The 143,508-nt window shown below is 32.7% G+C and overlaps 9 protein-coding genes, 1 non-coding gene and 2 pseudogenes across 11 annotated transcripts; 6 read left to right on the top strand and 6 right to left on the bottom strand.

Moving 5' to 3' along the window:
* Positions 1 to 13,486: 13,486 nt before the first annotated feature.
* Positions 13,487 to 19,094, top strand: LOC110646764 (polyadenylate-binding protein 2). Of its 2 annotated transcripts, XM_021800308.2 has the most exons (6): positions 13,487 to 13,710; positions 13,890 to 13,992; positions 15,282 to 15,349; positions 18,192 to 18,383; positions 18,604 to 18,731; positions 18,847 to 19,094. In XM_021800308.2, the coding sequence occupies exons 1-6, from the start codon at positions 13,657 to 13,659 to the stop codon at positions 18,893 to 18,895; spliced, it is 594 nt and encodes a 197-aa protein (XP_021656000.2). In that variant the 5' UTR covers positions 13,487 to 13,656; the 3' UTR covers positions 18,896 to 19,094. The 2 variants fall into 2 exon arrangements, with proteins under 2 accessions (XP_021656000.2, XP_058007214.1); XM_058151231.1 differs by lacking the exons at positions 13,487 to 13,710; positions 13,890 to 13,992 and adding an exon at positions 17,154 to 17,663 and having other exon boundaries at positions 15,282 to 15,354.
* Positions 19,095 to 19,727: 633 nt separating this feature from the next.
* On the bottom strand, positions 19,728 to 20,874 carry LOC110646763 (protein EXORDIUM-like 2). Its single transcript, XM_021800307.2, has one exon. The coding sequence runs from the start codon at positions 20,872 to 20,874 to the stop codon at positions 19,993 to 19,995; it is 882 nt and encodes a 293-aa protein (XP_021655999.2). The 3' UTR covers positions 19,728 to 19,992.
* A 23,937-nt stretch (positions 20,875 to 44,811) lies between these two features.
* Positions 44,812 to 48,373, top strand: LOC110652412 (uncharacterized). Its single transcript, XM_021808000.2, has 6 exons — positions 44,812 to 45,372; positions 45,547 to 45,759; positions 46,181 to 46,276; positions 46,908 to 47,053; positions 47,607 to 47,826; positions 48,053 to 48,373. Exons 1-6 carry the CDS (start codon positions 45,238 to 45,240, stop codon positions 48,239 to 48,241), a joined length of 999 nt encoding a protein of 332 aa, XP_021663692.2. The 5' UTR covers positions 44,812 to 45,237; the 3' UTR covers positions 48,242 to 48,373.
* Positions 48,374 to 51,941: 3,568 nt separating this feature from the next.
* On the top strand, positions 51,942 to 52,573 carry LOC110668492 (uncharacterized). Its single transcript, XM_021829758.2, has 2 exons — positions 51,942 to 52,052; positions 52,143 to 52,573. Exons 1-2 carry the CDS (start codon positions 52,045 to 52,047, stop codon positions 52,453 to 52,455), a joined length of 321 nt encoding a protein of 106 aa, XP_021685450.2. The 5' UTR covers positions 51,942 to 52,044; the 3' UTR covers positions 52,456 to 52,573.
* Positions 52,574 to 53,869: 1,296 nt separating this feature from the next.
* LOC131182023 (7-deoxyloganetin glucosyltransferase-like) lies at positions 53,870 to 66,799 on the top strand (annotated as a pseudogene).
* Positions 66,800 to 69,407: 2,608 nt separating this feature from the next.
* On the top strand, positions 69,408 to 70,976 carry LOC110649379 (7-deoxyloganetin glucosyltransferase). The gene is made up of 2 exons (XM_058152038.1): positions 69,408 to 69,949; positions 70,051 to 70,976. The coding sequence occupies exons 1-2, from the start codon at positions 69,433 to 69,435 to the stop codon at positions 70,974 to 70,976; spliced, it is 1,443 nt and encodes a 480-aa protein (XP_058008021.1). The 5' UTR covers positions 69,408 to 69,432.
* Positions 70,977 to 75,114: 4,138 nt separating this feature from the next.
* LOC110649377 (7-deoxyloganetin glucosyltransferase-like) lies at positions 75,115 to 76,889 on the top strand. The gene is made up of 2 exons (XM_058151230.1): positions 75,115 to 75,748; positions 75,849 to 76,889. The coding sequence occupies exons 1-2, from the start codon at positions 75,232 to 75,234 to the stop codon at positions 76,772 to 76,774; spliced, it is 1,443 nt and encodes a 480-aa protein (XP_058007213.1). The 5' UTR covers positions 75,115 to 75,231; the 3' UTR covers positions 76,775 to 76,889.
* A 40-nt stretch (positions 76,890 to 76,929) lies between these two features.
* Positions 76,930 to 78,768, bottom strand: LOC110649378 (7-deoxyloganetin glucosyltransferase-like). Its single transcript, XM_021803919.2, has 2 exons — positions 78,135 to 78,768; positions 76,930 to 78,047 (listed from the first exon to the last, which is right to left on the bottom strand). Exons 1-2 carry the CDS (start codon positions 78,640 to 78,642, stop codon positions 77,107 to 77,109), a joined length of 1,449 nt encoding a protein of 482 aa, XP_021659611.2. The 5' UTR covers positions 78,643 to 78,768; the 3' UTR covers positions 76,930 to 77,106.
* A 3,997-nt stretch (positions 78,769 to 82,765) lies between these two features.
* On the bottom strand, positions 82,766 to 84,988 carry LOC110652202 (7-deoxyloganetin glucosyltransferase). The gene is made up of 2 exons (XM_058152037.1): positions 84,359 to 84,988; positions 82,766 to 83,794 (listed from the first exon to the last, which is right to left on the bottom strand). The coding sequence occupies exons 1-2, from the start codon at positions 84,930 to 84,932 to the stop codon at positions 82,872 to 82,874; spliced, it is 1,497 nt and encodes a 498-aa protein (XP_058008020.1). The 5' UTR covers positions 84,933 to 84,988; the 3' UTR covers positions 82,766 to 82,871.
* A 16,887-nt stretch (positions 84,989 to 101,875) lies between these two features.
* Positions 101,876 to 103,575, bottom strand: LOC110667539 (7-deoxyloganetin glucosyltransferase-like). The gene is made up of 2 exons (XM_021828398.2): positions 103,024 to 103,575; positions 101,876 to 102,936 (listed from the first exon to the last, which is right to left on the bottom strand). The coding sequence occupies exons 1-2, from the start codon at positions 103,529 to 103,531 to the stop codon at positions 101,999 to 102,001; spliced, it is 1,446 nt and encodes a 481-aa protein (XP_021684090.2). The 5' UTR covers positions 103,532 to 103,575; the 3' UTR covers positions 101,876 to 101,998.
* Positions 103,576 to 107,740: 4,165 nt separating this feature from the next.
* Positions 107,741 to 107,848, bottom strand: LOC131182661 (small nucleolar RNA R71). Its single transcript, XR_009150923.1, has one exon. It is a non-coding gene; the product is annotated as a small nucleolar RNA R71 (small nucleolar RNA).
* Positions 107,849 to 130,024: 22,176 nt separating this feature from the next.
* On the bottom strand, positions 130,025 to 140,462 carry LOC110667512 (7-deoxyloganetin glucosyltransferase-like; annotated as a pseudogene).
* Between the last annotated feature and the right edge of the window lie 3,046 nt (positions 140,463 to 143,508).

Below are 143,508 nucleotides of genomic sequence, written 5' to 3'. Positions count from 1 at the left end.
GTTAAAATAGTTGAAACCACAGTTGTTATGACTATATGTGTGAATTCCTCACTAGTTTGTTTAGTGGGATGAATTGGTTTTGTATTACCTCTCTGGCTGAAGTATTGAGGTGTGTGCCAGTTGAGAACGAGTTGGATGAGTCCTCATATATTTGTGCTAGCTAGCCTTGGTATTCCTCATTAGCTTTTGGCTAGTGAGATGAATTAGATATTAGAGTCATGATTAAGCTGTGTGACTTTTCAAAATTTATTTTGTGATTTCTGAAATGAGATTTGGCTTAAATTAGGAAAAATTTTCTGGCTTTAGAAATAATGTATGATTTGTATATGTTTAATATTTCAATTGATTTAAATTGGCAAAAATTGTGGTTTATTTGTTATGTAAATTATTATTTTCTTTAAGTTGTGCACCACTGAGTCTTTGGCTCAGCGATAGCTTTTTATTATTATCGCAAGTAGAGAGGTAGATAAAGCAGCAGAGTAGGCTACTTAGGACTTGAAGTAACCAAAATTTTCGAGTCATCACTGGGTATATAGATTATACCCTTGTAAATTTTTATTTTGATGTATATGTAACTGTATGTATGTACATTAACTTTGAGCAGTTGTGTAATAAATTTTGGAGTTTATTTTTGATCTTTGTAAATGGTTGGAATGAAAATCTATTATTTTACTTAATGAAATGCTTCCTTTTATTTTTGAAAAAATATTTTTTATGAATTACTTGAAATGGTGTTGAATTGAGAATGGATTTTGAAGAGAATATTGGAGTTTGGAATTGAAATGTATATTGGGAGTGTTTTTCATAGGTTTTTGAAGAACTGTTCTTCCAAAATATAGATGGCACTCTGCTAAATTTTTTATAAAATTTTCGAAGATTTCAAATTAATTAAAAATTTGATTATGACTTAACTTCAATTAAAGGGTTTTAATAATCACTAAATATTATCCACCACTTTAAAATGATTGGAAATTGGTTTAAAATTCCTAGTAGTATATTTAATGGGTTACCAGTAGGCGAAGTTCGGTAATTCATTAAGTATACTACGGGATCTTATTATACCTTACGGAAAGGTAAGGTGTGACAGGAGCTCTGTGTGTGTCAGCGTGCTTGTGGTGTGGTGTGGTGTGATGGATATGGGTAAAACGGGCAAATCAGCTTGAGCTAGTCTCACTTGGGGCCCAATCCTTTTTGAGGAAGTCGAGGTGAGTACGGCTTTGAGTTGATCGCGCTGACCCCCACATATAGATTGTTAAGCAAAAATCCTACTCGAGTTGATCTCGCTGGCAGGCATTAGATTAAGAGAGTTGGATAGGGGGATCAGGCCCCCATATATGTATGTGTGAGTATGGGTTTGACACAGATGCATGAGTACTCCAGATTATCTTTGATGTGACTTAACATGATTTGTATGACTTGTATAAGGATGATGCATTTCATTTCTAAGGATGCATTAGAATTATATAGTTATAGAAATTGTATGTAAAATAAATATTTACTCTCTGAGTCGAATGCTCACTCCTGTTCACTATTTTTCCAGGTTACAAGAGAGCTTTTTCCTTGAGTTTAACCTGCTTTCATTCTTCGCAAGTCCCCTTATTATTAATTTTATGTTTTATACTGTTAAATATAAATTCTAGTCCTTTGCATGTGTAGAAACATATCATTTAGTTTGGGACTATAATATTTATTAATTTGGGATTGTAATTTATAAACTTTAGGTATGTATAATTATGTGGTTGGATTGTTATGATGGTTGAGAGAGCTGAGTTCCCATTGATTTTATTTTAGATTATGGATGATTGATGGGTGAGCTGAGCTCACCAAATATATTTTTATTGAGATTACAGGTCTTGTGAGTTAATAACTCCCTATTGGATAGTTCATTTTATGGTTAGACTCTGTTCAGTTGTTTTCTTGAAATTGGACTCAATATGGGCTTACTGATGAGTTAGGGAATAGTTAGGCTTACTTTGGGTTTTGGAGGCCTTATGCCAACCCAAGTCCTAGTGCCAATCCGGCCCGTGGGATTGAGTCGTGACAATATTGGTATCAAAGCTTAGGCTCTAGATTCTTGGGGAAGAGTGTATTTGGGAATGTAAAAGGAGTTTTATCAGGAGTCACATGCAAAGTATAGAATCTTGTTTCATCTTCTTCTGTAATCCTTTGTTTCTAGATTATGCGTTATTTCTTATATAGTACAAGAGTGATTCAGTTTAGTGTCTTAGTTTTTATAGAGCACTTAGTGATGTGAACTAAAGTTAGCAGACGTGTTGAGGTCTGCCATAGGGATACGTACTCCAAGAAATTCTATGTTTCAGTCAGTATGGGTTTAAGTGGTGTGCCTATCTAGTGTAAGGCACGATGACATAAAGGTGGCTTTTGGCTGTATAGCTGCCTTAAATGGGAGTGAGGGTATCATTATTGGTAGTCGTCAGTGGATAGCCCAATAAGAGAAAATTATAGTATCAGTAAATCTGAGAGAGATAAAAGATTGGGAAATTGGTCTTTTGGGACATACTGTAGTAACTATGTAATGTTCTCAACATTTGTGTTATAAGCTGCAAATTACAATACCGATATGAGATTATTGTGTAGAGCTGCGTACTTCCCCACGGTGTTCCATGATGAGAGTATTTGTAGGTAATCTCTGATTTGATATAGATATGCCAGAACATAATTTTATATCTGCAGAGAAGTTGGGAACTCCTAGTTAGGGGTTTAAAACCCTTGAGTTAGAATATCAAAGATTACAGTTGGGTGGTAGCTAAAATCAGTGACTCAAGTACCCTAGCATGAGCCAGAGTTATATCAAGAGTTACCATAAGATTAAAGGTTTCAGTATAGTTGCAAGCAAAGGTAGCACCTGCAGAGTGAGATCATCTGATCTCCAATATGGGGTCTTAGATAGTTTTGGCATTATAATGGACGTTTTGCCTAAAATTTAGTGAAAATAGTATCTTCTTTATGTGGCAGCAAGGAGCAGAGTATGACTTTGCTCCCCTAAAAAAAAAAGAGAGAGAGAGAGAGAGAGAGATCAGATGCTATGAATGGTGTTCATAGCTTGTGAAATGATGTTTTATGGAGTTTGCAGTATGATAAGAGAGCAAATAGCTTGACATGGTTGTGGCAAGGTGACAGAAGCAATACTTCGTTTGCAGTCAATTGTGATGTAAAGTATGGTCTTATCTTTTCAAGAGAGACAGAAGGTTACTATTATTGATGGTGACTTACAGAATAATGTTCCAAATGATTTTTTAAAGTGTGGTAGAGAGTTTTCGGCTTATATATCTTGGAAACGGTACAAGTTCCATTGTAGGAGCCATAAGTGATTAGATCATGATGGATGTAAAGCCTTTGATTTCAATGATGGGTTTGGGTACTTAGTATCTTAAGTTTTGGCTAAGTGAGTGGATATAGGAAAATAGAATCCCTGTAAATCCCCTCCTCAAGATAGTAGAGGGCAGTATATAGTCTAAAAAATAGAAACAAAGATCATATAGTGAATGCATGACTGCTATTCCCTGAGTTCCTCCTTAGGTTTTATTGCTCAAGACAAGAGTATACTTGTAACGGTCGGGCTCCAACCACTAGAGGAATTGTCCGCTTTGGCCGTAAGCCTCATGGTTTTGTCCCATATGTGAAATGGAGAACTTTCCAGGAGGTCACCCATCCTAGGATTTCTCAAAAGCGAGCACGCTTTACCCTAGAGTTCTTCCAACTCTCCAGGCCATTCCACCAAAAGGCGCCTCTAGTGATTAGTTTCCCCATTTTATATATCATTACCTTGTCCTCCCATTCCGATGTGGGACATATTTCCTTGTCTTTCAAAGGAGCTTTACGCCACATCCAGCCTAAGCTGGGCTCAGGTCCCTTAGGCAAATCCCACATCGGCAAAGCACAGGAGAGATCTTGGACTTAAATTGAGTGGTCTTGGAATACTGGTTAGCGTGCTTTTGGGTGTAAAAGCCCAAGGGATAAATCCGTGAGGCCTAGTATAGGCCGGGCCAAAGCGGACAATACCTAGGCAGTGGGCCGGGCCGTTATAATTGGTATCAGAACACTCCATGTGGCCTCTTGAGCGATGGTGGGGCAAACCTCAGCGAGGATGCTGAGTCCCAAAAGGGAGGAAGAAAGGTCCCTTAGGCAAATTCCACATCGGCAAAGCACGGGAGAGATCCTAAACTTAAATTGGATGGTCTTAGAATACTGGTTAGGGCACTTTTTGGTGTAAAAGCCCAAGGAACAAATCTATGAGGCCTAGTATAGGCTGAGCCAAAGCGGACAATACTAGCCAGTGAGCTGGGCCATTACAATACTCTAAGTAAAGGATAGGATAATGACAGAAATTCGCATAGATAAATCATAAAATATGTATATATATAGAAGAAGTGTAGAAGAAAAAGATAAAATAGTTGGTTCAGATGTAGCAGGAGAAATAACATGAATGCTAGTAAAAGTGCTAGCTAGAGTGGTTTGAGGACCAATTCTGAATAACACAAAGTTGTAGATGATTGATAGAGATAGTGAAAAGGTACAAGTTTTTTATATAGTGATCAGGTCAAGAAAGAGAATAAAACTAAAGAATAAAATAGTCAAAGTTTGATTTTGGGTAAGAGAAAAAGAGTCGACTAAAGAACAAATTGAAAAGCCCAGATCAGGATAAGATTAGGAAGAGTAGAGTTAAGATACAGGGGAGGTAAATGTGGTTCTAAAGAAGGTAAACGAGGTAAACATAAGGGTAAGGATATAGAGAGCTTAGAAAAGGATGACATTAGGGAGAACGTTTGTCATGGTATAAAACCCAAAAGTGCATAACTCAGAACAAGTCATAATTGATACAATGTTAGGAGCTTGAACCTAAAGCTCAGAGTTGTAGGATTTGGATTAGACTTCGTCTGTTTTCTGTCCCCAAGTTAAAATAAGGGGTAATGGGATATGAACCCTTTAGATTATTGACAATATGAGGAAAGTTAAGTAAAGTATGAACTAAAGTAGGTTGTAGCTATAGGGTGTGTAGTGGTAGCTTGAATTGTCCTATTAGGTAGAAAAGCAAAGTCAGTAGATAGTAAGTTAAATAAAAGGAAACCTAATGGTTCAAATAGGCATGATGAACAAAAAGGATGGTGGAAAATGGCACATAGGCTTAGGTCTTGAGAAGAGATGGTGAGATAGTATTTATGGGGTTTGTGATCAAGGGATAAGTAAGCACTTTCAGTGTGACAAATAGGGTCACTTTATAAGGAAACGTGAATGAAAATAAGTAACAGAACGACAGTAGAAGGTAAAGCAGGAAAGGATATATATGAATAGTAATCACAAGTCACTGAGAAGTACAATGATAAGAGTTATAGCAGTAGATATGATTGAAATCAATTCTGTAAGAGTTTGTTAGTAAGAGGTATCTTCTAGAATACAGTAAGATATAGGGATGCAAAAGAGCAATGGTAGGCATAAAAAGTAAAAAAAAAAAAAAAAATAGAGTACAAGTAAAGATAGTAAATCTTAAGATGATATGTCAGGCAAATCAGTGGTATAACAGAAGGATTGTTACAGCTAATACCTTATAGGAAGAGATGATGAAATTTCAAGAAGAAGACCAAAAGACATGGGTTGGATATTATTCTACAGATAACACTGTGCTGATGATTATAGGAGGAGATTTCTCTTTCTCTTCAAGTTTAGCTCATGCTTTTGGCTCTAGAAGACTACATAAGTGAGGGAAATTATGTTAAGGTTACCTAGTATTTAAGAATTTGGTATGCACCAGTCCGCACACATTCTCTTTAGAAAAGAAATGACGATAAGTGTGTACTTAAGGTTAAGTATAAAAGGATGATCAAATAAGTGGTATGAATAAATCGAGTTAGTTACCAAGGCTTGTAACCCTTCTGAACTATAAGATGGAAGAAGTACTATTGGTGGATGAGTTTCAGCGGATGAAATTATTGCTAATGGGTAAATTTGAGGTTGAAGTTTGAAGAGTCGTAAGCAGTATATGTGGTTATATTAAGGACAATGAACACGTGAAGTATCTTGTCTGGAATTATAGAATAGCATATTTTTCCCACAACCATGTTAGTTTAGGTCAAACTTATAGTTTAAAGGGCTCCTATCTAACGATAATGAGCAATTTTCTACAAAGGGTAATAGGAAATGATAATGTTCAGAGGGTCAAGTTGAAAATAGTGATATAAGCAGAATTTTCCATGATCAATTACAAGTGTTCCATAATGTGAAGGATGTGCTGGTAGGAACCAATCGTAAGTTTAGAAGTCCAGAAGTAATGGAACTAGTAATCAAGATAGAACTAAGAAATAAAAAGTAGGTTAAAGTTGATAATGGGATGAACATTTTTAAAGGAAAAGGTATAAGGGTGAGAGAAGACAAAGGTTAAAGAATAAGTACAGTAGGTTGGAAAGATGTCTACAATAGCGGAACAGAAAAAGGAAGTGGATAAGATCCAAAGGACAGGAGAAAAGCTCAGTAGAGTTGGTTACAATGATGAGAATAAGAAGGAATAAATAAGTTAGGGACACACTAAAGCACGTTTAAAACAAGTTATGGTGAGATAATAGATTTAAGGAGTAGTGGAGTTACGATCTAAGTGTCAATGTGTCAGGAAATATGTCATATAATAAGAAGCTTTAGGAATAAGTCAAGATATTTCCATTCCAGAGGAGTGGGAAATGATAAATTTGCATAAACTAGGTTTTCAGTGAATACAAACACTTTTATCATATAAGAGAAGAGACTTAGTTCACTTTCCAATATTGATAGATGGTGTAGGGTACACTTAGCACTTGGATGGAGCTCTATAGGACTAGATGCATAAAATGGACAGGAATTGGTCTAAGGACCTTACTAATGATACAAATTAGATTGGAAATTTAAAGTGTCATGGGAGTGAGAAGATGCACAGGTGTTGACCATTAGGGTCATGAGACAAGTAAAGATATCGAATAAGATGCTTATAATAGGTGCTACAATAAAGCATCTCATAGGATACTATAGGATAAGGAACATAAGTTATGTCTTTGGGAAGTAGAGATTATTGAAATAGAGGAATGGAGACTGAAGTCACTAAGAGAAATATTAGGGCACAATGAAGGAGAGGCAAGCACCAAAGTTGATTGAAGTCATGAGATATCAAGTCAAGCGCAGTGGAGGTATAATGAGTACTGAAGATGTCAAAAAAAGATTGAGGAGTGATTTGAGGTATGAGTTTCACTATGAAATAACGATGATAGCTAGGATACTATAGCAGACAAAAAAGCTATGCAGATTATAGGCGAAAGGGTATAGAGTTTGCAGTGAGCAATTATGTATTCCTCTCTCTGATGAAGGGAGTTATGAGATTCAGGAAGAAGGGTAAGCTCGCATCCCAATACATAGGGCCTTTTAAGATTACTGATAAAGTTAGAGGTGTGCAAATGGTAGGTTTGATTTCAAACCGAACCGAACCGATAAAACCAAAAATCGAAAATAAAAAATTTTAAAAATCGAACCAAACCGATTAATAAGAGAAAATCGAACCGATAAATATCAGTTCGGTTCGATTTTAAACCGATCAAACCGAAATTTATAAAATTTCATATTTTTAACATTAAATCTAAATAATAAAACATAAAAACAAAAAAAAAATTAGAAATCAAAACTCAAAAATCTTAAGGTTCGATTCGATTTTCTTTGATTTCGGTTCAGTTTGGTTCGATTTTCTTTGATTTCCTATATATATTAATAATTTCGGTTTGATTTTTTTTTATGAAAATAACTGAATCGAACCGATTAATCGAAATTATCAAAATTATAAATCGAACCAAACCGATTGAATTTTAAAACCGAACCGACTGAACCGAATTGAATCGGTTCGGTTCAATTTTCTGTTTAAACCGAAAACTACTTTCCCCTAGATAGAGTTGGAGCAATGGCCTATCGATTGGAGTTACCACTAAGCCTTTCTCACGTCCACCCAGTGTTCCACATTTCTATGCTTAGGAAGTACATATCTGATCATTCCCATGTGTTACAACCTGATACAGTAGAGTTGAAGGAAAACCTAACCTTCAAAGAGCAGCCAGTAGCCATGGTAGACTTTCATATGAGATAGTTAACGTCAAAATAGATCCCTATGGTTAAGGTTTTGTGGAGGAGCCAATCAGTAGAAGAGTATACATGGGGTTCAGAGTAGGACATGTGCAACAAGTACCCGTACTTGTCTACTGTGTAATCTTGTATTCTTTATTCTACCCTGTATAAAATTCGAGGATGAATTTTCTATAAGGGAGAGAGAATGTAACACCTCTAATTTTTAAGTAATTATTTTATATGTAAACATAAATATTTTATTCTAACCCATGGTGTTGTGAGCTTTGCATAGGTATTTTTATTTTGTAGCAATTCGACCGTCGCCCGGATCTGCAATTTCGAGCAGAGCAAATAAGTTGTCGGAACCACTTTGAAACTGGGTCAAAGTTATAGGCTATCCTACCATTTTAAATGCGTCAGACGCTTCCCAAGCGTCGGAATTGGCGTAGGTAAGCCCGAAACCTAAGTTTTCTTAATTATCGAGTGCCTAAATTATATTAAAAATTCATAAAATATTCGTGGTAAGTTAGACAATTATAATTCCTTTTGTATTAATTTAGTAATATTGCTAAGGACTACGAGCAAAATTTTAGAATTTTTAAAGCTCGTTTAGGTGGTTTTCCTAAAAAGTTAGCTTCGGGGACTAAAATGTAATTTTTCCAGATTGTGAGTTTTGACTGATTTGGAGGGCCTAGGTAGGGCCATAAGTTATTGATGTGTTGTGATTGTGGGAAATTGAGAATTTGAAGTGTTATTTGAACCTTTTTGCAAGATGGGTAAGTCCTAGGTAGAGGGGAAACTCTGGCGAATTTTCGGCAAAAAAACCCTAGGGCTATCTTTTGATTCTCCAAAGCTTTGTTTCAAGTTGTTTATTTATAAATTTTGGTATATTGTTTAGGTAAGCCGGAACAGCATTCTTTCTTCGCCCAGCCACCGCAGTAACCTTTAAATTGTTGCGAGTAGATATTTGTTTTATTTATAATTTCAATATAATTATACTTCTGGCATGCTCATGCATCACTTATATATATATATATATATATATATATATATATATATATATAGTTAAATATTAAGCATGCCCCGTATTGCATTTGTACTTGATGAATATTATTTTAGTTGTTGTGTTTTGGTAATCTGAAGCTCTGTGTGTGTATCGGCGTGTGTGTGGTGTGGTGTGATGGATATGGGTAGGACGGGCAAATCGGCTTGAGCTAGTCTCGCTTGGGGCCCAGTCCTTTTTAAGGAAATCGGGGTGAGTACGACTTTGAGTTGATCTCGCTGACCCCCGCATATAGATTGTTAAGTGAAAGTCCTGCTCGAGTTGATCTCGCTGGCAGACATTGGATTAAGAGAGCTTGATAGGGTGATCAACTCCCCATATATGTATGTGTGAGTATGGGTTTGACACGGGTGCGTGAGTGCTCCAGATTATCTTTAATGTGACTTAATATGATTTGTATGACTTGTATGAGGATGATGCATTTCATTTCCAATGATGCATTAGAATTAGATAGTTATAGAAATTGTATGTAAAATAAATATTTACTCTCTGAATCGAACGCTCACTCCTATTCACTATTTTACCAGGTTACAGGAGAGCTTTTTCCTTGAGTTTAACCTGCTTTCATTCTTCGCAGGTCCCCTTGCTATTAATTTTATATTTTGTACTGTTAAATATAAATTCTAGTCCTTCGCATGTATAGAAATATATCATTTAGTTTGGGACTGTAGTATCTATTAATTTGGGATTGTAATTTATAAACTTTAGGTACGTGTAATTGAGTTGAGCTCCTATTGATTTTATTTTAGATTATGGATGATTGATGGGTGAGCTGAGCTCCCCAAATGTATTTTTATTGAGATTACAAGTCGGGTGAGTTAATAACTCCCTGTTGAATAATCCATTTTATGATCGGGCTCTGTTTAATTATTTTCTTAAAATTGGGCTCAATATGGGCTTACTAATGGGTTAGGGAATAGTTAGGCTTACTACGAGTTTTGGGGGCCTTATACCATCCAAAGTCCTAGTGCCGGTCCGGCCCGTGGGATCGGGTCGTGACAATTATATATTACACATGAAAAAAATATGAATATAAGTGGATGGTTACAATATTAAATGAATTAATGTATAATTTGCTCGGTAGTCTCTCAGAATTTAAAGTAAGGATATTCTTACAAGTTAGGTGCAATATTTAGACAAGTGTTTGGTATAAATGAATTCCACAAAATTTTATGAAATTTGTTTATAAATCTAAAATTTTAATATTTGGTTTAAATGAAAATTCATTTAAATTCTTAATAATCAATTCTATGAAATTTATTATAACTAAATCAAATTCTATCAAAATTGATAGAATTTATAAATGAATTTTAGATTTAAAATCATATATATTTCAAGTGATAAAATTATTTTCTTATTATATATTATTTTATTTTATTTTATTTATTCCAAACATAAAATTCATTTTATTTGAAATAAATTTCATATATAATATAAATATTCTAAATAAAAAAAACCATTTATAAATAAATTCTATCATAGAATTCATAAAATAAATTGTTCCATTAAATTAAACCAAATAAGGTAAAAAAAAAACATTTAGCTTGCTCATAATCAATGAAACGTTGTATATCTGTTGTTAAATAAAATATATTTTCTTATTTCTAATTTGAAAATTCAATAAAATTAAGTTTTTACAAGTTTGATGTTTCTTAACAAGTCAATGTTAAATCCTCCTTTCCTGTTTCAAAAAGCAAAATCCTGCTTCCTATTAGAATAAAAAAATATAAAAATCAACATATTTTTCATAAATAAAATTAAGTATTCATATAAAAATAATATAAAAAATTTTGAAAATTCAATAATATTGATAGGGTTTTTAAATTGATGAATAGACGAATTGTATGTACTATTTTTTGATTTCATAGTTTCTTAGAAGTCTCGTGACCTCTAAATTTAGATATCTTAATAAAAAAAAAATTGCACAAGTAAAGTCCTATTCTAAGAAAACAAAATATCTCAATAATAAAGATGATTATTACACACGATCACTTAAATTTATTATTACTTTTATAAAAGTCATTAAATTTTAATTTTTTTTATAAAATATATTAAATTTCAATTTAATTTCAAAAAAATTACTATAATTAAAAATTAAAAATTTTTAAATTAATTTGTTAACTTGTCACCTATTTTACAAATAAAATTATCTAATTTATCCTTACTAATAGAGAAAATTGAAAAAAGAGAGGAGTTTGATGACGATAAGATAACTTGATGTGTTTTGTGTATTTTTTTTAAAAAATTAATAAAATAAGATAATTTTATATATAAAATAATTGACATGTTAACTAATTAACTTGAAAACTAATAATTTTTTATTATAATGATTTTTATGAAATTAAATTGAAATTTAATAAATTTTATATAAAAATAAAATTTAATAATTTTTATAAAAATACTTAAAAAATTAAGTAACTGTATATGATATTTATTTATAAATATAAATAATAATAAAAATATATAAAATTACGAAGAGATATACTTAAAATCTATTTTTAATATATATATATATATATATATATATATATATATATATATATATATATATATATATATATATATATATATATATATATCAGAATTATCGAGGAAAAAATGGTATTGGGAACTATTTATTAAAACAAATAAAGTGCGTTGCATACAGAAGGAAAATAATTTACTGTATAATTTTTCGATTTTATTATTTTTAATATTTTATTTTATATATTTTAAAAAATAGATTATTAAGTCTCTATAATTTAAGTTTATGAATAATTAAACCAATGAGTTGAAATTCTGAGCTGATGATTTCTATTTGATTAAAAAAAAAAAAAAGGTGACGGTAGCAAAAGAAGCCACGAGATGCAATCCACCTGCACCATGTGGCGTTCACGAGGAGTGCCACATGGTACTCTGCTCGGCCCCGCTTTTCATGTTTGGTGTTGCTGCACCAATTGGAAAGATACACACACGTGTGTATATATATATATATATATATATATATAATCAAACAAACAGAAAATGCATTAATAATGAAGATCAATAGCCATCAAGGCTCTACAAGAGTTTGGTAAGTGTAGAAAAGTGTAAATGCATAAAAAAAAAAAAAGAAAAGAAAAGTGAGGGACATAAATCGGAGGAAAGAAAGGTAGAGGAAAAAAGAAAGAGAGAGAGAATAGAAACAAAGACACTGAAAGAAGAATGGAGAGAATTACGGGTGTGCAAACGATTGATTTGGTTTCAAATCGAATCAAATCGATAAAATTAAAAATTAAAAATTTTAAAAATTGAATCGAATCGAATCGATTAATAAGAGAAAATTGAATCGAATCGAATCGATAAATATCGATTCGGTTTGATTTTAAACCGATCAAACCGAAATTTATAAAATTTTATATTTTTAATATTAAATCTAAATAATAAAAACATAAAAACAAAAAAATTAGAAATCAAAACTCAAAAATCTTAAGGTTCAGTTCAGTTCGGTTTTTTTTTTATTTCAGTTCGATTCAATTCGGTTTGATTTTTTTTATTTCCTATATATATTAATAATTTCGATTCGGTTCGATTTTTTATTTTTTTTATGAAAATAATCGAACCGAACCGATTAATTAAAACTATTAAAATTATAAATCGAATCAAACCGAATCGATTGAATTTTAAAATCAAACCGATTGAATTAAATTCAATCGATTTGGTTCGATTCAATTTTTCAATTTAAACCGAAAACTGCTCTCCCCTAGAGAGAACCGTAGGAGAGCTCTCTCTATATATATCTCTCTCATCTAATTTTTTTCTCTCTCAATTAGTAAAAAAAAAAAACAAGAGAGAACGGAGGAATTGGATAAAAAAATTTAAGAGACAGAGGGAGTGAGGTAGAGAGAAATGGAGAGAAACGCATAAGAAAAGAGATAATAATAGAGTGGTTATCCCATGCCTTTCTCCTCTCTCTCCTTCTTCCTCTCACTTTGTCGCCCTCTCTCCCACCCTATCTCCTATGCCCCTCTCTCACTCTTTCCTTAGTTTTCATATTATTTCAAACTTCGCTAACATACCATTTCGCTACCATATCAACATATTATATCAATATTATATTGTATATTGTGCTACATCAGCATGTCATGTTAATGTTAGGTCATACACGATGCTATATAAATATGCAATATTAATAATATTTAACACCGTTAATAAAATAAAATATTAAAAATATTAAAATTTATATTTTTAATTACAACAAAATAAAATATAAATCCTTAATCCTAAAAGTGTTAAGAAAAAAAAATATAACATCATTAAATAAAAAAATTTCCTTCAAAAAATATATAAAATTATTTAAAAAAAAAGTTTATCATTTTCTAGAATTAATGCCTAGAAAATTTTAAAGCTCTGTTCTAACCTAAGCTGTATTAAAAAAAATTGTGAGAATAAATTGGGTAATTTATATCCAAAAATATCAATTCTACGCGTAATAATAACAACAGGATCTTCGATTGTTGCTTGGTATCATCAGCGGGAGCAAGAGAATGGACAGAGAGGATGTGGTAATGGCTGCTACAGATAACGAAGAAGCAGCACCGGTGATTTCTATACGCCTCTCTCTCCTGTTTCCTCCATTCTTTGTTGGATCCTTCTTGGTTTAATATTCAATGGCAAATTTTTCCCTTTAATGAATTTACATAAATCCTTTCTGGGTTTCGATTTATATTGAAATCCCTAATCTGGGTACTTTCAATTTTGTCTCCTTAATCGATTTCAGGAGCTGGATGACATGAAGAAGCGGTTGAAGGAGATGGAGGATGAAGCTGCTGCTCTGCGGGAGATGCAGGCCAAAGTCGAGAAGGAGATGAGTTCTACACAAGGTACCCTTTTTACGTGTTTATATATATATATATATATATATATATATATATATATATATATATATATATAATTGGTGTATATATGCAAATTTTGTGTGGGCAGTAACGTATTGGACGCTTACAATCATTGTTTCAAAGCATCGTATTTCAACATTTCTTCTTGTTCTTTTGTTGGTTGCGAAATTGTATAACATATGGAGCTGAATGTGCTCCCAGCGATTCTTCATTTTACATTTCTGGGTAAATGTGAATCTATATGTACCTGTGTATGTATATATGCATTGTACTCATAATCATAGATACTTTATATCTGGTGAAATTCCTCTCTCTCTCTCTCTCTCTCTCTCTCTCTCTCGCTTTGGAGGAGAGGGCAATTGGCTTTTTGTACACTTTAGCGGTCTAATGAACGTAAATGAAGTTATTATGTAAAAGATTTGTGTCATGATTAATAGCTTCATTAGTTGTATAAGTTTTCAGTTGAGGCATTTTTGTCCTGCAATTTATGGCTAGTTAGTCCTAGGTTAGAGTTTGGCCAGGTTTGATGGGTTTATAGAGGATGGTAGAAGAATGGATTGTTCTCCATGTCGTCATGTGGTTATAGAATATAGATAAACTTATTATTTGACCTTGGATGTGAATTTTGTACAGTTTGAATGGTAGACGTTAGTTTCTGCTCCACATATGATCGTGACTTTTGAACAAGATTTTTTCTTTGGTTGTCATGGGAATTAGGATGCTCAAACTTAAGTGCCAATGTAATGCAAGCGTGCTTAAAGCTCATATTTAAACATAAGAATACATATCTTATATTTGTCAGTTGATCTTTGACTATCATAGCAGAGATATTGAAATTTAACACATTCGCAATTTTGAAAAGATTTACATAGAAATGAGAATGTTTGTAGATCTTAAAGACAATAAACATTCAAGAAAAACTGCAAATTTGCATTTCCACTGTTATCTAGCAGATCCTCTGGTGGCTTTAGTGGTAATTAACAAACTACATTGGTGATTTCTGACCAAGCACTTTCATCAACTAACATTTTTATTCTGTTTATTTAGCTATGCCTCTGTGACCGATTAATAATGCTGCAAAAAAAAATGTCATTAAACTGTGTTGATGAGGATGTCAATGATCTTTTCAGAAATTCCTTTCATTAGTGATTGTTTTATGCTTATATATGTTAGTTTAAACGAGGTAAACTAGCTTAGTGACTGTAATGATTATCATTTATTGCTTCATGCCTTCCTCCCTTGCTGCTGCCTTATTCATTTTTATGTGCAACTAGATCCTGCGGCTGCTACATCTCAAGCTAGTAGAGAGGAAGTGGATTCGCGATCAGTGTTTATTGGCAATGTGAGGTCTCTTTTCCTTTTTAACTTTGTGGTTTGCATTCAAAACTTGAAATGTAAAGGCATACCTCCGCTTGATAACCAAATAGTAGTTAACCCTTGATGGAGGTGGATGTATGCAAGTTCTTGTAAATTAGTTCTCATTAGGTGCATTGTATGCATCTTCTTTAACTTTTGCATGTGCCTTTTACTCATTGAAAATGACAGGTTTAAATTCATTCATTGTCTTGTTTAAATTAAAAGTTGTAGTATTAATCACTGTCTGATTATTATTAGCGTGCTTGATTGACTTATATTCTGTAAAATAGTACAGAAGATGAGGGTGCAATATATGGCATACAGAATTTGATTGTTCCCAATGCAAAACATGCATTTCAGTTTCAGCATTCATTATCTTGTTTGGCATTTTAACTAGGGGGTATTCCTTCTGTGATTTTGAACTTCTTTCTTGTGATGCTAAGGAAGGCCCATGAATTGAAGGAATTAATGCTCTGCTGTATCGTAAATTATATAGCATCTCTATGCAAGTATAATTCATCAGTTGAGCTTAAAATATGGAGGAAAGGCCTGGTGGCCTGGTGGAGTGATGAATGATAAAATTGATGGCCCTCCTGCTTACTCCAAATTGTCTGTTTGTTATCTTCCCTACTGCTTACTCCAAACTCCCTACCCAAAGAAAGGGTGGAATTCTTCAACTTTATATTGGGGTGGGACAGTTACTTTATCTATTAGTAATCTGTGAGCTTTAAGGGATGGATTTCATTTGTCTTTCTTGGATGCATAAGAATGCGAAGAAAGAGACAGAGAGAGAAAATGAACCTTAGGAATCAGGTCAGGGTTTAGTTGTATCACTGAAATATTTAATGTAAAACTGTGTGCGACTGTGCACAGTTTGTATTGAAGGGAGAAATTATGAAGAAAAAGGTGAAAGAGAAAGATGAAGGCACTGAGCCTCTACTCGCTGTATTCATTCCTATAAGTGGAATGTGGAAATTCTCATAATTTTCCCAAGCCCTTTTTCATGTTTTTGTTGTATTAGAGATAAGTTGTGAAGCTATCAAATATTTTGTTTTGAAAAGTCAAAAGTCCCAAAAAACAAAGGTGTGCAATTAAATGAGTAATAGGGAGTCTGTTGCGTGAGGACTCTGGAGTAATCAATTATGAGTGGACGGATGATGGAATAAATAGTATGCAAAGACATAAAACTCATCATTTTTGCTTATACTATGTTCTAGCAAACTTTTTTATTGTCATAAATAAGAAACAAGGCAGTCTCTGGTTATGGCTGTCCACTGGGGCTTCATCCTGGGTGGGTGTGCACCTGGACCAGGTTATGAACTGGTCTTTCCTGAATTAATTATTTTGCTTGATCCAAAAGGATTTGTGGAAGTCAGCAGCAGTTTTTAATATTAGCTTTTTCTTGCATATATCAGCTGACTTTGTTCATTCAAATTTGAATTTTATTGACAAATTGAAGATTCTGTGTCTGCAGTTAGATGGATTCAGCTGCTAACCCCACCTTGGGAGGGTCTGAATGTTGTGATCTTTGTGCTTTCAGCTTAATATTGAAATTCAAAATGCATTTGATAATATAAAATACAACTGGTTTGAGCGATGTGCTAGATTCCCAAGTCCTTTTTCGCCCTCCCCTTTTCTAGTTTTGAGTGAAGATGTTTACTTCTTGTTCTAGCAATTCAGCATTTTCTGTATTACTGCTTCTTGTGGGCTTGACATTTTAATATGCGCGGGTTGTTCTCAGCTTTAAAATCCTCCTTTGACTTTCTTCTTTGACTACAATCGCAGGTCAGGCTTCATTCTTCAAGTTTCTGATTAACTAGTTCTGAGATTGGGTCAAAGTGTTTATGATATTAATACCTGGGCTAGTAAAAAAGTGCACATGATAATGTGGCAGAGAAAGTGATAAGAATGAAATTTTGGGAAAAGAAATTTTGAAGGCTTTTGAAACCAATAATTTGAAAAAAGAAAGAAAGAAAGAAAATGAAAAGAAAAGAAAGTAAAGAAGGGAGGTGATAAATGCCAAAATCTTTCTGAGTTATAATAACAGAAAAAAAGAAGAAGAGAATCAACGGAGCTATAGGTTAGGATTAAAGAGTGTTGGTTGAGTTAATTTGAATGAGTTCTTGAGCCAGGATGGACACAGGAAAAGATGTGGTTCAAGATTCCTGAGCCTAGACTCAATCAGGTATGAGTAGCATGCAGGAAGGGTGAAGACTAGCTATGTACAAAGTACAAGCCCACAGAGCTACTTGTCATGGAGGTTAATGCTCAAGGAATGAGTAGGCATTTTACTCCTTATGGTGAGAGGTCTTTGATCTCCTTACTTCTCGGTTGGGATAGATAGGGATCTCTGATTTCTTTCCAGCTATTGTTATTTCTTTCCTTTCATAAATGGATAAGTAACTAAACAAAAACATTTCAAGAACCGAGTCAATAAAGAAATGTAAGCAAACTAATCACTGGTAGCCTGATGTATAACAAAAATGAACAAGTAATTGGCATCTCAAGTTAGTGTGTTTCAACCTTGTTTTGTCCAATGTCTTTGTACATCATTAATTGATGTGGTAGCAGTCGGTGATGCTATTTCCTCAGTTTTTTACTCACAATGCTATTTCCTTTGTGATATGAACTGCTAATATTGGAATATAACAGCAGTGTGGTTGCGGCGATGAGAATAGCTACATATTCTCATGAACTTTGACTGATAGTCAAACTAGCTGCTTGCACTAGTGAACAAGGAATAGGCTGCTTTCATGATTTAATCATTAGCTATTTATTGGATTTATAATTGTTCGTCTCTCACTTGTTGGCCCTCACCTTGGTTGTAGGTGGACTATTCATGCACCCCTGAAGAAGTGCAGCAGCACTTCCAATCATGTGGGACGATAAATAGGATCACTATTCGTACTGACAAGTATGGGCAGCCAAAGGGTTACGCATATGTGGAATTCTTTGAGACAGAGGCTGTTCAAGAGGCTCTCCTTCTGAATGAAACTGAATTGCGTGGCCGCCAATTGAAGGTAAAGCAATTCATTTTTTAGGTAATTAGTCTTATAAACCGAGCAACAAATCTTGAAACTAGAGGATGGAAAGTGTGTATTATGGCAAATCCCAGACATTTTTTAGTAATTTACCCCAACCTCAATGGCCAGGTTTTCATTCTTTTTATTGCATTTCTCTGCTTTCAACCTCAGACGATTTCTTAAAAAACAAATGTGTCATTTTTTTGTGTTTTGCTAGGTGACTGCTAAAAGGACCAATATACCAGGGATGAAGCAGTTCCGTCCTCGTCGACCCAACCCTTACATGGGGCTTCCACCCAGGGCCTCACATATGCCTCCTTATTTCTACTCTCCTTATGGATATGGGTATGCTTATCTATATATATAGTGCCTTAAAAAATTTTTTGTGAATGTGCTAAGATACTCTCATTTCGTCTCTCTTTGATTGATGTGCTTTTAGCAAATTTCCATAATACTGCAGGAAGGTTCCAAGATACAGAATGCCTATGCGTTACAGCCCCTATGGCTGAATCCAGATAGACAGATCCAGCAAAATTATTAGTTTCTCTTTTGTTATCATGGATCATAATGTTTTGGGTAAATCAATGAGCAAAGGCGAAGTTTTGCCCCTTGTATTAGTGTGGTGGCATGTGTGAGAATTAAGCAGACAAAACAACTTATGATTTCGACAGACAATGCTTTCTATAACATATTCTTGCTTGAGCTTAAGTTTGAAAGTTTCCTTCACTGCTGTATGTTGATTATTGTATCAAGGCATAGGCGCCCGTTCCGGTTTTTGGTACCGTTGGTTTTGATCGTGAAGACTGGGAATCTTGGCACAATGCTGTATTTGTTGCTGTGAAAACAGAGCACTAGCATGATAAAACCGTATGATAAGTTTAAATGCTTGCAATATCGCCTTATCCATCTTCTAACACCCTGATTCTAGGAAGTATCGTCCTGAGAATTTGGCAAGCCTACCAAGTTCTTGCACTGGCAGTGTGTGGAAGTGGGAGGCTCATGCACTAGCACGTTTCAGAGCTTAACAGGACCAACACAAGGCTTCAGAAGATTAGACCATAGACTGCATGAATTTTATTTTTAATTTCTTTTTACAATCATTACTTGAGCATGAAAAAAAATATCTCAAATTGTGCGATGGCTTCTGCTTCCAAAGGAAGATTCACGAGCATATTCACGAGAAATAATGGATGGTCTTATTCTTATCCTCAAGCCATGATTGCTGATGGGCCAGATGGTCCCCACCATTTCATGATGCTATGCACCTCTGACCTTCCCATTTCACTAAACTAAAGCAAGCGGTGATGGTCTCCCCGCCCCCAGCACAACACAAATCCTCCATTGCCTAATCTCATTCTCAACTTTTTAATTATTTTTTATTAATTTTTTACCCATTTCCTTTTTGGTAATTTCACTTTACACGTCACGCAAAGCGACAAGCCATCGAGCGTACACAGTACAAGTTCAAAACAACATAAAAAAAAAAACCCAAAAAGATACTATATTCCACATCCTTCCCACCCTCCCACCATCAGACCTCCCCCATATATCTACATTACACCGCACAGATTTCCGCCACGTTTACACCTACTGCCAGGTGTCTTCATCACACAAGCGTTTTGCATGCACTTGTTTGCGGGTCCCACATGGCCGGTAACAGGTACTTGCGTCCATTGACACCGTGGGCGTTGTAGCTTGCCCCCGTGGCCTTGTCCACCAATAGCCGACCCGGATATCCCGGGTAAGACCCCGACCCAAATATACCCGTGCAAGCGGATACGGCCTCGAGAGGGGCAGTGGGTGGGCCTTGAAAGTAACCGCTATTAAAAGGATTGGTGACGGTGTTCGCTAAGAGAGTAGCCAAGTTTATGATCATACCGTCAACTCCAACGTCTCCGTTAGGCGCCACCAACGGTGGAGTCTGTGGGCCATAAATAGGCTGGTGGAAAGGCCAGGCGCATTGACCTGGACATTGAGTCTCCGAGTTTCCAACCCAGATGTAGGTACCCCGAGCCGGCCCGCGAGAAGACCCGTGAGTGCCGCACCTGCTCATGCAAAATCCATCAACAGCGACGTCCTTCGCCGTCAAAACAACGTTAATGGAATCGATCGCGAAGTTTGTTTTCGAGGCCAAAGCAAGTAAATGCGTAGTCTTAAGGACTTTTCCAAGAGTGTACTCTTCGTGTAGGATTTGACGACCAACTCTAAGAGAGCAAGAACCACCACGGTACTTCTCGGTGGTCTTCCACCAAAAGGCGGCGGAGGGAAGTGGCGCTCTGTTGGAGTTCAAAGAGGTGATGAAATCAACGATTATGGAGCGTTGAATAGGAGTAAACTTTCCGTACCAGACTAAATTAACGGTGACGTTTCCCTTTAAGAGAACACCGTTGTGGTACTTGAGCACCAGGGGTTGCTCTTGAACTAAAGCAGCAATCAGAGGGTGGATAAAACAGAAGAGAAGAATGGCAGAATGGTAAATAGAAGCCATGGATAAGAGCAGTCAGAGGAAGAAGTGAAAGAGAGATCTGGAGAGATGAAGGAGAAAATGGGTGAGCGAGGTATTTATATGGAGAGAAGAGTAAAGCGGGACAGCTGTTAAGCGACCGTGTCAACGTCAAGAAAGGCCAGGTGGAAGAAGGTGATTGGGTAGCAAGTTGTAGAAGGAGTTCTTGCCAGGCTGTGAGGTTCTTGAGAGTTGACGTGGTGGTCTATACACGCAAATAAAGGGGTTTGGGGGTTTTGATCGTGATATTAGGGTTCAGACTCATTGCATTTGCATGGAAACAAGATGTTGATGTGAGTGATCAGCGTGCATATGACTCTGTGCCTGTAGCGTGTTTCTGATTTTTTTTACCTTTTTTTTTTTAATTATTATTTAATTCATTTAATTTTAAAAAACTAATTATTTAATTTTTTTATTTTAAAATTATTTAATTTTATATTTTTGTACATCTGTCTTTTTTAAATAAATTTTTTTATAAATCAATAAATTTAAAAAAATTAATTTATAATTATATATATGTTATAATTAAATATTATATAATTAAAAAATAATTAAAATATATATTATAATATATTTATATTATTATATTAAATAATATATTTAATTTTAAATTATATATATTATATTTAAAAAGTTATATAAAAAATATTTTATATAATATATTATTATATTAATAATTTAATTTAAAATTTAAATATTAATTTAAATATATTTTTTTTAAAATAATTATATAAAATTATTTAAAAATTAAAAATCTCCTATAAAATTAAATAGAAATCAAGAATCGTATTAAATTAAAATTAAAATAATAAAAAATTAAAATAGTATTGAAATAATTTTTTAAAAAATTTTATATATTTAAAATAAATTAATAAAATAATTTATAAATGAAATAAATACTTTTTATTTTTATTCAAAAAGTATAATTTTAAGATGAAGATGTTATGAATTTTAATAAAAACTTCATTAAATAAGTTAAACATTCTTACAAAATTATGTTATTTTCCATATTAATTAATTTTTAAATTTAATTAAATTTGCTAATTTTAAATATTACAAATATAAGAATTAATTAAATAAAATTTAATTTTCAATCCTAAAATTCTATCAACGATAATTGAATTTTGCATTCTATAACATCAAGTGCACACTATCACAGAAAGGGATCATCACCGTGGATCCTCGATCAGATCCATCATGAATCAGACGGCATCAAGAAAAAAAGGGTGCAGGGAGTCAAAGTGGCTGATTTTATAATCTTAAGATGGTAGGGGCTAAGGTATGACGCGGGACTACCAAAGCTACCGCATAATTGGAGGTACGGCCCACTGGCAGCCTAAGCGGAGCGGATGGGGCTGATGACATCAGCTGTTTTGGGAGTAAGCAGGGACAGAGTTCGAGAGGAGCGAGGAAGAAAGGGGTAGTGTTTCAAGGATTCGTATTTTGGATTATTTTATTTCACGCATATATATATATATATATATATATATATATATATATATATATATATATATATATATATTTTGTTGTCATGTCCTGTGTACCCGCTTAGCTGCGTTCCCGATGCTCTACCTGTGAGCAGGGGCCAGTGGTTTAGCTGCTACCCTACCCTACTACCCCTAAACTATAGTTCAGTCTATATTTAATTAAATTCACAACATAATTTTTATAAGATTTAATTTTATAAATAATTTAATTTTTAAAATTTAATTAAATTTATAATTTATTCCTTAATATTGTAATAATTTTATAAGTTAGTTCTTACTATTTTTCATTTTAAAAATAATTTAATGTATAATATTTTATTTTATTAATAATTTATATCTAAATTGATATTCTTTTCTTTTTATATATAAGAATGTGTATATATTTTTCTAATATATATATATATATATATATATATATATATATTAGAAAAATAATAATGACAATTAAAATTTTATAAAAGTATAAGATTTTATTTATAAATAGTTATAATATTTAAGGATCAATTTGTAAATATATAGATTTTTTTTAATTAATTTAAATTTTTAACTCTTAAAATAATTAATTTATATTTTTAATAATTATAATTTAAATTTAAATTATTTTAATTTAATGTGATCTACATTTGAAAAATATATGAATAAAATAAAGTTAATAACATTTTAATAATTTTCACAAGAATTAACGGTAAATTAATTAAAATTCTAATCTTATTTATTAATATATAGATTTATTAAAATATTTAAGACTAAATTATTTGATTTTAAAACTATAAAAATTAAGTGATCTACATTATAAAAATATTTGAATAAAATAAAGTTAATAACATTTTAATAATTTTCACATGAATTAATGATAATTTAATTAAAATTCTAATGTTATTAATTAATATATAGATTTATTAAAAGATTTAAGACTAAATTATTTAATTTTAAAACTATAAAAATTAAGTTATAAATTTAATCAAACCTAACAAATAAAATTAAAAATTTAACCTCCTCCTTCTTCTTTTAACTAAAATTAACCATAATTTAATTAAAAATTAAACACTTAACATCATTTAAAAAATTAGTGTTAAATTATTCATATTAAATATTTATTAATAAATAATAATTTGCTATTAGTAATTAATAATTAAATATTCATAGTGATTGAATTAATATTTGAAAACTTTAATTATTGAAAATTTTATATATTAATATGCAATTATAATTTTAAATAATTGATTATTTATTTTAAAAATTAATTTAAAATCAGGCTGCGTCTTTATGGGGTTAGTGGTGGTGGGGGTTGTGGTCCTGCTTTATGTGGCTCTCGGCCGTCTTGAAATAAGAAGAGGAAAGGCTGCGGCCGTCCCAACAAACAAACCATAGAAATTCTCCAAAAACACCCCTTTTGGTTATTGTAAAATTCCCCAACGCGCCACTCCTCTACGGAGCCGGTGCCGACACTCTTTCAATTGCCGCACGTGACTTTTCCTATTTCATATTAATCAGATATTCAATCAACGTAGGACTTTAATTAAGACGCCCTTAACCTCTTTCGCAATCAAGATTCTAATATCACAATAAGCTTTTAAATCCAACTTCGCAATCAAGATTCTAATAACACAATAAGCTTTTAAATCCAACTTAAAAGTTAATTCATAGGTTGAAAGTTCTTAAGTAATATAGGACTTCATTTCACGCGCTTTTTACGTTTTTCAACAATCAAGATTTTAATTTCACGCTAGGTATTTGAGTTCAACTCAAAAATTAGCTCATAAATTGAAAGTCTTCAAAGGGTATATAAACTTAATGAGTGTCAGATATTCAAGTAACATGAGACTTCATTCCACACGCTCTTAACTTTTGATGATATTCTTTCAACTAAATGAAGGGACAGAATGATTTATGCTTTGTTTGATCTCTAAATATTTAAAGTTACATGACATTTTTTGACCTATTCAAGTAATAGAGCCTACATTTCACAGGCAAACTGATGTCACGGTGAAGACAATTTTCATGAAGTGATTTACAAAAATATCCCTGGATACTATCCTTACAGTTTGGATGTCTATATTTTGAGAAAACCAATAAAATATGTATACATTTTAATTGAATTAAACACATTAGTCATTTCATTTATATTTTAAGTATATTTCAATATATTTGTAAGTTAAATTTCAAAGAAATAATTATTTAATTTTTGAATTTTATTATTATTAATAATTTCGTTTATTTGTTTAAAAAAAATTAAAATATTTATATAATTATTAGTTTTTATAAGGTATTTTGGTATTTTTCTAGAGCAAATATCAACTAAATAGATAAAAAGATGAAAGTATTCAATAAAATAAAAAATTAGGGTGCTTTTAATGAGTCTGAAAATATAGAGACCGACTCATTAATAATCACATTAACCAAAGATATTTTTATGATTCACCCTTTTTTAAATCTTTCATTAGCAATAAAAACTTAAAATTTTCGTATTTAAAAATAAAAAAAAATACATTCTAAAAAAAATTGAAGTCCTCTCCACATATCCTTCTTCAAAACTAAACATAAAAAAAAAATTAGAGAACGTGCAACTAAACCATATAATTTTCTAATAAAAAATTGAATTAAAATAAGATATTATCTAGTATGATTTTACTCTTCTTTATCAATTTCATTTTTTTTTTAAATTTAACATGGACATATTATTAGTTTTAAATATGAATATATCTATAGATAAAAAAATAATTAAATTACCTATCATAAAAAAATTAGATTAGCATAATTTAAAATTGAAATTCGAATTTCTTTTAAAAATTTTAAAAAAAATCTAAAAATCAAAGAAAAAGGTGACTAAAAGAGAACGGAGAAGAAATCCTAGTGGTAATGTTTTGCGGGGATGGTAAAAGTTCTTAAACTTGATTCAATTTACTCTAAATTTAATTAATTTTTTGGATTTATTTTGATTTTGATCTATGCATAGTGGGACAGGAAGATCTTCCTCCTGCATTGCATCCCCATAACTTATCATGAACAGTAATATATTATTATTTTTTCATTAAAAAATAATTTAATTATATATATATTTAATATTATAATTTAATATATATATATATATTATTAAAATAATATATAAAACTTATATTTTTAATTATATTTTATTTTTAATAATAAAACTATATTATATATTAATAAATTATGAAAAAATAAAAAGAAAATTTTTTGCAGATAAAACTCTCAAGGAAAAGTCATCTGTTCCACTCCAAACTCTTACAGTATGTCTAGATAAAGAGAAAATAAGAGGAAAAAGAGAATTTGAAAAAAATATATATATTTTTCTTATTTTATGTTTAAATTGATAGAAAATAAAAAAAAATAAGAGAAAAATAATTTCATTTATTTATTTTATTTATTTTTACTTTCTCTCTGAAATAGAAAAAGTGAGAAGAAAATATAAAAAATTATAAGTATATTCCTATATTTTATAATTCTTTAATTTTTAATTTATAAATAAAATTATAATTTTACTCTTTATAAAATAAATTTTTCTTTAATATTTTTTTTTTATATTTGAGTATTAAAAATATATATTTTTTATCATTATTATTTTTTTTATTTTCTTCTTGTTATTTTCCTTCTGTCTATTCAATCACAATGTTAAGAGGGAAGACAAGAGAAGCAATTTGTACCCTTACTATCCCTAATCCCTAATGTTTCACGTGGCAGTTGGCAAGGGGACAAGGTTAGGGTCAAAATTGGCTGGTTAGGAGGGATGATTCGTGAAGTTTTACTATTACACATGTTAAATTTATGGAGGGCTGAATTTATGGCCCACTATGGACACTCGTGTACAAGATTCATCCGCAAATTAAAGGATAAGCATGCACGGATGTCCTCACCAGGGGGTACCTCCAAATCTTTGTACTATATATTTGTGTCCTTAATTAGGTCACAGGCACAGTAGAAAAATATTATAAAGGACAGTAAAAAACTCTGTGTATGATTCCATCGGGTAAATGTGAAATTCGAGACACATTTCACATGTCACGTTTTACTCAGTTTTTAATGGTGAAGAATATAAAGAAGTTGGAGGCACATTTTAAATGTGAAAAGTAAATTTTTATTTTTATTTTTTTTAATGGGCTCCTTCACATTTTCTATTCACTTTAACTTAATTTATAATTTAATTATATCATAATTTAAATTAAAATATTAAACTTACTTAATTGTTACTAAATATAAAAAATTAAATTAAAATTTAATTGCTTAAATTTTATATTTACTAATTAAAATTTGAAAGTTCAATATAAATTAATTTAATAATTTTTTTCTTACAACATCCCAAATCAAATGGGACTTCCCAATTTAGATCACTTTTGCTTTATATCTCCTATTATATATATAAAATGTTGTTTCCTTTCATTTAGCTATTTTGTCCTTAATTCAATTCAAATTAAAAAAAAATTACCTTATTTATATAAATATATAAAATTAGTGATCTTAATTATGATGTACATAAACTTTAGATTGATCAATTTATATGTAATTTTTTTAGTTTTAAACTATTTATTTTATAAAAAATAATTTATATATGAAAAATATTTTTTTATGAATATTTTATTCATTCATTTAATTACAATATTAAATTAATTGTATATATTTATGTCACATATTTATAAATATTTTTACATTTTAATAAAATTATTAAAATTTAAGAATGAAAAATGACTTCTTCAAAATTATTTTTTTAAAATAATTTAATTTTTTTAATTATAAAAAAATTTTTTATTTATTCATTTTTCTAAATGATTTAAACACTAAAAAATATATAAAAAAATATATTTTTCACAAAACAAATAGAACTTTAAACGTGTTATTAAATTTGCTACGTACTTTCATGCATTTTATAAAAATTTTATGAGTTCACTTCTAATTTTTCATATCTAAGCTTAAATTAATTTATAATATGTGTGTACATGAAAGATTTGAATTGGAAATTCCATTCCTTGCAATAATTGAAGGACTATGTTTATTTATTTATTTTTTTAATGTATAATTTGGACCACAATTATCATAGAAAGAGATGTGGTATGTTTTGGTGATGTTTCTATGCATGAATCTGTAAAATATGGCAATCATTTGTGATGGGGTTGATGGATGGATGGCTCCATAAATGATGAAAACTTGCCAAGATTTTGAAAATTTGGCTTTAGACTACAACAGAGAATATTGTGAAACGACAAAACAAGCTACGAAATTCAACAAGAAGAAGAAGCATGCATGGCTTTGTGGTTTGATTTTGTGACACGCTTATGATTCCCATAGCCATGCCCTGTGCCTTTCTCATCCAGAAGTGTCCTTGTCTCAATAACTCTCTCTGCTTCTTCATTGCTGCATTTTTTTTTAAAAAAAGCAATTGCTATTTGCAGGTTATTAATATGATTTAATTAAAAGATTAAGAGCTACGTTTGGTCAAGTATAATATAATATAATATAATTAATTATGTAATAAAATTAAATTTATAATGTAATGAAATATAATAATTATTATTATTATTATATTATTTATGTTTAATTACAAATAAAAATATAAATAATACAATATAATATAATAATATTTTTTTATTTTAATATTTAATTTATTTATAATTTTAATAATAAATAGTAATGATCGAAGTGATTATTATTGAGTATTAATGATAGCTAAGTGGTGGTGATGACAATAATGATAATTAGATAGTGGTGACAAGGTGAGGGTAACAATAATAATAATGGCTAAGTGGTGATGACGGTGACAATAGTTAAATTGTGATACTAATCGTAACAAGATAGAAGTAGCAGTGGTGGCTAGATAATAATGATAGTAGTAATTAATATTGATAATAATTGAAAAAATTTAAAATAAATAATCACAATTATATTTATTTTTTATGTAAAAATTATTATATTACTTTTGAGTGAAATTGATTACATTATATAATTTTTATTTTATTATATTAATTTTTTTTTATTTTTAAATAATGTAATTAAATATATAATGTAATTACGATTATATTATAATTTTGATTATGTCATATAAATATTATTTAAATATTTTGAAGGTATGATAGTTTTTAAGAAGTATTACTAGAGTAATATTATGCTCAAATAACATAAAAAAAAAAAATAAATTGAATCAAGAAGTTTTAGAGAAAAGGTAGGAGTTGTGTAAATTGAAGATAAGTTGAGAGAAAGGAGATTGATGTGGTTTGGTTATGTGAAACATAGACATACAAAAGTTCCAGTTAGACAAGTAGAGCACATTAGGTTAGAGGATAGAAAGAAAAAAATAGATAGACCTAAATTGACTTGGAGGAAAGTAGTACAACATTACCTAAAATCATTACATATTTATGAGGATTTAACTTAAAATCGTTCAAAATAGAGAAAGCGAATCTATATAATTGATTCTAAATTTTTGAGATGAAGACTTAATTAAGTTGAGTTAAATCAAGAAGCTTTAGGACCATAAATTTTTGAACTTGAATTTAAGAAAATTAAAAATCAGAAATGAAAAAATCTAAATGCAGCTCCAGTAGAGACCCAATTGAATTGACTGGACATAGGAAGTCATTTATTAGATTAAAAACCCATCAACGACCAACCTGGCAGGAAATTTTAGGAGGATGTATATCAAACTCCGTGCACGTGTGACAATGACTTGTATTTATTAAGTTGGTACATAAAATTGACAAAACAGACTGCCTTTATTTTTGGTCCATTGGCTAAACATTCTACATGGTTAACGCCATTGCAAATCTCTAATGTCTGCAAATTTTGCATATTAATCATTGGGCATAGAGTTCAGCTGCTAACTATATCAAATGTTAGCTCAATTGGACATTATTAGCTAACTAGTAGGCTAACGACAATCGGCTAATTAACTACTTATCTGATTAGCTTTTGATTAAGATTAAATTCGGGACTTTACAGTAAATAATTGTAATATTACTAAACTAACTCATTGGCTGAGGGATTTTTTTTAATTAATAAACATTAAAATATGTTTTAAGCAAAATATTTTCCTTCCCTTCTTTTTATTAAAAAAAATTTGTAAAATTTTTTCTCCCTATTTCCTTTAATTTGGCCTTGTAACACCCATAATTTTTAAATTTATTATTTTAGATAAATATTGATATTTTATTTTATTTGAAATTTTAGGAAATTATTTAAAATTTTTCGGATTTTAAAAATCGGGTTCGATTTTTCGAAAATATAAACTTTGATGATTTTTAAAAATTAATTTAAAGACCACGTGGCAAAACTAAAAATATATTTAGAGTCTATGAATTTTTCTGAGTTTTCTAGAATTTTTTTTGAATTTTTGGACCTCGTTTTCGGTCCCAAGGCGGAGTAAAAATTCAAAATTTTATATCCTGAATCGAACCGGCTGAATCGAACCGGACCGACCTTTCTTCTTCCTTTTTCTTCCTCTCCCGCGCGCGTTCTCCTTTCTCTCTCTCTCTCTCTCTCTCTCTCTCTCTCTCTCTCTCTCTCTCTCTCTCTCTCCCGTTTTCTCTCTCCTCCCACCCTAGCCCGCCGGCCAGCCACCTCCTCCTGCCACCTTAGCCGCACCTCCTCCCACCCAGCTAGCCACCGCCTCCTAGAAGCAGCGGCAATCGTCTCCTGACGGCGCTACTGGCAAGCGGCTGCCAAATCTTCGGCCCGATCCGGCTACCAATCGGGCCGGGTCTTGTGTCTAAACCTATCTACTCGTCGAGAGCTTTCCATAGACACCAAGAACACCGAAATCCATTAAGCGGTTTGTCCAATTTTTGTCCGGGAAGTTTTAGCCCATTTTGACTTTTGGACTAGATTTCTCGCAAACCGTGAACCCCACTAGAAAACTGAGAGTACCAGAGCGCTCCACTTGTCGAGAGCTTCGTGGCGATATAAATTTCAAATTTTTTCGACATCGTTTTTCGGTGGGTTCCACGGAATTTCGTAGTGTTTTTCTGAGCATTAAATGAGCTTAGAAAATTTCATAAAATTTATGTACTAACCCCCGTGTTGTGGGCTTCGTGTAGGTATTTTCAATTCGCGGGAATTCGATAGTTGTCCGGGTCTGTGAATTTTTTGCCAGACAGACCGGCTACCGAAAAAGTCTCCAAATTGGATCAAGGTTTTGGCTACCCCATCATTGTCAGATGTCCCGAGCACATGCCTGAAATCGGAATCCGCATAGGTAAACCCAAACCTTTCTTTTTCGTAATTTTCTAGTGTTTAAATGAGATAAAAAAAATCCGTAAAATATTTATAGTAGCTCAGAAAATTATGATTCTTTTTGCATTAGCCTAGTAATATTGTCAACGACCGCGGGGCAAAGTTTTAGAATTTTTAGAGTTCATTTGGGTAGTTTTTGCAAAAAGAGTCAATTATAAGGACTAAATTGAAATTTTACATATTGTGATGGATGACTGTTTGGATGGGTCCAGGAGGGGCTGTGTAATGTGATTGAGTTGTGAATATATGGATTGTAAATATAGAAGTGTATTTTGAGTCCTTTTGCAGGTTGGGTAGGTCCTAGGTATAGGGGAGACTCTACACGACTTAGGACATATTTGGTCTTTTTCTTAATCGTATTGAGTCAAATTTATTAAATGATTGTAATAAAAAAAAATTGTCAGGTGATCCGGGACAGCCTTCTTCCTCCGTCCAGCCGCCACAGTGACCACTGTCAAGTCTGTGAGTAAAATATTAATTTTAATTCTAATTTCACTATTATTATATGTTTAAGCATGCCCATGCATCACTTATATGTATGTATCTAAGTAGTTAAACTCTAGGCACGTTTTATGCTGCATTCATAACTGTTAAAGTGCCATGGATGTTGTTGTGGTAATTTGGAGCAGTGTGCGTGCGTTGGTGTGCGTGTGATGTGGTGTTGACTATGGATAGGATGGGTAGACAAGGCTTGAGATCTTCGCTGGGACCCGGTCCTTCGGGGTAGACACGGCTTGAGTTCTTCACTAGGACCCCAATTTGGTTATTAAGTGGAAGTCCGAGCTGAGTTCTTCGCTGGCATAGGTTGGATTTAAGAGAGCTGTATAGGGGATCAGCTCCCATATATTATGATTGATATTACTGGGTGGGTGAGTGCTCCAAATTAACTTTTTGCTGTTATGATGTGAAATTATTGCTGATGTTGCATTTCACTCTACAGGGAGCATTAGCTTTAGATAGTTATAGAGATTATGGTTAAAATTAATATTTTACTCTCTGAGCGAACGCTCACTTCTGTTCAATATTTTTTCTAGGCCACAGTAGGATATTTTTGAGGTTAACTGCTTTTCTCCCTCGCAGGTCATCTATTCATGTTTGTGTAATTCTAAAAACTTCTAGAATTTTTGCATGTGATAGAAATATTTATTCGATTTGGGTTTGTAATATAATTATCATGTTGGACCTATAAAATTATTATTAGATGCATGTTTGATGGACTGGATGAGGGAGCTGAGCTCCCATTTATTTTTATGTTGATATGAGTATGTGGAGGGTGAGCTGAGCTCCCCAATTGATTATATATCATGTTTATAGGTCGGGTGAGTCAAAAACTTCCCGTTGAAAGGTCCACTTTATGGCTGGACTCTGTCCGGTTGAATTCTTGAAATTGGGCCCAAATGGGCCTTAGAGTTGGGTTAAGGAATAGTTAGGCTTACTACGGGCCTCGGGGGCTTTAGGCTGGCCCAGGTCCTAGTGCCAGTCCGGCCCATAGGTTGAGTCGTGACAAATGTGATATCAGAGCTTAGGCTCCAGATTCTTAGGGAACAAATGTCCAAAGTATTGGGAAGAGTCTACTAGGAGTCACATGCGGAAAATAGGGTCCACATTCGTCTTGCATTGTCATCTTTGCTTCTAGTCTCTACTTCATATATTGTTTGTAAATATGAGTCTATAGAGCTATATAATGTGCAGTTTTGAATTTTATGGGCTAATGCTGTTGAATTTCAGGAAAATGCGTAGAAGCAGGAGAGCTGCCACTGCACCAGAACCAGATGTGCCTGACGAGGTGTCAGCACAGGATGAGGCGCCTGCCCCAAGGAGGCAAGGTAGGAGGCCTAGAGCTGCTCAAGTAGAAGAGCAGCTGCCACCAGTTCCGAATCAGTCTTTTATGGCACAGGGTCCCATGGACCCAATGGCAGCTACTCTAGCCGGATTGCAGAGAACCATCAATATGATGGCGTAGTATATGGTCCACCCTCCACAGCAGCAGCAGTCCACCACACCAAGAAGGGAACCTTACAAACAGATCATCAATTTTAAGAAGTTGGTGCTTGGTACTTATGACGTGTTAGACGATGCATATCGGTTTTTGGATTCCTACAGACAGGCAGGAATAGAATTGCAGTTGACTGATAGAAGACTTATAGAGTGTATACTGCATGTCATGGGGCCTATGCCTAGACAATGGATGAATGACTACGTATTACCTCGGATGGAGGGTTTATCGTGGACTCAGTTTGTGGAACTATTCATCAATCGGTTTGTACCAGAAAGCTTTAGAGATCAAAAGCAGTGGGCCTTTGAGGCCTTAAGACAGAATGGCAGGTCTGTAGATGAATATGCTACAGAATTTCTGAAACTGAGTAGGTATGCCCCTACAGCAGTAGCTACAGAAACTATGAAAGTGAAAAGATTCCTAAAGGGGCTGGACAGGAGGTATGCAAACCTGGCCATGATGTCTGATGAGTCTTTTGATGTGGTAGCTGATCGAGCCAGACAGATTGAGATTAGCTATGCTGTGGATGACAGCGAAAGGCAAAGAAAAATAGAGCAGAGGGTTCTTCAGGTGTTCCCCACATGGGTACTATGGATAGTGGTGGCCAAACTAATTACAGAGGAAGAAGCAGGAATAAGAGGAGTGGTTTTAGACACAAATCTCGAGGATTCAAACCAGGGTACGGATCCAGCAGTGGTCACAGTTTGGGGTACAGCACTTCTGGGTCTGGTTCAGGATCCTCCTTGGCACCTTGTGCACAGTGTGGAAGAGGACATTCAGGACCTTGTATGATAGGTTCAGGAGTATGTTTCAGGTATGGCCAACCAGGTCACTTTGCTAGGGAATGCCCCGTGTTCAGCGAGCCACAGATGGGGTCACAAGGTTCTGTTGCAAATGTTCCTCGACAGTTGTATCATCGATGCTTCCGGCATGGCGGCGATCGATTCGATGGCCAGGCCGAGGATAAGGGGGACGTGGATTTGGAGGCAGATCAGGAGGTAGAAGTTAGTATCAGGGTTCTGCCACTCAGGGTAAGGGTCAAGCTCGGGTTTTCACCCTGACCCATCAGGATGCTCAGGCTTCCAATGCAGTTGTGGCAGGTATTCTTCTAGTCTGTTCCTCTGAGGCTTGTGTTTTGATAGATCCGGGTGCTACGCACTCATTTGTCTCCCCTGTGTTTGCCATGAGATTGGGTAGAAACCCTACCACTTTAGAATACCCTTTGTCTGTAGCTACCCCGCTTAGTGACAACATAGATGTAGATATGGTTTTTCCGGGTAGCCCAGTAGTAGTGGATGGAAAGATCCTCCCAGCAGACTTGGTTCCTCTACCAGTAATGGATTTTGATGTAATCTTGGGAATGGATTGGTTGGCAACTCATTATGCCACTTTAGACTGCAGGAACAAAAAGGTATATTTCCACATACCTGGTGTGGAAGAATTTAGTTTTAATGGTGACAGGAGCGTGGCTCCATATAATTTGGTGTCAGCAATTAGTGCTAGAAAAATATTGAGGCGTGGATGTCAAGGGTATTTGGCATTGGTGAGAGATACATCTGTAGAAGGTGTCAACATGGAAAATGTTCCTGTTGTCAGAGAATTCATGGATGTCTTCCCTGAGGAGCTTCCAGGGTTGCCACCAGGAAGGGAAATAGAGTTTTGCATTGATGTTGTTCCGAGTACAAACCCCATATTAATGCCACCTTACAGAATGGCACCAGCAGAATTAAAAGAGCTAAAGGAGCAACTACAGGAGCTTTTGGACAAGGGTTTTATACGTCCGAGAACTTCACCCTGGGGCGCTCCTGTGCTATTTGTAAGAAAGAAAGATGGGTCATTGAGGTTGTGTATTGACTATAAACAGCTGAACAAGGTGACTGTGAAGAACAAGTATCCACTTCCTAGGATCGATGGATCAGCTCCAAGGGGCTAGTTTTTTTTCCAAGATAGACCTGCGATCAGGCTACCATCAGTTGAGAATCAGGAATGAGGACGTGTCCAAAACGGCATTCAGGACAAGATATGGTCATTATGAGTTCTTGGTGATGTCTTTTGGACTCACTAATGCACCAGCAGCCTTCATGGACTTGATAAACCGGGTGTTCAAGCCATTTTTGGACCGTTTTGTCATCGTATTCATAGATGACATTTTGGTATACTCTCGGACCGAGGAAGAACATGTGTGGCACTTGAGGATGGTGTTGCAGACTTTGAGGGAGCACCAGCTATATGCCAAATTTTCAAAATGTAAATTTTGGCTAGAAAGCATCTCATTCTTGGGACACGTGATTTCTAGTGAAGGTATTCAAGTGGATCCCAAGAAAATTGAAGCTGTAACTGATTGGTTTAGGCCTACAACAGTCACTGAGGTGCAAAGTTTTCTGGGTCTAGCTGGCTACTATAGGCGTTTTGTGCAAGATTTTTCTAAGATAGTGGCTCCCCTAACTAAGTTGACTCGGAAAAATGTTCCATTCATTTGGACAGATGACTGTGAGAAGAGTTTCCAGAAGCTTAAGGAGTGTCTAACCACCACCTCTGTGTTGACACTACCTATGAGTGGTGAAGGATATACCGTGTACTGTGACGCCACCAGAGTTGGCTTAGGGTGTGTTTTGATGCAGAATGGAAAAGTAGTGGCTTATGCTTCAAGGCAGCTAAAGAGGCATGAGCAGAACTACCCCACCCATGATTTGGAAATGGTGGCTGTAGTCTTTGCACTAAAAATTTAGAGAGACTACCTGTATGGTGAAGTGTGCGAGATATACACTGATTACAAGAGTTTGAAGTACATCTTCCAACAGAGGGATTTAAACTTGAGACAGAGGAGATGGATGGAGCTTTTGAAGGACTATGATTGCACCATCCAGTACCACCCTGGGAAGGCCAATGTAGTAGCAGATGCTTTGAGCAGAAAATCTTCTGGTAGCTTGGCGCACATTTCAGCAAAGAAGAGACCGTTGATTCTGGAAGTACATGAGTTGATGGATCAAGGTTTAATCATAGATCTTTCAGATGAGGGGGCATTGTTGGCTTATTTTTCAGTGAGGCCAGACTTGCGGGATAGAGTTAGAGTTTCCCAGCACAGAGACCAACAATTGATGAAAATCATAGAAAGAGTACAGTAGGGTGAAGGTGGTGAGTTTGAATTTGCCAATGATGGCACGCTAGTGCAAGGTTCTAGGATATGTGTGCCCGATGTGGACAATCTCAGGAATGAAATCATGCGAGAGGCACACTATACACTGTACAATGTTCACCCAGGCTCCACCAAGATGTACCATGATGTACCATGATGTGAAAGATAGCTATTGGCGGAATGGCATGAAGAGAGATATAGCAGACTTTATGTCCAAGTGCTTGACTTGTCAGAAGGTGAAATTTGAACACCAAAGACCGTCAGGGAAGCTGCAAGAGCTCCCTATCCCAGAATGAAAGTGAGAAATGATTACTATGGATTTTATGACTGAGTTGCCTCGTACCGCGTGAGGATATGATTCGATATGGGTAATTATAGACCGCCTAACTAAATCAGCTCATTTCTTGCCTGTAAAGACTACATATTCTGTTGCACAGTATGCCTGGCTCTACATTCAAGAAATAGTCAGATTGCATAGAGTTCCTGCTTCCATAATATCTGACAGAGGGCCCCAGTTCACTTTTCAGTTTTGGAGGAAGTTGCAGGAGGCACTTGGCACACAGTTGAACTTAGTACTGCTTTTCACCCTCAGACAGACGGACAGTCTGAAAGGACAATCCAAACACTAGAAGACATGCTTTGCATGAGTGTTTTGGATTTTGGAGGTCAATGGGATGATCAGCTAGCTTTGGTAGAGTTTGCCTACAACAACAGTTACCATTCAAGCATAGGGATGGCATCCTATGAGGCACTATATGGAAGAAAGTATAGGTCTCCTCTGTGTTGGACGGAAATGGGAGAAGCGAAGGTGCATGATGTAGACCTAGTGCAGTACACTTCAGAGATAGTTCCTTTAATCAGGGAACGATTGAAAACAGCTTTCAGTTGGCAGAAGAGTTATGCAGATCCCAGACGGAGGGATGTGGAGTTTGCAGTAGGCGACTATGTATTCCTGAAGGTTTCTCCAATGAAGGGAGTCATGAGATTTGGAAAGAATGGCAAGTTGGCACCTCGGTATATTGGACCTTTTGAGGTTACTGATAAAGTTGGAACAGTTGCCTACCGGTTGGAGCTACCACCCAACCTTTTTCATGTTCATCTTGTGTTTCACATCTCCATGCTCAGGAAATACATTCCAGATCCTTCTCATGTATTATAGCCGGATGTAATAGAGCTAAAAGAAAACTTGACGTTTGAGGAGCAACTTGTAGCCATAGTGGACTACCAAGTGAGACAGCCAAGATCAAAATAGATCCCTATGGTTAAGGTTTTGTGGAGGAGCCAGTCAGTGGAAGAGTGCACCTGGGAGTCAGATCGGGACATGCGTAGCAAGTACCCTTATCTGTTTAATGTGTAATCCTGTACTTTATTCTGCCTTATATAAAATTCGAGGACGAATTTTCTGTAAGGGGGGAAGAATGTAACACCCCTAATTTTTAAATTTATTATTTTGGATAAATATTGATATTTTATTTTATTTGAAATTTTAGGAAATTATTTGAAATTTTTCGAATTTTAAAAATCGGATTCGATTTTCTGAAAATATAAACTTTGATGATTTTTAAAAATTAATTTAAAGACCACGTGACAAAATGAAAAATATATTTGGAGTCCATGAATTTTTTCGAGTTTTCTAGAATTTTTTTGAAATTTTTGGACCTCGTTTTCAATCCTAAGGCAGAGTAAAAATTTAAAATTTTATATCTTGAATCAAACCGACCGAATCGAATTGAACTAGATCGGACCGGTCGAATCGGACCGGCCTTTCTTCTTCCTTTTTCTTCCTCTCCCGCGCGCGTTCTCCTTCTTCTCTCTCTCTCTCCCATTTTCTCTCTCCTCCCACCCCAGCTCGCCGACCAGCCGCCTCCCCCTGCAACCCCCAGCCTGCCAGCGCACCTCCCCAGCGCGCCAGATCGCCGGCAATCGTCGCACGAAGAGACGCTCGGCGCAAGCGCGCCGCGTCATCTTCTCGGTCGAAATCCGGCCAATCCGGCCACCAATCAGGCCGGGTCTTGTGTCTAAACCCATCTACTCGTCGAGAGCTTTCCATAGACACTAAGAACACCGAAATCCATCGAGCGGTTTGTCCAATTTTTGTCCGGGAAGTTTTAGCCCATTTTGACTTTTGGGCTAGATTTCTCGCAAACCGTGAACCCCACGAGAAAACCGAGAGTACCAGAGCGCTCCACTCATCGAGAGCTTCGCGGCGATATAAATTTCAAATTTTTTCGACACCGTTTTTTGGTGGGTCCCACAAAACTTCGTAGTATTTTTCCGAGCATTAAATGAGTTTAGAAAATTTTGTAAAATTTATGTACTAACCCTCGTGTTGTGGGCTTCGTATAGGTATTTTCAATTCATGGGAATTCGACAGTTGTCCGGGTCTGTGAATTTCCGGCCAGACAGACCGGCTACCAAAAAAGTCTCCGAATTGGATCGAGGTTTTGGCTACCCCACTATTGTCAGACGTCCCGAGCGCATAACGAAGTTGGAATCAGCATAGGTAAACCCGAACCTTTCTTTTTCGTAATTTTCTAGTGCTTAAATGAGATAAAAAAATCCGTAAAATATTCGTGGTAGCTCAGAAAATTATGATTCTTTTTGCATTAGCCTAGTAATATTGCTAAGGATCGCAGGGCAAAGTTTTAGAATTTTTAGAGTTCATTTGGGTAGTTTTTGTAAAAAGAGTCAATTATAAGGACTAAATTGAAATTTTACATATTGTGATGGATGACTGTTTGGATGGGCCCAGGAGGGGCTGTGTGATATGATTGAGTTGTGGATATATGGATTGTGAATATAGAAGTGTATTTTGAGCCATTTTGCAGGTTGGGTAGGTCCTAGGTATAGGGGAGACTGTGCCGGATTTTCGGCAGGACTTAGGACGTATTTGGTCTTTTTCTTAATCGTATTGAGTCAAATTTATTAAATGATTGTAATAAACAAAAATTGTCAGGTGAGCCGAGACAGCCTTCTTCCTCCGCCCAGCCGCCGCAGTGACCGCTATCAAGTATGTGAGTAAAATATTAATTTTAATTGTAATTTCACTATTATTATATGTTCAAGCATGCCCATGCATCACTTATATGTATGTATCTAAGTAGTTAAACTCTAGGCACGTTTTATGCTGCATTCATAACTGTTAAAGTGCCATGGATGTTGTTGTGGTAATTTGGAGCAGTGTGCGTGCGTTGGTGTGCGTGTGATGTGGTGTTGACTATGGATAGGACGGGTAGACACGACTTGAGATCTTCGCTGGGACCTGGTCCTTCGGGGTAGACACGTCTTGAGTTCTTCGCTGGGACCCCGATTTGGTTATTAAGTGGAAGTCTGAGCTGAGTTCTTCGCTGGCACAGGTTGGATTTAAGAGAGCTGTATAGGGGATCAGCTCCCATATATTATGATTGATATTATTGGGTGTGTGAGTGCTCCAAATTACCTTTTTGCTGTTATGATGTGAAATTATTGCTGATGTTGTATTTCACTCTACAGGGAGTATTAGCTTTAGATAGTTATAGAGATTATGGTTAAAATTGATATTTTACTCTCTGAGTCGAACGCTCACTCCTGTTCAATATTTTTTTCAAGCCACAGGAGGATATTTTTGAGGTTAACCTGCTTTTCTCCCTCGCAGGTCGTCTATTCATATTTGTGTAATTCTATAAACTTCTAGAATTTCCGCATATAATAGAAATATTTATTCGATTTGGGTCTGTAATATAATTATCATGTTGGACCTATAAAATTATTATTATATGCATGTTTGATGGACTGGATAAGGGAGCTGAGCTCCCATTTATTTTTATGTTGATATGAATATGTGGAGTGTGAGCTGAGCTCCCCAATTGATTATATATCATGTTTACAGGTCGAGTGAGTCAAAAACTCCCCGTTGAAAGGTCTACTTTATGGCCGGACTCTGTCCGGTTGAATTCTTGAAATTGAGCCCAAATGGGCCTTAGAGTTAGATTAAGGAATAGTTAGGCTTACTACAGGCCTTGGGGGCTTTAGGCTGGCTCAGATCCTAGTGCCGATCCGGCCCATAGGTTGGGTCGTGACAGGCCTGTTTTAAAATATGGATCAGGAAATCTTATATATATGTGAGTCAATGAATAAGCAAACTTGTAAGATGTAAGGAAGTTGATTGGCAGGATTCTCTCAAGAGTTGCACCATCGACCGACCTCGATCTTCTGAGAAAAATTCAAGTGAGAGCATGTCTGTTAGGATCCGAAATATGATGAATTATGCTTGAGTAGGGGAAGCCAATTCCCTTCCCATGTTATATTTGTGCATAGTGTGCTTGGAGAAGACAGTGGATCAACTTTTAATTCGATCCATTTATTAGGCATGCAAATGCGAAAACTCTGGGCAATAATAGAAATATTTTGTAATTATATGACAAAAATATTCAAAGCCATGCATGTATGCCAAAGCCATTGATTATGAAAGGAAGACCTTAACTAAATATATATGTGTCCCACTAATTTATGATAAATAATTGTAGTTTTCCTTTTAAAAATTAGGCCAAACTTAAGCCAACTCTTACTGAAAATATATATCACCAACTATTTCCCATTATTTTTCTCACAAGTGCCAAAATTTTTTTATCAAGATAGTTAGAGATAGCGAAAAATATAAAATACATACAGAAAAATTGTTGTTTATATTTGGTTTATCATAAATTTAAGATATAATTAAATAGGATTCTTATATTTAATAGGTAAATTTTATTACATATATTATATCTTGAATTCACTGTGAATTGAATATAGATAAGAAAAATTCATATATATATTTAAATTATTGATAACAAATTAAAATTCAATTAGTATAATCTCAAATATTTATGATATACTTGCTTAATCATTATATCATCATCTTGAGATGCATTAATTAAGCTACCATACCCATTATTCACCAGCAAGCATGATAATATTGAATAAATATATTGGAATCTCGATAAACATTATAATATTTTGCACGAGTGATGAAATTTGACTCTTCTTATGTTAAAAAAATATTTTCCTTTTTGTTTAATCACAATTTATAATATGATCTAACCAAACCTTTATAATATTTAGATTCTTGGACAGTAGCCTTACAACAAATATAAGTTGTAAAAAAAAAAATTCAATCTTGTGATCCTAATAAATAATAGCCAGGAGAAATTTCAGGTTGTATTATTAATATCAGCTTATCAATTCACCAATATCTGATTATTTTTTGGTTAATTATATTAATTTACCTTTGTGCATCACGTAAAATGCTAAGGATATAAAATTATTTTTAGAATCTGTATCTATATGTATTAGAGCCTCTCATGCTAAAAAATTTTAAGTTAAATTCTATCAATTTTAATTTATTAATTAAATATTTCAGTACGAAATAAAGGTGGTCTATGTTTATTTATGCTTCGAGTTTAGATCAGATTTGAATATAATAGCGCGTGAGAGATACATTGAAGTGAAGGTCAAGCAAAGGAAGCCGACTTGTCATGGCATTGGTGAATTAACAAGACATTTTCCAATGGGGCCTTGATTTAACTTATCTTTGGAATTGTATAGGACCAGATTTGGATTAATCCAACTCGTGCCTGACTTTCTTTGGCTTGTGGTTGTGAGATTATTAGGCAAGTTGCATGAAAATGACAAAATTATTTTGAGCAAGCTCCCTCTTGGATTGTTCAAAATCATATTGATATGATTATAAATTATACCAATTAGGGATAGTAACAGATCGAATTTTTGTGAGTACTTGATTCAACTAAATTTTAATATAATAGATTTGGGATGAATTAGAGTTTAAAAATAATACCCGAAACAAATTTAAATTTTACATGTTAAATATCCATTGCCCGAACCCGTTTATATAAATATTAAATTAAATATAAATTAAATTTTTTTCAAGTAATAATAATCGAGTTTGAAACGAGTTCGAGTAATTGAGAATTAATTTTAATTGGGCTTGAGACATATTCAAATTTTAATAATATTAATGAGATTTGGGTCACTATTTGTTATCTTTAATTACAATTTACTTACTATTGCTAGTTCTTTTCTTGGCCAATTGCAGAATTCTCTTCTTCCTTGCAAATCATTACGCTTTTACATTAAGTAAATAACTAGAATACAAAATGCTTTAATTTATAAATATCATCTAATATTTTTATTAAAATTAATAATTTATTAATTAAAGATTTTTTTTGTCATATAAACAATTAGATGTTCAAAATTTAATTAGATCCTTTCATGAGTCATGAGCCAAAGTAAATTATACAATAAAAAATTTAGGTTGTGTCTACAGAGAGCTGGAGCTCATATAAAGATAAATGTATATCTATAGTTAGATTCAATTTTTATATATAGATTCGTGTACTTTATATATACACTTTAATTAATTCTGCACATATTTTAATATAAATATTTAATCTAACAATAATTAAATTCATTCTCATATAATTAATTTGACTTGACAAAGAAATTTCACCAATATATACAATCTCATTTATCTATTATTAATACCATTATTTTTCGTAAAATAATTTTAATATTATTAAATTAATTCTCATTAGTAAGGCAATTGATTGATGAATATGGGTAACAACCATACCCATAAGTCGCATGCTTTAATTATATCAATAATTGACAAACACAATGTAGTACTTAGAACCAGGCCAAATTGAGCCAATTTCTTTGAAGTAGGAGCCAATACCAATTTGGCATTTTCTTGCCTGCATGCAGCTGCATAGCATCTAAAATCTTTTTGGTTATTAATGCCATACAAAACAAATTCACAACTCCAATCAAAATAATGGCCATGGGGTCATTGCACCCAAAAAATTGTCTATTTTTGAGACCCATCTCATGATATGCTTGCCTGTTTTAATCACAGTAGTTGGGAGCAGCTTTCAGCTACTGTTAGTACACACTATGTATGTATTTTAAAAAAATAATATTTTAAAATTATAATGATTGAAATTTATTAAATTTAAATTTAAATTATTTTTTAATACACTATAACTAATATAATTGCTTTTGAATTATATGGAGGACAAGATGAATGATGGTTAAATGCTGATGATGGATTTTCCATCACCCATCCTGTGAGGATATTGTACTAAACTTTGACGTGTACGATCATCTACCTGCAGACAGCTTTAGGAAAAAGAGTTGAACTTTAATGCATCCAATAATCCAAATTAATGCTTTGAAAAATCTCAGAAAGTTCATCTTTAACAAAAAAAAATATTAATTTATTCTTTGTTTTCCTAAAACATGGAGGGCTATCCAGTGCATTATTTTCATAATTAATTATTTTTAATTTTTTTATCTAAATCACCCAGTATCTTGTTTATTTGCCCAATAATTCAGATTCGAATACTGTAAAAATTCATTATGAGAGCGATCCTCCTAATTCAGTTTGCTCTATTCACAATACCAGAATTCGAGCTTTAGACGTTGCTTAAGAAACCTAGCGCAACCGAAATCTTTATGCATTTATGCTCCATTCCTAATTGATTAATTTATATATAAATATTTCATAATTTCATCTAGGAATTTGTGGAGCACACACTATAATGCAAAATCTTTTATTTTATTAATTATATTATTTTCAACCTAAATTTAAATTCAATTTGAAATTCATGTATAATTTAATCCGAACCAGAAGCTACGATTGTGTCTAAAAAATAATTCAAGCCTAATTTTTCTTGGCTTGCCGACATTAATAGAGAAGGTCTAGGTTAGGCCCTGACATTATTGTGAAAAAAGCCAAGAGATTTGGGTACCCTAACAATGTCCTTGTGGACTAATTTGTGGCAGGAAATTTTTAATATATATATATATATAGGAATGAGTTTTCATTTCATGTCAATTTGGATTAATGTGGATTTTAAGAAGTTTCTTGATCATAAAACTAAGGCTTGAGCCAATAAAATTAAATTTTATTTAGTTAATAAAAGGGTAATAATATTTAAAGATAAAATATTAATGTCATGTTTATTATAATATAGAATTAATTATATTTATCTAATATAATTGACGATTGTAAAATATCATAAATTTTAATATTGATATAAATAAGATAATTAATTATAATTTTTTTTAAAAAAGTGTAGAATAATTCAACTATCTCTTTTTTTTTATTAAAAAAATTAAACATTAAGACTCTATTTATTTCATATAAATAATTTATACATGAAAAATATTTTCTAAAAAAAATTTTACATTATTTCATGAGAGTAATTTATCTGAGAAAAAAAATCCAACAAATTACTGCTGCCAAGAAACTCCATCCACTTCTTTACCTTGTGTTCCTCCCCTATTCCACCAGCCTTCTTATGATTTCCTCTTTAGAAATTAGCCTTTTTCAGTGACAGGTAATTTAAGTCTACAAAATAATAAGAGTTATTTATTGAAATTGAGAAATAAGTGGATCATTGATATATAAAACATGCCTAAATAATAAAAATATACAACTTGAAAAATAGACAAGTCCCCAGGAATTGCCACTTTTTCTAGATCTGGGCCTATGAATATTTTACCTGGTCATTCTAATCTGTATATGATAGGGGCCAGGCCTGCTTTAGGGATTATAGGACCAAAAATTCAGAGTCAGTCCAGTCTCTAAATGGGTAAAAATAAAAGGTTATAAATTTAAAATTAAACTGAAATTTAATTAAAATTAAACTAAATTAATATTAATATATGAGTGATAAATAATTGAAATAAAATTCACATTTATATTAAAGAAATTAGACTTTATTAAATTTTATAAATAAATTATTTAATACTACTATTTTGATAAATATTTAAAAATTTTATTCAAATTTAAAATTATTAATATTGTATAGTAATTAATTAATTTTATTTATTATAAAAAATAAAATTAAAAAAAATTATTATTACTATTACTATTGTTATTATTATTATTATTATTATTATTATTAAATTTCAAAGGAGAAAACAGTAGAAATTTGGTTATTACTGATATTGATTACTAGAACAGAATAGGAAAATGACTGCTGGCTGCTCTTTTCTTCCCTTTCGCCCAGTTGAGACGCGGCCAGCCATGAGCACCCGCGAACTCGAGCCCAAATTGGTTTCAGACCATGAAATTAAATAACCTTGAAAAACGATGTCAATATCCGAACTGAACTTGAGAAATCTAAATAAACGTCCTTCCTTGCCTAGCCAATAACATTATAAAATTACTTGTTATACTCTGTTTCTGCTTCTACTACTGCCATATTCCACAGTCAACATAGTAACAATCAGAGACAAAGGGACAAGCTATGACTTCAGAAACCGATCAATTCTTTTTGGGATTTTGACCAGTCAACTTAAGGAAGAAAAGTTCTCTTCTTCCACTTCTTTGGTGTATATATATCTGTGCTTGCTTTCAGTTTGAAGACGGAACAAATTCACAAGATTGTAGTCATTTATTATATACAGTGTTTTGTTCGTTTTGATAGTTTAGAGAGAGGAGAAAGGAAATGGGTTGGAGAGGGATTTTGGGTTTTGAATATGGGATTGTACAGGCACCTTTGGGACCTGATATTTCTGGTCCTGATCTCGTAGCTGCTGTGGCTAATGCTGGTGGACTTGGCTTCCTCAGAGCTCCCGATTGGGTATCTATCTCTCTTATTTTCTTTCCCTCTTGTTCATTATTGTTGCTATTGTCGTCAATTTGATGTTTTTCTGAAATAACCTACGTTCAATGGCAATTGAGTATAGAATCGATCACTTGAAATAAAAATTAAAAAAAAGACCGTAGAAGGTGATTTTCTTATAACTTGTAACAGGAGTCACCTGATTACTTGCGCGGATTGATAAGGAAAACTCGGACTTTAACTGATAAACCCTTTGGAGTTGGTGTTGTTCTGGCATTTCCCCATGAGGAAAATGTAAATGCTATACTGGATGAGAAGGTAGCAGTTTTGCAAGTTTATTGGGGCGACTGTTCAGAGGAGCTTGTACTCAAGGCTCATCAGGCTGGAGTCAAGGTTGTTCCCCAAGTAAGTCTAATACACTCATGTTTCCTATTTAGTACTTTCAAAATACTGAATGAGGCATCCCTGCATTAATATTATTGCTTTATCCTACAAATTGACTTCCCCATGAATCTAAAAATTAGTATGACAATCATAGCTTTATATGCTTCTTAGATGCTTAATGATGAAGCATGAGTTGCCTAGGCTGCACAATCAGTCAAAAGGACATATTCCCAACAGATAATACAAGAAATGGTTTATTCATTGATACATTGTATAGCAATTACTACTTTCATGCGATTGCAAGAAACAGAAATAGGGTGTTAAGCATGGAAATAGAAGGCCTCTGTAGATAAAATATTTTGATTTTAAGATAGTTGTTGATGTTTGCCTTGTGATTTTCTTGGAGTGGCTAACTAACTAATTGCATGCTTTTCCACTGGAGGTTGGGAGTTTTGAAGATGCCAAAAAGGCCATCAGTGTTGGTGTTGATGCAATTATTGTCCAAGGACGAGAAGCTGGAGGGCATGTAATTGGACAGGTACGAGAACTTCTATGTTTCCAAATTCAAATGCAAACTATATAGTTGTTAATTGTTACATTCTGTTTTAAGCCCTTCCACCTAAAGACCTTATTCTGAGGAACTAGTGAGCTAAATGGCTGAATCTTATCAATTTGAATGTCTACTATGGAGGCCTAGTTGGATGAAGTCGCTTGCTTAAGTTTTTTAATTGGACACACAATAGTCAAAAAATACGCCTGCTAAAATGTTTATATAGGAAATAAATCTGCTAAAAAAAAGTTTTGGAGCTTTCAACTTCCTGAACTCCTTGCTAAGTATTGGAGAAGATTTGACCACCACCTATATGTCACTGATTTTATCCCATGACTATAATTTTCTTAACTTTTAGTCATTACCGATATATTTGTTGATCTGATGGAAGCAGTGTCAAATTTTGATGTTTACATATTCAATTTGTGAATAATTGTTTAAGTGTGCAGACGCCAGACAGTTTAACATTATTATGCACTAATACCTAAAAGTACAATTCATTTTTAGTCTTTATGACTTCCATTAATGCTTTTATGTTCTTAAAAATTGTTTAATACCTGCTAATTTTGATTTTCAGTAACATTGGAACATTTTTGCTTTTGTGGTTATGTACTTTCAGGAAGGCTTAATTTCATTGTTGCCAAGGGTAGTTGATCTTGTTGGTGATCACGGTATACCTGTAATTGCTGCTGGTGGTATTGTTGATGCGCGTGGCTATGTTGCTGCTCTGGCCCTTGGTGCTCAAGGGGTCTGTCTAGGCACTAGGTATGAAGCAACATTGCCTTATATATGTATAAGCAACACATTTGGGCATGCTAACCTGTCAACAAAGAATTTTTATTTAGTGGCCAGACATGAAAATTTTTCCTTCCATTTATCATGATCCTTGTGATATATTTTTGGCAGTTTTGCATTAATATTTTTGAACTCTGCTTCATTTAATCATGAGAAGAAAATGACTTCACTTAATCATGAGAAGAAAATGAAGATTATGTTTGATTGGAGCATTGATCTTTTGACTACAACATTCTGAGATTTATGCCACTTCAAGTTTTGGAACGATAGAGAGTTGTTTTCTTATATATTTGTTTTATCAGCAACACAATGGGAGATGATGTTAAAATTGCTTTTAATTAAACATAGCTCAATCGTGCTGAATCATTATTGTCCCAATTTCTGTGCTTTATGAATGTACATATCAGCTGAAAATGTCTTGGCAAAACAAGGGATTTAAATGGAATCGGCAGTGTGGTTGAAGTTGAATATTTTATGATCATTATTACTATTCTGAGTTCCGAAATTAAACTCATGCGTGCAGGTTTGTTGCAACTGAGGAAAGCTATGCTCATCCAACATACAAGAGGAATTTGATTGAGCTCAACAAAACTGAGTACACAAATGTGTTTGGCCGGGCCAGGTGGCCTAATGCACCGCAACGTGCTCTGGTAACACCTTTCTTCGATGAATGGAAATCTCTTCCACCTCATGAGAATGAGGTCAATCAGCCTGTCATTGGTCATGCAACAATAAATGGCGAGGTGAGAATGTTTTCATTTTACACTTCTATAAGTACATAAGGTTGCCCTTTTATATATTCATCCATTTCCTGTCTCAACAAGTTGAAAAGAGAGGCAAGTGGGAAATAAAGAAAAAGAAAAAAAATCCTCATTGTTGAATGCTGCTCAATGAAAAATATAATGATTTTGTTTTTAATTGATACCATGGGAGGCTCAATGTGTTTGCTTTCGTTATATTCTCCTACAGGAAAAAGAGATTCGCCGTTTTGGGGGCACCGTTCCGAATATGACAGCAACTGGTGACATAGAAAGCATGGCAATGTATGCTGGTCAAGGTGTTGGCCTTATTAATGAAATTCTTCCTGCAAGTGAAGTGGTTAAAAGGCTAGTCGAAGGAGCTCAACAACTCATCCAGAAAGAATTCAGTGGCCTGTAGTTCAAGGATGGCTGGCCTAACTGGATTTGCAATAATCTGCATAATTTATATATATATGACCAAAAGTTTGAGATCCTGTCATGTTGAAGAGATCATAGAAAAATAATTGAACTACTTAAAATTTCTTTACAATCTTGTACTTGGTGTTAGAGGAAAAAAAAGAGCAACACTTCAAAGAAGCATTTTGAAAAATTTTAAGCTGGAATGAACTAAAACAAATTTATTTAATTAAGAATCTTTTTATAAAGAGGTATATGAACAACCAATTCCAAAATAAATGGAATCACAATCCATGACTGATCAAAACTCCTAATATCTGACTATTTAAAAAAAAAAACTCCTAATATCAATAAACAAAGATTGGCTAACCACACAAATTAATAAAACTCTTAGGGTTTGTTTGAATTAGCTATTAAATATAACTGATAACTATTATTATTAGCTGATAATTGATAACTATTGCTGTTAACTTATGATAGTTGATTGTAACTAATTTATATTTAAGTGTTTGTAAACTATGTATAATTATTGCAGTAGATATATAAAATAATTAATAAAAGTATATTTTATAATATATTTTATTATTAAAATAAATATATAATTATTAATTTATTATATTATGTTATATATTTCATTGTTAAAATGAATAAATAAAAATTCTAAAAAAATGTAATTTAATAATTTAAGAAGAAATAAAAAAATAAATGTTATAAAGAAAATGAAATTAGAGTGATAAATTAAAAATAGAAAGAATGAATTCTAATAATATTAAATAAATTATTTCATCTTTTATTGTTATAAAAATTTTCTAAAAAAGGATATATATATAATGTCATTGTTTTTGAGAAAAAAAAAATTAAAAATATATGAATATTTTTGTCAAAATAATAATAAAAAAAATACTACAATTTATGAACAACTTATACAATTTATAAAAAAGATGGCTAACAAATTTTCTATCAACAATCAATTGTCTTTTTAAAAAATTATCAAATAATTTAATTTAATTATTTAAATGCCAAACATCCCTTAATAACAGAATTGGACTCACTCAATCAAATAAACATATTCCTGCATTATTCACCTACAATTAAAGAAGCTTACGTGTAAACTCTAGTTTCCCTTAAAACTCGTCAACTTTGACAATTAACCTGTGCAGTTTCCCCACGTCTCCATGCAAGAATTTTTTTTAAAGCTGACGGGTTTCAGAAGCTTAGTTTTCTAAGGCTCAAAGAGCTACCAGGACGGAGAGGGGTGGAAGTGGTCCAAGGTGAAGGAGAATGCGATGACTAGTCTTGAGAGGCTGCCCGTTATCTTCTGTAATTTGCTGGAGAAAGTGCCGTTTGGCATTGAGCATCTTGCCAAACTCCACCGTTTTAGGCTTGCAGATGCTTCAGAGGATTTAATCAGCAGATTTGACTGGTCTAAACGTGACGAGGACAATATTACAGGATTTAATCATCTTGATAATTGCCCGCACCTGATTCCATTTGTTCAATTTTTCTCTATCCGATATTGTACAGGACGAAGGCACAGAAAATTTTCCTACTCCTACAATAATATATTATTAATTTTTATTTTAAAAATAATTTATTTTTATATATTTATGTATTTAAATATTTTAATTTTAATAAAAAAGTAAAATTTAATATGATTAAGACCTATTTTTTAATTTAATTATGATTAAGACCTATTTTTTTAATTTATACTTTAATTTTTAATAAATAAATTTTATAGTATATAATAATAAATTAAAAAAAATTACTCAGAAAAAATCCATCCCACCTTACTCTTGACTTATGAGACAATAGTGAGTTTAAGTTTCTCTGTTTATTCATTTTTACAGTGAGAAAAAAGATAATTACCTTTTTATTGTATAACTTATCAATTATTATTTGATACATTGAATAACAAAATAATCCTTTCATTTTAATAAATTTCATTATAGGAGTTAGAAATTTCGGAATTAACAAACGAGAAGATTCGGACATTTTATTTTATTTTATTCTTAAAATTAGAGAATTTATTTACCTGTCAAAAAAAAAATTATAATTTTAATTTCAAAAATTTTTTTAAAAAATCATATCATATTCTTTTCCACGGGTAGAGAGTTCAGAATCTGTAAAAACATACTTAAAAAAAAAAAATTCTTAAACCTCTGGATTTTGCGTGCTTTGTATAAAAATCAATAGGCAAAATAGATAAATAACTAAAAAAATAAAAATTTTAACTATAAGTTTTTCACTTTAAATTTTATTAATTTAATATTAAATTTTTACATCAGCTTCAATTTTATTAACTTAATTAAATTATTTAATTAAAAAAATAATTTAAATATATTGCTTACATTATGAACATTGGTATTTTTTTTTATATCAATTTTAGCCATTATTTGCAAAGATAATTTAAATTAATTAATTTCTCTATTTCGATTATATTATTATTCATATTTTATATTTAAATTTTTTAACCTTAATTTGAAATAAAATAATGAGAAATATGTGAATTAAAATTTAAGTAAAACTAAAAAAAATAACATAATAATATTAAATAATATATTACAGTTGTATTAGAATTTGTTTGACATTAATATTGAAATTGCTGTTAAATAAATCTCTGTCTTTAAATATATTAATTAGAGGGTATTAAAAAATAATTTAAAATTAAATTTGATAGGTTTTAATGATAAAAATACTAAAATAATCAAACAATTTTTTTCAAATTGCTTCCATTAACAATATCTAAAATGATATTTTCATTTAGAAAAATAATTTGAATTCTTCAAATGCAATGCTAAATAAATACTTAGTCATCAATTTTCTTCTTGATTTTAGTCCTTCACTTCAAGAGAGGGCAATTGAGTAGCTCATACTTTAGTTAAGTTCTTTGCTGGGGTGGTTTCTGAATTTATTTGGATTGTGGAATCACCCAAGTGTGTTGCCTCTTTGCTTATACTTATGTATATTGGCTTTCATCTTAATGCAATTGAGTGTTTATAAAAAAAATTAAAAAATAAAAAATAAATTTTTTAAAAAATGAAAATAATTAAAAAATTTCTATACTTTCAATAATTTTTCAGTTATATCCTATATTTCAAAAATTATTAATTAAATTTTATACTTTTAAATATTACACAATTATACTTACCATTACTATATTTTAACTGCTACATCAGATGTCATGTCAGGCTAATAATATGATAGTATACAACATTCGAAAGAATGCATTTAGTTAGTAATTTTTAAAGTATAAGATAGAGTTGAAACAATATTTTTTTTTTATTATTTTTCTTAACTTATTAACTATAAATATATATTATCTTGAATTATTTAATCTCTATAAATATAAATTCTCTCTCTTTTAAATATATTAACTAACAAAAAAATTAGATTTAAACTGTACGGAGCGATTACATAGTAAATGAAAAAAAAATTATAAGTTCTTATTAATGTATTTTTTAAAATAAAATGATTAAATAGTTACTTTAATTAAAATAAAGACATTAAATAATATTTTTTTTTATTTTATATTAATTTTTTAAGTGTCAAGACATATCTCTCCATGTGGTGACATGAAATATTTCCAAAATAAAGTTGGCGTGCATGAATCACGAATGGATAGTGGGTGGGCTTGACTTAGACCAATTAAGGTCTTTTGAAGCCACAAAGTCTTTGGGCAAGAATATACAAATCTTTTAATCAATTAAAGAGTACCCTTTCTTCCTTTTCATGTCTATATAAAGTACTCAAGAGCTTCACTGGTGAGGCAAAGCATTCAGCAATTATCCATCCAAAATTGCTCTAATGGGGAGGTAATTCTTCTTGTCCTAACACCAAATTTCATATATATCTTTTCACATAAAAATATAAAATATTAATCTGAACTATTGCATGTTGTCCAGTTTGATGATGAAGCTGCTACTGTTAATCTTGATTATTGGCGGATCAGTCTCTTGTTCTCTTGGAGTTGAACCGCTTGAAAGCTTGGTTTCACAAAAGGGAAGGAAAGAGAAAACCGCTTGTCAGCTTGCAGTAAAAGAAAATTCTAGTGATATGATAGAAAAGCTGAGGGAATATGATGAAAATCTGCAAGCTGCCGCAGATTCCAAGCAAAATATTGATGGCAATTTCAGAGACAGTGAAATTGTCATGCGAAGAAAACTACTAGCTAAGAAAGCCACTCCTAGTCCCAGTATTCGTGGCCCACATGGTTGATTATGCAGCACGAACAAAAATAGCCTAATAGCTTGTATTCCATTAGTCTTGTGAGAAGATCAGCCAATCAAGTAGCTGATTGGATGGCAAAGAAAAATTTAGGTCTTTTGCATGCAAATTACTGGTTTATTTCTCCCCCTTGGCCGTTAAAGCCTCTGCTTTTGAATGATTTCCCTCACTGACGTTTATGCAATATATTTCCTTTTCCAAAAAAAAAAAAAAAAAAAACTTTATAGAGATAAAATAAATAGATACAAATTTTTATGTTAAAAGAATTAAATTTTTTTGTGTTAATATTTAATCTATTTTCATAATTAATAATACAATTAATTTTAAATATTAAATTTAATAAAATTATCATTCTCAAATTTAAAGATTTAAAGATTGATGAATGAAATTAGGCATTAAAATTAAGATTTTTAATAATTTAAATAGATGTAAAATAAAATAAAATTTGAACATTACTCTTCAATTTAGTACTCAAGAAAGATGCCAAATAAGCAGACGACTCCATATACGCTGGCGACTTCACATTGAGCTATTCGATTGATGTGAAATATAATCAAATATAAATATAATAATAAAAATTATAAATATATTAAATTTAGTAATTGACCTATAGTTAGGGTTTTAATAGTTATTGTTAACTGTTAAACAATCATGAGCAATATCCTTACTTGTTAAGCACAAATGAGTGTAATTGAATTATTAATTTATATAATGCTTATCTTATGGCGTTTGATAATTGTACGTATTCAATCTTTTTAATTTTGGATGAATCAGCTAAAATTTTAAAATGTATAAAATTTATTTATTTATTTTTTTAAATTTTAGAAAATAAAATTTAAAATTCAATTGATAAAATTAAATAAAATTTTAATTTTTAAAAAGTTAATTGATTATATCAAGATTAAAAAAATTAAATAAAATTATTAACACATGATAAGATTTGACTTTTTTTTTTATCAATACGACTTTATAAAATTGGTGAGAGTGATTTTGATTTGAAACCTAATTTATTTTATTTTGGGTACCTTTCATTTCTTTAATAATAAATATTTAAAACACTAATTAATTTATATAATTGCCAGCAAGGTGATCACAGTAGGTCTAAGGTCTGTCATATGCTGTGGTGTGAGATATAAAAGATAGGTCACAACGGGATTCTATTACCTTTTTCTATTGTTGGAGTTCTACATCAGTTTCTATTGTTGGAGTATAAATCAGTTAGTTATACATCAGTTATCGACAGTCTTCAATACTCTTTGGGTCAAAGAAATTAACACCTACGGCTAATGAAATGGCTCATGCTCTTGCTCAAGATAATTAAAGAAGTAATTTTGGTTGCCTATAAAAGGGCAGGAGTCTCACTTCAACATATCCATCAATTAAGATCACTAGATAGATATCAGATATGGATTCCAATCCAGTAGGTTTGGCTGATAAACCTCATGCAGTATGTGTCCCATTTCCTGCTCAAGGTCACATTAATCCAATGCTATATCTAGCAAAACTTCTCCATTCCAAAGGTTTTCACATAACTTTTGTCAACACTGAGTATATCCACAAACGCCTGCTCAAATCCAATCCCAACTCCCTCAAAGACCTCCCAGATTTCTGCTTCAGAACCATCTTCAACGGCTTCCATCCTAGTGATGATGAGGCTAATCAAGACGTCTCCAAGGTCTGTGATTCCCTGTCAAAGAACTGTTTAATCCCATTTCGTGACCTCCTTTATAAACTGAATCACACGAGTGAACCTTCCAAGGTCCCACCAGTTTCCTGTATTGTATCTGATGGTGGCATGACTGTCACGACCCAACTTATGGGCCGAACCGACACTAGGACCTGGGCCAGCCTAAAGCCCCTGAGGCCCGTAATAAGCCAAACTATTCTTCAACCCAACTCTAAGGTCCATTTGGGCCCAATTTCAAGAATTCAACCGGACAGAGTCCGACCATAAAATAGACCATTCAACGGAGAGTTTTTGACTCACTCGACCTGTAAACACAATAAATAATAAATTGGAGAGCTCAGCTCTCCCTCTACATAATCAAAATGTCATAACTCAAATAGGAGCTCAGCTCCCTCATCCAATCCCATCATGTATACAGTTAATAATTTTACAAGTCCAACATAATTTTTATAATATAAGCCCAAAATAAAAATAAGTGCTTCTAACACATGCGGAGTCTAAAATTTAACTCAATTATACTAAATACGTTAAATACTATTAATGGACCTACGAATAAGAAGAGCAGGTTAGCCACAACAAATAATCCTCCTGTAGCCTGGAAAAATAGATGGACAGGAGTGAGTGTTCAACTCAGAGAGTAAAATACCAATTTTAATCATAATCTCTATAACTATCTAAAGCTAATGCACCATGTGAAGTGAAATACAACATCGTCATAATTTTCATATCATAACAGTAAAAAGGCAATTTGGAGCACTCACACACCCAACACTGTCAAGCAATATATATATGGGAGCTGATCCCCTATACAGTCCTCTTAATCCAACCTCTGCCAATGAGTGTCTTTTAAGCCGGACTTTCGCTTAATAAACCAAATGTGGGGTCTTAGCGAGTATCTCTCAAGCCGTGTCTACCCCGAAGGACTGGTCCTAGCCAGTGTTTCTCAAGTCGTGTCTACCCGTCCTGTCCATATCCAATACCATATTACACACACGCCATGCACACACACTGCTCCAAATTATCACAAACAACATCCATGGCACTTCAACAATTATGAATGTAATATAAAACTTGCCTAGTATTTAACTACATAGATACATATTTATAAGTGATGTATGAACATGCTTGAACATATAATAATATCGAAATTACAATTAAAATTAATATTTTACTCACAAACTTGAACCGAGGTCACTGCGGCGACTGGGAGGAGGAGGAAGGTTGTCCCTGCTCACCTGACAATTTCATTGCAATTATTTAATATATTTGACTCAATACAAGTTTAGAAAGGACTAAAGACACCCTAAGTTGTGCTGAAATCTGGCAGAGTCTCCCCTATACCTATGACTTACCCAACCTGCAAAATGGTTCAAATAACACTTCTAAACTCAACCCATATCTCATCATCATTATATGGCTCCTCCTAGGCCCTCCAAACCAAGTAATAATCACAAAATCAGACAACTTAATTATAAGATTTCAAAACTAATATTTTTCAAAAACTATCCAAACTAACTTTAAAAATTTTATAAACCTACCCCACGGTCCTTAACAATATTATAAGGCTATTGCAATAGGAATCGTAATTTTCTTATCATCCACGAATATTTTATAAATTTTATTCTAACCCAGTGCAAGGTAAAAATTGAGTAATGTAGAGTTCGAGTTTACCTATGCCAAATCTGACAACTGGAACGCGTCTAGAATATCTGAAAACGGTGAGGTAGCCTATAATCTTGACCTGGTTCTCAAATAGTTCCAGCAGCTTATCTGCTCGGCTCGAAATTGCAGATCCGGGAGACAATCGAATTTCCACGAAATGAAAGTACATACGCGAAGTCCACAATACCAGGGTTAGAATAATATATATATATATATATATATATATATATATATATATATATATATATATATATATATATAATAATTATTTGAAAATTATGAATGTTATATTCTTCCCCTCTTATAGAAAATTTGTCCTCTAATTTTATACAAGGCAGAACAATGACACATAGTTGCATATTAAACTTATAAGTACTTGCTACGCATATCCCACTCTAACTTCCAAGTGCATTCCTCCATAGATTAACTCCTCCACAGGACTAACCATAAGGATTTTCCTTGACCAAAGTTGTCTCATCTGATAGTCTACTATGGCTACTAGTTGCTCCTCAAAGATCAAATTCTCATTTAACTCCACCGTGTCTGGTCGCAGCAAATGAGAAGGATCAGGAACATACTTTCTAAGTATGAAAATGTGAAATACTGGGTGGACATGAGAAAGGTTTGGTAGCAACTCTAACTGATAGGCAACTGCTCCCACTCTGTCCATGATCTTAAAAGGTCCTATATAATGGAGTGCTAATTTGCCTTTTCTTTCCAAATCTCATAACCCTTTTCATAGGAGAAACCTTCAAGAACACGATCACCCATTGTAAATTTTACATCTTTTGGCCTTGGATCTGCATGGATAGTTAAAAATTTTTATGTCTATCTACCCCTGTCGTAGTATGCCAGCTACCATCCTCCTTCTGAGTCTAAACCATCACTTTTGACTACTCGTTTACCCCTCTTTTTTTTTTGTCATCTCTAGTACTCATTATAACTCCACTACTCTCGACTTGATATATGATAACTTTAATCAACTTTGGTGCTTACCTCACTTTTATTACGCCCTAACGTGTCTCTTGGTGACTTTAGCCCTCATTTCTTTGTTTCAATAATCTCTGTTTTCCAAAAACATGACTTATGTTTCTTACCCTATAGTATCCTATGAAATGCTTTCCTGTAGCACCTATCATATACATCTCGTTCGAAACCTTTACTTGTCCTATGACCTCAATGGTCAATACCTATAAATCTTCTCACTCCCATTATACTTCGAATTTTCAATCTCTTTTGTGTCATTACTAAGGTCCTTAGACCAGCTCTTGTCCATCTTATGTAACTAGTTATGTGGAGCTCCATCCAAGTGTCAAGTGTATCCTACACCACTTATCAATATTGGAAAGTGAACTGGGTCTCTTCTCTTATAGGACAAATGTATTTGTATTCCCTGACAACCCAGTTAATGCAACTTTATCGTTCCCACTCCTTCTCTAGAATGGAAATATCTAAACTTCTTCCTAAAGCTTCTTAGTATGTGGCCTACTTCTGACACATTGGGACTCAGATCGAGGCTCTACTACTCCTTTAATCTATCATCTCATAATAACTTGTTTCAAACATCTCTTAGTGTGTTCCTAGCATACCTATTCCTTCTTATCCTCATCATTATAACTAGCTCTACCGAGCTTTCTTCCTGTCGTTTGGATCTTATCCACTTTATTTTCCTATTTCTGCTATCGTTGATATCTTTTCAACATGCTGTACTTATTCCTTAATCTTAGTCCTATCTCACCCTTACACCTTTTCCTTCAAGGATGTCCATCCCATCATCAACTTTTTTTTTTTTAAATTTCTTGGTCTTATCTTGATTACTAGTTCCATTACTTCGAGAATTTTAACTTTACGATTGACTCCTACTAGCACATTCTTCACATTACGTAACACTTGTAATTAACCATAGAAAATTCTTTTTGTATCCCTTTTCCCAACTTACCTATCAAAACATTATCATTCCTTACCAGCCTTAGTAGGAAATTGCTCATCCTGAATGGATAGGAGCCCCAGAATTTATAAGTTCCATCTGAACTAACACGGCTGTGGGAAATATGTGTCATGCCTTAATTCTGAACAAGATACTTCACGTGTTCATTCTCCTTAATATAATCACATATACTGCCCATAGCTTTCCAAACTTCAGCCTCAACTTTTCCCATTAGCAACAATTTCATTCGCTGTAACTCATTAGCAAATAGCACTTCCTCCAGCTTATAGTTCAAAAGGGTTGTAAGCCCTAGTAACTAGCTCGATTTAACTCCTGTTACCTCTCTGATCATTCTTTCATACTTAACATTAGGTACACCATTATCGTCATTTTCACCTCAAAAGATTGGATATGTACTAACGCCCATCAAATTTTCAATTAATTGGGTCACTTTGACACGATCTCTCTTTTTAACATAATTTCCTAGAATCGAAACACGATGTGACACCCCTCACCCGACTACTATTTAGCCGAGCAAGGCGTGCTACATTCAGTGCCGGAGCACCCTATCTTATCTTACTTTATTCCTTTAATTATTTTCAAGTTATTATCTTTTAATATCAATTATTTTTCGACAGAGAAACTAACAGAGTTTCCCCTATTTTATTAACGTTTGACGTGTTTCACTATTCACCTGTTTGAAAATTTCAATAATATTATAAAATAAAAATCTCATCATTTCATGCATCATCTATATATTTCAATTCCGTATTCAAATCTCTACAATTTCATTCATATCCATTTCCATACCTTCCCATTCATACTCAACTCATATATAAAAATTTTCAATCTTCATTAATTTACATGATATACAATTTAATCACATATGAATTAACCAATTTATTAATTTACATCACATACCTATTAATTACATTTTCATAATTTACATTACAATACTATAACTAAGCATTTTATACAACATACAAATTATGACCTATATGGGCCCTATCTACATGCATTGCTGATGAGGTGATAACTTTGGACACTTTGCAGATTAGAACTCCAAAATCCCAGTCTAATATCCACTGGGCTTTATCTTCAGTACCCGCGCGAAGGAAACAATCCATCGCGCTAAGCATTGCTGCTTAGTGGTGCGATAATATAACAAAGAAAATAATATACAAATAAAGAAAGAAATGGATTATACTTTGGATACTATGGAATTTAATCTAATTTAATATAATACTTCTAATATCAACTATCTTTCGTTCTAATTTATTCCTCTTAAGAAGCAATTTATTCCTAAATTCACAGTAGCAATATACTTATATCTCTTTTACAAATCTTTTTATCATTTCATTCAATACTTTCTAGGTTAATGCAGATTATTTCATAATAATTAAATTTTAATATCGTTTCAATTTATTTCAATTCTTTCTGCTAAATAACTAATTAAATTTTTTTAAAATATTTTTACTCTTTTATTTAATTGCTAATATTTTCAGTTGCTATTATTCTTAACTCATTTCAATAAATTTCACTGCTCAAGTAACCTATGACAGACTGACTAAACTGGATAACGAGTCGTTGGCGCTGGACACTGCGGTGTCTCTGGCCGTCGTACCATGGGACACGGAACGTCAACCACGTATGCAGTCAGTATGGCTAAAAAGTCATGATAACACATAATCGAGCATAAAAGCCATGAGTGCGGGCATAAAGCCATGAGTGCGGGCATAAAGCCATGAGTGTGGGTATAAAGCCATGAATACAGACATAAAGCCTTTCGTAGTACTGCTAAAACTATACCCTATTGGCATGCCAATCTATCCAACCTGACGTGCCTAGGCAATACATGGGTACATAGTACCATTAAATGTTAATATATTGTATTTTATGACTTCATTATTTCATGACAAATTTCATAATTTATACATTTATTTGATCATTTATATGATCACAATTCTCATCAATGGTTCTCATGCACCATTGTACTTAAAACATTCTTCTATGTTTTAGGGTCACTCAAATTCAAAAATCACAATTCACTAATCATATTATATATTATCAATCATAATGGCTTATTTAATTTCTTTTATTATTCCTTATATTTTTGGGGTTACTATTCACACATTACTATTCACTCAATTTGTTAAATTTTTCATACATAATATGTATACAAATTATAGATACATAATTATACCACATTTTGGGTTCTAGATTTGTTGGTATTGATTGCCAATACCATTTCAAAGCTTATTTTATATTATTCAAAATTTTCAGATTTCATGCCTTAAGTTTACTATTCTATTGGTCATTGTTACAGTAGAATTTTGAGAAAACTTTGTTCATGAAAGTTGTTCCTTTATGTGTCTTCTTTAATTCTCCTTTTGAATCACTCCATTTGGAGTTTTGTAGCTCAAGTTATGGCAATTTAACCATAACTGGCCGGATTGACCTGTACCCAAAATTTCTGGGCAATTTGGTTCTACCAGATTTGGTGTCCTAACTAAAACTAGCAATTTGAATTGGTTAGGTTCAGAATTTGAGTTTATGTTCTTCATGAAAGTTGTTCTAAATTGTCTAAGCTTTCTATTGATATAAAATTCAAGTTATTTGAATATTTCTACACTAAGTTATGGCCAAATGAACAAATACTGTTCATTTGGTCAATTTCCAAAGCAGTATGTATGTTACCCAGATTAAGTCAATTTTTAGGCTATTCTATTGTGGTTTTCTGGGCATGGATTCTTCATCAAAGTTGTGTCATTATGTGTCTAGTTTCATGTCCAATTGGCCCTGCACCAATTGAACCTACACCTCTCAAGTTACAGCTATCCAAACTTGCTAGACTCACATCTAGCCCTACAGGTCCTATGAGGTAGCATACCCAACCTCAAATCCAAAGCCACAATTCACTTCAATTTCTCATCAAACACAACCAAATAGTCACTAATTGACCATTAGGACTTTCATTCACCAACACATGAGCAAAACCCTAAGTTTGCTCCAAACCCTAACTCCAAAATTTCAATTTACTCAAACATCATGCTATCAAATGTTCTAATCATCAATTTCATATTCAATTTCATCAATTCACAACTATAATTCACTTGAATCATTGAAAATCTAAAGTACCCTAGGTTTCCAAAATTGAAGGTTTTTCATACTTACATAATTTATTTTCTTTCTTCCAAAACTAACACTCAATTCATAATCTACACAAGGTAAACTCATGGATTTATGGAAGAAGTAGCACTAATCTTGACTTAGCCAATTCCCAAGGCTTGAAAACTCCACTTTTTCTCTTTCTTTTTGCTGTCCAAGTCTTGCTCTAGGTGTGAGGACCAAGTTTTATGAAGGCATATAGGGGTTTTATGGTGAAAAATCCAAAGTTAGCAAGGTGTAATGAAGGATAACAATGGTGGAAATGGGAGAGGTGGCTGCCGGTTGGTTTAGGAGAGGAAGATGCAGATTTGTTTTTCAATTTTTGTCTCAATTATCTCCTTTTTATTAGTTTATTAAGTAGTTCTCTAATGGTGATTGGTGAAGGGCTTTTAATTGCATCATGCTTACTCAGGCATGATGTAATTATTAAGCTTTTCTTTCATTTTTTTTTCTTTCATTTCTACTCTTTTTAATTAAATTTTTAACAATATTTATTCATATTTTATGTCATATAATTTATTTACTTAATTAGACAAGTTGGTCAAAAATCGTCTCTGAAGGCGAAATGACCAAAATGCCCTTTGTTTGGCTTATTGAGTCAAAATCGTCTGTACCGATTGATAAAATTTTCTAAGTATTTTCTTGGCATTCTAATACCATCGAAATCTCAATGACTCTTCTTTGGAGTTCCAAAAATTATTTCATGAATTTTCTCCTAAGTTTAGGGCTCCTTGCTATGAAGATCGCAACTTCCCACTAAGTTACCCATCGCTAGGGTACCGGCTCATTTAACTTGATTGTATTTCATTTCTAAAATTTTTCCTAAATTTTTCTTATTATTATTTGAGTTATTTATGACTCCTCACTCTAGTCTAAATATTTTTCTATATATACACGTGTGTGTAATGTATTTTTTTTCTAATTTTATGATATATTTTTATATTATAATATTAATTTTTTAAAATCAAAATTATTTTATTAGAAAATTTTATACGACTTTGTTAAGATTCTGGAAAAGTCTACATGGAGAAGTTTGTATGTGAAATAATGTACGCAGCCAGTGGGAGTTAGTGGGCTTGACTCAAGTATTCGATGATAGAAAATTACTCATGCACTTAAAATATAAACACTAAAATATAAACACGTGAAATTTATATATTTAATAAATAAATTTCATCATGTATTTTATATTTTAAATTTATATGAATCAAATTTAAGTATGAAAATTTTTTTTGATGAGAACATAAGGTATTTAGGCAAGAATCAATGCATGATCGAACAAGTCTTTTAATCAAGTATTGTTAATAACTAAAAATACTCATCCTCATGATCAGCGAATACCGAGGCAAAAGCATTCAGCAAAATCCATCCAAAATTGCTCTAATGGGGAGGTAATTAATTCTTCATATCTTAATTAAAAGTTAACACCAAATTTTTATCATATAAATATTTTATTTTATTTTTTAGAAAAAATTTAGCAAAATTAAATATTTAGTCCTCTATTTTAAAAATAAATTAATTAGTCATTATATTTTTATTTCATTTACTCTTTAATATATTTGATTATTTTAAGCGTCAGTAAAATATGAATGGTCCAAAATAATCTTGGGATCCTTAAATGAATTTCCATTAACAAAATGAATCCCTAATCAATTTTAGATTAGTTGATTTGAATTTCATTTAGCCTCTTCAATTTGAAAAACACAAACATATAGTCCATCTATTTTCTAAATCTTGAATTATTTAATCTCTATAAATATAATTTCTCTCTCTTTTAAATATATTAACTAACAAAAAATTGGATTTAAACTGTACGGAGCGATTACATAGTAAATGAAAAAAAAATTATAAGTTCTTATTAATGTATTTTTTAAAATAAAATGATTAAATAGTTACTTTAATTAAAATAAAGACATTAAATAATATTTTTTTTATTTTATATTAATTTTTTAAGTGTCAAGACATATCTCTCCATATGGTGACATGAAATATTTCCAAAATAAAGTTGGCGTGCATGAATCACGAATGGATAGTGGGTGGGCTTGACTTAGACCAATTAAGGTCTTTTGAAGCCACAAAGTCTTTGGGCAAGAATATACAAATCTTTTAATCAATTAAAGAGTACCCTTTCTTCCTTTTCATGTCTATATAAAGTACTCAAGAGCTTCACTGGTGAGGCAAAGCATTCAGCAATTATCCATCCAAAATTGCTTTAATGGGGAGGTAATTCTTCTTGTCCTAACACCAAATTTCATATATATCTTTTCATATAAATATATAAAATATTAATCTGAACTATTGCATGTTGTCCAGTTTGATGATGAAGCTGCTACTGTTAATCTTGATTATTGGCGGATCAGCCTCTTGTTCTCTTGGAGTTGAACCGCTTGAAAGCTTGGTTTCACAAAAGGGAAGGAAAGAGAAAACCGCTTGTCAGCTTGCAGTAAAAGAAAATTCTAGTGATATGATAGAAAAGCTGAGGGAATATGATGAAAATCTGCAAGCTGCCGCAGATTCCAAGCAAAATATTGATGGCAATTTCAGAGACAGTGAAATTGTCATGCGAAGAAAACTACTAGCTAGGACAGCCACTCCTAGTCCCAGTATTCCTGGCCCACATGGTTGATTATGCAGCACGAACAAAAATAGCCTAATAGCTTGTATTCCATTAGTCTTGTGAGAAGATCAGCCAATCAAGTAGCTGATTGGCTGGCAAAGAAAAATTTAGGTCTTTTGCATGCAAATTACTGGTTTATTTCTCCCCCTTGGCCGTTAAAGCCTCTGCTTTTGAATGATTTCCCTCACTGACGTTTATGCAATATATTTCCTTTTCCAAAAAAAAAAAAAAAAAAAAAACTTTATGGAGATAAAATAAATAGATACAAATTTTTATGTTAAAAGAATTAAGTTTTTTTGTGTGTTAATATTTAATCTATTTTCATAATTAATAATAAAATTAATTTTAAATATTAAATTTAATAAAATTATCATTCTCAAATTTAAAGATTTAAAGATTGATGAATGAAATTAGGCATTAAAATTAAGATTTTTAATAATTTAAATAGATGTAAAATAAAATAAAATTTGAACATTACTCTTCAATTTAGTACTCAAGAAAGATGCCAAATAAGCAGACGACAAACAATAAAATCCATATACGCTGGCGACTTCACATTCGATTGATGTGAAATGTAATCAAATATAAATATAATAATAAAAATTATAAATAAATTAAATTTAGTAATTGACCTATAGTTAGGGTTTTAATAGTTATTGTTAACTGTTAAACAATCATGCGCAATATCCTTACTTGTTAAGCACATATGAGTGTAATTGAATTATTAATTTATATAATGCTTATCTTATGGCGTTTGATAATTGTACGTATTCAATCTTTTTTAATTTTGGATGAATCAGCTAATTAAAATTTTAAAATGCATAAAATTTATTTAATTTTTTAAAAATTTTAGAAAATAATTGATAAAAATTAAATAAAATATTAATTTTTAAAAAGTTAATTGATTATATCAAGATTAAAAAAATTAAATAAAATTACTAACACATGATAAGATTTGACTTTTTTTTTTTTTATCAATATGACTTTATATAATTGCTGAGAGTGATTTTGATTTGAAACCTAATTTATTTTATTTTGGGTACCTTTCATTTCTTTAATAATATATATTTAAAACCCTAATTAATTTATATAATTGCCAGCAAGGTGATCACAGTAGGTTTAAGGTCTGTCATATGCTGTGGTGTGAGATATAAAAGATAAGTCACAACGGGATTCTATTACCTTTTTATATTGTTGGAGTTCTACATCAGTTTCTATTGTTGGAGTTATACATCAGTTATCGACAGTCTTCAATACTCTTTGGGTCAAAGAAATTAACACCTATGGCTAATGAAATGGCTCATGCTCTTGCTCATGATAATTAAAGAAGTAATTTTGGTTGCCTATAAAAGGGCAGGAGTCTCACTTCAACATATCCATCAATTAAGATTACTAGATAGATATCAGATATGGATTCCAATCCAGTAGGTTTGGCTGATAAACCTCATGCAGTATGTGTCCCATTTCCTGCTCAAGGTCACATTAATCCAATTTAATAGGACATTCTTAATCTTCTTCCATTAATTCTCATGTATAAAATTAAATTCTTCTCAAAATTAGTAAATTTTAATTTTGGTTAAAATTTTATTAAATTGAAAATTTTGATAATTGCTAAAAATGAAAACATAATTGATGAATTTCAATTTTGATTAATTTTTTTAAAATTGAAAATTTTGATAATGGCTTAAAAATTAAAATATTTAAATAAAATTATAAATTCAAATAAACATTTTTGCCTTTTTATCTAGAAGGCCATATTATTGCAGGAAGGAATTTTCTAACTTGCGATATTTACAGATGCAAGCTACCTAACAAATGGTTCGGTTCGGTTCGAACCGAACCGAACCGAATCGAATCGAATTAAATTATAAAAATTGAATTTTAAATTTTAGAAATTGAATCGAATCGAAATGGGTTAAAATCGAATCAACTGAATCATTCTATTTCGGTTCGGTTCGGTTTAAAATGATTGGTTTTGATTTTTGATTATTTTTTAATTTAGACTTGATTTTTAATTTATTTAGTCTAATTTTGACTTTGGTTTGAATCTAATAACCATTAATAAATGAAATTAAACAATTAATATATATATAATTAAATATAATTCATAAATTTCCTATAAAAATAAATCAATTCAAAAATCAATTTGATTCGATTTGAATATATAAATTATTATTCGGTTCGGTTCGGTTTAACCGATTTTTTTCTCTTCAAAACCGAACCGAATTGAAATAATTGAAATTTTTATAATGTAAAACCGAACCGAACCGATTAAATTTTAAAATCAAACTGATTGAACCTGATTAACTCGATTAGATTCGATTTTTCAATTTGAACCAAATTATGCTCGGCCCTACTTGAAACTACCATAGATTGGATTCCAGGAATGAAAAATATCCGTCTCAAGGATCTTCCAACTTTCTTCAGAATTACAGACCCAAATGATCTGTATTTCAGTTGGATCCTAAGAGAAGTAGAGAGAGCTTCCAAAGCTTCTGCAATCATTATGAACACGTATCACTCCCAGGAGGAAGACGCCATAGATGCCCTTCGTGAGATGTATCCTCGTTTGTACACCATTGGTCCTCTTCAATTGTTTCTTGATCAGATTAAAGACAATGAACTCAAACGCATTAATCCTAGTCTATGGAAAGAAGAAACAGGGTGCATCGAATGGCTTGATTCAAAAGAACCCAACTCTGTATTGTTTGTGAACTTTGGCAGCACCACTGAAATGAAGCCAGAGCAACTGGTTGAATTTTCTTGGGGGCTAGCCAACTGCAAGAAACCATTCTTGTGGGTAATAAGGTCTGATCATGTCAGAGGGCATTACTCGGAGTTTCTGTCACCAGAGTTCATAGCTGATACGAAGAATAGAGGCATGTTAATGAGCTGGTGTCCGTCACAAGAGAAAATCTTAAAGCATCCTTCAATAGGAGGATTTTTAAGTCATATGGGCTGGAATTCAACCCTGGAAAGCTTGTGTGGTGGAGTGCCGATGATCTGTTGGCCGTATTTTGCAGACCAAACAACAGTGTGCAAGTATGCTTGCACTGAATGGGGTATTGGGATGGAGCTAGACAAAATTGTGAAGAAAGAACAGGTGGAGAAGCTTATCAGGGAATTGTTGGAGGGAGAGAAGGGTAAAGAAATGAAAAAGAAAGCAATGGAATGGAAGAAAAAGGCAGGAGAATCCATTAGTCCTGGTGGTTCTTCTTGCCAGAATTTGGATAAGCTGTTACATATTCTCCTTGGAAACAAAAATGAAAAATAATAGAAAAAATTACTATTTAATCCTTGTATCATGTCGAAATTGTGAGTTGATTCTTCCTGAAATAAAATTATAAATATTCATGAATAATGTATATTTGATATTAAAACTAAAAACATAAAATTAAGACTAAATCATGATACCTTAAATAAGACTAAAAGATAAATTAAAGCTGATCCTATTTGACAATCATTTGCTGGAGAGCTTATTAAAGTTGCAAAACATGATTGTGACTCCCTTTTGAGTCATATTTCAAAGGAACATAGAAAAATGGCTCTAATCTAATGGGTAAGAAAAAAAAAAAAAAACTGCAATAGCACATCAGTAAAGATAAAATGAAAAGAAAAAACTATGGAAAGGAAAAGAGCATATATTTTATATATAAATTATTTTATTATATATATTATATCTTAAATTTATAATAAATCAAATTTAAATCAAAAAACTTATTTGTAGAAGCTGAAAATATTAATTGGTAAAGAAAGTGAGATATTTAATTTTAATTTTTTTTAAAAAAGTATAATTTGACACTAATAATAGGAAAATTTATCATTTGGTCTTTAAGTTTTGATTGATATTATAATTTGATTTCTATATTTTAAAAATTGAATGATTCAATCTCTTATTTATGATTTCTTTAAAATCAGAGGTCTTTTAGTCTAATATTTCCATTAGTTTAAGTAAAAAAACAAATATAGCATTCATTCAATTAAGGAAAATTTTACCATATTCAATTAAGGAAAATTTTACTATTTGGTCCCTAGGGTTTGATTGATATTATGATTTGATCCCTATTTTTAGAAATTAAACGATTTAGTCTCTCACTTATATTTTCTTCAATTAAAATTAATTGTTATTAAATAAATTAATTCTTTCTATTTTATAAAAAGAATTCAAAAAAATTTTAACAAAAACAAAATTAATAAAAAAAATAAATTTTAATAATTTCAGCAATTATTAAATACAGAGACTAAATCATTTCATTTCTAAAATACATGTATTAAGTTGTAAAATCGATCAAAATTCAGGGATCAAATATTAAATTTTTCTTAATTAATAAAAGATGTATTTAAAATGTGTATTTATCTTTTCACTTAAACTAATAATAATATTGAACGAAATGACCTATAATTTTAATAAAAACATAAATAAAAAATTAAATTATTTAATTTTAAATTTAATTTTTAAAATATAGATATTAAATTATAATATTGATCAAAATCTAAGAAGTGCATAGTAAATTACTCTTAATAATATAATGTACTGTCCTAAGCATAAATGGCTCCATTACTTGGGCCTAATATTTCCCATGCATGTCCCATGTAAGCAATCGGATGGTGAATACATATTGAAATCTATACTCGCCCATTTTTATACAAGTCTCAGTCAAGCTAGGCCCGAATCCCGGCCTACGGATAAATTTGCTACCCAAATCCAATATTTTTAGGTTGGGTACCCATCGTAAGCTGATAGACGAAAATTCTTTCTCACTAAATAAAAAAAAAGAATTAAAGAATCCTGATTTTTAACGGGACTCGTCATATTTTATGGTAAAATTTACTATTATTTAAATAATGTATAAATTTTTGTTTTAAAAAAAAAATGTATCAACTTTTAATTAAATAGATGTATAAGTTTGGTGTAGGCAATAATCACACGCTTAATAAAGTCTAATTAATGCATATAACGACTGAGAGTAAAAGGCAGCTGCTGAAGCTAATGTGCCTACTTTCAATTGCATTTCTCTCTCTCTCACTCTCTCTCTCTCTCTCACATTTTGGTAAGTATTGCAGTTTTCTCTTCATCTTAGGCTTTTTTCTTTTTCTTTTGGTAAGAAAGGAGAAGCAAAAACAGAGCAACTACCTATTGTAAATCCCTCTTACACAATCACGAGCACCCACAAAGTTAAGACTTAATCCTGTTTATGTCAGAAAAATCTATTGTAAGGTAATGCCCACTCAACGAAAATTTTATTTATTCGTAATGATCGAATACTCACATTTTTTAAGAGATACAGAATCTTCTATTATTCATATTAAGTCGTTGGTATTGTTTAAAATTATTTTCTTTTATATTTATTTTAAATTTTTTATTTTTTTTTATTTTTTTACCTTCAATTTATTGTATATTATAATAAATTTTTTAATATTGCACTAATTAGGAGATGATTGGAATCTTTTGGCGGCAAATCTGCACTAAATAATTTATTTTTCTGTTAGCCCATTTGGGAAAGGATTGATTGGTGCAGGGTTTCAGAGTTGAGTTGGGTTGCACGTGATGTGGTCAAAAAGTACCTTGATTTTGCACAAATGCATTTGATTCTGTGCTAATCAGCAAGGCAATTACAATACATTTCTCTATTTTATTTTAAACTTAATCCATTACAAATTTAAGGTATAAAATATATATATATAATTTATTTATTAAATATGTGTATTAAAATATTTATATTTTAAATTTATAATAAATGGATTTAGACAAAAATTTCTCCATATTTCTTATGCTAAAAAAATCATTTTGATTTGTACAGCATCAATTCAACTGTTCAAACTAATACCTCTTTTACTAGTATCATAAGAAGCGGCATTTATCTTCATTTTCCCTAATCAAATTCAGCTCTTATAGTACACACATAGATGGGTTCCCTTGTCTTTGCTACAGACGATAAACCTCATGCTGTGTGCGTCCCATATCCAGCTCAAAGTCATGTGAATCCAATGCTCAAGCTAGCCAAAATCCTTCACTCCAATGGCTTTCACATAACTTTTGTCAACACAGAATATAACCACAGACGCTTGCTTAAGTCTAGAGGCCCCAATTCCCTTGACGGATTGCCAGATTTCCACTTTGAGGCTATCCCTGATGGCCTTCCACCATCTGATGCCAATGCCACGCAAGACATTCCTTCTCTCTGTGATTCCACCTCCAGGCACTCCTTAGTCCCATTTCGTCATCTTCTTTCCAGACTCGAGTCTTCCAATAATGTTCCCCCGGTTACCTGCATTATTTCTGATGCATGCATGAGCTTTACTCTTGATGCAGCTCAAGAATTCGGGATTCCTGACGTACTCTTCTGGACGCTCAGCTCTTGTGGCGTTTTGGCCTATGCACATTATCGTCATCTGATTGAAAGAGGCTTAACACCTCTTAAAGGTTTAATACTCTCACCCTTTCTTCAAATGTAGTTGGCAGAAGAATTCATTTTGTAGGTCTACTCAGTGTTTCTTAAACTTGATTTGTTTTGTGAAATGCAGATGAGAGCTATCTAACAAATGGGTACTTGGAGAAAACCATAGATTGGATTCCAGGAATAAAAAATATTCGCTTAAGGGATCTTCCAAGCTTCATCAGAACTACTGACAGAAATGACATCATGCTCAATTTCCTTGCAAGGGAAATAGAGAGAACTTCAAGAGCTTCTGCTGTCATTTTGAACACATTCGAGGCCTTCGAGAGAGATGTGTTGAATGTCCTCTCCACCATGTTTCCTCCTATTTACACTATTGGTCCTCTTCAGTTGCTTGTTGATCAGATCCCAAACAGCAACTTGAAAAGCATTGGTTCAAATCTTTGGAAAGAACAGCCAGAGTGTATTGACTGGCTTGATTCAAAAGAACCAAACTCAGTTGTGTACATAAATTTTGGTAGCATCACTGTAATAAACCCACAACAAATGGTAGAATTTGCTTGGGGGCTAGCCAACAGCAAGAAACCCTTTTTGTGGATAATAAGGCCGGATCTTGTGGTTGGCGAAGCTGCCATGCTGCCACCCAAATTTGTGTCTGAAACGAAGGATAGAGGCATGTTAGCTAGCTGGTGTCCACAAGAGCAAATCTTGAAGCATCCTGCAATAGGAGGATTTTTAAGCCATATGGGGTGGAACTCGACATTGGACAGTATTTGTGGAGGTGTGCCAATGATTTGTTGGCCATTTTTTGCAGAGCAACAGACCAACTGTTTGTTTGCTTGCAATGAATGGGGTGTTGGGATGGAGATTGATAACGATGTAAAGAGAGACGAAGTGGTGAAGCTTGTGAGAGAGTTAATGGATGGAAAAAAGGGTAAAGAAATGAGAAGGCAGGCAATGGATTGGAAGACCAAAGCAGAGGAGGCCACAAGACCAGGTGGCTCTTCTCACAGAAATTTGAACCAACTGGTCAGATTTCTTCAAAGAAAATGAGTCGGAATTCCTAATGGCTGAGAAAGAATATCACGCTGGCTTGATTACCTGCAGTGTGTGTTTGTATTGAATATTTGATGTGTATTTTTATTGCTAAAAATCTGTCATTCAAAATGAGCAAATTAAGCCCTCGGAGGGCTTTTTTTTTAAGAAATAAATAAAAAAATGAATCAATAGTGCAGGGGTTGAGAGTTCAGTTGAGTTGCGTTGCATGATGTGATGTGGTGAGAAGTCCCTTGATTTTGCATCAATGCATTTGATTAAGCAAGATATCTGCTAAGATTCTGTTTGTTTAATAAGAAAATATTTTTTTAAAAAAAATATTTTTTATATTTTTTAATATTTGAAACATTTAAAAAAAATTAATTAATGAAAAATAATTTTTTAATTAGAGAAAAAATTAAATTATTTTTTAAAAAATAATTTCTATTTTTTAAAAAAGAAAGTTACTTTTAGTTATTTAAATTTTGATAATCTTATTAAAATATGAATATATATATATATGTATGAAATAAATATATATCATTAATTTAATATTGTAATTAAATAATAAAAAATAATATTTATAAAATATATTTTTCATATATAAATTAGTTTTTATAAAATAAATAGAGCCTAAAATACAATATATTTCTTCTGCTAAGCAGTGATGTCTAGGTATGGTTAATTTATTCTTTTAAAACCATATTGATGCATTTGACATCTCATTTAAAATTAGGCTTAATTGAAAAATAATAATAATAATATCTTCAACTTTAATGGTTAAGTTTTAATTTTAGAAAATTCAAATTTTTATTTTTTAACTCTATCACAAATTAATTTTAAATCAATTTTTTTATTTACAACAATAACAAAATAATGAGAGGCATTCATAAACTCGTCAGAATTATAGAATTATATTATTATGGTGGTTGAATGAAGTAAATTGATAGGAGAAGATATTGACAGTTATCTAGTTTTATTTGGAATAAATTATTTATAAAAAAAAAATTAAATGAATTTTTATATAATTATATTTAATTTTTAATTTTTTAAAATTAAACAAATTTGAATTTTATCATTCTAAATATGATAATTAATAAAAAATATTTTAATTAAATTTTTATAAAATTCTTAATTTTAAATAATTTTACTCTAAATAATTTATAATTAATTTTTTTAAAAAATTATAAAATTAATTACTATTCATTTCGATTTGAAAGTTACATATTTAAATTTAATTAGGCTGCCGGCTGCTAAGCAGAATTTTTAATATTTTTTAATTAATATATTTTAAAAAATTGTTTAAACCATCCGGCTGCTTTGCAGAAAAATTATTTTATTTTATTTTTTTGTCCAACTCAAGGAGAAGATTGAGATAAACAAAATAGCAGCCTAACTTTTGGAGCTTGGTGAAGGTATTGCGGGCCCACTCATATTCAGCTTCCATGCACTCTTCCAATGTTTTTAAAATAATAATCAATTCCGTCCTTCATGAGTTGACAGGTGAGTTCATAGCCGGCCTATTGATTAATTTATGGAATAAGGTTGAATTTGCCTCTGTATTTATTAGGAGATTTAATTTAGTATATTTTTAATTTTTATTTTAATTTAATTTATAAATTTTATTTTATATTTAAATTAATTTAATTAATAAAAATATATAATTATTTAATTATTTTTTTAAATATAAAAATATTATTTTTATATTATATAATTAATTAATAAAAATATTCTTTTTATTATTTAATATTATTAATTAAACTGAAAATATATATAAAAAATATTTTTAAATTTTTATATAATTAATTAAAATTAAAAATTATTACTATTTCAATTAATAATATTGAATAATAAAAATAATATTTTTATTTAATTAATTATACAATATAAAAAATAATATTTTAATATTAAAAAATAATTAAATATTAAATAATTTATTTAAATAAATGATTTGATATATAATTAATTAATTAATTATACAATATAAAAATAATATTTTAATAATAACAAAAGTCATTTTTTAATATTATTTTAAAAAAATAATTAAATATTTTAAAAATGATATTAAAATATTATTTTTATATTGTATAATTTGTATAATTAAAATATTAAATAAATTATTTTTATATTATATTTTAATATTAAAAATGATATTTTTGTTAATTGGGCTAATTTGAGTGATTAAATTAGATAAAAAATTAAAAATAGATTAAATTCAACCTATCCAGTAAGTATAGGGGGCAAATTAAACCTTATTCCATTAATTTATATACTCGGTTAATATTATTAAATCTTTAAATTATTTATATTATTATTAAATATTATAAGTAATTAATTTATTTATATAAAAATATAATATGTTAATTTATACCCTATTTTTGTATTTTATTTTAAATTAATGAATTTTATCTTTTTTTTTTAAATTAAACAATTAGACATTTATAAAAAAAATTATTATAAGAAATTAAAAAATTAAGATTTAATGAAAGTTAAATCAGAATTCGATCAATATATTAAATAAATATTGATTAATTCTTACAAAAGAAATAATTTATTTTTTACTAAAAAATATTAAAATAAAGTTAGTTAAATTTTAATGTGTAACGTGAAAAAATAATTTCAAATTTTTGTTTTTAATTTTAGTTTTTAAATAATGATATTTTATAATAAAAATAATTAAAATAAAATTCATAATAATAAATTTTATATTAATAAAAAATAAATTCTAAAATTTATTATTATGAAATAAATTACCGCTAAGGTGTGAGATGTGATGATAAGGATCCCTTCTCTCTTAACCAATAGTCTTTGATTCAAACTTTGAGTGTGGAGCACAACTTTAATACTTGAGAGGGAGCGCTTTGTCCCCCCCTTTATAAGTTTGCGCGGTGCAAATCTAAATTAATCAAACTAGTGGACTTCGGATACCATATTATTTTTACAAAAATAAATAAATAAATAAATTATTTCGATGTCTTAAATTATATCATAATAAAAGGATTAAATTTTATATTAGAATATAAATAAATGATTAATTCAAGTTTAAACTAACAAAATAAATTATTTATATCTCTAATGCTAATGGAGAGTTTAGTACTAGGTTAATAAGGGATTATTTTTATAATTTTTAACTCTTCATTGATGTTATTTGGACACTTAAAAAAATTAGATTAATTTTTTATTTTTCTTAGGATTAAATATTAACTCTGAGAGTCTAGATTAATAAATATCCTTTTTAAAAATTAAGATTTATGAGAGTAACATTTAAATCTTGATTTTTTAACATTTTACCACACACAATCGTTACATATAACTTCATTTGTGCAAAAAGATGCATTTTCATCTTCAAAGTCATAGGTTCTACATGAGTAAATTTTATAGACAATTCTTCAACTCAAGGCTTTAAAAATAAAGTACTTAAACTTCTATTTGCAACACAAAATTATCTTATTTTTAATTTAAGTAACTTAAAACCTTTAGTTATAAATATTTAGGTGATTATTATTGACATACATGACACTTATCAAATTAAAAAAAATATATTTTATCTCTCCTTGTTTAATATTTCTAAAAAAATAAATAATTAAAAGTAATATTTTATAATGAATTTCTCTCAACCTTCTCTCTCCCTTATTTTTTCTCTCTCTAAACAAACAGCTTCCATATCTCTCCATCTCCCAGATGAATTGAGCCCGAAAAATCTGACCGAGAAGGGATATGGGAATTATTTGTTTAGAGAGAGAAAATATAATTTTATAATATGATAATAAGTGTCATACCTCAAAAAAAAAAAAGAAAAGCTTAGAAATTGGTTATGTTTTGTTTATAAATTGAAGTTGAAGGATATTTTATTATTGCACACTGTAATTGAGGTATTCAGTTTAACAACAGAAAGAATTTGAAGTCAGATTACTCAGTAGTCCGAGCTTTAGTTAATTCAGTCCAATATGCTCATATGTGACTGCTGTTAGATGTTTATTTCTTATTATTTTTTTTAATAGTGATCAAGAGTTTAGGGGTAAGAGATGTATCCCATCCCAAAGTCAAGGAGATCTTGCATAGGGATTTACAATAGGTTTATATATTGTGTGATGCGAACTGAAAATAGAGTACATTGAGAGTTACCTTAGCGATGAACTCATCCTTTGCTGGCATCTTTATTTTTTAATCGATTGAACTGTCCAAACTAACACATCTTTTGCTTGTGCTTGTGTTATAAGAAGCAGCATTTAGCTCCATTTTCCCTAATCAAATTCGCTTCACATAGATACAGATGGGATCCTTTGCATTTGGCAGAGACGATAAACCTCATGCTGTTTGCGTTCCATATCCAGCTCAAGGTCATGTAAATCCAATGCTCAAGCTAGCAAAAATGCTCCACTCCAATGGCTTTCAAATCACTTTTGTCAACACAGAGTATAACCACAGACGCTTGCTTAAGTCTAGAGGCCCCAATTCCCTTGACGGATTGCCAGATTTCCACTTTGAGGCTATCCCTGATGGCCTTCCACCATCTGATGCCAATGCCACGCAAGACATCCCTTCTCTCTGTGACTCCACCTCCAAGCACTCCTTAGTCCCATTTCGTCATCTTCTTTCCAGACTCGAGTCTTCCAATAATTTTCCTCCGGTTACCTGTATTATTTCTGATGCTTGCATGAGCTTTACTCTTGATGCAGCTCAAGAATTTGGGATTCCTGACGTACTCTTCTGGACGCCCAGCTCTTGTGGCGTTTTGGCCTATGCACATTATCGTCATCTGATTGAAAGAGGCTTAACCCCTCTTAAAGGTTTAATACTCTCACCTTTCTTCAAATGTAGTTGGCAGAAGAATTCATTTTGTAGGTCTACTCAGTGTTTCTTAAACTTGATTTGTTTTGTGAAATGCAGACGAGAGCTATCTAACAAATGGGTACTTGGAGAAAACCATAGATTGGATTCCAGGAATGAAAAATATTCGCTTAAGGGATCTTCCAAGCTTCATCAGAACTACCGACAGAAATGACATCATGCTCAATTTCCTTGCAAGGGAAATCGAGAGAACTTCAAGAGCTTCTGCTGTCATTTTGAACACATTCGAGGCCTTCGAGAGAGATGTGTTGAATGTCCTCTCCACCATGTTTCCTCCTATTTACACTATTGGTCCTCTTCAGTTGCTTGTTGATCAGATCCCAAACAGCAACTTGAAAAGCATTGGTTCAAATCTTTGGAAAGAACAGCCAGAGTGTATTGACTGGCTTGATTCAAAAGAACCAAACTCAGTTGTGTACGTAAATTTTGGTAGCATCACTGTAATAAACCCACAACAAATGGTAGAATTTGCTTGGGGGCTAGCCAACAGCAAGAAACCCTTTTTGTGGATAATAAGGCCGGATCTTGTGGTTGGCGACGCTGCCATGCTGCCACCCGAATTTGTCTCTGAAACGAAGGATAGAGGCATGTTAGCGAGCTGGTGTCCACAAGAGCAAATCTTGAAGCATCCTGCAATAGGAGGATTTTTAAGCCATATGGGGTGGAACTCGACATTGGACAGTATTTGTGGAGGTGTGCCAATTATTTGTTGGCCATTTTTTGCAGAGCAACAGACCAACTGTTGGTTTGCTTGCAATGAATGGGGTGTTGGGATGGAGATTGATAACGATGTAAAGAGAGACGAAGTGGAGAAGCTTGTGAGAGAGTTAATGGATGGAAAGAAGGGTAAAGAAATGAAAAGTCAGGCAATGGATTGGAGGACCAAAGCAGAGGAGGCCACAATACCAGGTGCCTCTTCTCACAGAAATTTGGACCAACTGGTCGAATTTCTTCAAAGAAAGTAAGTTGGAATTTGTAATGGTAGAGCAGAGTATCACTCTCGCTTGATGACCTAGTTTGTTTCGAGTGAATGTTTGTTCTGTATTTTTACTGTTAAAAATCTGTCATTCAAAATAAGCAAATTAAGCCCTCAGTGGGGCTTTTTTTTCCCCTCAAGGAATAAATAAGAAAAATAATCAATGGTAGATAAGTAGGATTCAAATCCTCACTTTCTTAAAAAATCTATAGTACAATATGCACACCTTATTCATAAAAATTAGAAACAGAGGTTTTAATTTCATAAAAAAAAAAAAAGAAAAAAGAAACAGAGGTTCCATTTGTGGTTGTGTTCACCTATCTATTGTCTTGTTGACAGTAACACCTCCTTGATCAATCTGTCTAAATTTATATATGATCTACCATTAGGAGCTGTGGCTTCTTCTGCTTTTCTCTTCCACTCCAATGCCTTCTTTCTCATTTCTTTACCCTTCTCTCCCTCAATTAACTCCTTTACGAGCTTCTCCACTTCATCTCTCTTCACATCATTATCTATCTCCATACCAATACCCCATTCAGTACAAGCAAACCTGCAGTTAGTAGGCTGCTCACCGCCAATTGGCCAACAAACCATTGGAACTCCGCTTGACAAGCTTTCAGTCGTCGAATTCCATCCCATATGGCTTAGAAACCCTCCAATTGATGGGTGCTTTAGGATTTGTTCCTGCTGACACCAGCTTGCCATCATACCTCTTTCTTTGGTTTCATCAAGGAACTCTTTTGGCAAAATTGCGGATTCACCTTGGACAAGGTCAGGCCTTATTATCCAGAGGAAGTTTTGTTTGCTGTTAGCTAGTCCCCACGCAAACTCTACAAGTTGTTGCGATGTGATGACAGTCATGCTGCCAAAATTTACAAAAACGACTGAATTGGGTTCCTTGGAATCAAGCCATTGGAGACACTCAGTGTCTTCTTTCCACAGATTGGAACTGATGGATGCTACATCATTCTCTGAAGAATTTTTACCAAGAAGCAACTGGAGAGGACCCAGGGTGTAAATTGGAGGGCTGAACATAGATGAAAGACCAAGCAAAACTTCATTTTCTAACTCATCATAAGTATTTAAAACAATGGCTGAAGCTTTTGAGGCTTTCTCTATCTCTCTAATCGCAAATTTTAGCATTGAATCATTTCCATCTGTTATGCGAATTATAGTCGGCAAGTCCCTCAGACGAATATCTTTCATACCTGGAATCCAATCGATGGTAGTCTCCAGATACCCATTTGTTAAATAGCTCACATCTGCATACAAAATCAGAGAAATCTTGTTAATTACTTAAAATTACATCAAAATTCCAAGGTGGCTTTTAATCAAATCATGACTCGTACCTTCAAGTGGTACTAGGCCTCTTTCAATAAGATTCTTAGAATTTGCATAGCCTAAGAATCCACAAGCACTTGTAGTCCAAAAAAGAACATCAGGGACTCCAATTTCTTCAGCAGCTTTAAGAGTAAAAGTCATGATACCATCGGAGATTATGCAAGAAACTGGTGGAATATCAGAGGACGAGTTAAGTTTAGCAAGAAGCTCACGGAATGGGACTAAGCAATTCGTTGAGGTAGCTTCAACAAGAGATGCAATGTCTTGGCTAGCATCAGCATCAGTCGGAGGTAGACCGTCCGGGATGGTTTCAAAGACAAAGTCAGGAAGGCCAGGAAGGGAGTTGGAGCCTCTAGACTTAAGCAAGCGTCTCTGGTTATGCTGAGTGTGAACAAAAGTAATGTAAAAGCCACTGTGATGGAGTAGTTTTGCTAGTTTGAGCATTGGGTTTATGTGACCCTGAGCTGGGTAGGGGATGCACACTGCATGAGGCTTGCTCATCCCAGGAATATCCATATCTCTCTGTTTCTTTAGTGAGCCGTGGAGTTGCTTAGATAATACAGAATGCAATATATATAAATCCCTGGAAGACCAGGATGTAGACGTGCCGTGCGGTTCAAGATATAAGTCAAAATAACAGTCAGCCACCGAATAAAATATTTATTTGATTCATTTAATTTTTATTCTTATAAAATTTACCTCATTTCTATAGGAAAGCTTCAATTAATATTAATTTATTGTATTAATTGGTTTTGTTCAAAGAACATCATGTAAATGTTAATTAAAAATTCAAAAGCACCCTGGAGAAGAGTGGCTGCCAAGCTTGTATGGACTCCCAACTCAACTTCCTTTTAAACAAGTCAAAATTTTACATATATGTAAATTTAATTTGGCCCCCTCAAATTTTGTGGGCAAACTCACAAGTCAAAAAAAATCTCCTAATAATTAAAGGATTTAGAAAATCGCTTTTTATTTTAGTTTGACTCTTTTAAAGCAGCTTTAATTTCTTTCTTATTTAGGATTTTTTAATTATTTTTAATTAAATTTTTTTTCTAGATTATAAGAGAACATATGTCTATAAATAAGCATTTATTATGTAATGTTTAGGAGCTTTATGAGTTCAATATAAATTCAACTTTGTGTTATCAAATTTTAATTCTTATCAACTTTTGTGTTGTAGTAAATTAATCTTAGATTTATCTCTTTTTAAGAGTGGCGTCTACTTAATTGATTGAACTTATTTTACAGTGTCATAAATTTATCGAAGGGACTTCAATTATCACCCTTTTTTGTGATGTGTTTATTCACTTATAGCAAGAATTTTTGCGAGTTTATCTTTTTTTTTTTTTTGTTTTCTTAGTTAAATTATGTAATGCCCAAAAAAAAAAGAAATAAACAATTAATTAATTGCATTATTTGAGATTTATTTTATTATTTAAAAATGCTCTTATGAAATTATTTTGAAGCTCTAAAGTTAAGTTTTGAATTTTAATTTTAAATGTATTTAACTTAGAATTTTATTATAATATTATTTTATACTAATAGCAAAAATGATAAATATATTATTGTACTCCAAAAATAAATAGTGTCTTAACTACATAAAATTGATTTTAATTAATGTTTTACTATTCATATATTAAATTTATTTTAAATTGTTGTTTAATATATTGTGTGTATTATTATTATTATTATTAAACTTAATTTAATTATGGTATAGTATTTTGGAATACATTGAAAATAATTTTGGACCTTATTAAAAAAAAAGTTCAAGGATTTAAATATAAAAAAAAGGAAAAAGAAAAGAAAGTAAAAAAGGAATGTCTAGCAGACACCGCCCCCCTCACTCACTCTCTCTCTTTTCTTTTCTTTTTTTTTTTTTTTGGCCATAACTTTATTCTTCGGTCACCGTTTTCAGCGTTTTTGATATCAAAACACTACTCTCTTCATGGGCATCGTGTATATACCAAGTTTATGTGGTATCGTTTCTCGATTTGTGTGAATCAAACTTCAAAAGTTTTATCCCATTTTAATTTTTGGGCTAGATTTATCTTAAACCATAAATCCTACTAAAAATCTGAGACCACCAGCACGTCTTACACGTCGAGAGTTTTGCAACAACACTAATTTGGAATTTTTTTTGACACCAAAAATTTTGAGGCCCACGAACTTATCAGTAATTTTTCGAGTCTTTAATGAGTCTGTTTAGTTAAATAAAAATTATATTCTAACTTCTGGTATTGTGAACTTCGTGGGGATATTTTTATTTTGAGAAAATTCCATCGGCGACCGAGACTGCGTTTTCAAGCCAGACACATGGGCTGCCGGACCCACTTCAGAAGTGGGTCAATATTAAAGTGTTTTTCACCATTTTCAAATGCCCTGGACACGTTTCAGGTGTCAGAATTGGCATAGGTAAACCTAAACTTCAAATACACAATTTTACCTAAGGTTAAGTTTAGAATAAAATTCATAAAATATTTGTGGGTAGCTAGAAAATTATGATTCTAATTGTATTAGTATAATAACATTATTAAAGACTGCAGGGCATGATTACAGAATTTTTTGGGTTAGTTTGGATAGTTTTTTGTAAAATGTTAATTATAAACTTAATAGCTAAATTATATAGTTATATGAGTTTTGACTGATTTGATAGGCCCAGAAGGGGCAGTATATTATTGTTGTGCTATGGGCCTGAGGCCATTAGATTAGGAAGTGTGTTTGAGTTGTTTTGCAGGTTGGGTATGTCCTAGTTACAGGAGAAACTCTACCGAATTTCTAACATAAATTTAAGGTATCTCTTTAAGTCTTTGTTTTGTTTTAATATTAATAAATTTATGATTATAATTGTTTAGGTGATCCGAGTCAACCATCATCCTCTTCTCAGCTGCCTCAGTGATCTTTGGTCAATCAGTAAGTAGATGTTGATTTTGTTTATAATTTCAATGTTAATAATTTATATTCAAAGCATGCTCATACATTCATATATATGTATGAATATATCTAGTTAAATGCTAGGTACACTCTTTTATTGCATACTTTATTGAACTTATTTGTGGATGTCACCTTAAGGTAATTTGGAGCTGTGTGCGTGTATTGGTGTCTGTATGGTATGGATGTGGACTTGAGCAGAATGGGTAGTTGCAGTTGGAGCTTGATTCGGTAGGACCCTATTCTTATATATGGATAAGTCGGGGTGAGTACGGCTTGAGTTGATCTCATTGACTCCCGCACCTGGATTATTAAGAGAAAGTTTGACTTGAGTTGACCTCTCTGGCAGGCATTGAAATTAAGTGAGCTATATAGGGGATCATTTCCCATATATATATATATATATATATATATATATGCCACATAGGTGTGTGAGTGCTCCAAATTATCTTTTGTGTGAGTATTGTTTAAATTATTTGATACTATATGATTATGTTGCATTTCATATCTAGGAAATACATTAGATCAAGATAGTTCTATAAATTATATTTAAAATCAATATCTTATTCTATGAGTCGAATGCTCACCCCTGTTCAACTATTTTTCCTCAGGTGACAGGTAGACTTAGTTTTACTTTTATTATCTTTGTTTAATTTAAAAACTCTGCATGTACCAGTAGTTGTATTATTTTTATATGGGGTTGTAATAACTAAATTTTTAAAGTTGTAAACTTATTTATGTGAGAATACTTTGATGTATGTAAAATTTATTGAGGATTGTGAGGGTGAGCTGAGCTCCCCATATTATTATTTTTATTTACTTACAGGTCGGGTGAGTAATGCTTCTTGTTGGGTAGTCCAATTTATGGCCGAACTCTGTTTGTTTATTTACTTGAAATTGGGCTACTGTTTTGGGCTCTATGAATAGATTAGTAATAGTTAGGCTTACTACGGGTTTCGGGGACTTTATACTGATCCAAGTCCTAGTGCCAATCCGGCCCAAAAATCGGGTTGTGACAAATTATTACTTTGTTAATTGCTCATTATTTACCTTTTTTCCATAAAATATCAAAATCACAAAAATATATTTATAGTTGAATTCTACTTCAATAAATTGCAAACAATCCCAAAAATGGTAAATATATATTTTATTATTACTAACTAAGATTAGTTGTGATATTGAAAATGAAAATTAGAGAATAAATCATTACTTTTTTATTAATTAAGAAATTATATAACTAAATGACATATAATATGAATGTTTTAGCAATTCTTTTTATTTTTATTTTTGTACTTTAGTGTAACAAATTTCTTTATCAATAAAAATGAATGTTATCTTTTATTTGTAATCTTATTAAATTTAAAATTTTCAAGAGTGTTAATCCAAAATTCATACCTAAATTAGAACTAGAATTAGATCGGACTAGACCAATCGAAACTGAAATTGCTTTAAAATTGGATTAAAACCATGATCGAACTGAAATCCGTTCGAACCGACAAAATCTAGACTAGTTATAGTTCAAATCCCAAAGGCCAAGGAATCACAAATTCTAAAATACTAGATTGAAACTAGATTCCAACTCGAAACTAGATGGAAACTGACCATTAACCAAATTTAAATGTATCCACATATTAATTTAATATATTCAAAATAAATAATTCTAAAATTCTCTCAACGAAATCAAATCATAATTGATAATTAATGCTTCTACTTTCATCAATTTAATTACTTTTATTAAACAAAAAATAGTGATGTATACATCTCTCAATTTAATTTATAAAAAAAGTTGATATTCATTCTACTAAAGATCGGTGTGATCATATCATGAGGTCATTAACCAACCTTTCGAAGTTACTATAAGAAGAACCACCAAGATTTGTGGCAACTTGAGCTTTCCTCTGCCAATCCATCGCCTTGACTCTCATTTCCTTCCCTTTCTTTCCTTCCATCAACTCCCTCACAACCTGTTCAACTTTCTCCCTCTTAACATCACTATCAATCTCCACCCCAATCCCCCATTTCTCACATGAATACAAGCAATTCGTCTGTTGGTCAGCGAAAAAAGGCCAACAAATCAATGCCACTCCTTGACAAATACTCTCCAAGGTAGAGTTCCATCCACAACGTGTCAAAAACCCTCCAACTGAAGCATGACCGAGAACTGTCTCTTGGGGACACCAACCGACAAGTAAACCTCTACCATTTATTTCATCCATGAAGTCTTTGGACATTATCTTCTCTCCACCATCAAGAAGGTCTGGCCTAATCACCCACAGAAATGGGTACTTGCTATTAGCAAGTCCCCAAGCAAACTCCTTCAGCTGCTCTTGACTCACTGTAATTAGGCTTCCAAAGTTTACATACACAACTGATTTGGGCTCTCTTTTATCTAGCCAACTTAAGCATTCATTGTCTTCCTTCCACAAATTTGATTCAATGGACTCAAAATTTGGTGAAGAAAGATTTTGCTGAAGCATTGATAATGGGCCAGTGGAGTACAACACTGGAAATGCGGTGTTTATCACATCCAAGACCTCTTTGTCTAGCTCATCAAATGTGTTGAGGATAAGCCCCTTAGCTTTCATGGAATTGTTGAGTGATTTTAAGTTGTAATTGAAGAATATGTCATTTGGATCTGTGGTGCGGATGAAGGTTGGTAGATCTTTTAATCGGATTCCTTCCATTGCAGGTATCCAATCAATTACATTATCAAGATATCCATTAGTCAAGCATCTAGCATCTGCATTTTGCATATCATTAACAATTATCAAGGCATGCAGTTTATCAAAAGATTTCTTCACTTTTACATTAAAATTTAAAATAAACACTTGCCACTAAATTGAATCGAATCAACTTATTAATGTCTATTTGGAATTGAGGTTTGAGGATCAAAATTATTTTTCAGAAAAAAAACATCATTTTAAATACTTTTAAAAAAAAACTATTTCTTATTTTAGTGTTGTCACCATTAAAACTTATAAATTTAATTTTAAATTATTTTTAATACTTTTTAATTAGTATTTTTAAAAAAATATATTTTTTTCTTAATAGCAATTTCAATAATAATGCTAAATAAGCTCTTATAATTTTATGAGTTAAATTGGTTTTAAAAAATTAATTTTAAGGCAAATTCAACATGCCTGACAAGTTTAAGGTGGAAATTAAAACTTTAGTGCTCCCTAAATTATTATCCTCTTTGCTATATAGAAATTATTTTTTATTCCAAAAATAATCCTCATGAAAGGAAAAAGAAAGAAGAAAGAGAAGGAAAAGGAAAAGAGAAAGAGGAAGAGAAAGATTTTACCTTTTAGTGGAACAACGCCTCTTCTCTTGAGCTCTTCAAAGTGAAGATAACCCGACATGCCAACAGCACTAGGAGTAAAAAGAATCATCTCTTGAATGCCAAATTCATAAGCAACCTCTAAAGTGAAGCTCATCACACCATCAGAAATAATGCAAGAAACAGCAGGCAAATTCGATGAGCCATTAAGTTTAACTATGAGGTCCCGAAATGAACGCCGGCCATGGTCCGGCAAGGTTATACAGAGGTGTTGTAAGTCTTCGATGCCTCGCTGGCTAGCCTCCGGCAGACCATCGGAGATAGTTTCAAACTGGAAATCATGGAAGCCCTTGAGAGAATCAAGACCTCTGTTGCTGAGTATGCGTTGGTAATTGAATTCTGTATGGACAAAGGTGATGTGGAAGCCTCTGAAATGAAGTAGTTTTGCAAGTTTTAGCATAGGGTTTATGTGGCCTTGAGCAGGAAATGGAATACAAACTGCATGGGGTTTCAAAGACTCCATTGATATTGGTTTCTTCAAAAAGTGAAAGAAAAAGAAGAGCTTCCAAGGAAGATTTGTTCTCTTGAAGCGATTCATCCCGTAGACCCGACCAGGGCCGCCGGTTCTGGCTCTAAACCGGGCCAAGACCAACTTGAATCGGCAGTTTAAAGGCTTGAACTGGAATGAGATATACTTTAGTGACAGATTATTTAGTATAGTCGGTGTACATACACTTTTTTTGGAAAATATATAGGTCTTATTTTCTTAAAATTAAGAATAATTAATTTTTTATATTTAAGGGATCACTATTTTTTAGTGCTCCCAGTATATCCAATAATTAGTCGACTTTAAGAGTCAGTTTTGACCATCTTTCGAAGCCTGAATTGTAACTAAATAAAAATGAATGATTTGAATAACTGATTTTTTCAAATCATATTTTTTTACGCGGTAGCTTTAGATAGCGCTATGTAGATCAAATTATTTTCAAATCAGAATCAAACCCATTAAAAATTGAAACCAAAATCGCCTTTCAATTAGATCAAAATTAATTACCAAACTGATTTAGTTTAATTTCAATTCACTTCCTTCCAAGAATTTAAACTGTCAATTTCAATTCAAAATTAACTCAAATCGAGCCAGTGACCAGGCATACTCATTCCTGTATTACTTAAATCTGAAGGGATTAAATGTGGGTTGTGGTTTAATTATTTTGTTTTTCTTCTAAAATTTCAAAATAATTTGAATCTTTTAAGTTAATCATGAGGTGGGATCATTTAATCCTTGGTTACGTGTATGCATATTTCATAATTGCTTATTTAAAAGAAAGACAAATATTTCTTATTGATTGAATAGTAAATTAGGCGAAGTTCCTATTTGAAAATATTAATTATTTTAATAATTATTAATTATTTAAAATTAACGGTTAGTAGTTAATTGCTTATATAACTATTACGATAGAAATATTTAGTAAAAATAATTATTAAATATAAAAATAATAATAAAATTTCATTGACTCTCGTTAAAACATTTTATCAATTTCTAAAAGTTAAAAGGATGAATCACTTCTTCAAAATATTAATATAAATATTATATTATCAAATAATATAAATAAGAGAAATAATATTTTAACTCTGATTAAAATACTAAACACTACTTAACTATTGCAGAACAGGGCCTAATTACCAAATGATGACATCTGATCTTCATTTTATTAATTTAATAATAGAAGCAGAAGACAAGAAGCTTCGTAAGAATTCTCTAATAATTTCAAGATAAATGTTATATTTATAATTGTGCACATTAGTCATCATGAGAGAGAATTAAAAAAATAAAATAGCATCTTAGCAAGTCCAATGGCCATACCTAAGAAGATGCACTTGATGTCGTTTTCCTCTTTATTTTATTTTTAGGGTCACATTGTTGTAAGATTATGCTCCCATTAAAAGATGCTACCAACAGTAATTACACTTTTAATGCAATCTCTTTATATATATAATTATTGATTCAAATCTTATATTATATAATCTGAAACTTACTTTACATGTCAAATATAAAGGATTTATTTTTAAATTTTATTAATTTTAAATTTATTTATATATATTTTTTATATAATTAGATACGATTGAGATTTAAATCAATATCTCACCCTCTCGTCTAGAGAGTGGTCAAAAAATGTGGCTAGCATTATTGATTTGGTAAACATGCAAAAGATTTGCCACATTGTTTCGAAATATGTTCTTTGTCAAAGATAATAATTGTTACTGTTAATTAATAGTTAATAATTAGTGGTTTCGGGATATGTTCTTTGCCAAAGATAATAATTGTTACTGTTAGTTAATAGTTAATAATTAGTAGCTGATGATAATAAGTTTAAATTAAGTATTTGATAAAATTATATTTAGATATTATACATCATATAATTTATTTTATTATTAAAATAAATATATAATTATTAATTTCATATATTATGTCATTTATTATATTATTAAAATCAAAATATAATTATTGATTTATTATATCATATTATTTATTTTATTATTAAAATAAAAAAATTAAATTCCTTAAAAAATAATTAAATAATTTTAAAAATATAGTTATAAAATAATAAAGTAATTATTGTTTTATAAAGAAAAAATCTTACAATTTTAAGTTTTTAGGAAAAAAAACTTATTTTTTATAATAAATAAATATTCTATATTTTATGTTATTAATAACAAAATATTTTAATAAAATAGTAATACGCTAATTCAAGTATTAAGATTGTAAAATAAAAAGATAAAAGCAAATAATATTAATAATATTGATTTTCGAGTTATATAAAAAATGATATTATATTCTAAATAAAAAATAAAATTAAATCAGTTATTAGTTGATGAGAAACAATTCTAACAATAAAGTTGATGCAAATTGGAGCTGATGGATATCATATTAATTGCCCATCAGTTATTAGCTCAAATTTTTTAAAGTTACCAAACACCTTAGCTCATCTGTTTTGGTGTCTATTAGCTATTAATTATACTTAAAAAGTCAACTAAACACCTCCACAATATTTACTTTATCATCATCTTTGATCTTAACGTGTTTAATAGAAGGTTAAAAACTTAAGAGTTAAATATTACCTTAATAAGTTTTAATTTTTAAAAAGATAATTATTAATTAGGCTTTCAAAGTTAACGATTAATCTTTTAAAAATGTATAAATATTAATAAATTAAAAAATTAACTTAATTTCTTTTAAATATTCAAATAATATTAACAATAAATTAAAAATTATTATATCATAATTACTCTTATTAATATTAATATCATACTAAACACTTTTAAGTTTATTTCTAGGCTACGAAGGAATAAGCATTTAAACTAAGAAACCAGTACTATCTCTTGGAACCTTAATATCCTGTTTGGATAGGAGGAAAAAATAGAGAGGAAAGAAAATAAATTGAGATTGATACTTTTTTTTTTGTTTGAAAATGAAGAGAAAATAAGAGTAGTGAAAATAACCCTTATTTTTTCTTTGTTATTTTCTCTCTAATTTAGAGAGAAAATAATAAAAGTGTGGAATTATAAATTAAAATTATAAAATTATCCTTTTTTAAGTTTTTTTAAATATATAAGATAAAATTATAAATTTATCATACTTTTCTTTTTTTCTCTTTATTTTCCTCTTTTACTATTCAAATAAAAGAAAAAAAAATAATTTTTTTAAAAATTTTTTACTCTTTATTTCTCTTTATTCCTAAAAGATTTCCCAAAACAGCGTGTAAGGGTCATAGTCAATAAGAGACTAGTACCCACGCCCACTATCAAGCCAACATAACCACCGTGATGACGGCTTCACTGATAGAGTCGTCCAAACGGAGCAAATCATCGAAGAACCCTCTCCAAGACAAGACACACCTCAAATCAGAGCTATTTACAACCCAACCTGAAAAAGGAAAGGGAAAAAAAATTATAGTCCGAACTAGGAAGGAGACTTCCTTGTTTTGAAGGGGCAAAGGAGACTGAGAACCAATAAGATGGAAAAGAAAAAAAAACTTAGAAACTAAGGCTTCATTTATTTCATACATATGAAAGATATTTTTTATTAATATTTTTTATAAAAATATTTTTTACTGTTTGATTATAATATTAAATTTTATATATATATTTCATGTATATATAAGTGTGTTCATATTTTAATAAAATTATCAAAATTTAAAAAATAAAAAATAACTTCATCTTTTAAAAAATAGAAGTCATTTTACTTAAAAATGACTTAATTTTTTCTTTGAATAAGAAAATATTTTTTATTAATTAATTTTTCTGAGTACTCTAAACACTAAAAAACATATAAAATATTTTTCATAAAATAAATAGAGACTAAAATTAAGAATAAGAGAAAACTAGCTTTCAAAAGAGCTAAAGAGAAAAGACTCGTAAAATATTGAGTTTTATGTTTTTCCTATTAAGAATTCACACATAATGTCTTTTATAATAATTATGAGTCATTCCAATTTAAGATTATGTTAATTTCGTAAGGGATAAATTTAAAATTGAAAAGGAGTTTAATTACATTAGTGGTGTTAAGAGTTTTTTTAATTTTAAAGTTTTGAATTTAAATTTCAATCAAAATTAATTATATTAAAATAATATTTATATATTATAACAAATTAATTGGCTTCTAAAATGCTTAATATATAAATATATTAATTCTTGAATCAACCTGTAATTAATAATTATGTTATATATATATATATATTAAAATTAAAAATAAAAGAGAAACTTATTAATTTTTTTATGTTATTAAAGAAAGAAACAAGAGATAGTATAGGCAATTAATATGAAGGGCTATTTTAAATTAGATTTAAATTTTTTTATTTATTAAAATTTATTTCAGGGTGTTTTTAGTTTCTTTATAAATTTTTTAATTATTGAATTAGTTACAGCCTTAATTTATGGATATAACTTTACATATGTCACGACTTAAAATTCTGAGCCGTGACCAATACATAATTTAAGTATTCTTAAATCATGCAAGTCTTATTAGAGTATTTTAAATAAATATATTGTCACTTACTAATAAAAAAAAAGGCAAAATGTAAATAAACAAAATATTGAATAAAAATTATAAATATCCCATAAATAAATTGCAAAGTCTCTATAGATTTCAAATAAAAATCTAAACTATTTAATAAATTATACACATACATATAACAATAATGAAAGATGATGAAAATACTTGTTGAGAGTATTTGGTAGAAAAAAGAGAGGTGATAAACAGGTTTTGAGAGTAAAGTTTAGCAGAAGAGATAATTAGGGTATATATATTTCAAGAGTTCTATTAGGTATAGAATGAGATAAGAATTATTATTGAATGGGGTTTTTCAGATTACAGATCTATATTTAATTTCAAAAATAATATATATATATATAAATAAATAAACAGGTCATCCAATAAAATATTTTTTATTTTATTTTATTATTTTTTTCTAGATAAATATTTTAAATTATTGTTAGATAATTAAAGTAAATAAACAATTAAATAGATAAATATTGGGTTTCCACATACTTCCCCCCTTAAAAGAAATTCGATCCCGAATTTAAACAGATAAAATTCTAACCTAAAGAATCAAATAAGTGGGGATATTTGGCTTGCATTTCAGATTCTGCCTCCCATGTGACCTCACTACTTGAGTGATTATGCCATAAGACCTTGACCAAAGCCACTTTCTTATACCAGAGTTTTCTCATTTGTCGATCTAAAATCTTTACTGGTTGCTCCTCATATGACATATCATCCCTAAATTGTATGGTCTGAGGTTGCAAAACATGAGATGGATCTGATACATACTTCCTAAGCATAGAAATATGGAAAACTGGATGTACATGCGCAAAATTAGATGGAATGGCTAAACGGTAAGCAACTGCTCCAATTATTTCCAAAATTTCAAATGGACCAACAAAATGAGGGCTAAGCTTCCCTTTCTTTCCAAGCCTAATGATTATTTTCATAAGTGAAACTCTCAGAAATACATGATCACCAACCATAAACTCTACATCTTTACGCTTAGGATCAGTATAACTTCTCTATCGACTTTAAGCAGTCAAAAGTCTATCATGAATTAGTCGAACCTTCTTTAAAGTTAACTGTATCCAACTCTGGTCTATACTTGCCTGATAACTATTATTATAAGCAAACTCCACTAAAGGCAAATGATGATCCCAATAGCCACCAAAATCCATAACCATGCACGAAGCATCTCCTTCAATGTTTGTATGGTCCTTTCTGACTGTTCATCTGTCTGAGGGTGAAAAGCAGTATTAAAGTCTACTCGTGTTCCTAAAGCTTCTTGGAATTTCTTCCAAAATCGAGAAGTAAACTGAGTACCATGATCAGAGACAATGGAAATTAGAATACCATGAAGACTAACAATCTTATCTATATACAACTGTGCAAGTTTAGCAAAGTCATATGTAGTCTTCATAGGAAGGAAATGAACAGATTTTGTCAATCTATCCACTATCACCCAAATTGCATTGTAACCACCTCATGTACTAGGTGAACCCACAACAAAGTCCATAGTAACGTGCTCTCACTTCCACTCGAGAATAGGTACTGGCTGAAATAACCCAGATGGTCTCTGATATTCTGTCTTAACTTGTTGACAAGTCAAACATTTAGCAACAAAGTCTGCAACATCCCTCTTCATACCACCCCACCAATAATGCTCCCTTAAATCACGGTACATCTTAGTTGAACTTGGGTGTACAGTGTAAGCAGAATGGTGTGCCTCATCTATGATTTCTCTTCTCAACTCATCAACATTGGGGACACAAAGTCTAGTGCCATAACGAAGAACTCCATCATCATTTAACATGAACCCTTGAGCTTGGCCTTGATGAATACTATCTATAATCTAACACAACTGAGAATCCCTCTTCTGAGCAGCCTTAATTCGATCAATTAAGATAGGCCTAACTCGAAAATGTGCTAAGAATGATCCAGCTACAATTTCAAACTCTACTCCCTGATCTAACAACTCATGTAATTCACCAATCAGAGGCCTCCTTGAAGGAGCGAAAGCATGAAAAACACAAGTTTATATCATTGAATTCAAAATTTTTTCACCTAGGGTCACATGCATCATGCAAGATTCATTTTTATCTATTTGATTTCAATGATAAACAGCATATTAAAACTCTTTTAATATGTTTTGGATCTAGATTTGCCATTTAAGATTTTAGAATTAATCAGATTAATTCATTAGAACCCTAGATTAGATCAAGAACAAGTGCACTAACCTTTTTGATGCACTGTAGTGTGTTTGGCACCTTTGGGATGCTCCTAGGACACCAGATGTCGTCCCTCTAGCTTGTCCACACCAAGATCACTAATGGTAGTCCTTGAATAGCTTCTAAAGCTCTTCCAATCAATTAGAAAATCAAGTTTTTCCTTTTGAGAGATTACAGATGTAAACAGGACACTAAAAATAATTTTTAGTATTTTTAATTCAAGAAATTATTGTCTAATCTCTTTGAATTGATGAGAGATGAAGAAGAAGAGAAAGGATGGCAGCCAAGGGTGGCGGCACCAAAGAGAGAACAACAGTTAGTTATTTTTTTCTTTTATCCTTACACTTATATAGCTAGGTCATCACTTAAAACCCTTGTCACATGTCACATTCTGATTGGTTCTAGGTTTAATTGACCCAATCACATTGTGCCAAGTGTCAAACCTATATTTAATCTTGACTTTGATCTTCTTATATGATTAAAAGACATTTGGCAAGCTTATGTGTAGTGCCATGTGTCACCATCTCATTGTGCCACATTTCACCCTGTGAAATGACCAAAATACCCTTGTGTCTTAATTTTGAGTTCTCAACCCAAAATAATTATTTCCCTTCTTCTAATCAATTTATATCAAATATAAATTAATTAATTAATCTCTATTAATTAATTTCTCATAATTAAATTCATATTTAAACACTTTAAATATAAATTTAACTTATACTATACATCCAATAACCTAGATTTGGTTTCATGCCATGCTAGGGACTTTGTTGAAGGAACGGAAGCGTGAAAAACACAAGTTTATACCATTGAATTCAAAAATTTTCACCTAGGGTCACATGCATCATGCGAGATTTATTTTTATCTATTTGATTTCAATGATAAAAAAAATATTAAAACTCTTTTAATATGTTTTTGGATCTATATTTGCTATTTAAGATTTTAAAATTAATCAGATTAATTTTAGAACTCTAGATTAAATCAAGAACGATTACATTAACCTCTTGATGTACTGCAGCGTGTCTGCGCCTTTGAGATTTGTTTTCAGGACACCAGATGTTGTCCCTCTAGTTTGTCCACACCAAGAACACCTATGGCAGCCCTTGAACAGCTTCTAAAGCTTTTTCTATTAATTAGAAATTCAAGTTCTGCCTTTTAAGAGATTAGAGATGTAAACAGGACACTAGAAACAATTTCTAATGTTCTTAATTCAAGAGATTGATGGCTAATCTCTTTGAATTGATGAGAGATGAAGAAGAATAGATAGAGAGCCTCAAAATGGCGTGACATAGGAGAGGAGTGGCTGCTGGTTGCTTTTCTTTTTTCATAACAACACTTATATAGCTAGGTTAACACATTAAACCCTTGCCACATGTCACCCTTTGATTAGCTCTAGGTTTAAGTGACCCAATCACATTGTGCCAAGTGTCAAACCTATATTTAATCTTAATATTAATCATCTTGCATGATTAAAAATATTTGGCAAGCTTATGTGTAATCCCATGTGTCACCATCTCATGGTGCCACATGCCACACTGTGAAATGACCAAAATGCCCCTGTGTCTTAATTTTGAGTTCTTAACATAAAATAATTATTTTTTCTTCTTCTAATTTATATCAAATATAAATTAATTAATTAATCTCTATTAATTAATTTCTCATTAATTAAATTCATATTTAAACACTTTAAATATAAATTTAACTTATACTATACATCCAATAATCTAGATTTAGTTTCAAGTCATGCTAGGGTCTTTGCAATTTAATTGCAAACCAAACCTATTTAATTAATCAATTAAACTCTTTAATTAATTAAATAAATCATATTTAAATTGGTGATAACTTGTGTATATGTGTGACTTACTAGGCTCATCACTAATTGGCAATGAGACATGATATCAACTCTTAATATCATCAGAACTCTTTCTTACCATAAATGATTTCTCTAAATCATTTTATGAACCTCATAGACCATGGTTAACACCTAGCACATCATGCCATGGCCACCCAATTAGTAATAAGGTTTACCTTAAATGAACTTATAATCATATGTTACCATGTACTAGAATCTCTCTGTTACAAAATCCCAACTCAAGCTAGAGTCATGGTTTATGTCAAACTCCATTTGCTATGAATATTATGTTCTCTTTTAATTCCAGTTCTTGATTAAAAAGATTTTCTCATCAGAAACTCTTTTCTGAATAAATCTATCTGTCCTGGCCAGGAACTTGAAACATCAAGAACAATAAAATGAACATAGGATTTTATCTCTATTTACTTAGAGGAACCGATTCCATCTTGATCAACACCTACCTCCATATATAACTAGTAGGAGCCAACAGATGCCCATATACCCATACACAATACAAGTATGAAAGCAGTATCAAACTCAAACTACCTATATACAAGATAACTGTGCTATATCAGGTCTAAAGATTATATGCACTGATATGATTTATGACAAAACATTGACAAGAGTAAACTCCATGTGCTTGTCATAAGTGTCATTAGTTCGGCCTACTTATCATTTATAAGTGCCTATCATGTTTGTCATATGGCATGAGACTCACCATTCCATCTTATTTATATCTCATATAAATAACTTGGTAGCAAACATGAATACAATCTTTCTGGATAAGTCATGTCCTTATTATGAAGTATCCTCGATTGTGAACCTATTTATGATACTTTGTGCTAGAAATATTGTCACTCATATTCTTAACAACTTAAGAATAATATTTCAAACAAAATATCAATGGACCTTTTCTATTACACATAAATATATTATGTAAACGGAAAAGTGGAAATGCCTTTTATTAATAAAAATATGTACAAGATACATACTAAATGATATGCTCTAGGGCATACTACTAACATTTGCAATCTAATTGCAAACCAAACCTATTTAATTAATCAATTAAAATCTTTAATTAATTAATTAAATCATATTTAATTTGGTGATTACTTGTGTATATGTGTCACTTACTAGGCTCATCACTAATTGGCAATGAGACATGATATCAACTCTTAATATTATCAGAACTCTTTCTTACCATAAATGATTTCTCTAAATCATTTTATGTACCTCATAGACCATGATTAACACCTAGCATAACATGCCATGGCCACCCAATCAGTAATAAGATTTACCTTAAATGAACCTATAATCATATGTTATCATGCACTAGAATCTCTCTGTTACAAAATCCCAATTCGAGTTGGAGTCATGGTTTATGTCAAACCCCATTTGCTATGAATATTATGTTCTCTTTTAATTTCAGTTCTTGATTAAAAAGATTTTCTCATCAGAAACTCTTTTCTGATTAAATCTATCTATCCTGGCCAGGAACTTGAACATCAAGAACAATTAAATGAAAATAGGATTTTATCCCTATTTACTTAGGGGAACAGATTCCATCTTGATCAACACCTACCTCCATATATAACTAGTAGGAGCCAACACATGCCCATATACCCATACACAGTACAAGTATGAAAGCAGTATCAAACTCAAACCACCTATATACAAGATAACCGTGCTATCTCAGGTCTAAAGATTATATGCACTAATATGATTTATAACAATGCATTGACAAGAGTAAACTCCATGTACTTGTCATAAATGTCACTGGTTCAACCTACTTATCATGTATAAGTGCCTATCATGTTTGTTATATGGCATGAGACTCACCATTCCATCTTATTTACATCTCATATAAATAACTTGGAGGCAAACATGATTACAATCTTTCTGGATAAGTCATATCCTTATTGTGAAGTATCCTCGATTGTGAACCTATTTATGATACTTTGTGCTAGAAATACTGTCACTCATATTCTTAACAACTTAAGAATAGAATTTCTAACAAAATATCAATGGACCTTTTCTATTACACATAAATATATTATGTAAACGGAAAAATAAAAATGCATTTTATTAATAAAATATGTACAAGATACATACTAAATGATATGCTCTAGGGCATACTACTAACACTCCTCTTGGTAGATATATGGGCTAAACTACCAGAAGACTTCCTGTTTAGAGCATCAGCCACCACATTAACTTTTCCAGGGTGATACTGTATGGTGCAATCATAATCTTTCAGCAATTCTACCCCTCTCCTTTGCCTAAGATTAAGATCACGTTGGTCAAAGATGTATTTGAGACTTTTGTGGTCAGTGAAGATTTCACAAGTCTCACCATACAGATAGTGCCTCCAGATTTTTAAAGCAAAAATTACTGCAGCCATTTCCAAATCATGAGTTGGATAATGCTGCTCATGCCTTTTCAACTGACAAGAAGCATATGCAATAACCCGTCCATGCTGCATCAAAACACATCCTAAACCAATCCTAGAAGCATCACAATACACTGCATAATCCCTTGATCCAAACGGAAGGGTTAACACTGGTGTTGTAGTTAAACGAGTCTTAAGCTCCTAAAAACTTTTTTCACAAGCCTCAGACGACTGAAATTTCACATTCTTCTGTGTCAACTTAGTTAAAGGTGCTGCAATGTGAGAGAAGTCTTGAACAAACTGTCTATAATACTCTACTAAACCCAAGAAACTACGAATCTCTGATACAGTTATGGGTCTAGGCTAATGAAGCACTGCCTCAACTTTCTTCTTATCAACACACACCCCATCCTTAGATACTGTATGGCCTAGAAAAGCCACACTATCTAACCAGAACTCACATTTTGAGAACTTAGCATATAGCTTGTGTTCCCGTAAGGTCTGAAGGACAATTCTCAAATGCTGCTCATGCTCCTCTTTACTCTTTGAGTACACTAGAATGTCATCAATGGACACTATAACAAATTGAACTAAGAAAGGCTTGAAAACTCTATTCATGAGATCCATAAAAGAGGCTGGAGCATTGGTAAGACCAAAAGACATTACAAGAAATTCATAGTGTCCATACCTAGTCCTAAACGTCATCTTGAGTATATCTTCTTTCTTGACCCTCAATTAATGATACCCAGATCAAAGACCAATCTTAGAAAACACTTTGCACCTTGAAGTTGGTCAAACAGGTCATCTATGCGTGGAAGATGATACTTATTATGCACAGTTACCTTATTCAATTGCCTATAATCAATGCACATTCTCAAAGACCCATCATTCTTCTGCATAAATAACACAGGAGCACCCCATGGAGAAACACTAGGGCGAATAAACCCCTTATCTAGTAGGTCATGTAGCTGCTCCTTCAACTCCTTAAGTTCTACGGGTGCCATACGATAATGTGGCATAGATATGGACTCAGTTCCAGGAACTAAGTCTATACCAAACTCTACCTCTCGCTCCGGGGGTAAACCTAATAAATCTTCTGGAAAAATAATAGGAAACTCCTTAACCACTGCAACATTCTCTAAACCTGCACCTTCTACCTAAACGTCTCCAACATAAACTAGATACCCCTTACACCTCTTTCCCAATAATCGGCTAGCACTCATTACTGAGATAAAATTTATTATTGAATTGAATTGTTCAGATTACATATGTATATTTAATTTCGAAAATAGTATATATCTAAAAATAAATAAATAGACCATCCAATGAAATATTCTTTATTTTATTTTATAATTTTTTTAGATAAATATTTTAAATTATTGTTAGATAATTAAAATAAATAAATAATTAAATAGATAAATATTGGGTTTTCACAACATAATTATTTTTTAATTGCATATCGCATTACCTAATAAAAGTAGTCCCAGTTAAGCCTCATCCTAATTTACAATATGGTCTAAAACCATAGGAACAATCAGTGATAGAAATTTTATCTAGCATTTAATTGGTCAGCTTTAATTATTATAGACCAATAATTATATATAAACCAAAGACATATATATCAATAATATATTAAATTTTAATCTCAATTAAAATTTAAAATAATTTAATTAATTATAAATAAAAATTAATCTTAAAAAATAAAATTTAATAATGAAGAGATTTTACAATTTTTTAATATATCAAAATATTAACATGAGAAGTGCCTATTAAAAAGTAGTTTCCTATTTACGTAATCTAATAGAATTTAAACATAAAATCAAATCTTTATATATTATTTAAGAGAATAAAAAAAATTATAAATGAATTATTTAAACATGAACTCTTTGCATATATATATGTATATATTAATTTAAAATATAAAATTGATCCAATTTTTATTTTTTTATTAATTTCAGTAAAATTAATTTATTCAAAAACTAATAATTTTTTTTATATATTATATATATATTTTAAAATTTTTTTATGTAGTTGGGTGGGTTATTGACCCACTCAAGACCATGGGGCTCACCCGTTGGAACAATTTATAATTATGCCAATTTTCAATACCTTTTAATGGTCCTTTGATCAGAGCTGCAATTCTTCATAATGGATGTTATGTTGCCGTCCAACTAATTGGAAAAGTTTTATCTAAGTTGAGTTGATTATAAATTTAAAATATAAAATATATAGTAAAATTTTATATAAAATACATAAAATTTTGTAAAAATTATTATTTAATTTTTATATTTTAATAAAATTAACTACTTAATTTTTGTAATTTAAAAAATATACTATTTAGTCTTTATATTTTACTTTCGTTAAATTATTTAGTCTATTCATCAATTTTTCTGTTAGTTATGAATTTTAATCTGATCGAACTATTATTTAGCCTCTCTATTTTAGTAAAATTAATTAGTTTGTCTTTATATTTTAAAAAACATGACTATTTATTTTTTTTTATTTTAGTAAAACTAATTAGTTTTTCTTTATATCTTAAAAACATATTCCTAAATAAAGAATATAAATTTTATTGCTTGGAGATTAAATCTGAATTTATATTTTTTTAATTATTCAAGTATTTTTATTTAATTATCTAATTATCATTTTTGTGTTCTTTTAATTAGGAAACAATATTTAATCAAATATTACTTAATATCTAAAAGTAATCAAGGCGACAATCAAAGAAAATTCATTTTCAATAGAAAAAATATAAAATTAGTACATAGAAAATATAATGAAATTATACTTGAATAGTTTAAAAAAAATATATAAATTCATATTTATTCACCACACAACAAAATTTTTATTTTTTAAATAGGAATATGTTTTTCAAAACATAAGAATAACTAATTAGTTTAACTAAAATAAATGATTAAATAATATTATTTTTAAAAATATAAAAATTAATTAATTAGCTTTATTAAAATAGAAGTACTAAATTTTAATTTGACTGATTATTAATAGAAAATTTGATAAAAAAATTAAATAGTTTAAGGAAAGTAAAATATATATAATAAATGATATATTTTTTAAAATATAGAGATCAAATAATTAATTTTATTAAAATATAGAGATTAAATAATAATTTTTTTAAAATTTATATGTATATATTTTAAATGAATTATATAACTATAAAATATTTAAACATGAATTCTTTACATATATATATATACATATTAATTTAAAATATAAAATTGATCCAATTTTAATTTTTTTATTAATTTCAGTAAAATTAATTTATTTCGAAACTAATAAATTTTTTTATATATTTTTAAAATTTTTTTTATGAAGTTGGGTGGGTTATTGACCCACTCAAGACCATGGGGCTCACCAGTTGGAACAATTCATAATTATGCCAAATTTGAATACCTTTTAATGGTCCTTTGATCAGAGCTGCAATTCATCATAATGGATGTTATGTTGCCGTCCAACCAATTGAAAATGTTTTATCTAAGTTGAGTTAATTATAAATTTAAAATATAAAATATATGAAAAAATTTTAAATAAAATATATAAAATTTTGAAAAAATTATTATTTAATTTTTATATTTTAATAAAATTAATTATTTGATTCTTGTATTTTAAAAAATATACTATTTAGTTCATTTATTTTGTTTCAGTTAAATTATTTAATCTATTCATCATTTTTTTTGTTAGTTAATGAATTTTAATCAGGTCAATTTATTATTTAATCTCTTCATTTTAATAAAATTAATTAGTTAATTTTTATATTTTAAAAAATATTATTATTTATTTTCTTTATTTTAATAAAATTAATTAATTGGTACTTATATCTTAAAAAATATATTTCTAGATAAAGAATATAAATTTTGTTTCATAGAAATTAAATCTGAATTTATATTTTTTTAGTTATTTAAGTATTTTCATTTAATTACCTAATTATCATTTTTATATTTTTTTATTAGGAAACGATATTTGATAAGTATTACTTGATATGTAAAAGTAATCAAGGCGATAATTTAAAAAAAATTATTTTCAATGGAAAAAATACAAAATTAGTGCGATGAAAATAAAATGAAACCATATTTAAATAGTTTAAAAAATATATATAAAATCAGATTTATTCAGTACACAATAAAATTTTTATTTTTTATATGGGAATATGATTTTTAAAATATAAAAGTAATTAATTAATTTCATTAAAATAGAGAATTAAATAATAATATTTTTTAAAATAGAGAAATTAACTAATTAGTTTCAATAAAATAAAAGTATTAAATAGTAGTTTGACTAATATTATTAACAGAAAATTTGATTAAAAAACTAAATAGTTCAAGAAAAGCAAAATATAAATAGTAAATAATGTATTTTTCAAAATATAAAGTATAAATAACTAATTTTATTAAAATATAAATATTAAATAATAATTTCTTTAAAATTAATATATTTATATTTTAAATTTATAATAAATTAAATTAAGAAAAGCAAAAAAATAATCCATAACCATTTAATTATTAGATTATTTTGAATCCTTATTTCGTAATTTAATTCATACCTCATAACTTTTCTTTTTTATTTAAGAATTTTGAATATTAAAAAACATTTGAATATATATAAAAAATTCTATGTTAGCAAAAAAATATCCTATGTTCCATAAATATAAAAAGGTTCTTTCAAATATTACAAATGAGCCCAAATCTACAGGCAAAGCTTATCTAAAATAGTCAGGTATTTGCATACCAAAATTTAAGAAGCCGCTTTGAAAGCATAATAAAAACATAAAATTATCGATTTTAATTTAATTATACCTGCTATCATTTAATTTTTAATTTATACAAAAAATATAAAATTATTTATTTTTTATTTAAATTTATCAAAATTTATAAGGTTTTTTTAATTTTAAATATAATTAATAATTAATAAATATTTAAATAAGTGAATCAATGTATTTAATAAACTTATTAAAACTAGTCTCAAACAATAGACCATGTATTAGCTATAATTTATTGGGCCAATTATCCAAATTGGAACCTTAACAGTAAAAGTCCAAATTCAAATGGTAACATATGTAGTGATTTTATGAGTAATATTAATCAGCTTTAAATTCAGATAAAATGATTTGTGTAAATACCTAGTTATTGCCACTTATGTATTTATATTTAATGAAGATGAAATTTAATATGCATAATTCTATGTTGACATATAATAAATTCAATCATATTATTCAATAAGAAATTGGTTGGATGCATTCTCTCTAAATATATGTAATATTTTCTATTAAATATATAAAATAATTTATTTACCTTTATTGATAAAAATATAAATAAAATAAATTATAAAATATTATAAAAATATGTTAAGATTATAAAAGGAAGGAAAAAAAAAGTTTCAACAACTATAAATTTTTTTTAATATAATATTAATAATAAATTTTAATTTTAAATTAATTAAAATTAGTTATGTGAATTCCTTTTCATTGCATTAATATTATTATAGACTTTTTAAAATTATTTTCTTTCATATTGTCTGTTAGCCCATTAGGGAAAGGATTGATTGGTGCAGGGTCTGAGAGTTTGGTTGGGTTTGCATGATGTGATGTGCTCAAAAGGCCCTAAAATACAATATATTTCTTCTACTATTAAAAAATTTGGGACAGTTGCAGCAGAGCATCATAGGTAAGCAGTGATGTCAAGCCATGTCTAATTTATTCTTTTAAAACCATAGGGACCTCTTCCACAATTAGGATTGAAAAAAATAATAATATCTTCGATGCTTAAGTTTTAATTCATCAAAAAATATAGGCTTGAAATAAATCACTTTCTGAAAATTTTAATTTTTAAGAAATAATTTATTTAATTTAAAGTAAATAATTTATTTTTTAGAAAGTAAATAAAAAATAATCTTTCATTTTTCTAGTAATGATTATTTACTTTCAACTAAATAAATCAATTTTTTTTTATACTTTTTAAGAATTTAAAGTTTTCTAACTTATTTATCTAATTACATAAATACCCTTTTTAATGCAGATAAATAGGATTTCAAATCCTCACTTCCTTCATAAAACTTTCATCGATGGAACTAATACAATGTGCACACCTTATTCATAAGCAATAGAAACAGAGGTTTCATTTGTGGTGTGCTCACCTATCTATGGTCTTGTTGACAGCAGCACCTCCTCGATCAATCTGTCTAAATTTATACATGAGCTACCGTTAGGAGCTGTGGCCTCCTCTGCTTTTCTCTTCCACTCTAATGCCTTCTTTTTCATTTCTTTACCCTTCTCTCCCTCCATTAACTCCTTTAGAAGCTTCTCCACTTCATCTCTCTTCACGTTATAATCTATCTCCATGCCAATACCCCAATCATTGCAAGCAAACCTGCAGTTAGTAGACGTCTCACCAATAAATGGCCAACAAACCATTGACACTCCGCTTGACAAGCTTTCAATCGTCGAATTCCAGCCCATATGGCTTAGAAACCCTCCAATTGATGGGTGTTTTAGGATTTGTTCCTGCTGACACCAGCTTGCAATCATGCCTCTTTCTTTGCTTTCATCAAGGAACTCTTTTGGCAAAATTGCGGATTCACCTTGGACAAGATCAGATCTTATTATCCAGAGGAAGTTTTGTTTGCTGTTAGCTAGTCCCCAAGCAAATTCTACAAGTTGTTGCGGGGTGATGACAGTCATGCTGCCAAAATTTACAAAAACGACTGAATTGGGTTCCTGGGAATCAAGCCATTGAAGACACTCAGTGTCTTCTTTCCACAGACTGCAACCGATGGCTGCTACATCATTCTCTGAAGGATTTTGACCAAGAAGCAAGTGGAGAGGGCCCAGGGTGTAAATTGGAGGGGTGAACATAGATGAAAGACCAAGCAAAACTTCATGCTCTAACTCATCATAAGTATTTAGAACAATGGCTGAAGCTTTTGAGGCTCTATCTATCTCTCTAATCGTAAATTTTATTGAATCATTTCCATCTGTTATGCGAATTATAGTCGGCAAGTCCCTCAGACGAATATCTTTCATACCTGGAATCCAATCGATGGTAGTCTCCAGATACCCATTTGTTAAATAGCTCACATCTGCATATAAAATCAGAGAAACCTTGTTAATTACTTGAAATTACATCAAAATTCCAAGGTGGCTTTTAATCAAATCATGACTCGTACCTTCAAGTGGTACTAGGCCTCTTTCAATAAGATTCTTAGAATTTGCATAGCCTAAGAATCCACAAGCACTTGTAGTCCAAAAAAGAACATCAGGGACTCCAATTTCTTCAGCAGCTTTAAGAGTAAAAGTCATGATACCATCGGAGATTATGCAAGAAACTGTTGGAATATCAGAGGATGAGTTAAGTTTAGCAAGAAGCTCACGGAATGGGACTAAGCAATTCGTTGAGGTAGCTTCAACAAGAGATGCAATGTCTTGGCTAGCATCAGCATCAGTCGGAGGTAGACCGTCCGGGATGGTTTCAAAGACAAAGTCAGGAAGGCCAGGAAGGGAGTTGGAGCCTCTAGACTTAAGCAAGCGTCTCTGGTTATGCTCAGTGTGAACAAAAGTAATGTAAAAGCCACTGTGATGGAGTAGTTTTGCTAGTTTGAGCATTGGGTTTATGTGACCCTGAGCTGGGTAGGGGATGCACACTGCATGAGGCTTGCTCATCCCAGGAATATCCATATCTCTCTGTTTCTTTAGTGAGCGGTGGAGTTGCTTTGATAATACAGAATGCAACATATATAAATCCCAGGAAGACCAGGATGTAGACGTGCCGCGCGGTTCAAGATATAAGTAAAAATAACAGTCAGCCACCGAATAAAATATTTATTTGATTTATTTAATTTTTATTCTTATAAAATTTGCCTCATTTCTATAAGAAAGCTTCAATTAATATTAATTGCTTGTATTAATTGGTTTTGTTCAAAGAACATCATGTAAATGATGTCCCACATATGTGGGGCTAGAGTGTTAGAGTCCAAATACAAGTTGGCCAAAGAAAACCGACTTGCCCCTCTCTCTCTCTCTCTCTCTCTCTCTCTCTATTTTTTTTCTCTCTCTCTCTCTCTCTTTATATTTTTTTCAGTCATAACTTCTTCCTTCGATCACCGTTTTCAGCATTCTTGATATCAAAACGCTAATCTCTTCATTGGCATCGTGTAGATACCAAGTTTACGTGGTATCATTTCCCGGTTTGTGCGAATCAAACTTCAGAAGTTTAATCCCATTTTGACTTGTGGGCTACTGTGAATTTTACTAAAAATCTGGGATCACCAGCGCGTCCTACACGAGAGTTTTGCGACAACACTAATTTGAAATTTTTTTTGACACCAAAAATTTGGTGGTCCCACGAACTTATTAGTGATTTTTCGAGTCTTTAATGAGTCTGTTTAATTAAATAAAAATTATATTCTAACTCCTGGTATTGTGGGCTTCACGTAGGTGTTTTTGTTTTGAGGAAATTTCATCGGCGATTGGGACTGCATTTTCGAGCCAGACACAGGGGCTGTCGGACTCACTTCAGAAGTGAGTCAATATTACAGTGCTTTTCACCATTTTCAGATGCCCCAGACACGTTCCAGGTGTCAAAATTGGCATAGGTAAACCCAAACTTCAAATACACTATTTTACCTAAGGTTGATTTTAGAATAAAATTTATAAAATATGTGTGGGTAACTAGAAAATTATGTTTCCAATTGTATTAGCATAATAGCATTGCTAAAGACTACAGGGCATGATTACAGAATTTTTGGGGTTAGTTTGGATATTTTTGCAAAATGTTAATTATAAACTTAATAGCTGAATTGTGTAGTTATATGAATTTTGATTGGTTTGGTAGGCCTAGAAGGGGTAGTATGTTATTGTTGTGCTGTGGGCCTAAGGCCATTGGGTTAGGAAGTGTGTTTGAGTTGTTTTACAGGTTAAGTAAGTCCTAGGTATAGGAAAAACTCTGCTGAATTGCCGGCATAAATTTAGGGTGTCTCTTTAAGTCCTTGTTTTATTTTAATATTAATAAATTTATTAATATAATTATTTAGGTAATCCGAGTCAACCCTCCTCCTCTTCTCAGCCGCCTCAGTGATCTTCAGTTAATTAGTGAGTAGATATTGATTTTATTTATAATTTCAATGTTAATAATTTACATTCAAAGCATACTCATGCATTTGCATATATATATATATATATATGTATATATCTAGTTAAATGCTAGGTACACTCTTTTGTTGCATACTTTATTGAACTTGTTTGTGGACATCGCCTTAAGGTAATTTAGAGCTGTATGCGTGTGTTGATGTGTGTATGGTATGGATGTGTGTAAGGTTAGTATGACATTCAGATTTGTACTGTCCATACCTGTGGCATCGATAGCATTCTACATTAGACTTGTCTCTAGCCTTTGGTTTGTGATTGGTTGACTAAGTTCCATCTCTCCCTTTTCCTTTTCCTCAAGAATCATGATCCTTATTGTCATTCCGTTGTTGCTGCTGCTGATTTCTCCAACCTTTTTTTGCCTCTTCCCTTATCTGCTTTTGAGGTTGCTAGATGATCATCATTTGAAGCCTTCAAAGCTTGCTCCTTGATACATGCATTTTGTATAGTCATTTAGGTTTAATTTCATGGCCATTTTATTTAATTGTTAGTCACTTTTAGCCAATTTTATTAGTTATTTAGATAGTTTTTCATGATTGTCAATTTTTGGATTAATTTATAATTTTACTTTATTTTGTAGGAAAAATGGTATTTTTGAGGGACTAAAAAAGAAATTATGCCAGTGAGGAGTGATTTCTATAGCCAACGATATCAAAAACAAGTTTGAAAGTTGAATTATACAGTGGCCAAATTGTGCATAACTTGCCACATAAGTTGTGTAGTTCTGCACGGGGTGAAGAAGCAATTTTTCCATTCCTGCTGAAATCTGCATAAGTCACTGCATGACTTATGCAGACTTAATCCTTGTTTATGCAGCTTCACACAGAGAGCCTAGAAACCTGCTGAAAACTGCATAAGGGACTGCATAACTTATGCAGTCCACTTATGCAGTTTCATAGAGTTTTCATAATGAGCTGGCAGAAGATTCCCTCATGAAAACACACCTCAAACACACCATTTTAGGGCTACTTGTCAGAAAAAGATATAAATAGGCCCTTATCTCATTTTAGAAAGGGGGAGGAGACAAAAAAGGAAGCAGTAGTAGGGGAAGAGTCAGAAAATAGAGAGCAAAACGTCACCTCTCCATTTCTAGACCAGATTTAGAGTTTTCTTCCTTTCTTGCATATTTCCTACCTTTCTTGTATTGGGTTTATTAGTTCTTAGCTTAGATTTAAGATTTATTCCCATATTAACTCAGAATTTCTTGTAAATAATATGGATAGTGAGTAGTTCTCATTAGATTCTGGAGGGGGGATGTAATATTTGAGATATTTTGTGGATTTTGATTGGGTAATCCATATTTTGTGATTTTAATGAAGTTTTATTCATTTCTTGTGTGCTCAATGACATGCTTAGTGTAGGATCCCATTAAGTATTGTTCTTAATCCATGGTTGAAGCACCGAAAGGAGAAAACCTTGTGATAGATAATCAAGAAATTGGACTTAATTAACTTAGATCTAGAAATAGACTAAGGATTAAGAGGATTTACAGATTAATTAAGGAACTTAATGGGTCTTGATTAATTTTAACTCCACGAAAGTAGGATTAGATTGATTAAGGCACTCTTTGTCCCACTCGAAAGGGTGTTCAAATGATATAAGAATTAATCTCCTTAAAACCCGTAAATTCCATAAGATTGGGTAACCAATTTAAAAATCCCAAAATAGCTTGAACATGAACCCCCGAACTTCGAAATCGCCCTTTTTATCATTGTTAATTTCTAATTGAATTTAATTACTTGCCATTTTAAATCTCGCCATATTTCAATTTGCTTATTTTAATTTGATACAAATTTAGTTAAATAATTACATTGTTGAATAGATTATTAATTTTACACATATAGATTTCACACTTCAATATCTATCAATTTATTGCTTTAATTTCAAAAATAGTTCAAATTAGTCAATTTTTATATAAAAAATTCGATCATTAACACAACTTCTCGTGGGAACGATATCTTTTCTATATTACTTGTACGACCCGTGCACTTGCGGTTGGGACACATCAAGTTTTTGGCATCGTTGCCAGGGAGTTGTTTGTTTAAGATTGAATTCTTGATTATTTTAGTTGTTTATAGTTTTATCTTTGTTATCTTTTCATTTTGTGTTTGTTTGTTTTTTTTTTTAGGTACTCTTAATCTTTTATGAGAAGAGCTAGAGGCACAAGTGACACATCCTTATTGTTTAATCTGAAATTGAGAAATTTTGTAGAGCCAACAAGAAAGAAACCAGAAAAAGGAAAGAAGCCTTGAGAGAAACTGAAATTGAAGTAGAAATGGCTGATGAAAGAATTAGAATTACTGGTGGTAATGCTGGAAATGATCGAAACAATGAAAATGCAGCCCAAGATGAAGAGGTTGTAAATGTTAATGTGCCTAGGGGAAGTATGATGGATCATGCATTTCCTCGTTTTGATGATTTGAGAGAGAGCATAGCAAGACCAAGAATTGATGCAAATAGCTACAAGATGGATTTTGGGGTTCTTCAAATGATTCCAAATTCCCAATTTTGGGGACATCCTTCCGAAAATCCACACACACATCTAAAGAAGTTTGCTGTGATTTGTGATATGCAAAAACAACCTGGAGTATCTGATAATGCAGCAAGATTGAAGCTATTCCCATTCTCTTTGAAGGATAGAGCATTGGATTGGCTTGATTCTTTACCTCACAACTCCATTACAAATTGGGAGCAACTCACTGATGCATTTCTTACACAATATTTTCCACCTGGAAAAACTCAAGAATTAAGGAATCAAATGACAGCTTTCAGACCAAGAGAACATGAAACTCTTTATGAATCATGGATGAGATGGAAAGAATTAGAGAGACAATGCCCACATCATGCCATTCCAAAATGGATGATAAATCAGAATTTTTACACCAATGTTACTCTTGCAATTAGAGGGATTATTGATGCTCAAACAGGAGGAGAATTTATTATGAAGCATGAAGATGAAGCTTATGAGCTATTGGAGAAAATTGCAAAGAATACTCACCTTTGGAGTAGTCCAAGAGGACCATCTCCAACTCAAAAGAGGCAAGCTGCTGGAATGTATGACCTTGATCCATTCAACATGATAAATGCAAAGTTTGATGCACTTACAAATGTTCTGGCTAAGAAGATGGAAGATTTAAGTATGTTGGTGAGTTCATCATCATCATCTGGAAGTTCACAACAAGTTGCTTATGCAGAAGAAACTACTAGCTGTGGAGTAGACTATGGAGAGCAAGCTGCATATGTTGGTAATTATGGAAAAAAAAAATGGGGAATCCTTACTCTCAAACTTATAATCCAACTTGGAGGAATCATCCCAACTTTTCATGGGGAAATCAGCAAAATCAAGTCCCAAATCAGAATCTTCAACCACAACAGCAACAAGGAATTCCATATTAGCAAAATAGGCAACCATTGCCTAATTTTTAGTAGAGAAATATGAATCCTCCACCAAAACAGCAACAACAAAGTTCCACCACAGAAGCTTTATTACAACAGATTCTTGCTAACCAAACTAAGCATGATGAAGAGATGAAAGCAAGGCTGGAACAAATGCAAACACATAACAGAATGTTGAAAAATCAGATTGCACAACAAGCATCTTCCTCAGGTACCAAGTCTTTTGGAAAACTTCCAAGTCAAGCAAAAAACCCAAGAGAGCAATGTCAAGCTATTACTTTAAGAAGTGGGAAGAGAAGAGTGAAAATAGTGAGAAGAGAGAAAATGAGAAAGAAATTGATGAGAGTGAAAAACAAGAAAGTGAGAAAGAAAGTGCAGAAAAAGGTAAAGAGAAAATTGAAGAGAAGGAAGAGAAGTATATACCTCCAGAGCCTTACAAACCACAACTTCCCTTTCCACAAAGATTTCAAAAAGCCAAGCTTGATAAGCAATTTGGAAAGTTCTTAGAGGTTTTGAAGAACCTATACATAAATGTGCCTTTTATTGATGCTCTTTCACAAATGCCCTCTTATGCAAAATTCTTAAAAGAAATTCTCTCAAACAAGAGGAAACTTGAAGACCATGAAACTATAGCTTTGACAGAAGAATGTAGTGCCATACTCCAGAAGAAACTTCCTCCTAAGCTTAAAGACCCCAGAAGTTTTTCAATTCCATGTCATATTGGGGAATCATGTTCTACAAAAGCTTTATGTGATTTAGGGGCTAGTGTTAGCCTTATGCCCTTTTACATTTATGAGAAGCTCAATATGGGAGATCTTAAGCCAACCCACATATCTCTTCAGTTAACTGACAGATCAATTAAATATCCTGAAGGGATTTTGGAGAATGTGCCTCTAAAGGTTGGGAAGTTCTATATACCTGTTGACTTTGTCATCCTGGACATGGAAGAGGATTCTAATATCCCAATTATCTTGTAAAGGCCCTTTCTAGCTACAGCAGGAGCATTAATTGATGTTAAGGCAGAAAAATTGACTCTTAGAGTTGGTGAAGATCAATTGGTTTTCAATATTAATAACACTATGAAGAAGCATCATTCTGAAGCTGATACTTGTTTGAGAATTGATATCATTGATGAGTTGGTTGAAGAACACTTCAGAAATAGATATCCGGAAGATCCACTTGAAAATTGCTTAGTTCATGGAGGAAGCATAGACTATGACAACCCTCATGTGGCTGCATATGCTCAACATTCAGAGGGTAGTCCACCATTTATTTCTGCTCCAGTTTTTCAACTCACACAAAAGGAAAAAGTCGAATCTAAGCAACCATCATTCAAGGAAGACGATGCACCTAAGGTAGAACTTAAGCAACTTCCTTCTCAGCTCAGGTATGAATTTCTTGGCCCCAATAACACTTATCCAGTAATTGTAAATGCAAACTTGAGCACTTTAGAGGTTGATAAGTTGTTAATAGTGTTGAGATAATTTAGGAAAGTTTTAGGATATACCATAGATGACATTAAGGGAATAAGTCCACACTTTTGCATGCACAGAATTATTTTGGAAGAAAATTGTAAGCCATCTATTGAACATTAGAGGAGGTTGAACCCAAATATGAAAGAAGTTGTTAAAAAGAAATTTTGAAGTTGCTTGATGCAGGGATCATATATCCTATCTCAGACAGTACTTAGGTGAGTCCAGTACATGTTGTTCCTAAAAAAGGTGGAATGACAGTAGTAAAAAATGAAAATAATGAATTAATTCTCACTAGAACAGTGATTAGTTGGCGAATGTGCATAGATTACAGAAAATTCAATATTGCCACTAGAAAAGATCATTTTCCACTTCCCTTTATTGATCAAATGTTAGAAAGATTGGCTAGGTATTCTTATTTTTGGTATTTAGAAGGGTATTTGGGATTTTTCCAAATCCCTATCCATCCAAATGATCAAGAGAAAACCACTTTTACTTGTCCATACGGAACCTTTGCTTATAGAAGGATGCCATTTGGGTTGTGTAATGCACCAACCACTTTTCAAAGGTGTATGATGGCAATCTTCTCAGATTTCATTGAAGATATAATGGAGGTTTTTATAAATGACTTTTCTGTTTTTGGATCTTCATTTGACATATGCTTGGCTAACATTTCTAAAGTTTTGCAGTGATGTGCAGATACTGACCTTGTGCAGGTTGAAGCAAGCTCTCATCACTGCACCAATCATGCAACCGCCTGATTGGAGCCTACCTTTTGAAATTATGTGAGATGCTAGCAACTATGAAATTAGAGCTGTTCTTGGTCAAAGAAAAGACAAAAGGGCTTATTCTATTTATTATGCTAGTAGAACACTGGACGAGGCTCAAACAAATTATGCAACAACTGAAAAGAAATTCTTAGCAATTGTCTTTGCATTGGAAAAGTTCAGACCTTACATTATTGACTCAAAGGTGGTTGTATTTTCAGATCATGCTGCTATCAGATATTTACTCCATAAAAGGAGGCTAAACCTAGGCTCATTAGGTGGATTCTGATGCTACAAGAGTTTGATTTGGAAATTAGAGATAAGAAGGGAGCTGAAAATGTAGTTGCGGATAATCTTAGTAGGTTGAAATTGGATGATGAAGAAATGGATGAAGTCCCTATTGATGAGTTTTTCTTGGATGAACAACTTTTCTCTCTTGTTGCTAAACTACCTTGGTATGCAGACTTGGTGAATTATCTATTTTGTGGAGTTTTACTTCTAGGAATGACATGGCAACAAAAGAAAAAGTTTTTGCATGAGGCAAACTTTTATAGATGGGGTGATCCTTTACTCTTTAGGAGATGTTGTGACGGTTTAATAAGAAGATGTATTCCTGATGAGGAGATAGAGAGTGTTGTGCATCATTGCCACACTTCTGATTATGGAGGACACTTTAGAATCTCTAAAACAGCTAGAAAAATTCTACAGGTTGGTTTCTTTTGGCCAAACCTTTTTAAGGATGTGAGGAAATTTGTGTTAGAATGCGATAAATGTCAAAGGAGTGGAAATCTGTCAAAAAGAGATGAAATGCCCCTAAATAATATTTTTAAGGTGGAATTATTCGATGTATGGGGAATAGATTTCATTGGCCAATTTCCTCCTTCATATGGTAATAAATACATTCTAGTTGGAGTTGACTGTAACACCCCAAAAATTTTAAATTTATTATTTTATGAGTAATATTGATATTTTAATTTTATTTAAATTTTAAAAAATTATTTGAGATTTTTCGGATTTTAAAAATCAGGTTCGATTTTTCGAAAATATAAACTTTAATGATTTTTAAAAATTAATTTAAAGATCACGTGGCAAAACTAAAAATATATTTAGAGTCTAAGAATTTTTCTGAGGTTTCTGAAATTTTTTCGGAATTTTTGGACCTCGTTTTCAGTCCCGAGGTAGAGTAAAAATTCAAAATTTTGTATTCTGAATTGAACCGGCCGAATCGAATCGGGCCGGCCTTTCTTCTTCCTTTTTCTTCCTCTCCCGCGCGCGTTTTTCCTCATCTCTTCCTCTCCCATTTTCTCTCTCCTCCCTCCTCCCCTTGCCACGCCGCCGCCTCCCCAGCCACCCCAGCTCGCCGGCGCGCCGCCCCACCCCTTCCCCACGGCCGGCCGACGCCCCAGGTGGCCGAAAAACGCGCGCGAACTCCCCCTTGCTCGCGGGCGACTCTCGTTTTTTCGATCGAAATCCGGTCGATCCGGCCACCAATCGGACCGGGTCTTATCTCTAAACTCTTCTACTCGTCGAGTGCTTTCCATAGACACCAAGAACACCTAAATCCATTGAGCGGTTTGTCCAATTTTTGCCCGGGAAGTTTTAGCCCATTTTGACTTTTGGGCTAGATTTCTCGCAAACCGTGAACCCCACGAGAAAACCGAGAGTACCATAGCACTCCACTCATCGAGAGCTTTGTGGCGATATAAATTTTGAATTTTTTCGACACCAATTTTCAGTGGGTCCCATGGAACTTCGCAGTATTTTTCCGAGCATCTAATGAGCTTAGAAAATTTTGTAAAATTTATGTACTAACCCCCGTGTTGTGGGCTTCGTGTAGGTATCTTCAATTCGCGGAAATTCGACAGTTGTCCGGGTCTGTGAATTTCCGGCCAGACAGACCGGCTACCGGAAAAAGTCTCTGAATTGAATCGAGGTTTTGGCTACCCCACCATTGTCAGACGTCCCGAGCGCGTCCCTAGAGTCGGAATCGGCAAAGGTAAACCCGAACCTTGCTTTTTTGTAATTTTCTAGTGCTTAAATAGGATTAAAAATCCATAAAATATTCGTGGTAGCTCAGAAAATTATGATTCTTTTTGCAATAGCCTAGTAATATTGCTAAGGACCGCGGGGCAAAGTTTTAGAATTTTTAGAGTTTGTTTGGGCAGTTTTTGCAAAAATGATCAATTATAAGGACTAAACTGTAAATTGACATATTGTGATTGATGACTGTTTGGATGGGCCCAGGAGGGGCTTTGTGATGTGATTGAGTTGTGAACATATGGATTGTGAATATAGAAGTGTGTTTTGAGCCATTTTGCAGGTTGGGTAGGTCCTAGGTATAGGGGAGACTCTGCCGGATTTTCGGCACGACTTAGTACGTATTTGGTCTTTTCTTGCTTTGTATTGAGTCAATTATATTAAATAATTGTAATGTAATTTTCAGGTGAGCCGGGACAGCCTTCTTCCTACGCCCAGCCGCCATAGTGATTGTTGTCAAGTCTGTGAGTAAAATATTAATTTTAATTATAATTTCGATATTATTATATATTCAAGCATGCCCATGCATTACTTTTATGTATATATCTATGTAGTTAAACTCTAGACACATTTTATGTTGCATTCACATCTGTGAAAGTGCCATGTATGTTGTTGTGGTAATTTAGAGCAGTGTTCGTAAGTTGGCGTGCGTGTGATGTGGTGTGGACTATGGATAAGACGGGTAGACACGGCTTGAGATCTTCGCTGGGACCCGGTCCTTCGGGGTAGACACGGCTTGAGTTCTTCGCTGGGACCCCGATTTGGTTATTAAGTGGAAGTCCGAGCTGAGTTCTTCGCTGACACAGGTTGGATTTAAGAGAGCTGTATAGGGGATCAGCTCCCATATATATTATGATTGATATTACTGGGTGTGTGAGTGCTCCAAATTACCTTTTTGCTGTTATGATGTGAAAATATTGTTGATGTTGCATTTCACTCTACAGGGTACATTAATTTTAGATAGTTATAGAGATTACGGTTAAAATTGATATTTTACTCTCTGAGTCGAACGCTCACTCCTGTTCAATATTTTTCCAGGCCACAGGAGGATATTTTGAGGTTAACCTGCTTTTCTCCCTCGCAGGTTATTTATTCATGTTTGTGTAATTCTATAAATTTCTAGAATTTTCGCATGTGTTAGAAACCTTCATTTAAATTGGGTCTGTAATATAAATTCTTATTTTGGACCTGTAAACTTATTATTTTATGCATGTTGATGGATTGGATGAGCTCCCATTTATTTTATGTTGTTATGAGTATGTGGAGGGTGAGCTGAGCTCCCCAAATTGATATATATATATTGTGTTTACAGGTCGGGTGAGTCAAAAACTCCCCGTTGAAAGGTCCATTTTATGGCTGGACTCTGTCCGGTTGATTTCTTGAAATTGGGCCCAAATGGGCCTTAGAGTTGGGTCAATGAATAGTTAGGCTTACTATGGGCCTCGGGGGCTTTAGGCTGGCCCAGGTCCTAGTGCCGGTCCAGCCCATAGGTTGGGTCGTGACAAATGTGGTATCAGAGCTTAGGCTCCAGATTCTTAGGGAATGTTTGTCTAAAGTGTTGAGAAGAGTCTAATATGAGTCACATGCGGAAAAATAGGATCCACATTCGTCTTACATTGTCATCTTTGCTTCTAGTTTCTGCTTCATATATTGTGTGTAAATATGAGTCTATAGAGCTGTGTAATGTGTAGTTTTGAATTTTGTGGGCTAATGCTACTGAATTTCAGGAAAATGCGTAGAAGGTGAGAGCCGCCATCGCACTGTAACAGATGTGCCTGACGAGGTGTCAGCACAGGATGAGGCGCCTGCCCCGAGGAGGCGGGGTAGGAGGCCTAGAGATGCTCAAGTAGAAGAGCAGCTGCCAACAGTTCAGGATTAGTCTTTCATGGCACAGGGTCCCATGGACCCCATGGCAGTTACTCTAGCTAGGTTGCAGAGAACCATCGATATGATGGCGCAGTATATGGTCTACCCTCCACAGCAGCAGCAGTCCATCGCACCAAGAGAGGAACCTTACAAATAGATCATTAATTTCAAGAAGTTGGTGCCTGGTACTTATGATGTGTCAGACGATGCATATCGGTTTTTGGATTCCTGCAAACAAGCAGGAACAGAATTGCAGTTGACTGATAGAAGACTTATTGAGTGTGTGCAGCATGTCATTGGGCCTATGCCAAGACAATGGATGAATGACTACATATTACCCCGGATGGAGGGTTTATCGTGGACTCAGTTTGTGGAACTGTTCATCAATCGGTTTGTGCAAGAAAGCTTCAGAGATCAAAAGCAGTGGGCCTTTGAGGCCTTAAGATAGAATGGCAGGTCTGTAGATGAATATGCTACAGAATTTCTAGAGTTGAGCAGGTATGCCCCTACAGCAGTAGCTATAGAAACTATGAAGGTGAAGAGGTTCCTAAAGGGGCTTGACAGGAGGTATGCAAACCTGGCCATGATGTCGGATCAGTCTTTTGATGTGGTGGTTGATCGAGCCAGACAAATTGAGATTAGCTATGCTGTGGATGACAACGGAAGAGCAAAGAAAAACAGAGCAGAGGGTTCTTCAGGTGTTCCCCACATGGGTACTACGGATAGTGGTGGCCAAACTAATTACAGAGGAAGAAGCAGGAATAAGAGGAGTGGCTTTAGACACAAATCTCGAGGGTTCAGACCAGGGTACGGATCCAGCAGTGGTCACAGTTCAGGGTACAGCAGTTCTGGGTCTGGTTCAGGATCCTCCTTGGCACCTTGTGCACAGTGTAGAAGAGGACATTCAGGACCTTGTATGATGGGTTCAGGAGTATGCTTCAGGTGTGGCCAACCAGGTCACTTTGCTAGGGAATGCCCAGTGTTCAGTGAGCCACAGATGGGGTCACAGGGTTCTGTTGCAAATGTTCCTCGTCAGTTGTATCCGGGTGCTTCAGATGGCAGTGCGATTAGTTCAGTGGCCAACAGGGTCGAGGACAAGGGGGACGTGGATTTGGAGGCAGATCAGGAGGTAGAAGTCAATATCAGGGTTCTGCCACTCAGGGTAGGGGTCAAGCTCGAGTTTTCACCCTGATCCATCAGGATGCTCAGGCTTCAAATGCAGTTGTGGCAGGTATTCTTCTGGTCTGTTCTTATGAGGCTCGTGTTTTAATAGATCCGGGTGCTACGCACTCATTTGTCTCCCCTGTGTTTGCCATGAGATTGGGTAGAAACCCTACAACTTTAGAATGCCCTTTGTCTGTAGCTACCCCACGTAGTGACAACATAGAGGTAGACATGGTTTTTCCGGGTAGCCCAGTAGTAGTGGATGGAAGGATCCTCCCAGCAGACTTGGTTCCTCTACCAGTAATGGATTTTAATGTAATTTTGGGGATGGATTGGTTGGCAACTCACTATGCCACTTTAGACTGCTGGAACAAAAATGTGTATTTTCACATACCTGGTGTGGAAGAGTTTATCTTTGATGGTGACAGGAGCGTGGCTCCATATAATTTGGTGTTAGCAATAAGTGCTAGAAAAATGTTGAGGCCCATCAAGGATATTTGGCATTGGTGAGAGATACATCTGTAGAAGGTGTTAACATGGAAAATGTTCCTGTTGTCAGAGAATTCATGGATGTCTTCCCTGAAGAGCTTTCAGGGTTGCCACCAGAAAGGGAAATAGATTTCTGCATTGATATTATTCTGGGTACAAACCCCATATCAATGCCGCCTTACAGGATGGCACCAGCAGAATTGAAAGAGCTAAAGGAGCAACTACAGGAGCTTTTGGACAAGGGTTTCATACGTCCGAGCACTTCACCCTGGGGTGCTCCTGTTCTATTTGTGAGAAAGAAAGATGGGTCATTGAGGTTGTGTATTGACTATAGACAGCTGAACAAGGTGACTGTTAAGAACAAGTATCCACTTCCTCGGATCGATGATCTGTTTGATCAGCTCCAAGGGGCTAGATTCTTTTCCGAGATAGACCTGTGATCAAGCTACCATTAGCTGAGAATCCGGGATGAGGACGTGTCCAAAACGGCATTCAGGACAAGATATGGTCATTATGAGTTCTTGGTGATGTCTTTTGGACTCACTAATGCACCAGCAGCCTTCATGGACTTGATGAATAGGGTGTTCAAGCCATTTTTGGACTGTTTTATCATCGTATTCATAGATGACATTTTGGTATACTCTCGGACCGAGGAAGAACACGTGTGGCACTTGAGGATGGTGTTGCAGACTTTGAGGGAGCACCAGCTATATGCCAAATTTTCAAAATGTGAATTTTGGCTAGAAAGTATCTCATTCTTGGGACACGTGGTTTCTAGTGAAGGTATTCAAGTGGATCCCAAGGAAATTGAAGTCAGAATCGATTGGCTTAGGCCTACAACAGTCACTGAGGTGCGAAGTTTTCTGGGTCTAGCTGGCTACTATAGGCGTTTTGTGCAAGATTTCTCCAGGATAGCGGCTCCCCTAACTAAGTTGACTAGGAAGAATGTTCCATTCATTTGGACAGATGACTATGAGAAGCGTTTCCAGACACTTAAGGAGTGTCTAACCACCGCTCCTGTGTTGACACTACCTATGAGTGGTGAAGGATACACCGTGTACTGTGACGCCTCCAGAGTTGGCCTTGGGTGTGTTTTGATGCAGAATGGAAAAGTAGTGGCTTATGCTTCAAGGCAGCTGAAGAGGCATGAGCAGAACTATCCCACCCATGATTTGGAAATGGCGGCTGTAGTCTTTGCACTAAAAATCTGGAGACACTACCTGTATGGTGAAGTGTGTGGATATACACCGACCACAAGAGTTTGAAGTACATCTTCCAACAGAGGGATTTAAACTTGAGACAGAGGAGATGGATGGAGCTTCTAAAGGACTATGATTGCACCATCCAGTACCACCCTGGGAAGGCCAATGTAGTAGCAGATGCTTTGAGCAGAAAATCTTCTGGCAGTTTGGCGCACATTTCAGTAGAGAAAAGACCGTTGATTCAGGAAGTACATGAGTTGATGGATCAAGGTTTAATCCTAGATCTTTCAGATGAGGGGGTATTATTGGTTCATTTTTCAGTGAGGCCAGACTTGCGAGACAGAGTTAGAGTTTCCCAGCACAGAGACCAACAATTGATGAAAATCATAGAAAGAGTACAGTAGGGTGAAGGTGGTGAGTTTGGATTCGCCAATGATGGCGCCCTAGTGCAAGGTTCTAGGATATGTGTGCCCGATGTGGACAATCTCATACATGAAATCATGTAAGAGGCACACTATACACTGTACAATGTCCACCCAGGCTCCACCAAGATGTACCATGATGTGAAAGATAGCTATTGGTGGAATGGCATGAAGAGAGACATAGCAGACTTTGTGTCCAAGTGCTTGACTTGTCAGAAGGTGAAGTTTGAACACGGTATCGGGGAAGGCGTAAGAGCTCCCTATCCCAGAATGGAAGTGGGAAATGATCACTATGGATTTTGTGACTGGGTTGCCTCGTACCGCGTGAGGATATGATTCGATATGGGTAATTGTAGACCGGCTAACCAAATCAGCTCACTTCTTGCCTGTGAAGACTACATATTCTGTTGCACAGTATGCCCGACTCTATATTCTAGAAATAGTCAGATTGCAGGGAGTTCCAGCTTCCATAATATCTGACAGAGGGCCCCAGTTCACTTCTCGGTTTTGGAGAAAGTTGCAGGAGGCACTTGTTACACGCTTGAACTTGATCGCTTTCCACCCTCGCATGCACGGACAAATTGAAAGGACAATCCAAACACTGGAAGACATGCTTCGCATGAGTGTTTTGGATTTTGGAGGTCAATGGGATGATCAGCTAGCTTTGGTGGAGTTTGCCTACAACAACAGTTACCATTCCAGCATAGGAGTAGCACCCTATGAGGCACTATATGGAAGAAAGTGTAGGTCTCCTCTGTGTTGGACATAAATGGGAGAAGCGAAGGTGCATGATGTAGACCTAGTGCAGTACACTTCAGAGATAGTTCCTTTAATCAGGGAACGATTGAAAACAACTTTTAGTAGGCAAAAGAGTTATGCAGACCCCAGACGGAGGGATGTGGAGTTTGCAGTAGGCGACTATGTATTCCTGAAGGTTTCTCCGATGAAGGGAGTGATGAGATTTGGAAAGAAGGGCAAGTTGGCACCTCGATATATTAGACCTTTTGAGGTTATTGATAGAGTTGGAGCAGTTGCCTACCGGTTGGAGCTACCACCCAACCTTTCTCACGTTCATCCCGTATTTCACATCTCCATGCTCAGGAAATACATTCCAGATCCTTCTCATGTACTACAGCAGGATGTAATAGAGCTAAAAGAAAACTTGACATTTGAGGAGCAACCTGTAGCCATAGTAGACTACCAAGTGAGATAGCTAAGATCAAAACAGATCCCTATGGTTAAGGTTTTGTGGAGGAGCCAGTCAGTGGAAGAGTGCACCTGAGAGTCAGAACGGGACATGCGTAGCAAGTACCCTTATCTGTTCAATGTGTAATCATGTACTTTATTCCGCCTTGTGTAAAATTCGAGGACAAATTTTCTGTAAGGGGGGAAGAATGTAACACCCCAAAAATTTTAAATTTATTATTTTATGAGTAATATTGATATTTTAATTTTATTTAAATTTTAAGAAATTATTTGAGATTTTTTGAATTTTAAAAATCGGGTTCAATTTTTCGAAAATATAAACTTTGATGATTTTTAAAAATTAATTTAAAGACCACGTGGCAAAAATAAAAATATATTTGGAGTCTATGAATTTTTCTGAGTTTTCTAGAATTTTTTCGAAATTTTTGGACTTCGTTTTCGGTCCCGAGGTAGAGTAAGAATTCAAAATTTTGTATTCTGAATCGAACCGATCAAATCGAACCTGATCGGATCGGACCGGTCGAATCGGACCGGCCTTTCTTCTTCCTTTTTCTTCCTCTCCCGCGCACGTTTTTCCTCCTCTCTTCCTCTCCCGTTTTCTCTCTCCTCCCTCCTCCCCTTGCCGCGCCGTCGCCTCCCCAGCCACCCCAGCTCGCCGGCGCGCCGCCCCACCCCTTCCCCACGGCTGGCCGACGCCCCAGGCGGCCGAAAAACGCGTGCGAACGCCCCCTTGCGCGCGCGACTCTTCGTTTTCCCTGCTGAAATTCGGCCGATCCGGCCACCAATCGGACCGGGTATTGTGTCTAAACTCATCTACTCGTCGAGAGCTTTCCATAGACACCAAGAACACCGAAATCCATCTAGGGGTTTATCCAATTTTTGCCCGGAAAGTTTTAGCCCATTTTGACTTTTGAGCTAGATTTCTCGCAAACCGTGAACCCCACGAGAAAACCGAGAGTACCAGAGCGCTCCACTCGTCGAGAGCTTCGCGGCGATATAAATTTTGAATTTTTTCGACACCGTTTTTCGGTGGGTCCCACGAAACTTCGCAGTATTTTTCCGAGCATCTAATGAGCTTAGAAAATTTCGTAAAACTTATGTACTAACCCCCGTGTTATGGGCTTCGTGTAGGTATCTTCAATTCATGGAAATTCGAAAGTTGTCCGGGTCTATGAATTTCAGGCTAGACAGACCAGCTACCGGAAAAAGTCTCCGAATTAAATCGAGGTTTTGGCTACCCCACCATTGTCAGATGTCCTGAGCGCGTCCTTGGAGTCGAAATCGGCAAAGGTAAACCCAAACCTTGCTTTTTCGTAATTTTCTAGTGCTTAAATAGAATTAAAAATCCATAAAATATTCGTGGTAGCTCAGAAAATTATGATTCTTTTTGCAATAGCCTAATAATATTGCTAAGGACCGCGGGGCAAAGTTTTAGAATTTTTAGAGTTTGTTTGGGCAGTTTTTGCAAAAATGATCAATTATAAGGACTAAACTGTAAATTGACATATTGTGATTGATGACTGTTTGGATGGGCCCAGGAGGGGCTATGTGATGTGATTGAGTTGTGGATATATGGATTGTGAATATAGAAGTGTGTTTTGAGCCCTTTTGCAGGTTGGGTAGGTCCTAGGTATAGGGGAGACTCTGCCGGATTTTCGGCACGACTTAGGACGTATTTAGTCTTTTCTTGCTTTGTATTGAGTCAATTATATTAAATAATTGTAATGTAATTGTCAGGTGAGCCGGGACAGCCTTCTTCCTCAGCCCAGCCGCCACAATGATTGTTGTCAAGTTTGTGAGTAAAATAATAATTTTAATTGTAATTTCGATATTATTATATGTTCAAGCATGCCCATGCATCACTTATATGTATATATCTATGTAGTTAAACTCTAGACACGTTTTATGTTGCATTCACATCTGTGAAAGTGCCATGTATGTTGTTGTGGTAATTTGGAGCAGTGTGCGTGCGTTGGCGTGCGTGTGATGTGGTGTGGACTATGGATAGGACGGGTAGACACGGCTTGAGATCTTCGCTGGGACCCGGTCCTTCGGGGTAGACACGGCTTGAGTTCTTCGCTGGGACCCCGATTTGGTTATTAAGTGGAAGTCCGAGCTGAGTTCTTCGCTGGCACAGGTTGGATTTAAGAGAGCTGTATAGGGGATCAGCTCCCATATATATTATGATTGATATTACTGGGTGTGTGAGTGCTCCAAATTACCTTTTTGCTGTTATGATGTGAAAATATTATTGATGTTGCATTTCACTCTACAGGGTGCATTAATTTTAGATAGTTATAGAGATTACGGATAAAATTGATATTTTACTCTCTGAGTCAAACGCTCACTCCTGTTCAATATTTTTCTAGGCCACAGGAGGATATTTTGAGGTTAACCTGCTTTTCTCCCTCGCAGGTTATTTATTCATGTTTGTGTAATTCTATAAATTTTTAGAATTTCCACATGTGTTAGAAACCTTCATTTAAATTGGGTCTGTAATATAAATTCTTATTTTGGACCTGTAAACTTATTATTTTATGCATGTTGATGGACTGGATGAGGGAGCAGAGCTCCCATTTATTTTATGTTGTTATGAGTATGTGGAGGGTGAGCTGATCTCCCCAAATTGATGTATATATTGTGTTTACAGGTCGGGTGAGTCAGAAACTCCCCGTTGAAAGGTCCATTTTATGGCCTGACTCTGTCCGGTTGATTTCTTGAAATTGGGCCCAAATGGGCCTTAGAGTTGGGTCAATGAATAGTTAGGCTTACTACGGGCCTCGGGGGCTTTAGGCTGGCCTAGGTCCTAGTGCCGGTTCGGCCCATAGGTTGGGTCGTGACATTGACTATGCGTCAAAGTGGGTAGAAGCTATTGCAACTCCAACTAATGATGCTAAGGTGGTAGTGAAATTCTTGAAGAAATTTGTTTTGAGTAGATTTGGAGCTCTAAGGGCTATAATTAGTGATGGGGGTTCACATTTTTGTAGTAAGCAATTTGAGAGCTTAATGAGGAAGTATGGTGTAGTGCACAAAATAGCTACCCCATACCATCCTCCAACTTCAGAACAAGTTGAAATTTCTAACAGAGTACTCAAACATATCTTGGAGAAAACAGTGAGCAATTCTCGGAAAGATTGGTCTATCAAACTAGATGAAGCTTTATGGGCATATAGGACTACTTACAAAACCCCTATAGGAATTACTTCCTTGAATTTTGATCTCAAGCAAGCTGGTGAGAAAAGGCTATTGCAACTTAATGAGCTTGAAGAATTGAGGATGGATGCCTATGAAAGTGCCCGTATTTATAAAGAAAGAACTAAAGTTTGGCATGATAAGCATCTTAGGAAAAAGGAATTTAAAGAAGGTGATTCAGTTTTGTTGTTCAACTCAAGATTGAAATTGTTCCCAGGAAAACTTAAATCAAGGTGGACTAGTCCATATAGAGTTTCTAAGGTTTTCCCTTATGGAGCAATTAAAATTTGGAGTGAAAAATCTGGGAATTTTAAGGTCAATGGGCATAGATTAAAACATTATATAACTGGAAACCCAATAAAGGAAGCGAGCTGTTACAAGCTCTCTGATCCCACACCTCCTTTTTAGTGAGATGTATAAAGAGTCTAGCTAAGGACTATAAATTAGCACTCTTGGGAGGCACTCCAAGTTCTTTTATTTTGCTTTTGTTGATTTACTTTTATTTGCATTATTTTTGTTTTTGTCTTAAATTTCTCCAAATTCAATTTTTGACATTGTTGAATCTTGTTCTTTGTAGATGTATTTCAATGGATGAAGGTTGTTGCACTGCTGGGGAGTAACTCTTAATCTGATATTTTATCCATTAACTCTCCCAAGATTGATTTATTTTCATTGCATAACCTGTGCAGGACCCCTTTTTGGCTTATGCAGAAAATTTTTCAGCAAAAAGGTTCTACATGATATACTATTTGCTTCTTTGTTGAGGTTGGGTGTGTAACTTTTATGTAATTGTGCTTATCATGTTAATATGATGGTAAGTGGGTCATTTTAGTAGTTTTGAACTTATTTGGGTTGTGTGATTCAAAGTGCACATGTTGCATTTTCTTAGCAGAACTTGAAGAGTCTATTTTCTTTTGTGGATAGGTGTAACTTTGTGCAGATTTTTATTGAGCTTTAATGTGCTAGAATGTTGATTTTCAGGGTTTGAGTTGAAATGGCATAATTCACATATGTCTCTTATGCAGAACTTACTTCTACAAGCTTGTATGGTGCAATTGTGATGGATTCTGCATATATTGATGTGTTTTTTATGATAATTTCTCATGATTTATACTTCACAGGGTTACATTTCTTCATTCTAGTGTATTTTTCAAACTTGCAAAATATTTTTTATTGTAATCTAAATCTTGTTGAAATGTGCATAAGTAACTGCATAACTTATGTAGCTTTCAGGTCTCATTTTCTGTCATTTTTCTTTTTTGCCGAAACCTGCATAAGCTCGTGCATAACTTATGCAATCCTGCATAACCAAATTTTTACCATTTCATTTCTTACCGAAATCTGCATAAGGGTGTGCATAACTTATGCAATTCTGCACCGCCACATTTTTGCTAATTTTCATTTTTGCCTAAACTTGCATAAGTGTGTGCATAACTTATGCACTCTTGTATAATTTCAAATCCTGCATTTTCATTTCTGCCGAATTCTGCATAACCAAGTGCACAGCTTATGCGCTATTGTATAACCAACTTTTCAGACTTCCCATTTTCTGTCGAAACTTGCATAAGAGAGTGCATAACTTATATACAAAATTTTCCCCTCATGCAGAAACTCGCACGACCTGTGCAAATCAAAATTTTCGGCACACCCTTTTTCCCACCTCCCACTTCCCGTCATTACTGTTCATAACCACCTTCATTCCCATTTTTCTCGGCATCAATCCCTCTCCCCACACCCCTTTTCGCCGACTGATACCCTAACTTCCCCTTATCTCTTCTACTTTCTTCTTCCCTCCTCCATTCCCACCATCGACCACCACCATGGAAATCCCTTCCCCTTAAGGCTCTCCTCTCCAAGTCACACCCCTAGCAATGCAAGCCCCCAATCCCGATTCTCCTCCACAATAAACCCCTCCACCTCCTCCTACATCCAACCTATAAAAGGAGAATCTGGTCGAAATCAACTCGAACCATGGCCTCTGCACCACCTCTCGCAAAACGAAAAGACCCACCTGCTACTCCACTTTCAGAACCTACACCCAAAAACCCTAAAACTTCAGCTTCCACACAACAGGGGGTTAGCGTTTCTACCTCTACCCCACAAGCCAAATCACCCTCCTCTAGTAAGAAACAACCTTCAGCAGCGGCATCATAGGTATCCAAACTACCTTGGCCCCTTCCTAATGCAACCCATAAGGCAACTTTTAAGAAGCTAAAGGGCATAAAAGTATAACCCACTAGGTACATTTCTACAGATGCCTTCCAATTAGTTAGTTTATTTGATAAAGTTATTGCCTACCTTGATGGTCTAGGTTGGATGGAATTTGTGCATAAACAAGAACTAGTTTATCCAGCCCTAGTTTTGGAATTTATTTCCTCATTTTCTGCTACTCTGAAATTGCATGAGATAGATTACAAGCCAACTATGAAATTTAGGTGCTTGGGGCAAAATAGAGAGCTATCATTAGATCAATATCACAGTAGTTTTGGGTTTGCTATTAATGGATTGTTTAGGGTACCATATACAGGCATAGAGGTAGCAAATAAAGGTGTTTGGAATGTTGTTCAGTTTTGGAGAAGTATTACAAACCAATCTTAGAGTTTTTATGCTGGCAGATCCAAGACCTCTCAAATAATAGACCCAGCACTTAGATTTTCCATAGGCTTATTACTAGCACTATCTTAGGCAGAGGGACTAGTTCTGGTGCTGTTGGAAAATCTGACTTGTTCATGCTGTGGTGTGCTTTTCACAAAGTCAAAATATCTCTTGGTTACTTCTTCTGTGAACATGTGTTGCATATTGCTACCAAATCTGTAGGTGATATAGTCATGGGTGGGCTCATAACTGTTATAGCTAAACATTTTGGCTTTGATCCGGAAGAGCATCCTCTACCATCACTTTCAGACACTCTATATTTTGATGCTACTGACTTATCCAAAATTGGATTCAGTTTGCCACCATCTGACACTGCACAACTAGTAGCAGATACAGGACCATCTACACAACCAGAGGCACAATCTGTACTAGCAGTCCAACAGCATTTTGCTGAACCTGCACCACCTACTCAGTCTGTGCAGGATACCCCAGCAGAATCTGCACAGCCAACACCATCTACAGCTGGACCCTCTTCTTCCACAGCACCTCCTCCTTTCAACACTAAAGCCTTATTCACTTATCTTAAGAGGCTTAGTGATGATGTATATTTTATGGATAGGAAGCTTGAATCTGGTCTAGATATCCTTAAGGATCGTCATGATCAACTCTTTGATCTTATTATGGAAACCAGAGACAAGCAGAAAGAGTTAAAAGAGATGATGAAGCAGCTCATGGCTTTTCTGGGAATGCCACCTCCACCTCCATCACCTCCTCCAGAACCACCCCTTCAGTAGCAACCAGCTCCATCCAGTCCTCTAGCAGCACCTTTGGACAAGGGCAAAACCATAGAATTAGATTAGTTTTTATTTTGCTTTTGTTCAACTTCTAGGCGTTTTTCTTTTTAGATGTGCTGAAATAATTTTAGTTTGTCTTGAATTCTGTTTTTTTGAAGTTCAATTGGATGGCTATTCGAATTCTGTTTTCTTGAAGTTCAATTGGATGGCTATTCCATTAGTTTTTCATTGCTTCGCATTGCCTTTGCTGCCCTTTTGTGCATACTTGTCAATACACTGTATATATTTACATACCTCTGCTGGTGTTTGCAAGTTTTTCTTTGATATATCATTATGCTGCAGCTTTTCAATATATTGCACAGGCGGTGAAACTCCTTATGCAACTGTTCTGCATAGCCTATGCAGTCCTTTATGCAACTCATGCCATTCTGCACAACTTATGCACTCTCTTTATGCACTTGTTCTGTAAAGCATTTATTTTGCATAACCTGTGTAGCTTTCTTATGCATCACCATCATCTCTTGAATTCACATTTTAGATGCTAAAACACTGCTTTATACCAGGTAACTCTTTCCTTTTGCTTTTAAATTTAATTATTCCTGGTTATTCCTCTTTGATTTGAGTTTTCATGCTGCACTGCCTTAGACATTGAGGACAATGTCCAATCTTGAGTTTGGGGGTGTGCATTTTGATTTTTGCTACATTTTTCGCATTTTGAGTATAGGAACATCTCATCCCATTCCATTTACATATATATTGTAAATATTTTACATACACATCCATACATACATATACATAACACGTTCACATACACATTATACATCACTTAGAAGTTGTACACATTGCACACAAATAGATTTCCTCCATTTAGTTAATGATTTTTGCCAAATCCCTTGAGTATTGAAAAGTTGCCTATGAGAGTGATTTGACTTACCTTAAGTTGGGTTTTTGGATTAAAAGTTTCCTAAGAGGTGCAAAGTTTTGAAGTGTTTATCCCTTGCCTATATCTTCTTAGCAAAAAAGCCACCAAACTAGTCCTTTAGAGATTGGAGTGTTTAGAGGGAGTTATTGGATATAATGTAGTCAAATGATGTCTCACCAATCCTAGAATAAATTTTCTAAACCTTTCAAGGCGAATACTAGCTTGTACTTGAAAAGAGAGATGATTAGGCATTCTTTGATTTAAACCTTCTTATTTTAAACCTTTGGCCTTTTTTCTAATTAAAATTAACCCTTGTAAACCCCTTTGAGCCTTTATATTCCTAATTTTTCTTGAAACCCTTATTGTTACCTAGCCAATGAACCAATCACTCCAACCCTTTTCATGAGAATAATTATTTATAATATTAGGTACACTTTATATTAAAAAAAAAAAAGAAAAAAGAAAAATATATAATAATGAAAGGGAGAAGAAATGTTTGTCATCTTGTAAAAGTGCTAGTATATGTGCTTTTCACTATTGTCATTCAAATTGAAAGAAATCCACCCAAAGTAATTAAAGGAAATGAGTTTGGGGGTGGCATTTTTAGAGACAATCATCAAGAGAAAATAGAAGATACAAGTCTAAAGTATCAAAGTGTCCCTCCATTTTATGTATTTTGTGAAATATGCTAGCACTTGAAAATTCTCATTGTGTATTTCTCTCCTCTTTATATATAAAAAAGAGAAAAAAAAAAGAGAGAAAAATAAATAAATAAATAAATAAGAAGTGTACCTTATGTTTTCAAGATTAAGAATATTTTCATGCTTTGAATCCTTTTTACCCTTATTCTTCTTAACCTCATTTTGAACCCCATAGCCCCATTACATTTCTAAAAAGACCTTTGATCTCTTGATAGTACTTGCTACATTAGTGGAGATAGGAGTAGGGAATTTGCTTATGGGATTGGAAAATTATCCATCAGTCATTAAATTCCATCATTCTATATAGAGACACTTTGGCTATTGATTGTTCTAGAATTCCTTTTGAGCATGACCCTCTCTTTTGATTGGTTGGTTTGGGAATTTAGGATGATAATTGACTTGATGGCTGAGCGGTGAACGCTTAAATAAGCATTCCAGAGTTATGCAGTCCACTTATGCAGTTTCATAGAGTTTTCATAATGAGCTGGCAGAAGATTCCCTCATGAAAACACACCTCATACACACCATTTTAGGGCTACTTGTCAGAAAAAGATATAAATAGGCCCTTATCTCATTTTAGAAAGGGGGAGGAGACATTAAAGGAAGCAACAGCAGGGGAAGAGTCAGAAAATAGAGAGCAAAACGTCACCTCTCCATTTCTAGACTAGATTTGGAGTTTTCTTCCTTTCTTGCATATTTCCTACCTTCCTTGTATTGGTTTATTAGTTCTTAGCTTAGATTTAAGATTTATTCCCATATTAACTCAGAATTTCTTGTAAATAATATGGATAGTGAGTAGTTTTCATTAGATTCTGGAGGGGGATGTAATATTTGAGATATTTTGTGGATTTTGATTGGGTAATCCATATTTTGTGATTTTAATGAAGTTTTATTCTTTTCTTGTGTGCTCAATGACATGCTTAGTGTAGGATCCCATTAAGTATTGTTCTTAATCCATGGTTGAAGCACCAAAAGGAGAAAACCTTATGATAGAAAATCAAGAAACTGGACTTAATTAACTTAGATATAGAAATAGACTAAGGATTAAGAGGATTTACAGATTAATTAAGGAACTTAATGGGTTTTGATTAATTTTAACTCCACGAAAGTATTGTTCTTAATCCATGGTTGAAGTACCAAAAGGAGAAAACCTTATGATAGATAATCAAGAAATTGGACTTAATTAACTTAGATATAGAAATAGACTAAGGATTAAGAGGATTTACAAATTAATTAAGGAACTTAATGGGTTTTGATTAATTTTAACTCCACGAAAGTAGGATTAGATTGATTAAGGCACTCTTTGTCCCACTCCAAAGGGTGTTCAAAGGATATAAGAATTAATATCCTTAAAACCCTAAATTCCATAAGATTGGGTAACCAATTTAAAAATCTCAAAATAGCTTGAATATGAACCCTCGAACTCCGGAATCGCCCTTTTTATCATTGTTAATTTCTAATTGAATTTAATTACTTTCCATTTTAAATCCCGCCATATTTCAATTTGCTTATTTTAATTTGATGCAAATTTAGTTAAATCATTACATTGTTGAATAGATTATTAATTTTACACATATAGATTTCATACTTCAATATCTATCAATTTATTGCTTTAATTTTGAAAATAGTTCAAATTAGTCAATTTTCATATCAAAAATTCGATCATTAACACAACTCCTCGTGGGAACGATATCTTTTCTATATTACTTGTACGACCCGTGCACTTGCGGTTGGGACACATCAAGTTTTTGCTGCTGCTGATTTCTCTAACCTTTTTTTGCATCTTCCCTTATCTGCTTTTGAGGTTGCTAGATGATCATCAGTTGAAGCCTTCAAAGCTTGCTCCTCCTTATCTTATTGTTTGAACTTCTGTTCATGCACTAGCAAGGAGCTCTGTAGTTCATCAAGTGAAAGCTCATCTATATCTTTAGATTCTTCTATGGCACAGACAACAAAATTAAATTTTGATGTCATGGAACGGAGTATCTTCTCAATGATAGTGATATCCTCTGTCTTATCTCCATGAATTCGCATTTGTTGACAATTGTCATTACTCAAGAGAAATAATCTATGATTGATTCTCCCGACTTCATCCAAAGTGTTTCGAATTCTGAACGTAAAGCCTGAAGTTGCTACCTCCTTGCTCTTGCAGAGCCTTGATACTTCTTTTTCATGGAATCCCATATCTGCTTAGAAGTGTCTTTATGGAGAATGATCTCCAAGGTTGCACGATTAATGGCCTGAAATAGATAGTTCTTGGCCTTGAGGTCTTTCAACCATAAACTTTCTATTTCAGCTTTCTGTGTCTTTGGCACTGCTGTACTAATTGCCATTTTTGGAACTCCAATGAAAACAACCTGTCAAAACTCCTTCGACTTCAAGAAGTTCTCCATCAGCATGCTCCAATGATCATATTGACCATCGAAATGAGGAATTGCAGGCTGTATAAAATTTTCTGCTGCCATGAGATACTACTCATGTATGACAGTCTATAATTCCCTTTCTCTAACAGCTCTGATACCACTGTTTTATTTATCAGAGGAAGAGGAAACTAAATAAGAAGAACAAATAGCTGAGTTTTATTCTTGGAGAAGTCTAACACTTACACTGAATTACAGCAATTGAGCTCTTTATATAGAGCTAATTCTAACGATAAAATAACAATAAAATAGGATAACAGTTCATAAAATCCTAAAAACACTCAACTACCTAACAAACCAAAGATACTACTAACTTTGCAGCAACAAACTCTGCACATGCTAAGGACTAGGACAACTTAAAGAAATAAAACACGTGAAAGATTACTCAACATTTATTTCATCCATGAAGTCTTTGGACATTGTCTTCTCTCCACTGTCAAGAAGGTCTGGCCTAATCACCCACAAAAATGGGTACTTGCTGTTAGCAAGTCCCCAAGAAAACTCCTTTAGCTGCTCTTGACTCACTGTAATTAGGCTTCCAAAGTTTACATACACAATTGATTTGGGCTTTCTTTTATCTAGCCAACTTAAGCATTCATTGTCTTCCTTCCACAAATTTGATTCAATGGACTCAAACTTTGGTGAAGAAAGATTTTGTTGAAGCATTGATAATGGGCCAATGGTGTACAACACTGGAAATGTGGTGTTGATCACATCCAAGACCTCTTTGTCTAGCTCATCAAATGTGTTGAGGATAAGTCCCTTAGCTTTCATGGAATTGTTCAGTGATTTTAAGTTGTAATTGAAGAATATGTCATTTGGATCTGTGGTGAGGATGAAGGTTGGTAGATCTTTTAATCGGATTCCTTCCATTGCAGGTATCCAATCAATTACATTATCAAGATATCCATTAGTCAAGCAACTGGCATCTGCATTTTGCATACCATTAACAATTATCGACACATGCAGTTTATAAAAAAATTTCTTCACTTTTACATTAAAATTTAAAATAAACGCTTATATCAACTTATTAGTGTCTATTTGACATTAAAAATTAAGAGCCAAAACTACTTTTCAGGAAAAAAAAAAGCATCATTTTGGATAATTAAAAAAAATTATTTGTTATTTTAGTGTTATTATGATTAAAATTTATTGAATTTAATTTTAAATTATTTTTTAATAGTTTCTAACTTATATATTTAGAAAAATACTTTTTTCATTTACATTTTCAATAATAATGCTAAACAAAATTGATAGTTTGGGGGCGGAAGAATAATATTTCATTACTATAAATATGGATTATTGAAAAGCATAAGACATGTATTTGGATATTTCCCTTCAATTTTGTTAGAAGAAAGAATACAAGTAATGAAGGAAAGGATTGTGTATTTATCTGTGTCTTATTTATAGAGATATTATATCTATTTATACATGAGAATATGAGCCAAATTAGACAAGAATAATAATTGATATAATTATGCTACACAAATCTCCTATAATCATGCTAATTGCTGTAATTATGCTACACAAATCTCCTATAATCATGCTAATTACTGTAATTATGCTACATAAATCTCCTATAATCATGCTAATTGCTATAATTATGCTAACACCTCCCCTCAAACTCATGGTGGTAGCACAGGTGCCAACTTGAGTTTGCTTAAGAGATCCTGAAAGCGAGCGGGAGGATGTATTTTGGTGAATATATCAGCGGTTTGGCTGACAGAGGGCACAAGAATCAAACATATGGTGCCATGAGCAACATGATGACGTACAAAATGACAATCAATTTCGATGTGTTTGGTACGCTGTCACACCCTACTCCTCTGTAAGATGTAACATGATCCCGTAGTACACCTAATGAATTACCGTACTTCGCCTACCGATAACCCATTAAATATACTACAAGGGATTTTAAAATCAATTTTCGTGAAATTTAAATCATTGATTAAAATCTGGTGTTATAAAAATTTTTCAACATTTCGGCAGAGTGCCGGCTGTATTTTGAGAAAACAGTTCTTCAAAACCTGCAAAAAACACACTTCCAATATGATTTCTCAAATACAACTCCAAAAAACTTCATTTCATCTCACAATTCAATCTCAATAATCAAATCAATTAATTTTCAAACCAACCTCATCATAAAAGAAACATTTCATTGATTACAAGACTCAAAATTAATATTACAAAACTATTCAAGTAAATGAAATCTCAAATTTACATTTACAATAATTTACATTTAATTACATACCAAATATTTTACAAGAGTTTTTATACAACTGCTCAAATAATTTATATACATATTATTACATGCATACATCAAAACCTATGTACATGGGTATGCCTATGATATTCCTGGAGCTGATCTGAATGTGTCTTCAAAGAAGTTTACTCAACTGCTCTATGCTCTTTTCACCTGCGATAGCATACAAAGCTATCGCTGAGTGGTGAACTCAGTGGTGCACAACAATAATTTAAAACATAGTACAATATACCTTAGCAAAATTACAGCAAATAATTTGAAAATCAGGATACTCATCAAATTCCAAAAATCAAATTATTCATTGCCAATAACATAAATCATTTGCATGAAATGACTTTGATCACGAAATTTAATTTATCAAATCACAACCAAACATTTAAGGTAATTCTAACAAAATTAATTATACATAAATCATAATTGAAATCACAATTCTTTACTATTTAAAAACCATTCTTTATCTCACTAACTATGCAAGACTAATCCGAAAGGGCCATCTTCGGGGTGATTCTAACTCCCTATGGTCGGGGAGGTCGAATTATCGTGCACAGTACACATCACAATAATGAAACTTTCGAAAGGGCCATAACATATAAACTTATATCTAACCTTTAATAAGAGGAGAATCTAAGCCTGTGCACATACCATGGTAATTAAAACAAAACTAACTCCATTGTCTCCTCAACAAATGAGAGAGACGGGTAATAACCTAGTCAAGCATCTATAGTGAGATATAAAACAATATCACAATCTTTTTAGTGAGCATAAATCACAATACAATTCGATTCAAAGTCAATTCCAATATCCAATAATTTTTATGCTCATCACAATTCAAATCATAAATTTGCATTTTTCTATGCAAATTGCCCATCACAATTCAAAACATGTTCTATCATAATTTTTCAAAACATAATTTATTCAATTCACAACAATGCTTAATACTTGTGGAAATACTATTTCACAAAGCTAAATTCATACATAATATAATAATTTCAATAATCATTGAATTAAATCCAATGCTTGTTAAACATAATACATAAGAAAAATATGTCATTTAATTATATGAAATATTCAAAACAAAATCAGTTAAAAACTAGTTGTGCACAAACCTCTGAAGAGTAACCTCTTGGCCCTGACTCAGTGTTTCTTTCCCCTTTCCTGAGTCTTTGCTAACTAAAACACACAATTTAAAGTGTTTCAGTACTCGTTTAAACCATCTCTGACAATAAGGTTCAATAATTAATTTATTTAATACTATTGCTTTCCTTAGTCAACCTATAATGTTGACCCTTAATGCACTCTAGAGGAATAAATTTTAATGTTACCAATCTGTCACATTTTGCATTTCAATATGCTACCAATATAGTGCAATTTACCATATTTACAAGTTGGCATTCATTGCTAAATTACTTTAAGCATCATTGTATGTAATTGTCAAATTCTCAATTTTTGTGTGCTAGATTAGTCTAGCTTAAAGTCCTATTTTCCTTGGTTTTTAGCTTCTGGTCAAAGAAGCAAAATTATAGCTCTATGTCTTATTGCACTCGGGGCAAAATTTAAGGTCATTCTGAGTTGTATAGACCAAGATATAGTCAATTTACTAAAGCTGGACAGATTGCACTAAAATGGCAACTTTAGGTCATTTTTAGGTTATTTTTGGTTCTGGCAATTTTTATACCTGAACTTGTGCAAGCTATTTGACTTACTTATGGTCATTTCTGGGTTTTGGTGTCTTCATAAGAATTGTATCTTTATGTCTAATCTATTCATGGTAAAAATTTCAAGTCATTTGAACCTGTTTTGAGTGAGTTATGGCCAAAACACTAACTGCCAAATGGTCAATTTCCAGGCTTTCAAGTTGCTAATCCGGATTTGGTCATTTTTAAGGTTACTTTCTGGATAGAATTTAAGTAGGCTTTCTTCATGAAAGTTGGCACACTTTGTGCCTAGTTTCACCTCCAATTGGCCTCATACCAATTGGAGTTACACACTTAGGGTTATAGGCCCATTTGCATACTGCCCTCTACATGCTTTTCAAACACCAAACCAACACACATTCACCAATTATCTCCTCACTTCTTCATACCATTCTGCATTTGGCACTAACCAAAATCATTCAATTCTCTACATTATAGGTCAACTTGGGCAGAATATAACCACTTCAAATACACCAAATGCAGTCACCATTCATAAAGTTCAATCCCAATAATGTATACACATAAATACTTCTAATTATCACACAAACTTCCATTATCAAATTACATATCTATCACTACTATTCCACATACATATATGCTGCCAAATTTTTGTATAATATTTCAATAACATTTCATGAATTTGAATATTACCAATTTCCATTTTGAGGCTGCTCAAAAATTACACATACACATCAACTTCCATTTTCACTTTTCAAGCTCACAAATCAAACTTTATGCATGAAAAACCAACTCTAACACATTTAAACACTTAATTTAACATCTCAAACACCCATTTATATGTAAAGACAAGCTGTACATGATGAAGTTCCATGGCTGCCAAAATGCTCCATCACCAATAATTCATCAAACCTCAAACTTCTTCCATAATTCAACTATCTACAACCTTAGTTACACTTTTAATGAAATAAGAATTGAAAATAACCACTTACCTCTTTTGGTCTTCTTCAAAACTCTACTAAAACTTATCTTTCTTGCTCCCTTATTGCTGCCCAAGGTGTATAGTCCAACTTTAATGAAGAAGCTTAGAAGAAATTGTGGCTTAAAGTGATGTGCATGGAGCTTGGTTGAGGTATGGCAATGGAGGTTTAATGGTGAAAATGGTTTCGAAAAAGTGAGGAAATGTTGAAGATGATATGAAATCTGCTCACTTTAGCTTATATAGGTGTCCCAAGGATTGAGTTAGTGGAGCACTTAGGTGAATTTTAATGTTTAAATATTCAAAGTTTCTCAATTTACACATTTTACCTCAATTCTTTTACTATTCCTATAATGTACCATAATTTTAATTTTTTATGATATTTTCAAAGTTTAATATCATTTATTTTTAATGGAAATTTAGGTCAAAAGGCATCTTGGGGTATCAAATGACCACAATGCCCCTATTCGGGTTGCATTCCCGATTTTTCAGTAACACCGTTTTTTGTCAGTTTCTCGATTTCTCGTTTTTCTTTGTACTAATTAATTAATTTTTCTTTGTTATTTCTAATGACATTTATTATTTCTAATGATATTTATACTTCAATAGATGTTTATTTAAGTCTTAAAAATATTTTCTAGGGTTCCCTGCGGTCCAGGGCTAGTCAACGGTCCACGCCGCAACTTCCCAGTTTGGTCACCCATCGCTACGATTTTTGGCTCATTTAACTTGGTTACATTTCATTGCTATTATTTTTCCTTTGTTTTTTTTTTGTATTTTTCTTTCTTGTATTTCATTATTTTATGTCTCCTCACTAACATTTAAATGTAGTTCTAGGCATCCTAGCTGTCTGGACAGACACTGGTCATCGGAACAGTAGAACACATTACCGAACATAGGGGTGTTACATACGCTCATGAAATACATCATTATGAGAAATCTATATGGCACTTCTATTATCGCAATGAAGCATTGTGGCATAAGAATGAGTGACACCCAAATCAGTTAATAACCATCGTAACCAAAGTAATTCAGATGTAGCATCAGTAAGAACATGATATTCAGATTCTGTGCTAGAACATGCAACAATAGTTTGCTTTTTGCTATGCCAAGAGATAAGAGAATTACCCAAGAAGAAACAATAACCAGTTGTAGAATGACGATCTACCAGATCACCAGCCCAATCAGTATCAGAGTAACCAGATAATACTAGGGAGGAAGTAGCGAAAAAGTGCAAACCATGAAAAAGAGTGCCTTTGATATAACGAAGGATTTGAAGTACTACAGAGAAATGAGTTGAGCGAGGAGCAGACATAAACTGGCTGACCAGATAAACAGCATATGAAATATTAGGTCGAGTAACTGTGAGATAAACAAGACTCCCGACAAGCTGTCGATATAAAGTAGGATCATCAAGGAGAGTGCCATCAAGAGGTGTAAGTTTGCAATTGAGCTCCAATGGGGTTGATACTGTTTTGCTATCAGTGATGCCTACTTGAGAAAGTAAGTTGGATGCATACTTGGCTTGAGATAGATAATAGCCATCAAAATTTTGAGAAATTTCAAGACCCAAAAAATAGCCGAGAGAACCCAGGTCTTTCATTTCAAAATGCTGATTGAGATAATATTTTAACTCTAAAATACCAGATGAATCATCTCATGTTATTATCATATCATCAACATAAAGCAACAGAAGAACAATACCACTGTCAGTTTGGCGAGTGAATAATGCAGAATCATGTGGACTAGAGAGAAAATCAAGTTGAGCAAGAGTGGAACTAAATTTGGCAAACCAGGCCCTGGGAGCTTGTTTTAATCCATATAAGGCTCGCCAAAGTTTGCAAACCTTATGAGGAGAATGATAACCAGGAGGAAGATGCATATAAACCTCTTCTATTAAATCACCATGAAGAAAAGCATTTTTGACATCCATCTGGAAAAGTTTCCATTCACGAACTGCAGCAATAGCTAAGAGACTGTGAATAAATGTTAATCGGGCCACTGGAGTAAAAGTTTCTTCATAGTCAATACCATACTATTGAGTGTACCCTTTGGCTACTAAGTGAGCTTTGTAGCATTCAATAGTTCCATCAGAACGGGTCTTGATTTTGTAAATTCATTTGCAACCAATAGGGGTCTTGTTTGGTGGAAGATCAACTGAATCCCAAGTATGAGTTTTCTCTAAAGCCTGAAGTTCGTCAGTCATAGCTTGCTGCCAAAGAGGGTCAATACTTGCCTCACGATAAGAACGAGGCTCATAAAGGGTTGCAATAGTAGAGTAACAGTGAAAATCAGAAAGATAATGAGGAGTTTCTCTTGCACGGGTAGAACGATGAAGAGTAGTGCTAGGAGGAGATGCAGGCACAGGTACTGGATCAACAACTGGTGCAGATTCAATAGGGGCAGGTGTAGTTGGGCTAATATTGAGCACATCACAATCACCTGGATCAGGACTTGGAAATAGCTCTTTGGAGGAGTCAATGAAAAATAGAGAGTCAGTATTGACAGAGTGATGAAATTTGGAAAGAGAAGAGAACATAGTATTGTCCCAAAAGGTAACATGATGAGAGATGCGTAACTTATTAGAAACAGGATCCCAACAACGATACCCTTTGTGTTCAATGCCATAACCAAGAAAACAACATAGACGAGCACGGGGTTCTAATTTGGTATGTTCATGAGGTTGTAAAAGAACAAAAGAAATACATCCAAAAGGTTTAAGGATGGAATAGTCAGGAGGTTATCCAAACAACTTTTCAAAAGGAGATAAATTATAAAGAACCAAGGTAGGAAGACGGTTAATAATATAAACAGCATGAAGAGCTACTTCTCCCCAAAATTTTTCTGGACATGAGGCAGAAAGAAGAAGAGTACGTACAGAATCAAGAATATGGTGATGCTTGCGTTTGGCTCGCCCATTCTGTTGAGAGGTATGAGGACAAGAACGTTGAACAATGGTGCCTTGTTGACTAAGAAATTGAAGTAAAGAAGAATCCCGATATTCCATGGCATTGTTTGTTCGGAGAATTTTAATGTCACAAGAGAACTGAGTTTTAATCATTTTTGCAAATGTGATGTAAATTTGTGATAACTCAGATCGATGTTTCAAAAAATATATCCAAGTAAACTGAGAATAATCATCAATAAATATCACAAAATAACAAAAACCATTTATTGAAGAAATAGGAGAAGAACCCCAAATGTCAGAATGAATTAAACCAAAAGGAGTGTCTGAAGTAGTATTATTATGAGAAAAATATAATGCAGGTTGTTTTGCAAGCTGACAAGTTAAACAATTAAATGACTCAAACTTAGTAGATCCTAATAATCCACGAGAAATTAAAGGTTGAATTTTACTAGCAGAAGCATGACCAAGACGAAGATGCCATTGGTGAATGGAGGAATTAGGGATTGTAGCTGCAGACACAAATCTCTGAAGAAGATGTAAAGATGCAAGCTCAAATAATCGACCCACTCTGCGATCCTCCCCAAGAATCTATCCCGTTTGTGGATCCTGTACCTGGACACCATAGGGAGAAAAAATAACATTTAGTCCTTTTTCATGCAACTGACCAACAGAAATAAGATTGAGTGCCAAATTAGGGATATAATAGGTGTCAGGGAGATAAAGATTTGAGGTAGACACATGACCAGTATGTGTGATGTTCATTTTAGTACCATTTGCAGTATGGATTGGTGGTAAGAAAGATACAAGCTTTACAGAAGACAAGAATTTAAGATTAGTGGTCATATGATTACAACATGCAGAGTCAAAAAGCCAATAAGAATTACCCAAAGTGGCAGACATGGCAGCAGGAGAATTAGAAGAGATAACCTGTTTGAATAGTGCCTCAAGATCACTCATGGTGATGGCAGTAGAACCCTCAGTAGCAGCAACAGTAGTGACAGAGGAAGATCTAGGCTTTGAGACATTCTTGAATTTAGAATGCCCTCCTTTTAGTCTTGGAGGGCGTGTGGGATAATGTTCAAGAATATAACCATAACCATGATAATATCTGCATTTTATAGTAGGACAATATGCAAAAGCATGACCAATTTGATTACAATTCTTATAGAGTTTATTGCCAGATTTCTGATGTGAGGATCGAGTAGTTGCAAGAGCAGTTTCAAATTGAGGAGTTTTATCCAAACTGAGACGAGTCTCTTCAAAAATAATCTCTTGAATAGCAGTATCCAATGATGGGAGTGGATTTTGATGTAGTAGGGATGCTTGAACGGCCTCATATTCTGATCGAAGAGCCATTAGAACTTGAATGAGATGAAGATGATCTTCACTGATTTTGGCCTGAGATATTTGATTCCAAATGGGTTGGACCTGGGCAAGAAAATCATTCACAGATTGACCTGCTTCTTGTTTCAGATTATGAAGAGTAGTCCACAACTGATAATAGTGGGCAAGTCCAGTGGTCTGATATCGATTAGCCAAAAAATCCCAGATTTCTTTTGCAGAGTCATAATTAGCAAACTGGATGTGGATGGACGAGACAGAGGTATTGCGAAACCAGGTGATGATCTGATGATTTTTACTATCCCAATCCTCAAGACGGTCAGCAAATTTTGCATCAGTTTCATCGTTCTCTCTTGTCGGCGTAGTGATATCTCCGGTAACAATACGCCAAAGCTTGCGACCTATCAAAAAACTTTTCATTCCTTGAACCCAAAGATTATAGTTGGAACCAGTCAGAACTGTTGCAATAGGTTTTGAAATATCAGATTTCTCCATTGATAACAAGATGAGGAGAAAAAAAATGGTATAATAACAGGAATGGAAGAATGAACCAGAACAGGTTGTAGAGGAGAGACCCCAGAAACTAGAAATAAAAGCTTTACGGCTCTGATACCATGTTAGAAGAAAGAATATAAGTAATGAAGGAAAGGATTGTGTATTTATTTGTGTCTTATTTATAGAGATATTACATCTATTTATACATGAGAATATGAGCTAATTTAGACAAGAATAATAATTGCTGTAATTATGCTACACAAATCTCCTATAATCATGCTAATTGCTGTAATTATGTTACACAAATCTCTTATAATCATGCTAATTACTGTAATTATGCTAATAAATTTCAAAAAATTGTGTTTTTTATTTGACATGAATAGTTGAAGGGAATTCTCTTAAGAGAAAAATGAATTATGGGAGTGTGTTCATAAATTAAATTGGTCTTAAAAAAATTAATTTTGAGGCAAATTCAACATGCCTAACAAGTCTAAGGTGAAAAATTAGAACTTTAATCCTTCCTAAATTATTAACCTCTTTGCTATATAGAAATTAGTTTTTATTCCAAAGATAACCCTCATGTAAGGAAAAAGAAAGAAGAAAGAGAAAAGGAAAAGGAAAGAGAAAGAGGAAGAGAAAGATTTACCTTTTAGAGGAACAAAGCCTCTTCTCTTGAGCTCTTCAAAGTGAAGATAACCCAACATGCCAACAGCACTAGGAGTAAAAAGAATCATCTCTTGAATGCCAAATTCACAAGCAACCTCTAAAGTGAAGCTCATCACACCATCAAAAAAAATGTAAGAAACAGCAGGCAAATTCGATGAGCCATTAAGTTTAACTATGAGGTCGCGAAATGAACGCCGGCCATGGTCCGGCAAGGTTATGCAGAGGTGTTGTAAGTCTTCGATGCCTCACTGGCTAGCCTCTGGCAGACCATCGGAGATAGTTTCAAACTGGAAATCATGGAAGCCCTTGAGAGAATTAGGACCTCTGGTGCTGAGTATGCCTTAGTAGTTGAATTCTGTATGGACAAAAGTGATGTGGAAGCCTTTGAAATGAAGTAGTTTTGCAAGTTTTAGCATAGGGTTTATGTGGCCTTGAGCAGGAAATGGAAGACAAATTGCATGGGGCTTCAAAGACTCCATTGATATTGGTTTCTTCAAAAAGTGAAAGAAAAAGAAGAGTTTTCATGGAAGATTTGTTCTCTTTTTCTTGAGGGGGATATATACGATAGCAAGCGATTCATCCTCTAAATCTGGCCGCCGGTTCAAGCTCTGAACTGAGCCGAGACTAGCTTGAATTGACAGTTTAAGGGTTTGAACCGGAATAAGATAGACTTTAGTGAGAAATTATTATGTGCACCCGGTGCACCCACTCCTTCTGAAATATATGAATCCTACTTTCCTAAAATTAACTGACTTTAGGAGCTAGTTTTGGTCCTCCTTTCAAGCCCTGAACTGAAACTAAATAAGAATTGATGATTTGAATAATTGATTTTGGCTTGATTCAAATCAAAATTTTTTTTAAGCGGTAGCTTTAGAGAGCGCTACGTGGATTAAATTATTTTCAAATCAGAATCAAACCCATTAAAAATTGAAATAAAAATCGTCCTTTAATTAGATCAAAATTAATTACCAAATTGATTTAGTTTAATTTCAATCGACTTCCTTATGAGAATTTAAACAGTTAATTTGAATCTAAAATTAACTCAAATCAAACCAGTGACCAGGCATACTCATTCCTGTATTACTTAAATCCAAAGGGATTAAATGTGGGTTGTGGTTTAATTATTTTGTTTTTCTTCTAAAATTTCAAAATAATTTGAATATTTTAAGTTAATCATGAGGTGGGATAATTTAATCTTGGGTTACGTGTATGCATATTTCATAATTGCTTATTTAAAAGAAAGAAAAATATTTTTCATTGATTGAATAGTGAATTAGGCTAAACTCTTGTTTGGTAATATTAATTGTTTTAATAATTATTAATTATAAAAAAATTAATCATTAGTAATTAATTGTTTATATAATTGTTGAGGTTGAAATATTCAATGAAAATAGTTGATAAATATAAAAATAGTGATAAAATTTTATTGACCATCTCCCTCAATTTTCTTAATTATTTAAATAATATTAATAATAAATTAAAAATTATAAAATAATAATAATTTCTTATTAATACCGTAATAAACACCTTTTAAATTTTTTTCTATTTTAGGAAGGAATAAGCATTTAAAATAAGAAACCAGTACTATCTCTTTACAACCTTAAGAGTCATAGTCAATAATAGACCAGTACCCGCACCCTCTATTAAGGCAACACAGCCACCGTGATGACGGCCACACTGATAAAGTCGTCCAAACTAAGCAAATCATCGAACAACCCTCTCCAAGACAAGACATACCTCAAATTATAACTCAGCCTAAAAATGAAGAGGGAAAAAAAATTTATATTCCAAACTAAGGAGAGTCCCTTGTTTTGAAGGGGCAAAGGAGACTGCGACCCAATGAGATAGAAAAGAAAAATAAAAAACTTAGAAATTAAAGTTTTGTTTGTTTCACAAATAATATATATATATATATATATATATATATATATATATATATATATATATATATTAAATTAATAATATATATTTATTTTATATATGTATAAGTGTGTTCACATTTTAATAAAATTATCAAAATTTAAGAAATAGAAAATAATTTTTTTTTGAAAAATGAAAGTTGTTTTCTTTAAAATAATTTAATTTTTTTTATGAGAAAAATATTTTCTATTAATCAATTTTACTGAGTATACTAAATATCAAAAAATATAAAAAATATTTTTTAAAAAAATATTTTTCGTAAAATAAACGAAGCTTAAAATTAAGAATAAGAGAAAACTCGCTCTCAAAAGAGCTAAAATCATTCCAATTTAAGATTATGTTAATTTTGTAAGGGATTAATTTAAAATTAAAAAGGAGTTTAATTAAATTAGTGGTGTTAAGATTTTTTTTTTTTAATTTTGAAGTTTTAAATTTAAATTTCAATTGGAATTAATTATATTAAAATAATATTTATATATTATAACCAATTAATTGGCGTCTAAAATGCTTAATATATAAATATATTAATTTCGTGAATCAACTTGTAATTAATATATATATATATATATATATATATATATATATATATATATATATTAAAACTAAAAATAAAAGAGAAAATTATTAATTTTTTATGTTATTATCTTTTTCATTTAAAGAAAGAAACAAGAGATAGTATAGGCAATTAACATGAAGGGCTATTTTAAATTAGATTTACATATTTTTTATTTATAAAAATTTATTTCAGCGTGTTTTTAATCTGTTTATTAATGTTTTAATTATTAAATTAGTTATAGCCTTAATTTATAGGTATATTAAACTTTACATAATTATTTTTTAATTGCATATTGCATGACCTAATAAAAGAATTCCCAGTTAAGCCTCATGCTAATTTTCTATATGGTCTAAAACTATAGCAACAATCAGTGATAGAAATGTTATCTAGTATTTAATTAGTCAGTTTTAATTATTATATGCCAATAATTATATATAAACCAAAGACTTATATATCAATAATATATTAAATTTTAATCTCAATTAAGATTTGAAATTAATTAATTAATTATAAATAAAAATTAATCTTAAAAAATGAATTTTAATAATTAAGAGATTTTTCAATTTTTTAATATACCAAAAATATTAAAATGAGAAGTGCCCATTAAAAAGTAGTTTCCTATTTATGTAATCTAATAGAATTTAAACATAAAATCAAATCTCTATACATTATCAAAGAGACTAAAAAAAATTATAAATGAATTATATAACTATAAAATATTTAAAATGAACTCTTTACATATATATATTAATTTAAAATATAAAATTGATTCAATTTTAATTTTTTTTATTAATTTCAGTAAAGATCTGTCACGACCCAACCTATGGGCTGGACTGGCATTAGGACCTGGGCCAGCCTAAAGCCCCCGAGGCTCGTAGTAAGCCTAACTATTCTTCAACCCAACTCTAAGGCCCATTTGGGCCCAATTTCAAGAATTCAACCAGACAGGGTCCGGCCATAAAATGGACCATTCAACAGGGAATTTTTTACTCGCCCAACTTGTAAACACAATATATAAGAAATTGAGGAGCTCAGCTCACCCTCCACATAATCAAAAGGTCATAACTCAAATGGGAGCTCAGCTC

Source organism: Hevea brasiliensis, chromosome 8 (assembly GCF_030052815.1).
Source record: "Hevea brasiliensis isolate MT/VB/25A 57/8 chromosome 8, ASM3005281v1, whole genome shotgun sequence".
Classification (NCBI taxonomy): Eukaryota; Viridiplantae; Streptophyta; class Magnoliopsida; order Malpighiales; family Euphorbiaceae; genus Hevea; species Hevea brasiliensis.
This window is presented reverse-complemented; position numbering and strand designations above follow the sequence as displayed.

Coding starts and splice junctions, on each gene's coding strand:
- LOC110646764 (XM_021800308.2), top strand. CDS start 13,657: ATGGACAGAGAGGATGTGGTAATGGCTGCTACAGATAACGAAGAAGCA. Junction 13,711..13,889: donor ATAACGAAGAAGCAGCACCG/GTGATTTCTATA, acceptor AATCGATTTCAG/GAGCTGGATGACATGAAGAA. Junction 13,993..15,281: donor GGAGATGAGTTCTACACAAG/GTACCCTTTTTA, acceptor ATGTGCAACTAG/ATCCTGCGGCTGCTACATCT.
- LOC110646763 (XM_021800307.2), bottom strand. CDS start 20,874: ATGGCTTCTATTTACCATTCTGCCATTCTTCTCTTCTGTTTTATCCAC.
- LOC110652412 (XM_021808000.2), top strand. CDS start 45,238: ATGGGTTGGAGAGGGATTTTGGGTTTTGAATATGGGATTGTACAGGCA. Junction 45,373..45,546: donor TCCTCAGAGCTCCCGATTGG/GTATCTATCTCT, acceptor AACTTGTAACAG/GAGTCACCTGATTACTTGCG. Junction 47,827..48,052: donor ATGCAACAATAAATGGCGAG/GTGAGAATGTTT, acceptor ATTCTCCTACAG/GAAAAAGAGATTCGCCGTTT.
- LOC110649379 (XM_058152038.1), top strand. CDS start 69,433: ATGGGTTCCCTTGTCTTTGCTACAGACGATAAACCTCATGCTGTGTGC. Junction 69,950..70,050: donor AGGCTTAACACCTCTTAAAG/GTTTAATACTCT, acceptor TGTGAAATGCAG/ATGAGAGCTATCTAACAAAT.
- LOC110649377 (XM_058151230.1), top strand. CDS start 75,232: ATGGGATCCTTTGCATTTGGCAGAGACGATAAACCTCATGCTGTTTGC. Junction 75,749..75,848: donor AGGCTTAACCCCTCTTAAAG/GTTTAATACTCT, acceptor TGTGAAATGCAG/ACGAGAGCTATCTAACAAAT.
- LOC110649378 (XM_021803919.2), bottom strand. CDS start 78,642: ATGGATATTCCTGGGATGAGCAAGCCTCATGCAGTGTGCATCCCCTAC. Junction 78,048..78,134: donor AGGCCTAGTACCACTTGAAG/GTACGAGTCATG, acceptor TTTTGTATGCAG/ATGTGAGCTATTTAACAAAT.
- LOC110652202 (XM_058152037.1), bottom strand. CDS start 84,932: ATGAATCGCTTCAAGAGAACAAATCTTCCTTGGAAGCTCTTCTTTTTC. Junction 83,795..84,358: donor AGGCGTTGTTCCACTAAAAG/GTAAAATCTTTC, acceptor TGCAAAATGCAG/ATGCTAGATGCTTGACTAAT.
- LOC110667539 (XM_021828398.2), bottom strand. CDS start 103,531: ATGGATATTCCTGGGATGAGCAAGCCTCATGCAGTGTGCATCCCCTAC. Junction 102,937..103,023: donor AGGCCTAGTACCACTTGAAG/GTACGAGTCATG, acceptor TTTTATATGCAG/ATGTGAGCTATTTAACAAAT.